The sequence below is a fragment of the Megalops cyprinoides genome, chromosome 16, assembly GCF_013368585.1.
Source record: "Megalops cyprinoides isolate fMegCyp1 chromosome 16, fMegCyp1.pri, whole genome shotgun sequence".
NCBI classification, from domain to species: Eukaryota; Metazoa; Chordata; class Actinopteri; order Elopiformes; family Megalopidae; genus Megalops; species Megalops cyprinoides.
Window position 1 is genome coordinate 8,130,268 of NC_050598.1, and position 121,773 is coordinate 8,252,040.

Below are 121,773 nucleotides of genomic sequence, written 5' to 3' on the forward strand. Positions count from 1 at the left end.
ATATCAGTTCCTGTTTTGCACAAAGTTAACCCTCTGCCGACCAATTGATCTGCACTGTGTACCTGTATTCCTGCTCTCATTCTGTTTGCCGTTTTGCCAGCTTCATGGCTAGGTTGTTATCAAAAATGAGGGCTGGCTATCAGTGAACTTACTGGGTTAAAACCATGTCAAAAAAAAAAAGGTAAATAGCATACGTTGGTCAGGACAGATTTACTGAACTGTGCTAGAGAGATTCCTTTCTTTGCTGGGCACCCCTGCATTTGCACTTTGTAATCTCCCAGGCTGACATGAAAGTGGAGATCCAAGTTGTATAGCGTATTTATTCGCTTCACAGCTGCAAGGCAAATTACAAAGCTTAAATACCACACATTGTTCATTTACACAGCTAGGTATTTATTGAGGAGAGAGAACTTAAAATATGTTCAATTTTATAACAGCTGCACCACACCCAGGATCTGAACATGTAATCTCCTAGGAATAAATCAAGTTTAACAAGCATCGCTTGGTCTTTTAAAAATCCCCCTTCATGGCATTTCTTCACATGAAGTCACAGTCATGGAGGCCGGCTTCAGCTCAAGCTTGTCCTCTTGTAGGCCAACAATACATGCTCAGGCATGTAAATCTGCTGTCTGATTTAAACAAGCACTTTCTTCTGAGAACAGGCTGCTGACAGCAGCTCTTCAAAATGCAGTACGCTGGCTATTTATACACTATGATGTCAGAAATTTTCCTGTTGGTGTTTGTTGATGTACCAGATTTTCATTGTTTTGTTTTTCTGTTTTTCTCAGGGCTTGTCACCTGGTGATGTAGACTTTGTGGCATAATGCTTGTGAACAAATGAGAGAGAAGAGGCTGGCGCCCATGCAGTGGCCTTGTCAGCGCAGTATGTTTCTTGTTCAGAGCTTGTGACCCACCAGCCTTTTTTCTCCTGGAATCAGTCTGCCCTTCTCCAGCTACGCCCTTTCACCGATAGCGTGTAAGAGCTTAAGGACTCAAGGCATTGGGAATCAGTCACGAAAGAGACTGAGGGTTTCCCCTTCATCCCCAGCAACATCGCTCTCTCTGACAGATGCAGCTGGCCTTGATGGATTTCAGGCTATTGACGACAGGTATAAAGAATCACCTCCCTTTAATGCCAGAATCAAAGTGTGCCACATTACACTTTGAAGTAGCTGCCGCCTTTAGAGAGAACGCGCTAAAACAAATGCGATTAAGCGTCTGCACCTCGCTGCTTTGATTTAGCGTGCATGTGATCGTCTGGCTTATTTCAGGACCAATCACCCTGGCCAAAATGAATCAGATTCCAATAAAAAAATGCCAATGATTTTGAGAATAACAGGAACAAGCTTAAACATCTGTTCACGTGTACTTTCAACTGAGAATTAGGCCTGGTTTTAAGCACAAGTCCAAGTTAAGTACAAATTTCACTGACTACGACCCTTATACAAAACCCCTGCAGAGAGTAAGTCTATTCTTTTGCACGTTTGAAGGCCAGTGGAGGAGTATGAACGTGGGCTGCATTCACCGACTTGGATCTTGGAAACTGAAAAGGAAAAAAGATGGCCAGTTGCTGGAGGCACAGAGCTGTGAGCTCTGAGACAGCGTGAGGGTGACACTGTCAGCTTTTCTTTCAGGCAGGGCATCTCCCCCTTAGATCTAATAGATGGTTAGACAGCAGTCTGTTGCAGCCCATACCCTGAAGAGGCAGATAGCTCTGCTGTTTAGCCTCCCTGTCTGGTGCACCAGGGGCAAAGCCTGATTGTTCATTCATTAACCCAAATTAACTTCCCCTGCCGCCCGCCACCCACATCTCCCCCCCCCCACTCCCTTTCACTTTGTATTCATAATGAGTTTCACTGGTATGATTAACATGATTACAGAGGCATACTCCAGGGAAAAGTATTTACAATATAACCATCCAGAAGGTTAAGTCACTGACTGGATTGTCTTCAGTCTGAGGTACTGGGATACTGGCGTCCATTCTTGTTTAGGTGGGTGAAGAGGGCTTCTGAATCTGGGTTAATCACAGGTCCATTACCTTGTTGTTGTTGCTCCCCAATGAGGGCTGTTGTATCTTATTGTATGAGAGTAATAAATGCATAGGAAATTATAAGAAAAGGACAAGTTCTTGCACGCACATGGAAATGCATACCTTTGCCAAGCAATGCTTTTAAGCTAAGCCATGTAACCCCGTATAGATACATTTGTGCTGTCAGGAGAAACTAATTGTGTCGAATGGCTCGGCCAAGTCCTCATTGTGTGAACTGTGTCATGATCTGTGGCTAATTACCATCCAATTAGGAAAGCCTCTTTTTGTGCAATACAAGAGATCCTCACGGTGTGTTGTAAATGAGGCTGAATTTACAGCTTTAATTAAAATAAATGGTAGCTGGAAAAAGCAGCTAGATTTTCATCTGAAAAGAGGATAGTAGAAAACGTTTTATGTCTCTCTAAAATCCCTTCCACATTTTAAGAAAGAGCCTCTTTTGAAGGAATCATTTTAGAGGATTGAATAGAGGATTGTTGGATTGCTTCTGGATTGTTTTGCATATTTTTTAGCGGTTTAATATTTGGGGTGTTTTCTTCTTTTCTTCTCCATTCTTAACTGGGATTAAGAACCTCATCTGTTCCACTGGATTCCATTCTATGGTTGTAAGAGGCAGAGGCCACACAGCTTAAGACCCTGAGTGGACATGACAAATCTTCAAATCACTAGTCTTCTGATAATGAAGGATTGTGCAGAGCCTGAATTATAGGAGATACTCATCTCTGCTACTTTGGGGACAGAGTAAACTGCGGGACCATTGTTCTCTTGGCACATAGTACACATGTCTTTAAAATGAAAATTTTCAAATGACAAAAAAAATGTTGTTTGGTGGTATTTTTTCAGCATTGTTGCGTAATACCTTTGCATTCTGGTTCAGTTCAGGTCTTGGTGACGTCTTGTTTACAGCGAGGAGTTGTCACAACGGTACAGCGGATTCGAAATGTGTCCTGAGATTAGTGCTGGCAGAGGACTGTCGGGGCGTAGGGCAAACTGGATGACATGCATTTTTTTTCACTGTGCTGGCAGCGTGAAGGTGTGGCTCAATTATGATGACGGAACTGAAGTTATCAGATAACCATTAGGGTGAAATGCCTGCCTGTATAGCAGCCTCTGCCACTGGTAGGTAGATGTGAGGCATATAACTGTAAAGTGCTTTGAGTACTCAAATGAGTAGAAAAGCGCTATATAAATGCAGTCCATTTACCATTTAAATGGTGAAATGACTGAAATCTCGCTCAAAAGCTTTGGGACCACAGTGTAACCAGGGTATGAGTGCAGAATGCTGGTAAACAGCAAGGAGAGCTGGACTGCTGTAAATACTGAGATACATTGCTGCAGGGATGCCTCCACTCCTTGCTCAATCTATCTGTCTGTCTGTCTATCTGTCTATCTATCTATCTGTATAGATATACATGCTGTATATGTGTCTGTGTGTGTATATAAACATGTATATACGTACACAGATGGCACAATGGCTACATCTCCTTTCTCTATCATTTAATGTGATAAACACTGTGTTCCTTCTGCACTGTGTCTGAGCTGCAGATTTTAGAAGCAAATCCCTGTGCCCTCCTTCCTCAAATGGGAAACGGAAAGGGGAGGAGCCTTCAGCAGGAGCCTGGCAGACAGAGAGCGGGAATCTGGGCAGAGCGTTTAAAACCGGGACGGTGCAATGCCTTGGGGACGGGGGGGGGGGGGGGGGGGGGTTTGGGGGGGGGGGTTCCTCAGAGCCAGGTACTTCTCTCACAGCCTGGCACAGACTGCTCCAGAATTATTCATCTGAATCGTCAACCCCCCCAGCGCCGCCGATGCCACTATTCCAGTTTCCCCCGTCTGTCTGCTTCCCCTCTTTCATCTGCCATGTCTACGTCTTTGCTGTGTGCTGTCAGACACGGGGGGGGGGCGGGGGGGAGCATGTTTCATGACACACATTACCAACCACTTCTATGCATTTGGGATTTTTAATTTGTTGTGTAATGCAGGGGGAGAGCAGCTGAAACACCAGTCTTTAAACATATTGTGCATCAGTCTGTGCAGTCAATTAGACACATTATCAGCTTCAACTTGAAATGGTTGACATTTATATCACTATAATAACTGGCAGGCGGGTCCACTGTCTGTGATAAAAATAGTGTTTTACACAGATATTAAACAGCTGAAGGGCAACCGAGCCAGCTAAAAAAGCATAGTCCTTTGTTCCACATGATTTCTCTGTTGCTGCTGCTGAGTTAAACCTGGGCAGAGATCAGTGCGTATTAAGCAGTCTTTGTAAAGTCACAGGTGGGAAAGCCCAGCAGTGGTGACCATAGTATGTAGTAGAGAGATGGTGCATATCCTAACCACATCCATCCCCCTGTATTTCTCGGCCACTCCCTCTTTGTCTGCGGGCCTTCCCTGCCCAAGTATCTGTTACTACTGCTGGATGAATGGCCATTGTGGGGAATACACCTACCAAGTAAAGAATAGCCCTCATTTCTATGGCAGGGACATCTGTTTAGGGAAAACCTCTGCACTTTAGCAATTGAGCCCACTAGCCCTGGGAGGGAAGTGACCAAACTCTCCAAGGGTTGGGGGACTCATTCTGTGGATGTCCTCAGCTCAACTCCTTTTCAACGGCCGGAAAGCAGGGGAAACTGCATCAAAAGCACAGCAGTGTCACAACTTCATTCTAAAGGCAGGAAACCATCAGGCTCAGACCACATGTCAAGACGGTGATTACAATGCCTGTTCGTTTTGTCTCGACTTACCGGCAGAGGCATGGCAGTCACACCAGCAGGTGACTGTCGAAGGAGCGTTGTGCCGGGGCCACGCGGGAGGGTGAGGGTGGGGCGCGGGGGGGGGGGCGGGGCGGCGGGGGGATCGTCGGTGTCGGCGGCGTGTGGCGGGAGCGAGGCAGGGGGCCCGACCGGCAGCTGGAGAGGCCACTTGAAATGACAACGGCCCGTCGTTTCACATCACCGTCTCGCTGCGAGCAGAGAGGGGGCGGGGTGGTAAAAATAGCCAGGCCGTATTTATAGCCGCGTTGAAGTTTAGAGAACAAGACAAGACCTGGGTGAGAGGGAGAATCAGACGAGGCCAGCGATGCAGAAGGAATCTGGACTGTGGGGTGGGGCAGGCAGAGGTTGAGGTCTAAACAGGGTGTTGAAGGTAGGGCCGTACAGAGGACAGCATTTGGGCAGTGAAATTTCTTTGCCCAAGAATCATGATTTCCTCAATATCAGACCTTTCATGTTGCAGGCCCCACCTGTGGCTGAATGTTCATTTCATAGTAACCATTTGAAGGCCATGATGACTCAGGTCCACAAACCATTTCCCTAACCCCAACATCATAGGGTCTCACAAGTACATACAAGTAGATTGGAAAGAAGTAGATTGTTTCTATTTCTATGGAAACACTGTAAAGTGTATATCTGTTTTTTTCTAGAGCGGGGGTGGCCAAAAGGACTGTTTGAGATGGGTTCCTTTTTGATTGGGTAAGGAATACATTTGACTGTTATGAAGGCCATTTACAGTTTCTAAATTTATGGAATAATGCATGCATTTGCTATATATCATTTGCATTTTAATTTGTCTCTTAAAAGGCACCCAAGGTAATTTTCTGAAAAGCAATCAATACATGATGTTTAATGTACGTATGTCATTGAAAGTCAAAAGCAATTGTTAGCTCTCCAAAAAAGATAATGAGCTGTCAAAATATGTCCAGGGAAAGTATTTGTACCGTAGGTACAAAACACACTTCATGCAAATGTCCCTCACATGGGTATTCAGTAAATGCTTGCTAGGGTAAGCCAAACATTTTATGGATTTATGTTTTTCAGGTGACTACCACTGACACCTGTTAAAGTTAGCAGAGCAAGACTAAAGAGCAAAGACTAAAGAGATTATCATTAGCAGTGTGCCATGACTGAAATATGGTTAAATACCTTAAATACCTTTTAACCAGAAACACTACTTCTGCCCTGACCTTACCCCTGTGCGTGCATTTATTTCATCAAGGAAGGAGTGAGTGACAACCGCAACATATCTGTGGGTGATCACATGACCTTGCCCTCACGCAGACACACTTCCCAGATACACTAATTAGCAAACATGAGCATGACAACCTTCATAAATAGACGGCCCCCTGCTTAAGACACTGTCTGCTCGGGGCAATAATTATCATTATTTATTTCAGTGGTAGACACCCTCATCCATGGCAGCATACATAGCACACACGTTATGCATTAACCATTTGTACAGCAGCCATTAACAGATGCAGTGCAGGACAAGGGCCTTACTTAATCTTAGGCTGGCCTGGAAAATGAACCCGGCACCTCATGGTTATAAATCACTACACCACAGTGCCATTCTGTGATATATTAAGTAATTATGTATGTTTTACTGTTATTTCTGTTGATGTATATGTACAGGCTATATGCTCAATGATTAAGCCACTGGGAAAGGACATCCGCTACAAGGCAAATGATCATTATGGTACGCCCATATTTGCATCCAATATGGTAAAAGGTGGTATGACTGCACCATAGTTGTGTTGTGTAGACGTCCTTAGATCTGGAGGAGCATGACTAAACTGCAATGAGCCTCTTTAAGTCCTGTGACCATGCTGTGTCTTTGTTAGCAGTTCTGTTCTAAAATACAAAAGGATATGGTGCCTTCCCCCTCTTTCGGTGAGGCAGGGGAGATGAGCTTCTGTGAGCTTCGTTGGACGACCAGCGACTTGATTATACTGCTGGTAAGTGGATGATGCTTAGTAGTTTGCGCTCTACAGCGCCCTCGGAGGGTCGCACTAATTTGTGCAAATTAGACCACTGCGAATCAATCTAGACTAGAGCAATAAAAACGTTTCTGTCACGAAGGAAAACCTGCGATTACAATCAATCAAAACGGACTAATACCGCATCACTTTTCCTCCTCAAATATAGTGAATAATTAAAAATGACGATTTTAAATACATAAACATTACTGCAAAGTGAGGAGTAATCCACAAATAAGATGATGTATTATGCGTTTTTGGAAATTCTGTTTCATCGGTTTGGCAAAGCGTAAACGGAGCCAGGCCACAAAGCAGTTCTTTGGAATTTCACTAGATGGCAGCCAAGAGCTATTTTATCCAAACATTAACGCTGAAGCTATCCGTGTTTGACAGTGGTCATCCTCCTGTGGTTATGTCTCTTTTCATTTAAAAAAGGGGATTTACTGGTAAATTTTTGGACTTTTTGGGGGGTATTTGAAATGGAAGTGTTATGAAATTTTGAACCCACGCATAATTTGTTGCACATTTCCACTCTCTCCAGTTTGTTTCTTGTTAGCACACATTTAAATGTCAAGCCACTTCTTCTCCCTGTCAGTTTGCAGTGTTCACACAGTGTGGCTCCACAGCGAACGCAACAGATTGCTCCAGGGCACACAGAACCTTTTGCCCCCCACTTCACGCTAACCAGCTCCCTCCGCAGAAGCCGTGGCCTCCGAGTGCGTCCCTGATCCCTGGTCCTCAGCGCGAGTGGAGGACCCCATGGAGACGGGAGGGTAGCGAGCATCTGAGCATCCGTGCGTTCACAGCCCGATGAGCTGGCCCTCTGCCACCCTGCAAACTCCCCACGGACAAAGGTGTCAAGTGGAACCCAAGACTGTGAGAGGATTAAGAGGAAGAGCACCGGAAAGGTGAGTGAGGCTGTAACATGCCACCCCCCCCCCCCCCCCCCCTTGTCTAAGGCACCCCCCCCTAATCTCGCCCTCAGGCAAAACTCTTACATGCAGAGTTCACAACAACACTTTACATGAAAAATGTGATTGGTGTATTCCTGGGGTATTTGCTCCAGTTATACAGATTTTTAAGTATTTTGCCAACAATTTACCTGTTTCAGGTGTGTGAGGAACCCCTAATAGTAGTCAAACAGATATTCCAAAAGAACTGTAAAAATGACATTGTTGGTCGACTGTATGAGTACTTTTATTCTCCTAGAATGCACTGACATTTAGGGTACAAGTACATGTTTTGATTCCACAGAGGATAGGTAGCTGATAAAATGGAGGTAGCAACCCGTTAAATGTCCTGCCATCTGTGTCACACCCTTAGTCATACCCACCCGGTGACATCACTCTGAGTGGTGACGTGGTTTCCTCTCTGCTATTGCCACTAATTGGTGCGGGAACCCGGTGTGAAAACAGATGTACAGACCAAGACTGATGTACCTTTCCCACGAGGTCTAATTTCCCTCAGTTAGTCATTGACAACTGAACAATATCCTGAAGTAGTTTAAGTCATTCTAGGCCTTTAACCTGGACACCTGAGTGTCTACGTAAAGTAAATGAGCGAGAGTTTGAATGGTGTTCAAAGGTCAATGTGTTACCTATCTGCAGTACCTATTTATAAAAACAGAGCATATGAACTCTGCTTCAGACAAATTCTGTGAAGTTCAGCTGAACGTTACAAACAGGGCGTTTCACAAAGAAATGATATTTTCAAAAATTTAGCTCAGATAATTCATAGTTCTTAATCTTCATTAGACCCGTAACTAGTGCGTTACTGTTCGCACGAGGTTTGTGTAACACAAACTCTAACTTAACATACTAGCCGAAACTATTCGCTAATAGGTTCGAACGTTTATAAACAAACGCATGATTTTCGCTGGAAATAAAGATCCTTACTAACAGCGGACTACAAAATGTTAGTCTGTATATATCGATTTAGAAACGGGTTAATTTCCCGCGCTTGATATAGTAGGGGGTCTGTTGCGCTTCACTATTGATCATAAACCTGAAAGAATGTGTATGTGCAACACAGTATAGAAAATAACAGACCGTTTACCGTTTATACGATATGTCGACATAGGCTGAGCGATCAAGGCAGTGGGAGTAGTGGATATTTTCTATGGGGGCAGCCGCATACTTTTGTGTCCGCACTGTAGCAATGACTATACCATAGATTGTTGTTTGTCGTCTGTTTAAACAGAAGAACATGCCCAGACACGAGAAAGAAGACCGGTATGTACTTCAAAATAGTATCTGCCGCAGTGTACGTAATTCAATGCGGCTGATGCATGCTTCAAGTGATCTGCAATTGGACATGGTAGGAGGTTCGTTCTAAACAATCTATAGCTAGCTAACGAACAAGAAATTTGGACTCGCTGACATCTTTTCGGTTACAGCGAAGGCTTTCTTAATGAACGGTCCATCAGTCTGAAATATTGACGCACTAAAATACCGAATTGGTGGACAGGAAACTGCGCGAAACGCCAGTGACTGTGCCCTTATTTGTGGTTTATTTATCCATTTTGTGTTTTGATCCTCCAGGAAATGTTAGTCTGCGCTGCGTCCGGATGATGTAACCACCTGTCGCAAACGCTTCGGTTGAACAGGTGAGGACCATTTGTAACATATTAGTGTAATATTGTAATGTATCTGCCGTGCCCTCATTTCTTTTGTTTGAGTATTTCTATGTAAAGTAAAAGAAAACTTCGAAGACGTTTTGACTCGGTTTATGCACCGAAGGACGATCAAGGTGGCTCTGCATGCATTCTCATAGTCAACCTACTGCCACAAGCTTGCATAGCCATACTGAACCAGAGCTATGCATAAGTGTGTTAGAGTCGACTGGAGACATGAGTGTTCATGTATGAAGCGAGGACCCGAAAGCTACAATGAAAGTGACAGGTCACTACAGCATAAGCGGGGACGCGCTTACAGTAGTCAACAGTACAGCATTCTGCCTATGCGTTGATACGTCAGTTACAAATGCTTTAAAATAAGCGAGAACGATGGGGTTTTCCAAAACAAAAGAAAAAACATTAACGGCGTAATTTATTATGATTACCACGCGGCTGGAAACGGCGAATGAATGAAAGTGAGTTGCACATATCCCCTGCGCAGCGCCGCGCCGGGGTTCGCATTGCCTGCGCTCAGTGAGACACGCGGCTGCATGTTGTGCCGGGGGCACGACCGAGCGAGTACAGTAGTCTTTATCATTAAACGAAGGGAACCACAATTATACAGCTGATTCAGATCTCATTTTTATTCAATTTAAATAACAAATGTAGGCTATTTTTGGATTCTGCATCCAGAGGAGGAAATCGAATCGGTTCAAATGAATACGCGACTGCATAAGTCGGGGATTTGGTCGCTTCATTGATGGAAATCGGCAGCCGACACTGAGGGAACGCTAAGCGGCTTGTAACAATAACAGGTAGCCAACAGGAAAAGTCTCAAAAATGCATTATAATCAAAGGAGGCGTATATGCAATAAGAAGCTATCTAATATATAAAATCACGGACAAAGCAACTAATGTCAGAAATGCGCGTAGCAGTAGTAATAAGGATAGGTCATTGGTGTTATAACGACTGTCGTTTAAAGCAAATTTAAAGAATTTTTAATGTATTTAGTTGAGAAATAATGTTGCTAAATTGCAACTGTTCGTTTCATCAGGATTGGTACATCTAGGAAATGATGTAACTGCCTACTTGTAACGAACAATCGTTCATTTCAAGATATAGGCTTTTCATTAAAATGCTAACGCTCATTACGTTCGCGAGATCACATCATATCCTGAAAATGAATACATCAACAATTCAGGGGGGGGGGGGTCAAATAAGAACTCTCCACGCTCTCTGAAGTAACTGTGACAGTGACATCTGTAAAGAATTATCCAAGTGACAGCTCTGCATTGCCATCATTTCAGAGCGTTTCACATCTTGTTTGTGCGCAGATTCTTGGTGGCATTTCGCTACCATAGCCTTCAGCAGCGTGGCATAAGTCTGTTTTTACGTATATTCGCCCTCTACTCATTCTACCTGGCAATTCGAGCGATATCGGCATGGCCGTCCTTATGCATAGCTGGCCCTTTGAGATTCATTCGACACCTCGGGTGTGTTGTGTAGATGCGCTGATAACGCCAGGACAAGACAATTTGCATTGAAAGAATACCTTCAACGGAGTTAGCAAGCGGTCGCTATGGCGCGTCTCTTTAACAGTGAGCTCAACAAACAAGTGACACGACACCGCAGAATGCTCGAGTCAGAAAAGAGGAACCGATACTAACACTGTTCTTATATTCTCTTAAACCCGCCGAGACGAGGACCGGAGTCGGAGGGTGGAGAACGTGTCATAGATTTTAAGATACAGGCTAAACAATCCGAACTATAAACTCTTCCATATTTCACGATTTCAGAAAACGCCACCGGAGGGGTGAGACAGCTCTACCCCCGTGTCCATTCGACCGACCGACCGACCGACCATGGCAGCTAAACTGAACCCGAACGTCCTGTACGTCCGGGAGCCCCGTGAGCAGGACTCTGACCGCCTGGCGCAGGCCGAAGCGGGCGAGGAGTCCTCCGACAGCGACGGCGAGCAGGAGGAAGCCTCGCACAAGCTCATCAGGAAAGTGTCCACCTCGGGTCAGATACGCGCCAAGGTAAGGAAACGCGTTTCCCCAGATGTGCCGTCTGGGGCTTCTCTTCGCCGCTTCGTCGATGTATTACGTTGCTCGGGTTTGTTTGTCGTCCGTTTAACACATCGACCTTCGCAAAGAGCTCATTTGTTCGCACTGAAAGTGGCTGTTCGCCGCTGATTTTTTTTTCCAATGCACATGTATTTATTTAGTTAATTTGCACATTGCATGTTGCGGTATTTTCATTGTTTGTGCTAATGTGCTTTTCGGCCACACACGTGTTATCTGCGCTGGTCAGGACTTGCCTTGTAGTATCCCCGGTACTTCCCTCAAAGCAGGAACAAGAGACCTTAGTTGTGATTTGTAATTAATTTAGTCAAGGTTAACTGTAGTACCGAAAACTGAGATTCCAAACGCAAATTAAAAGCGTTTTAATTAATTAGCCGTGGAACAGAGACTAATAATTTGTTGCATTTTTTTTCTATCTGTGTTTATTTTAAAGACAGTTATGTGCGATTTGATTATGTGCACTTCGTTGTGACCGATTACTACGGCAGTTTTCTTTTTTGATCTGAGGGGAATGAGGGGGCAGGGAGGGGGTGGGGTGTTGGAAAAGCTTCATTAATGTTAATTAAGGGCTGCAGAGGATGGGTGTAATTTAAGGTCTTAATTACTTAGCAGTGGCAGGGGCCAGTGACTCAAGCTTAGGAGGGTCATGTTTAAAACGTTTTTCATCAGTACCAGGGCTGGTGGAAGTCTACTTCTGTGGTATTCATCAGTAGCTACAGGTTCATCCGTGTGCCTCCGCAAGTCAAGGATGAGGCTGCCTTGCTGCTCTTAATTCCCTCAGTGTCCTTTACACTCCTACACAGGTGCCTTACAATAGTGCTGACACATTAGCAGGGCACAGTGCTCCTTACCATATCACCACACATTTTGTATTTATGGACCAGATGGTCAAGTCAGTGTGTTTCACACTGAAAATTCATTGCTGAGGTTACAAGTGTTGTGATCTCCTGACTTGCCATAATCATTCTTGAAGGGGCGTGGTCTAGGACAGAACCTCCATAGCCAGCACAGCAACACAGACAGAACCGTAGCCCTCCATTACCAACCGGAACCTGCAGGACAGGGGACAGAAGGAACACAGGAGCTGAATATCCTCTCACAGTAGTATGTCTGTGTATCAGCTAATTCAGTGTCACTGCTCTGGAAGGGAAACTGGATGTTAAACAGAAGATTGTTACTCTTTCTTTCTCACATTACGAGACCGGAACTTCAGCCGTGTCAACCCCGGCTGACTGCTGACAGTCGTCTCGCTTGCTGGAGTTCCACAAAGTTATGGGGTGGGCCACTCTGGGTGCGGCAAAGCATGAGGGTGATCTTGCACAGGGACACAGCTGCTCACGCTTACTGCTTCACACGTCGCCCAAAGAGCTGGGGGGGGGAGCAAAGTGACCGCTTAGTTTGCAAATGAGCACATGCGTGGAAACTGCTGCAGTTTGCGTGTTCGTGTTCCTCAACAGGTAAAGTGTGTACCCCCGATCCTGACAGCTGTGGAGGGCACTGGGAAACCTTAAACTTGTTAACGATAGAGGAGGATGTCCCAGCTTCTTTGAACAGTCCTGTAATGTTTTTAGCAGTGCCTGAGTGAAGTTAAAGTAACTAGGGGCCACATCTGATGTGCGTTTACTTCGTGCTTTAATCCGGTGCATTGCACTTTAGAGGCAGATCATGCCGGAAAATACCGCAGTAACATACAATAAAAATTACTTGTGTGTACAAATGAGAGCGATTCCTTGACAGGCTCCACAACATTAGAGGTGTATGTGTCGACCAAAGGAAATGCGAGAGGGTTGTGTCAGAGTGGGTTGGATCAGACGCAGAATGGCCCAGCAGTTGCGATACAGAGCCCATCTGAGCATTTGCTCAGTGTCCGTGGTGACCTCTGACCTCTGCATGCCTCTCCCTGAGGCTGGGGGGGGCCTTTGCCCTAGCCCTACTACCATCCGAAAATCTGAAAAGCTCATCTGACGCATACGTGCTAAATGGAGTGGGAGTCTGCCGCGAGGAGGTGACACGACGCAAGGTGTTAGGAAGAGGGAGGGGTGGGTTTTTCGCACCATTTCGCTCAGCAGAAACGCCAGGTCGACTCCAGGCCTCGCGGCCAGTTTGCCGGCTGGAGGGAGTTTGGCCGGGCGGCGCTCTCCCTCGGGTAGGTCAGACCTCAGCCCAAGCAGCTGGGCACGCGCGGGCTCGGAGCTCAGCTGCGTGATTAGGTCGTACCCACCTGTCCTCACGGCGGAGATTAACCTGGTCACCGATCTCCAGGGATTTAGCCTCTCCGACAACAATAGCCTGATTACTGCACCTCTGCGGATCAGCGGCAGTGCCTTTATTCAGCTCGGGGAACAAGAGGAAGTGCAGGTTTTTTTTTTTTTTTTATGAAAGATGATCACACAGATTTTACACACTTTGAATCACAGTGTCCACCCTTCCTCCATCTCAGATGATTCGCAGTCAGTTGATATCCATAATTGTACCGAAACCCATTTAGATATTCAAACCAATTAGTAAATCGGTAAATACAATGTAGCTTTTGCTACACGCAGCAGTGTAGCATAGTTGTAAGAAGCAGGGCTTATAACTGAAAGGTTGCTGGTTCAATTGTTGCTGTATCCTTGGGCAATGTATTTAACCCAGAATTGCCTCAGTAAATATCCAGCTTGCATAAATGGATAAAGTTGTAACCTATGTAAATCGCTCTGGATTAGAGTGTCTGGTAAATGACAATAATGTACTGTGAATGTACTTATTATTCAAGATGCAAGTATATTTCTACTTATCCACACATGTGTAAGCTTTATCAGGCGTGAGATTCAATTAGCTGGTGATGTTATATCAGTCACAGATGGCCCACTGGATCAGGCCATAGCGTGGCTGTGGCAGTGGGTGTGACAGCCGGGGCATGTCGAGATGGGTAGGTTTAGTGGAATATTTTTTGGGGAAGCAGTCACCGGCATCCGGTAACAGGTTGTTGCCACAGGAATGAAACGTAAGCCTTCCTTTCTTCATTAAATGGCCTTTTTTTTGCCTCCAGGGAGAGTTACGTAAAGCAGCAGATCCTTTCTCCTCAGGTTTTGTTTGTGCACCACGTACGGACAAAAGAAAGTACAGTGTAGAGGAAAAGAAAGAGAGAGAGAGGACAGCAGCTGCATTTATTTAGATGAACCCCCCCCCCCCCCCCGCCCCCAAGCTCTGAGCAGAACCGCCACGCTCACCACAGAGGAGCTAAAGGAAAGGACTTCCCGCAGCAGCAAACTAATTAGCCCTCTCTCAGCAGGGCGATGGGTGTGCGGAGACGCCGCGTTTCAGAGAAGTAATGCTGTTCAGCGTGTCAGCATTAATCTGCCCCTGACAGTCAGTGTGGAAGCAGCGCCCTGAGAATGTATAGAATTCAAACTTGTTTTTTTCATGGTTTGTGAAATAGCCAGTGCGCCATGTTGCAAATCTTGGCCCTCACTCCCCCCCCAACCCCCCACCCCCCCCCCCCATCCCCGCCGAAGCACGTAATGATATTGATGTTGGTCCAGGTCTGCATCCTCCTTGGCATTTTGTCACATTGTGCAGGGCTTGGCTCTGCTCGTCGCAGTCAATATGCCCAGTGGTGTCTGCCTCAGGTCTGTAAAGGCAAGGCCTGCTTTGGAGAGGAATCAATTCTGATTCTGACCACGCACCGGTGTGTCACTCGGACACCCCGGGGTTTCAGGTTGACTCACCGTTTCCCAAAATGTCGGTTTTCATCTCAGGGGCATGATAAGTTGAGGACGGATGACTAAAAATGGTAAAAATACACCGACTTCAAAACAAAAACTGTGGTTTGAAGAGCCGGGTTGTTTCCGACTCTGGGCCAAGACAAGCAGTAGATTGTTCATCCTCTGCTTGGTGCGCTTGTATAAGCTATATTGACTACAAGTATTGACTTGGCATGACTGGCAAGGATAGCAGTGGAACTTCATTAAAGAAAGACAGGTCCGGTGACTGAAGGTTGTGCTGCCTTTAGCCAGCATGGCTCTCACGTTCAGCCAGGAATTTCACGGCGTTATCAGGGAGACCCACTTTCAAATTCAGTAATCTTCTCTCCCTCGCCACACACACAGGTGTATGTCCGTCCTTTCAGTCCGCCTGTCTCCATGGTGCCCACAGCTGTCTTTATCATGCAGTTGGTGCAGGGTTTGTGTAAGCTCCAGGGAGAGTTGGTATGCACTCGCTTATCTGGGAGCGCAGTGCCTGAGTTATGGTGGCAGCTTTTAGCAGGCCTCTGGGAGGAATCCGCTGCTCAATACTGGAATGGCTGGAGCGGGAGATGATCTATCCGGAGTGCCAGCAGGGAGATGGATGCTCTGCCTCTCTGTCTGGGAATGATCCAGATTAGGCGATCCAGCTAGGAGATTGGAGTTTGCATGGGACAGGTGCAGCCATATGTATGTGTGACACAGCAGATGTGATTTAGAATGTGCGTGCTTCCTGGTGGCTGCCGTATTTATTGTTTTTTTTTTCTGCCGTGGCAGAAGCATTTTGTTGCCATCTAGGCAATGCAGTTTTGTTCCATAACTGCAAAATGGTTAGAGCTGCATTTTAGTGCTTTGGACACATTTTTAGTCTTACTTAATCTCTTCAGGCAAATCCTGATTTTTTGTTGTCATAATATCCACACACAACCAGATTCCATTGTAGTTGACAGTTGGCAGGTCAGTTGTAGTGTTCTTAGAATCTGTTACCTTGTATTAATAGTAGCTCTTCATTTGTTCACAGGAGAAGGGAACCCTGAGAGTTCCCCCCTGAGATATCACCTGTTTTTTTTTTTTTTTTTTAATAGAGCCCACTATCCTGCATCTCTTTTGACTCCCAGTGTCATTCTCATACTCAGTGGTATCAAGTTTCCAATGATGGAACTCAAACCCAGGGGTTGCTGGGAAATTGCCTTGCCACATTGCTCTGAGGATGGGAGCGGCTTACAGGTGAGGGGAGAGTTTACAGATCTCGTTCATCTCCCTGTGACTCGGCTGGACTTGTGCAGCCGATAGACAGGCATAATTCGTCAGGGAGAATCGGCTGTCACTCACACATGTGAATGGGTGGAGTTTCCAGGAGTGGCCAAGGGGCGGGGTTAGCGACCAAAAGGCCATGTGCCATTTGGAGGTGAAAATGGTCTCACAGAAGCTTCCTTAGAGCAGGAAGTTAAACGTGTCGGTCACTCACGTCTTTCAAAGCTGGCGTGACAGGGGGACAGTGCCGCATGGCCGCCCGTCCCTGTCCAAGAGAGTCAGCTGCTGCGGTGGAGAGGCCTTTGGTTTTCAAGGACGTGCCTCATCTGCAGGAGACCGCTCCTGCGTCTGGTCTCTCCCTCTCCCTCCCTCCCTCCCTCTCTCTCTTTCTCCCTCCCTCCCTCGCTTCCTCTCTCTGTCCCTCTCAGATCGAGCCCGTATCTCAGTCTCATCCCGCATTCAGATAACAATTTCAGTTGAATCAAATCGAACGATCATTGGCATGACAGCGGCATTTTATTATTTCTCCATGGGCTGTATCTCGGGGTGGTATAAATAATATGAAACGAGGCGCAGACATGTGCAGTTTCTCCTCTGCTGTAGCCCCCCTCCCCTTCTTTCCCTCTCCATCTCTGTCCTTTTCTCCATCTTGCTATCTGTCTCGCTCTGCCGACTTCATGATTAATCCTCAGACGCCCCTGACAATCTGTTACCCACAGAGGAAAAGTTGTAATGATGAAAATCTCCAGGATGCAGGGAGACAGGCGTGTTTCGGCGGTGTCGGTGTGCAGTGGGTGGGGGTGGGTCACATGACACCCAGAGGGACCACAAATCCGATGTCTTACATAACAGACACTTAAGCAACGTCTTCCCAGGGACTGTCAGAGTTCTGGCTCGGTGGGAAATCAGACAGAAATAACTGATAAAGGAAAGACAGGGGGAGAAAAGCGTTTTCGCTTGGGAGGTGTGTTTTTTCTCTCCTTCTCTTATAGGAGGGGTCGAGCACCGTGACCGTGACCATGATGAATGGCTTCTGTTTGCAGTTCTCCCTCAAAGGGTTGGTTTTGGGGCGAGCGTGGCGGCGCGGGGCCGCGCTCAGCCGCACGGGGGCAGGTGGGAAAGAGACGGAATGGGGAGCGCCGTGCTCACTAATGGAGATGGATGGCCTTGAGCACCACCCCCGTCACCGTGCCGAGAAACTCGCCGGCGGTCACGAGGGAGCGATGTGTTGGAGTCCCTCCCCTGTGGCTAGCAGCAGGCCTCTGTCACCAAGTGGGGAAAAAGCATTAGCTCAGAGGCAATTCAATATGTTTTATTATCTTACTCTTAGTGTAAAACGTATGCTAATACATATGCACTGACCATGTCCAGCAATGGCGGCTAACTCTCCAACAGTGTAGCAAAGAGGCTCCTTGTGTTATTTCACTCTTCCCATTTCAAGTTGTTTTACTCTTACCTTTTAGCAGATACATTGATGGATAGACACACAGATAAATGGACAGATCCGAGTGGGGCCAAAACTATAATTTTAGTGCTCTAGAGGAAGCCAGTAAGTGTGTGAAAATGAAACCCAGTCTGTGTCCCCTTTACAAGACTGATTTTTCTTTGCCTGGTAGGTCCAATCAAACACTTCTCCTGGATTAGTTCCTTTCAATTACAGGCCTAGGTGACCTTGAAGCAGCGTTTCATGTTTTTTTTTTTTTTGTTGTTTGTTTGGGTTTTTTTTTGTGAGTTTCGAGTCTCTTGGCTTTTAAAAGAAGAAACCAAAAACAGGAAAGAACCCTATTTTTACATTTCCTCTTTTTTTATCTCGAGACACTTGTTGTCACTGAAAATAATGTCTCGCTGGTTCTCGACAGTGCGTTTCAAAACCCTCTGAAAAAAAACGGAAGCAGCTGAAAGCAGGGTGCGTATTACGGCAGGGGACATGTTCTCGCCCCTCCCAGTGATGGGTGCCGGACTGCACCGACTCCACAGAGAAGGAGAGGCTTTTGGTTTATGAAAAGCGGGCTTTTATAGTCTTTGGGAAAGTTTGACCTTGACAAAGGAGCTGAAAAGTGGACTGGCATGGGCAGAAAGGCCGTGAGTCTCAATGCTTTCATAAAAAATGGTTAGAAGACTCTTCTTCTACACTTAGAAATGCATATACCACTGCCTGCCCCGGCTGTCAGTCATGCCCCAGTTAATTGTACCTAATTGTCGTGTTGAATCTGCAGGCCTGACTGTATGGAGAAGGACTCTGCTGTACACTGACATACAGTGTGGTGTGAATGGAGAAAAGAGTGCATACTGAGAAGTCACATCTGCCAGTGACACCTTTCGGGGGCGTGCTGCGAGCCGATCTCCCGGCACCCGTCCCTCTCGGAGCTGAAGTGGCGCCAGCGAGGGTGCGGAGGGGGGCTGCGACTGACAAGCTCTCGCGCCGGTGAGGGAGGGGGAAAAAAATCAGATGACTAGTCTCCCAAAGGGGCGCAATCAGCGGCTATTGTTCTGTGGAGGGCCTGGCCGATTCCAGGGGTGGGGGCAATCATGGCCCCATGTGCGGTGGTGGCCCCTGTCAGTGAGGCGGCTGTGTGTGGGGGGGGCAAACCCATGGCCAAGGGCCCGTTTCCCTGGTAGCGCTCCGTGGCCTCTCCACCACATTCAGCCCAAGGAGTCAGAGCTCAAACACTCCGTCTTGCTGGAGAACATTTTACATGCCTAGAAATGAGCCTTCGTTATCAGCTGGAAGAAACAGGGTTGCCCATATGCAAGTGTGACAGTGCATATGTGCACCCTGGGGTTTGAACTGGAGAGAACACAAGTCCCTGATTTGTCCCTCTGTGTCCCTGTTTATCCTTTTGACAGGCTTCTCCATTAGTTTCCAGAACATTCTTTCCAGTCGCTGTGGAGACAATTGAAATTTGAAGAATGAGAAATGTGAGGTGTGGTTCACACCCGTGTGTTGAGGTTAGAGAGAAGCATGTAGCACAGCTCTGTTTTTGGGGGCAGTCTGGTCCGGGGAGGGGGGTCGGTGTTGACTCTGCCTGCAAAGCTCCGCAGAAAGAGCAGTGAGGCTGTAACTAGGTTGAGAACAATATGAGGCAGAAGCCATGAAGGAAGTGGTTTTCAAACCGAGCTTAGTTTTTTTTTATATTTAACAGTTTAGTGCAGTGTTTGTCAATTTATAGGCTTACTGGGGTATTTTTGGCTGCAGCAGGAAGACGTCTAGTTTCAGGAAGACTGCGGGTTTAACTGCGCTCATTAATTCCCGCCATTACCACTGTGCAAAAAAAGAAATGCTGAGTTTGTCAGCAGTGAATTTAGCAATTACAACGTAAGTCAGGTCAGCCTGCTTCAGAGGGAGTGTGTTGAGCACGTCCCCCGTGGTATTTTTGGTTTTGACTTTAATAGAGCGCATTTCTATTGATGAGGGGAAAAATAGCTCAAGGTTGTGTTGCTGTCCTGCACAAAGCGCGGCGCATAAAAAAGCTCTTTGGTGCACACTCCCTCAATCTCAGGAAGCGGAAGAAATGTGCAAATTGGGAAAAGGGAAAGGGCATTTTTCTCTCCGGCGAAGGACACGGGGGTGAGGCTTTGTCAGGGCGTCCTTTGTGCCACCTCCTTCTGAGCCGGCCGACCAGGGCGGCCATTAACAGGGGCGTGACGGACATGGACAAACGACCCGAGGCCACCGGGCAGCAGCGACTGGCGACGTGCAAGGAGCGTCGTAAAAGCCGCAGTCAGAGAGGTGTGCGCTGAAGTGGGTTTGCTTTTTCTGTTTGACGTGCGCCACGCCCTTTCATACATGAACGAGTGCTCGTGTGTGAGAGGGTGTGGCCGTCTGATACAGCAGAACTGAAACGGCTGCTGCCACAGATATGCAAACAAGCTGCTATAGACGCACTGTAGCGTTCAGACTCAGAATGATTCTGATACAGTCTTATCCAGTGTGGCTGCCCTAGCTCTTTCATACTTTTATACAGTTGTCTGTTGCTGTCAAAATAATAGGTCAGTCCAGCCTATGGTTAGAGTAAGTGGTGTTGTGCTTTTTATTGGAGGTGGTAAAATGCTTGGATGAAATAGAGCCGGGAGAGGCGCGCCTCTTGCCAGAGTGGGGTAGGCTGCCAAAGTGCAACTCATTGATAGAGGACCTCATTAGATTACAGAGAAAGGCAAACGGGACAGGTACCGTCTTTGGAGTTTTCCCGATGAAGACGGCCAAAAACAAAAAAGCTTTGCAATCTTATTAGCGGAGGCCGCTCCTCTTTCTCCATCATCCTTAATTAAAAAAAACAGCTTTTGTAATGCAGTAAATCAGTTTTCAGGTTTGATCTGCCGGCCAGCTCTTTAGTTCCGGAGAGCCACCTTCCCTTTCTCCCGTTCTGATTGGTTGGCTGCTTACATAAACCCCGACCCAGATGAAAAGTGGAGCCTGTGAAGGTGGCCCCAACCTTGAGCTAAGTGAAAACCCATCTCCCATGGTTATGGCTTGTGCTGAGACTGCCCTCATCTCCCTAGAATCGTCTTAGTAATGGCACCGGTGCCTGCCACTGAAAAAAATGTCCAGATATGTTCTGTCACCGTGACACGATCCGAATGCAGACTCAGGTGGCTGGGACATTGGTTGATGGGATACGGCGCCTCCCACAGTGCGGGACTCTGGTGGGTCTTTGGCCTCTTATTTCCCTGAGTATGCCCCGGTTTTTTAGGAAACCGCATTTGGTTGTTTGCCGTCTGGAACCAGGCCAGCGGCAAAAGGAGCCTGCTCATTCGGCTGAGTGGCCGGCTTTGGCACGGGGCACAAGGGAGCCCAACAGCCCTGACACTTTTAGCGGCACAGCGAGGCGCCCCCCGGGAGGCTCTTCGTTATGACACGCCTCCACAAGGAGACCTTTAATCAAGGAACCGGGACAGGGGTGGGAGGCGGCGAGGGAGAGAACAGGTCACCCAGCACGCGGTGAAGAGGCGGATGAGAGGTCGCGTCCCTCCAATCAGAATGAAGGAGAAACAATGGCGAGGTATCAGATCCCCCCATAAACAAAGAGCCCGAGACAGGAAGAGATTGCCGCTGCATTGCGTGGACGGGCCCTTTGTTGTAGGCTGCAAGGCGTGATACTGCCTTTTGTTTTCGATCTGCGCTGGAAAATGCCACAGCGCACGAAAACCACCTGAAGGCGTGCGCCCAGCAAAATTACATAAGCATGTTTCAGCACAGATTTACCCTCTTTCTTTTTAAGGACAGAAATGGAGAGCTGAGTGAGGTATTCCTTCTTCTGTGCATCCTCAGTTAAGCGGTCTTTGACACAGGAGCCTCCCGGATCTTTGCTATGACAGGCCCCTTGCGTTTGTAAAGAGTGCTCTGTCATGCTGAGTTCACAGCTGTGAGAGAAGCCACACACACACACACACACACCCACCCACCCACACACCAGCTCCTGCTACAACAGGGTCAGGCCAACAGCTCCATTTGATAAATATCCCCAAGGATGAACATGAGAGGTCAGTGAGTTCAGATCTGGGGTGAGACCAGACTCCTGTACCCATGAGCTAAAGCTGTTTTTAAAACACAGCTCCCTCTATCTAATTGGTTCACAAAATATGTGAATGGTGTGCAGTTATAATCACCACTAGTCATTAGGAAAAGAGCAAAGCAACAGCATGATATCAATGAATGATGTTTGGATATCTTCCCTCATAATTATGGCTGAGACCCCTCTCAGAGTACACTATTCCTGGCGTTTATGAAAACGTACAGCGTGCGCGTGTGTTTTTTCTTCTATTCCTCGTCAATCTAGCGCGTGACTTCTTCATTCCAGCTCTGTGTGTGCAGATTGGCGGCCTTTTGTTGGTGTTTCAGAGAGTGCTTTAAGAGGATAGAACGAACCCTGTAGAGTGTGTTGCATTTGAAGTTGTGTGTTTTTGGTGACATTCGGGGAGTAGGTGTGAAGGGGTTTGTGGGACGTGGGGTTTGCAGTGAGGAATCCCAGGCTGTTGTCAGGGTACACAGCAGCACCACAGGCTGAGGCAGATGGCATGGAGTTTGTGTCGGCCTGTGGAGTTTGGCGACTGGGGGGGGGGGGGGGGGGGGTTCACCCTACCTCCCCATTTGTTGCATTGGGGCTGATAGGCAGAGGAAGAAAGTGGGCCCCAGGGGTAGGGTGGGCTGTGTGGGTACTGGGGCCGGGAGGGCTGTTCCGCCTTTGCTGCATCCAAAAGCAAACCCTCGACTGTGCCAGAGCAGCCAGGGAGGTGGATTCGTGCCACCCACGCCACGCACCCTCACACGTTCCCACTCTGCAGCTTTTTAAGGGCCCTTGTTCAACTTTTTTGAGTCTTAAAAACGCCTGTGATTCAGCAGTGCCCGCAGAACCATAGACCCCTTTTTTAGTCGGGAACCGGAATCATCTGTCATTCCACACTCAACAGCTTGTTGAAAGGCATCTCTGCAGTCAACAGGACAGTGGACATCACTGGAATTATCACAGACGAGAATGTACAGATTTCAGGTTCGAACGCCTGTGCTCATATAGCGCATCGTACCAAAACTTTAAGCACCACAGTGACGGACGGACTCATCGTCTGAAGAAGCAGGAAAGCATCTTCACCCAGTCATAGACAAGCGTCAACAGTGTAATCTGACCACTGACTGCCACACAAGGCCAGCATATCGCCTGGTCTGTTCGGAAAAGTACATTAGGAGCACACAAGGCTTGTCCCACCACAGCAACCCAAATTCTTCCCTTTCTTAATTGGTTTTTATGTTGTTATATCAGTGCGTAGCTAGCTCTTTGCATTTTCAAAAGCAGAAATCAATATACAAAAGCATTTATTAGAAGTTGTGAAAATCAACACATAAAAATGTTTAGAATAAACCTGTGAAGTCAAATCGGGGTTTGTGCTTTGTTCCTTTATCGCGAGCCTCTGACCTCCTGCTACCGTTGCGCTAAATTGCGACACGGCTCGGCCCCTTCAGCGCGATGAAGATCGGTACAGACGTCCCCTGCCCTCGCGGCCGTGCCCTTCTTCCTCCTGATAAGAGGGTTAGCGTCACTAGTGTCACGGGCTTTGTGTATAAACAGAGCCGGCAAGCTGATGTGGCCTGCAATTACCTTTCAGTTTTAACCTGCGTGTCACCTACACCAAACCATGCACAGGGGAGCTGATGTCACGGAGTATGCTGTGCCTCTCTAGGGACCAAACCCCACAAGATGCTTTCATTGTACGCTGAGGGGATATATCTTTGATGTCTGCACAGCACACATGTTGTGATTTCAGCCCAAGTTTAGCTCTTTTAAATTGCCCTTGTGAGTTTGCTGCAAGATTGCCACGTTTACAGGTGAATTTGGGCATGTGCGTGCTGAAAACGAGTCTTGGAAGTGCTCTGACTGTACTGTGTGCCAGGTCCAGGTGACCAATGAATAACGCTCTTGCGAGCACCTTAAGAGCTGTGCGTGGACACCGAGCTTTTATCAGATTCCTCTTCACTGCGTGGTTTCGTAAGCAGTGAGTGGCTGCCAAGGGCCAGCAAAAAGTAATCACTCAACAACGTGCCAGAAAAGAACGGCTCTATCCTCTAAACTGTTGGTGTTTGAACATCTCGGCACAGAGCACCGAGAGACCTGTGGAACGAGAAAGATGCAGTGTACACGGCAAACAAACAGCAAGCTGGAAACTCAAGCCGGACTGAAACTGGAGATGAAGAATTTATGTAGCTTGTATTTGTGATGAGGCAGAGGGTGGAGGGGGGGTTGTTTAATCTGTCTGAAAGCAGCTACCAGCACAAACAACACGACCGCAGAGCGAGAGGAAAGGCATAGCCAGGCGGTGGGGTGGAAACAGCTGGTGTCTTTGTGTGTCCCTCAGTTATATTAGATGATTTAAAACATTATCCGGCAGCGTAAGTGACCAGTGGGATGCACTGCACGGCTCTTTAATTCTGCTCAGGTCCTGATGGGCTGAAACATATCTCAGTACCCACCTCCCAATTCAAAAACCTCAAGAAGTGTCAAGCCCTGACTCTCTCTACCTGATGCACAATGGCCTGTATATGTGTGACCTTTGAAGTGATTTGCGCTGAAAATGACATATTCCTTACTGGTTGTGAAAATTAAACTGTACAATATTTGTGAGCAAAAAAAATAGTTTCACGGGTTTAGCTTGGTCCTAGGCCCAGATCAGTTGCCAGTATTCAAAGTATGACCAGTTCAGTTGCGTAGTGAAAGTGATACTTCAGATACTTAAAATCACAAGGTCAGAGCAGAGCACAGTGGGCCAAAAACATCTTTTTTAGGCAAATTTATACTAAGTACTTACATTTGAAGTTCTTATTAATCACATTAAGCAGCCCTATCACAGGTGACGGACAGAAGAAAGTGCGTGCAAAACTTGAAGTGCTGTTTATCGTGAAATTGCTTTCACTTTGAAGGGAAAAACCAAGGGTGTGTCGAGCCTAATTTGTCCCCCTCATCAAACAGCCCTGTCAGATTGTGTGAAGTCAGCGTCCGTAAGATACGTCTGTCAAACGTGTTTGTGTCCGCTCATCACCAGGTGGCTTTTATCCGTCACAGGCCTCCAATCAACAGAACCTGCGCAATTAGTCACGGTGTGTTTTCTACAGTGGTGCGCGTTCAGAGCTGTTAGAGTGGAGGTTTGCGAACCATCTGAGTGCTGCAGCTCTCTTTCAGGTAGACTGGCGTTCCGCCCAGCAGGAGGATAAAGTTAGCTCTGTAAACGAGGCTGTTTTTCTGTAAATGAGGGCAGAGTACCTCAGAGTACCCTCATCGTCAGAGACTTCTCACCCTTCCTTTTACGTTGACCTTGGAGCTTGTGGCGGAGTACAGGTATAGGTATGGGTACGGGGGTGGGGGGGGGGGGGGGGGGCTGAGGGGCCAGGGAAGGAAGGAGGGCTGTAACTTTGCAGACAGAGACGGCGATCGCTCCGCCACTCGCCCGGGCGGCAAGAGCGCGTGACTCCGCCCCTCTATCCCGAGGTTGCCACCACCTCCACGACGGCAGCCCCCACCCCCTGCTGATTGGGCGATCCCAGGTGTTCCGCGGCCGCAGTGCGGAGGCATTATGCAAGAGCGGCGTGTGCGGGGGCGGCGGGCGCGAGCGGTGCAGCCGGTATCGAAACTGACCCCGGCAGGCTGCTGAGGAGCGCTCCCTCTCCCTCTCCTTCCCTCTCCCTCTGCCTCTCCTCACGGCCCTCGCACGTGGCTCAGGGCTGTGGTTATTTATACACCCCCCCATATAAACGCACTGCGTATTTAGAACACGTTAGGCCTTTTGTTTGCACTGCTGCAGTCATTAAGGCTGGATTTTGTGTTAAGTTGGGAAAAGATATCTCGCAGTCGAATGTGTGAATCCTTGGAATGTCTTTGCAGCATTTCATCACAAGAGAAAATGAGATTTTGGTCAGTAAACCAAAGGTCAGATTTTACAGTAAGTACTGTATTATATTGCATTATTGAGATTTACCAGATGCTCTTATCCAGAGTGACTTACATTGGTTACAATTTTTACATGTTATCCATTTATACAGCTGGATATTTACTGAGGCATTTCTGGGTAAGTACCTTGTTTAGAGTACCTTGCCCAAGGGTATAGTAGCAGTGACCGTATGGGGAATTGAACCAGCAACCTTTTGGATACAAGCCCTGCCCTTTACCACTATGCTACATTGCCTCCCCTGTATATGAGGAACACGGCATGGGCATTGTGCTATATTAATTGTGTTCAGCTTGCATTAGGGTACACATCTACATTGTACATCTCAGCTTTTAATGATGAGATATTAATAAATGTAACCATATTTAATATATTTGGTATTAACCAAAGGTAACAGATGTCTATAACTGAGCAGTGTCATTAAAGAAGGCTCAAAATGGAATAAACTCAATGTCAGTAGGGGTGGTAAGGGTTAATGTGGCATTGTGACAGTAAGCACTGATGTTTTTTTTTTCCCTGAGTGTAGTTTACTAAGTCACATGACTTCTATGCTGTGGACTCTACAGGAAGGGGGGGGTCTGCGGCATTTTATCACCCAGCAACGTGTCAGCAGTGAGTGCTTTGTCACCCAGACACAGCTCCTACCAGGGAATGCCTTAATCACAGGCATTCTGCCAGCAGCAGGCGCTGTGAAAAGACACTCAACACATTCACCTGTAATGACTTCAGCTTAATTAGGACTCACTAGTCAAAAGTGTGACATAACGAACGAGTGTGACTTAATGAACTTGGCTTGTAATCTAAGAGGTTGCAGGTTCAGCTCCCTCAGTAAATATCCAGCTGCAGAGATATGTTAGTCGCTATGTCACCCTGGACAAATAAATAAATGATAAAAAAAAAATGTTGTGCAAAAGGTGAGGATGGGGGTCATGCTGTTGGCCAGTCCGTCCCAGAGAAAATGCCACTCCACTTTCCGCTCACATAGTGTACCTCCCCAGACCTCTACAGGAAATCCCTGCACCGATGGCCTTAGGGCAGTGCCTTTCCCTGTCCATGTCACATGCTCTGCCACCGTGCTCTGTGTCAGAGCGGCCCTCTCCATTTCCGGTCACATGAAGGGATGCCGGTGCACATCTCCAGAGAGAGATCAGTACCAAACTCAGGCAAGCAACCCTCAGTGGTTCCCCTTTCCACATTTGACTTGCAAACTGGCACGGAAGTCAACGGACAAAAAAAAAGGTGGTCGAGCCACTGGTGTTTTTTTTTTTGGCCTCTGATTGTCCTCTGTTCAGATTGTGTTTTGTGCACAATTCAGGAAGGGGGCGTGAACATACTGGCCTGATACTGACACCACAGTTCACCCCTGGGGAGGGAACCTCCAGTTGCCCTCATGCGGCAGGTTAAATGGAGTAGACTGGCCCATTTTTTTTTCTGTGGCCATCTGCACTGACATCTTAATAAATACGGTTCAATTAGCCAGCCAGTTAATTAATTTGGTGGTCACCGCTTTGGCGGGACACACGTGCCCTGGCCTCATCACAGTGTCCATGTCTAATTGAGGCATGGATTCATTTATTCACATCTGCTGGGGTATATACAGAGAGCTGAATGTGCTCTTTATGAGAACACGTTTCCAGCTCTGCTGATGTACAGTATGTGCTACTAATGCAGCCACTGGCACCCTGAGGGGGGGGGGGGGGGGACTGAGAGAGGGGTAGAGAGAGAGACTGAGAGATGGGTAGAGAGAGGGAGAGAAAAAGAGGGGGTAGAGAGAGATACAGACAGAGAAATAGGAGGTAGAGGGAGAGATAGAGAGAGGGAGAGACAGAGCGAGAGAGAGAGAGAGTGACAGATAGAGCGAGATGGAGAGGGAAGGAGGGATAGAAGATGGATAATCTGCTGGATGATGTGAATCTGAATTCCGGGCACGTGGCAGCGCTTTGTATAAGGGGACATTCTACAGCAGTAAATGTAGCTGTGTATCACACACCAATGTGGGTGACTGTTTTTTTCATTCTGACCCCGTCATTCTTTCCATTCTCTGTTTTTCTGCGAGGGAACGTTCAGGGAAGATGAGTGGGGGGAACTTTCGGTGGCGACCCAAGAGCGCTTTTCGGAAAGCGGGCCCTGTCGCCCAGCACTTTAGCTGCAGGGAGACCGGCCGGTGTGACCGAGCCAAAATCCCCCCCGCCCCCCTCCCCCCGCAATCCCTTCCAACCCCCCTCCGCCCACCGCCTCGCACCTCCCCAGGCGCCGATGCAAATGAGGACCACTCGAGAGGGAGTGGGAGCGAGGGATGCTGGGGGGGCCGGAAAAAGAGGAGCTCTGAGAGCAGGGGAAACGGAGGCGTGGCTGATTTGCATGGCTGATGGGAGAGTCGAGCACCCTCTCACCCGGCTTGCAGCGGGGGTGGGGGGGGGAGCCGTGACCACCCGCCGCGCGGAGTCATCCACAGAGGAGCGCATTTGGTCACGAAGGCGAGGGTAGCCTGAGACCCAAAGTGACCGCCACCGCAATGATCCCGTTAATCACATTATTGATTGGAGAATTCACCAGCGGGATTATGAGGAATATGTATGCTTGAAGTAACAACATTGATTTCCAACTGTGTGACATAGAGCTTGATTTACTGAGGCAGCTGTGGGGAAAACCATGATGGTCAAGACATTCGACAATCGACAAACATTTGGACCTTGGACGTTGGACATACTTGTTACTTTTTCCAATACCATGTTAAGTGAATTCAGCAATCACCATACACTAATGAAAACAAAAGTGTTTGTATTGCAAAACTTGCATTTACTTTTTATTTACATTTATTTTACTCAAACATAATGCAAACCCTGTGCTGCTTGCTTGAATTCAATGAAATTTTTTTCAGTGTTTTTTTTTTTTTCACTTTAGCTTCTTAAAAAAGTAACGCGGTGTTCTGTCTGACTCATTTTATGTTATCGTAGCTGATTAGCCCGCTCTAATGTGTGTGAGTTACACCCACCTGTGTGCAGTTCTGAAGTATCACAGCGTGTGCGCCAGGCTGTGTGAAAAGCTGCCGGGACAGGAGGACACCGGCTCCCTCGTCGGCACCCCTCTGGCCCAGGGGCCTCTGTGATTGGACCTCTTCCTCTGAATCACTTCCTGCCACCCTGTCGTCGCACGCTCATTTGATTTAATTTACCAGGAATGAGCTAGCGTTAATGTAGCTTCCTATTGCTGCTGATGTTATTGATGTTGTCATCCTCATTACCGTTATTTATGACATTTTGGTTTCATAAGTGCAGCAGTGAAATTACACGCATATTTACAAATACACAAATGTGCAATGGTATATAGAGAGATACATACCATATGCATGTACAGTATGTATCTAAATTACAGACATCTACACAAATACACAAACACGCATTGGTGTGTATACATATATATATATTTATATATACACTCATATATATATATATATATATATATATATATATATATATATATATAGAGAGAGAGAGAGAGCGAGAGCGAGATTATATTTAGCTCTCTATATATCTTTCTTTCTCTTTCTCTCTCATAATCTATACATACACACACACAAAGTATGTATGGAAACTAACCTAACACCTAACAGATCACATTCGTCACGACATCCCCAAGTCTGAACATGGTTCCACAGCTTTTGCAGACACAGTGAAAGCTTTGCCAGACTTAGTGATGTGGGAAGGGAGGATATTCACCGCCTTTTCTGGGCTGCAGAGAGAAGTGTTAATGGAGGCCTGGGGTTGTGTATATCAGGCCACAGTGTATTATGAGCCTGGGGTTGTGTATATCAGGCCACAGTGTATTATGAGCCTGGGGTTGTGTATATCAGGCCACAGTGTGTTATGAGCCTGGTGGTGTGTATATCAGGCCACAGTGTGTTATGAGCCTGGTGGTGTGTATATCAGGCCACAGTGTGTTATGAGCCTGGTGGTGTGTATATCTGGCCACAGTGTGTTATGAGCCTGGTGGTGTGTATATCTGGCCACAGTGTATTACGGGAGCCTGGTGGAGTGCATTTAGCTTCAGTGTGTTGTGCAAGCCTCTTTGTGTGTATTTCACAACAGTGTGTTACAGGTACCTGGTGCATTTGGCTGAATTTGGAGTGTGGAGTTATCAGAATCCCCACTCTGGCCACTTTGAATGCAGGTCCTTTAAGGAGGCAGTCGTTCGGGGAGAAGTCCAGTTTTCAGCCGTGGTTTTACTCTCCTGTGCGTGACGCAGGGCCCACGGCACAGGGACACCATTTTGTCCCACTGACGCCTCGCGCCCGCGGTTTTCTCACAGCCGCCACGGTCCCTGTTGAGGCTGCAGCCAGACGGCCAGGGAGACGAGGCGGAGGCTCGCCCCCCACCTCGTACAGCCGATCGCTCTCAAACAAGCGGCACAAGTCTGAGCAATTAACCCCCCACCCCCCCCCCCCCCCCCCCGCCGCCGGCTGGGGCTTAATTAGCTGTCTGATCAATGCCTGCGCTGATCCTCCAGAGGCTCGGCGAGACAGCCACAGCGTGGCTGCCGGGGGGGGTGGGGGGGTACCAGGGTTGAGAGGGGCAGCTCCGTTCATTAGCAACTGCAGGTATTAACGAGATGTTTCCGTGAACCCTGAATGAGAGCTAATGCTCCTAATTGCAGCAGTGTTTTGTTTTTTTTTTTTTGTTTTTTTCAGTCCGGTTCCAGATTTGGGTTTTGTGACGTTTGAGCAAGTCTTTCCATGCCCCCTCCCTTCACCCTCTTTGGTTTTCAGTTAGCGTGGCGGTTTCGGCCTTTGTCCACTCATTTCAGCCTCTACTGAGATGAGCTTTATACACGGGCAGCCTTCTTTGGTCATAAACAGTCATTCTGTCATTACAATGTGTGATTTCCCCCCTTAAGCTTAGTCAGAATGCATACGACCCATGAAAGGTGCACATACAACATTTTTTATCTGTGTGGTTTGGCCTCATAATGACAGTGAGAAATACCCTGGGCTCCACACCCTGCAAAAACAGCGTGCTATGAAGAGGACAGCTTTGGCCTGCTGTCTCAGAGTGACGGGCTTCCGTACCTCATCGGCCTCATGGGTCCTTACTGGCTGTGCGGCCTGGCTTCAGCATGGTTGTAACTTGCAGCAGCATGGTGTAGTGGAGATTGGAGAAGAAACTGAACTTGAGAGAGACTTGAGTGAGAGGAGCCAACATTTCTCTCCCTCTCTCTGAGTCTGCCCTTCTCTCGTTATTTCTCCCCCTCTCTCTTTCTCTAGTCACCTCTCTCTGTCTCCCCTCTCTTCTTTCGTGCTCTTTCTCTCTCTGTGCTGCTCACTGCCCCTCTCCCCCTCTGTTTTTCTGTCTCTTTATCTGCCCTCTCTCTCTCATCCTCTCTCTCTCTCTCTCTCTCTCTCTCTCTCTCTCTCTCTCTCTCTCTCTCTCTCTCTCTCTCTCTCTCCTTCTCTCTCTCTCACACACACATACCCAGCAGGCAGAGGAGAGGTCAAGTGTAGGTGCTGCTTGCCGCAGGAGGCTGTGAATTCATAATCGTGAGTATTGATCTGACTAACGGTGCCGCCGGGCTCTCTCACGCCAAAGGGCCTTCTTTGTCTACTATAGCAGATTCTCACAGTTAAGCCACGGCAGCCGGAGAGGGGGGAGAGGGGGGAGAGGGGGGAGAGCAGCCTCTAAGGGTGTGCATTTCCTCCCAGCCTCTACGGGGCTGCTGGCATCGGCACTGTACACCCGGAGCCCGGCTGTGCTGCGAAGGCTGCGAAACCGGGGGCCGAATTGATCGCAACGTTTGCACTGAGTTTCTGTTTCTGTTCTATTTTTACGTAGTTTAGTTTTATGGATTCTTATCAGTTTCAGCGTCGGTAGGAAAATTCACAGTCACAAAATTCATTTCCAAAAATAGATTGAGCGAAAAGCACTTGCAGGCTGCCAGTCACCGTTTTCCTGTTTCATGTGGGCTTTTTTAATTACATTGCGGTATTACAACAGCTACCCTAAAGGTAAATGTCTCCTCACAGGAATAAACATGCAGCTGGTCAGACGGTGTATTGGTAATCAGGGTTTCTTCATTTCAGGACCTGTCTGATGAAAAAATACTTTTGGTTTTAGCCATATTGATCAGCAACTTATACTATTAAATATGCCAGAATCAACCTCTGTGTTCTCTGTCTGTTTTAATGAATGTGTTAAGTAGGTGAGTTGTGTGCTTGCCTGAGAGTGTGAGTAGAGTGTCATCAAACCCCCTCCCCTTTACTCTAATTAATTTTCTTTGTTCTCGCATGGTGTCAGCAGGGGTTTGGTACATGCTGGGTCTGCTGTTCATTCGAATGAAGCTGAGGTGATTGTAGGCATTTAAGATAACACATTTCCTGTCAGCTCCAAAGAGATACTCACAAAGAGCCAACAGTAACAGGACCTGATAAGGCTCGGGTTAAAACGGCACCGTCGGGTTTGGGGGATGCCTGTTTATATTTAGCAAGAGCAAAGCTGGAACGTTCGGTGAGCAGCATCAAGGTCTGTCTGGAAAAGCAGGAATCCAGGAGGCCGGGCTGCTGATGAGAAAAGCACAGCTCTGTGGAAAGCAGCTGCTTCACTTATTTCCCTTCTTGCTGCCGGTTTTCAATTCTCAGTCCTCTTTAGCCTCAATACCTGTCTCGGCTTTACGGGCCTTAATTGCCCCGTGGTGTGCACTAATCTAATATAAAAAAACAAGTATGAAGGCTCTTCTCCTGGACTTCCATCTGTCAATAACTGCATTCATCTTTACTCAAGTCTTCTTACAGTTTCAAACTTCTACGTTGCTGAACGGCAAGTATGCTATGTAATTTAAGTTCAAGTATGTTTTAAAAATAGCACGGCATAAGCCATATTAGACTGTCACCTTTTTTCAGGCGGAAGTGGTGGTGGTTTTTCACCAGTGAAACAGTCGCTGTATAGCGATTGGTGTAACCTAAGTCATTTAAATACCACCTACCACAGGTGAAGTTTTGGCAGAACTATTCTGAGGATAGACATGGTGAACAATGACCTTAGACTATCGGTCGGTTCTGTTCAGACCAGTGCATCATTTTTTCTACTACACATCCCTCTCTGATCTTTATGCTCAGTGAAAGGATTTTTTTAAAACAGACAACTAGATAACTAAATATGTGTTCCATCTGAGCAATTAAATACAACGTAACTGGTGGTTTTCTCCACAGTAAAAAATGTTTTACCATAGCTTTCAGATTCCCGTGAATGAATTTAACACCTTGTTCTGCTCAGAGGAGACAACTGTAGTCTATGCACGGACTTCATTGCATCTCGTTTTGGTGTTAATGCTACTGTCCTTAACATCAAACTTGACTTGTAATGTGCTCTTAATAGAAGAAGCACAATGCTCTGTCGAGCGAATTTATTGGATTGTCTGTTGTAATGTTTGACTGTATAGAGCACAGATCTGGCACTTGATTCACACACACACACACACACACACACACACACACGCACACACACGCAGATGCACAATGCACACATACATGTACACATACAATACACACATGCAGGTACATACACACACGCATACACATGCACACATACAAATGCATACATAGATATGTGCTCACACAGACACACACACACACACACACACAAAACAGAGAGCTACACGGGCCTTTCCCTGCTCGACATTCTAGTAATCTTCCTCGTATACTACGCTTCAGTAGTGGTGGTTCCGGCATATACACTCAGTGTTTGATTAGCGCATTCGAACCGTGAACAAAACTTTCAGAATCATTTGCACTGACACTCCTTAACATCTCTGAAGTAGGCTCTACGTCCTCTCTAATCGCTAACAGAATCTCCCTGTTGTTGCTTTGTGAGTTTTTTGTTTCTTGTCATGATAAGGATCTATGTCCTGAATTACTGATAAGAAATCACCTTATTCTTTAGGTTGCCCAGCAACATTACAGTTGTGGTATTATTGGTGTCAGCTGCATGGAGGGAGGGGGTTCGGGGACCTGATCTCTGCCTGTGATGTCACAGAGGAAGTGGCCTTGGCCCAGAGGCAGCTTGATTGGCAGCTCCCTGCTAGCTCGAGCAGGAAGTTGCGGCTTTTCTTGGTCATAGTTATGGCCACGGTTACTGCCTGTAGCAGCGCGCACCTTTCTCTACGCGCACTGTCTGCGCGACGCGTCTGCAGCAGCTTTCTCACAAGGCCGGACACGCGGTTGCTCTGGGAGACTGCACAGAGGTGCTCCAATTGCCCAGCAGGTGGGCCACATCGCTAACAAAGTCGACAATGCACTGAGCTATCGGCGTTGCTCCCTTTAGACTGCTCTCAGGTCAGGCTCTCCACAGCACGGTGGGGCTCTGAGTTCAATATTGATTTCATGGACCGGTGTTGCCTCTGTTGTGTGTGTGGGTATTATCAATGATCTGGCACTGTGCTTCTGTGCCCCCCACCTTGCCGTACCGACTGCCCCCTCCGTGCTTTTGTATTCTCGTAAGAATGGTAAATGCACATCCTGGGATGCTGAATGAAGGGGATTTTGGGATGTCACACCAAACAGGAAGGGTACAAGCTTGTAAACTCAATCAAAGCAACTGAAGGCAAGGGAAAGATACTTCAGCAGACTGGAATACCCTGCACCATTCTGAGCACTTGGGGCAAACCAGCAGAGATATGGGTTGGGACGCAGCCTGTCTTCTCTTATGAAATGGCGCTTGCAAGGGAAGTGATCATGGTGCCCTGATTTACAGTGTTGCAGTGTGTTTTTTACGGTCAGATTCTTTAGGAGCGCTCTTGTTCCCCACTGCCACGCCCTCCCTCTATGCTTATGAACAACTGTTCATAAACCTTAATTTTATCCTCTTCTTTTTGACCAGCGGCTTCTTGCAGACCACAGAAAATCCCTCCGTACCGAGATCTGTTAGTCTGGTGTGAGGCTGCGATGTGTTCGTCATGGCGTTAGAATGTTCCCCCAGGCGTCGTGGGTGTGAAACAGCTGGACGTCACTGCCGAAGCTGCTGGGGTTTGAATCTGACCACACGCAGCCCGGTTTGTGGGGCTTCAGTGTATTACCCCCGCGCTCCGCGGTGAGGGACATGCTTCTCGGGCGTTATCGGCGGGAATGGCGGCCATCTGCACTTGAAAGACGCTGGCAGGGCGCGCTCCGCCGGGGACGGAAAGGGCAGGCGGATCACCGGGTGGGCCGGCTTCTGTCAGCTTCAAAGGCCCGCACTCCGGCAGAGCCCGGGGGGCCGGGCGCGGGGGTAGTCCCGCTGGGCCGGGAGGGGGCGGGGGGCCGGGGGGGCAGGACAGAACGGGAACCCAACACACCAAGAGACTGAAACAGGAGCCTGACACTGACCACCACCGTGCACCCAAACATTGCAGCCCTCAGGCAACATGACAGCCTGAGGAGCCAGCAGAGTTGGCTTTTTGAGGGATATCTTTTTGCTTTCATGTGTTTCTTTCTTTACCTGTCACCTCCTCTACCTGTCTCATCTCTTTACTTGTCACCCCCTTTACCTGTCTATCTCTTTGTGTCACCCTCGCTTTCTGTCTCTGTTTTTCTTGCTCTCTGTCTCTCTTGCTTTGTCTCCACCTCTCTCTACCTCTCTCTTTCTGTTGATCCTCCCTCTCTGTCTCCCTCTCTGTCTGTCTGTCTCTGTCTATCTCTCTCTCTCTCTCTCTCCTTATGGTAGAGCTTGTTTGTTTTTGGAGAGGATTATGGTCTCAGAAACAGATTTGCACCGTATGGTAGAAGCAATCGGGGGGTAGCGCCGAGTGATTAGGTTTCCATGCTGCAGAGGGCTTAAAAAAAGGGACACGTCTGGCTCGCGCCACAGAATCTATACGATTGCGTGTATATTTTCAGAGGGGCGCTCCGGGGACCGCATGTGTCATGGCCCCGGCCATCTCGCTCTGACTGAGCAGATTAGAGCGCGCGCGGCCGCCGGGTTCTTCATGAATGACTGGCTGCCAGGGCTTATCTGGTTATTAATCTGCCATCACAGCCAATCTGCGCCGCTTTCTGCGTCTACCATCCCTCTCTCTTCTTCTATTAATAAAGAGCTGGTCTATTTTTCAGAGAGGATGTGGTTTATTTAGGTGCGAAGTCCGCCCACAACCCAAAACATGGTCGACTCACGGAGAAGGGAGAGAGAGAGATAAAAAAAATGCACGTTTCATGTATTTCAGAGGTGTGTCTACTCAAGCGCAAGATGGTATGGGCTCTGGGGGTGGGGGTGGGGGGAGATGGAGGTGGAGAGACCGTGTCGAGCAGATGAGGGAGCGAGACCTGAAGGACTTCCGGCAGGAAGACGGCTCACTCTGGAAGTACTTATCTGGTACACAAACGCCAGTCTAATACCCAGTAATGACTGACACATACAGGAACTGGCAACCCATGGGGAGACAGAGAGAGAGAGATATGTCTGTAATGTATTGATTGTGACAAGTGCAGTGGCAGGTTCACCAATAAATGCTGTATGTTGTCCATCTAAATGAATGGACTGGGTCCAGAATGGGAGGATCTGGCCCCTGCAATGAGCCGCGGTTCCCTGATAATCAGTGCAGTCGTACAGGAACTGCTGTGTATTTGCACTGGCAGTGAAGACAAGATTGCATTGGGAAAGCTCCAGCAGCGGTGTACAGTGTGTGTGGGCATGAATGGGCTACTTTGTATGCATGTACAAATGTGTATATACAGATTTGTGTATGTGAGTGTGTGTGTGAGTGTGTGTGTGTAAGGCTGTGTGTGTGGTTCTCTCTCTTCCCTCCTTCGCTTTTCAGCCCCAGTGCCCAGCCAGGGGGCCAGTGTGGAAATTCGCCTGTTCCCATGGCAACCCCTCATGTCACCGTCTTGTGGCGAGCCTTGGCGCTGTGTTAGTGGCTCTCCTGGAACCTTTAGCACTCTCTGTGCTTTGCACGTGTGTGTGTGTGTGTGTATGTGTGTGTATGTATGTGTGTATGTGTGGGTGGGTGGGTGGGTGGGTATGTATTAGTGTAAGTGTATGTGTACAGTGAGTGTGCGGTGTGTGTATGTGTGAACATCAGTGTATGTCTTTGGGTGCGTGTGTGTGTATCTGCATATTTGTCAGTGTGTGGGTGGTTATGTGTTAGTGTGTATGCGAGTGTCTTTGTGTGTGTCAGTATATGTCTGTAGGGGAATGTGTGTATATGTGAACGTCACTGTGTATCTGTGTGTGAGTGACAGTGTGAGGGTGGGCGCATGTTAGTGTGTGTGTGTGCATGTGTGTGTGTTAGATTGCAGATGTGTGTGTGTGTGTGTGTGTGCCTCCAGAAAAGTATAGCAGAGGACTGTGCCCTACAGCACTCTCCCTGCCATAAACAGAGCAAAGAGACCAAACGAGTCTGAGTCCCAGCCCTGTCACAGACCTTCTCCAACATCTCAGCTGCAACTTCATTATATCCATTATGTTCTCTGTATCTTTCTTCATAAGTCTCTCTGGGTAAGAGAGCGAAATGACACAATCTATTTGTAAAATGTACTGCTGATTATTATTACTATGATTTATTTAGCAGACCGTCTTACGCAGAGGGATGTGAAAGGACGTCAGAGCAGGATGTGAATAGTGTAATTCTGCTCTGCTGTCTTCCTCTGATCTGGCCTAACTAACTGCCTGCCTTAGATCAGTTCCTGGTAGATACTGCCAGAGGACCCTGCGGGTTGTGGGAAGAGTGGAGAGGAGAGTGGAGGATGTGGATTGATCGGAGTGGATGGTGTAGGAGGCAGACGTGGGTCTGTGTTGCTGTTGAGTAGAACAGTATGGGGGCACGGATGCTTTAGGCGGTGTGTGTGTGTGTGTGTTTGTGTGTGTGTGTGTGTGTGTGTGTTTGTGTGTTTGTGTGTTGTGGAGCTCAATGTGACTTTGAGCAGAAGATAGAGGGAGAGGAGGGTCAGTTTAACAGAAAAAGACAGATACAAATGACTGCACCAATCACTCGCTCTAATGGCTTGTTGTTTGTACTTCCATCTAGTGGCATTGTAAGGAACTGCAATGATGAAATATAAAGGCAGATGAATTCAGTTCATCGACTTCACAGTTCTAGCTCTGTAGATTAGTTTAGCTCTCGATTGGTGTGTCGTTTAAATTTCTCTGAAGAACCATGCCCTCAGAATAAATGAAAATTGACACAGTCTAAATCATCAGAGCAGAAAATCACAGATGCCAACACTCTGCCCTTCATGTTTTTTTTCAACATTGTTGGCCTCAGCTGTGCTTGAAACATGTTCATTTCAACATTTTGTACCAAGTTGAATTACATTACATAACAAACAATAAGTAAACAGAACAGAGAATTGGAGTGTAGCAGTGCAGGCAGCTATAAGCTCTGGCTCTAGATTGAAATAGGACCCCTTAGTAGGACCCCAGTTTCTTTTGGTCATATTCTTCCCTACTGCATTGCAGATGTTTTTGAACATAAGATTGTGAAGAACTGTCACCAATGCATGGAGTGACAGAAGCCCTGAGTTAGAGAAGAACTGGATGCTGCCTCTTGTCTTGTGCAGACAACAGGGGAGAGACAGCTGGAAGTGAGAAGACAGAATCCAGCATGCTTCCATCACAGCCAATGATTTTCTTTATGTTGATCAGATAGTTGGCTCGTGTGGCTCACACTGAAAATTCTGTCTCTGCCACTGTTTGAAATGTGAATGTTCTGATTTAACGACTTGTGAACATTCTTGTAGGGGTACGGTTTGAACTCACGTCCGTACCTAAGACAGCGACGCTGTCTTGCTACCAACCCGGACCTCCTGGGGGGAGGGAACGTAGGAGCTGAATATCTGCTAATATAGAATATCTGTGGCACTGTGTCTTTGCATAGCTCACCTGCTCAGAGACCATGCGAATCAGTGGGGATCTTGGTGATCTTGATCTTGGTGGAGGCGGTTTAAAAATTCAGGTCTCGATTAATGGGGGCATCACTTGGCTGACCCTGCATCCTGCTCACTCTGTGGGCGGCTCCCCTGAGGAGCTTGTGAGTGTCTCACAGACTGTGTGTGTCAGTCATCAAGAGTTCAGGGTTTGCTGTGAGGTTCAGGGATTGCTGTTAGACTTGAATGTGCAGTGGGAAACACAGTTTTTTTTGTACTTTTTTGTACTCATTTAGTACAAATAAACCTCCCAGCGTTCTTATTTTCTAACTGGTTCACTCAGCTTTGGGAGTCTTTTTTCAGCTGGGGATGATTTGGAAGGGAGGGTTTGTTGTCCATTTTGTAGAAAACGGGTATCACCTTTATGAAAGCAGGACATATGAGGTAATGCCACAGTGCATTAGGCAGCATATCATTTTTTTCTCCTTGCTGAGCAATTCCATGTAATTTTCTTATATTTGCATGCAAATGACTAGGACCAGTCACCAGAGGTGCGCCTCCTTCAGAAACGGCAAAAGATTGCAACAGCTCAGATTGGCTTCATGCTGGAATCACATATTGTACATTGACAGTGATACAGTGTGGTTCAGGCAAAGAAGCTACATATTCCCCAGTGTAGCCTGTGGTTTCCATGATACTTTCTGGATTCTTTACTGGATTCATGCAAGTTTTAAAAAAAAATATTGAATATTTTATAAATAAGTCATGGGGTTTCTTTTTATGACACACGTTGACAAGAGACTCCTTGTTCACAAACAGTGCAGTATTGCTGGGTACACAGGTGCGTGGGCAGGGCAGTGTCTGTATCCAGCCAATATGCGGTAAGTAAATTGAAGTCAATGTTATATGACCCCTTTTCCAAAGCAGGAGTGTGATGATATTGACTTAGATGTCCCCTGTAATGAGAGGCAGTGATAAGGGGGTAAATATAACTCCGCTGTCTGTCCAGGTGGAGCTGAATCCTTCTTGGAGCCACTCCCACTTCCTCGTGGCTTGGCCTGCCTTTGTTCCGCCAGCCAGGTATCTGGCCCGACCGGTTATCCAACTCTATTTATATCTGCGGCCCCTCCCTCGCAGATGTCTGCCTGCACTCACCTGAGCACACCTGTGGATAGGGAGAGTGAACAGCATGCGCTGGAGGGTGGAGAGCAGGGGAGGGCGGGCGTGCGCGATTCTCACCCGCCGATTGGCCGATGGGTGCTGACGGGCGCGCCTGACCCGTCCCCCGGTGGGTGGGTCCCGGAGGCTGGTGCGGGTGAAGCAGGAAGTGTGTCCGCAGATCGGTCGGTCTGTCCTGCTATGCCGAGACTCTGCTCCTCCAGTGCCTGCTGCCTGGCCCCGTTCCTGTGCCTGGGGGGTGCCGGGGGCCTCAAACCGGGGGATTCGGGCGAACTCGTCCCGGGCGACCTCGTGATCCCCGGCTCGGGGGAAAAGGCGGAGCGTAGCCCAGGAGGGAGGGCGGCGGATCCATGCGAAGACACACAGGTTGGGATTCCTCTATCGCTTCGTATGTGATATCTCTGGGTGTCCCCCAACGCACACTCACGCAAGTCCGTCAGCTGTCTCCGCCACTTCCTCCGTTTACCCACTGGGCTTTTCCTACTGCTTTCCTGCCGCTGTGTAACTGACAGCATGGCTCATATCCGAGCAGCGTTTGCCGTGTTTCGACACGCACCCCGTCCGCTCCCCCCTCAACGCCATGTGTGACAGGTGATGTGGGACCTCCCCTTCCCGCCTAGCGGGGACGAGCCGTGACAGCGGGGCCCGATAATGTGATTTAATTGGCTCAGATCTAATTATTTCTGCACTAATGAACGTCTTGACTGAGAGAGACCCTGTAAGGGGAGTCTCACACCTCCGTCCTGAGAGAGAAGGTGGGCAGAGGGAGGGGGGGGGGGGAGGTGGGAAGGGGGGGGGGCTTTAAGGCTCTGTTGAGCACTCAGCCCTTAATTGCTCTATTGATCCTGCCATTTGCCCCATTGATCTTCCTGTTGGATCAGCCTGTGTCTGTCATTCAGGCTGAGTGTGATTTCCTTTTAGTGGAATAACAGGAAAACGGGAGGGAGAGACCTCACTGGGAGGCTTGAGAACAACACTTTGGTTTTTCCCAGTTAGGTGTTTGCTTAAGCAATCGATTAAACACAAGTTCCCAGTTGGAGGCTGTAAGCTGAAAGTGTCACGCGCTCAGCTGTCACAGAAAGTATTCTGTAGGATGGGGAAAACCTACATGTGGGCCCATATGAAGTGACCTGCCCTGAAAGACGTTGTCGTAAAGTAGGGGTAGGAAGTTTCTGGAAGGTCTATGCAGTTTTCTTAATTAGTGGCTTCAGGCTGTGACCACAACACAAGGTCAAAGAGGTCAAGTCAGGAGGCTGAAAAAAAAATCAGCCCAAAACTCTCCAGGAAACATTCGCTTTCAGCCTGCGAACACGTGGCCTTGCCTGTCGGCAGTCCCCCCGGGAGAGCTCGATCGGTATAATGAGTAACCGGGAACTCTCGCCCGGCTGCGACCGCTTCTTCGTTATCCGGTTCTCCGCGACTCGGCGAGTCTTTAATCTGTCCCTCTGCTGCGGGCCCTTGTCTGTCTGGGCGACCGCGGGGGCCCTCCCCCTGTCTGGTCCAGCCGGGCCGGTAATAGCCCAATTAAAGGAGCTAGCCGGCTGATTAGGATGAGGAGGCAGTAGCAGACCTCAGAGCAGCAGTAGCTCTGGCTGGCTGACTAACTGCAGTACAGAAACCTGCCCTGCAGCCAGCTCTGCACATCATTTGGCCCAGAGGGGTGTCACATTCCTTCTAGGATTCCTCTGTGCATTCCACAGGTGCTGCATGCTGCAATGATCGACCGGTCGGCCGATCAATTCTCTCCGTAATGTGCAGCGACACAGCGCTGGCACTTTTTGTTGCCTCTTTTGATTAGGCAGGCTAAGTACTAAGTACAATAACATAGCCCCAGACTGTCTGATTGTTGCATGCTGGTTGCTGACTCATGATCTGACCGATTCATATACACATAAAACAGCTTTTCCCAGCAAAATGGAGGACAGAATTTTCATGTTATGATGCAGAACTGACAGCGTGCCTGTTTCTGTTTTTGGGGTATTTTCCTCTGGTTTACATGTGTTAATCCATGGAAGTGCTTTTGGTGTGGTCTCTGTAGGGGACTCTCTGTAAGACTCTTGAACGCGCATGAGCTCATTTAGCAAGCTGCTTAATGCTGAACTGTGTATCTAATGCCAATGTCTACGTAAAAGAAGGATGTCATTGGCAGAGTGTGTGTGCGTGTACCTCCAGCAGGTAAATTATTTATGACAGTTATTATGATGTAATACTAGTTTCTCTGAATATGTTCATTCTCTCATTCTCTGTCCTTACCTGCTATTCATAGGGGCCTATTTCGAAAGGGATTAGACCGGAAACGCTGACAGATGTACCTTGATATGAAGTTCTTTTCAGACGCCCTCTTATCTCCTAAAATTCCTCCAGTGGTTTCGATGGCACGACCTTTACCTTTACCGGGAATGTAATCACGTGACTCCAGCCCTCCACAGGCCCGACAGCAGTGAGTAGCACAGGATAGCGGAGCAAATCAGGTGAAGAAAGAAATGCCCTCTGTAACACAGGCAGCGGATGTGTACCGATCGCGCTGATTAGCGTGAACACTCAAGCAAGATACAAACCCGGTGGTGAACTGGTAAACTCAGCGACGCCCTGGTCCCAACCCCTCACGGCTGCTAAGCGCTCGCCGCCCTTGTTTCGTCAGCTAGCCGCGCGGGCCTCTCCCAGCAAACAAACAAATTCAGATAACAAAAAAAAATACGGCGTGATTGTTTCATCGTCGATGCACCGTTCAGCCTTTCAATCTGCAAGTTAATGGTCCCGTGGCACCGCGCGAGTTTTACAGTCGCGTCTCAACGGGCCAGCCCGTTTTTCGGGAATGTCCCGTCTCCACGATGGCATGTGGACATAGGGCTCTCCCGTGTCCCCGTGCGCTTGTGAGCGGGCGCAGGTGCTGGAACCGCATCGCTCAAAAAATCTGAGGCAGAAGAATCGGACCGCGCCCGACGAAATGGGCAGAGGGAATTGGATTTATCGTAGGCTGCAGGCAGTCTCTTGCTTTATTAGTCGATATTTTTTTCTGCCACAGTGTTATGGCTGTGAGCGGTGCTGTCCATATACTGCCTGGGAAGATGTTAACAAGCTAGGCTGTCTCGGGCGCTGTACCAGCAGGGATGGGGGCCAAAGCAACAGCCACCTCAAGCTGATTCAGGTTCCTCCGAAAACAGAACTTGTGTGTGGGTGTGGCACAGTAGTACCCTGTCGAAAAGTCCCGTGTATTGAGATAGACTATTGAAAACCCAGTGGAAATTCCTCCATCTCTCGTCTGGATGGGTATTTTAAACACGTCCTGCATTCTCATAATATCGCGTGACATTCGTAGTGCCAGAGGCCCAGAAAATATACTTCATATCAGTGCGGTGTCAGAGCAGATGTGTCCCCTCAGTGTCTTCAGTGAGGGGCAGACAAACGCGGGGATTTTAAAGGGACTGTGTTATAGGTGGGGTTCCTTTAGTCCAGACACCCTTGGCAAGTTGGCATGATAAAAAGCAGATTTATCTGTGCTTATGAAATGCACGCAGTTCAGACCCAGTTCACCATGTACTCTTATTAATGAGGCTTCAGCATATTAATTCTGTTTGAAGTGTGTTTTGAGGAGCAGGAGTATGTCTGTGTGGGTGTGGGTGTGGGTGGGGGTGTGTGTATGTGTGTGTGGAATAGGAGCATGTGTGGCAGGAGTGTGTATGTTTAATGAGAGTGTGTGTAATTGTGAGCGCACATGCGTATGTGTGTGTGTGTGTGTGTGTGTGTGTTAGGAGTAGGAGTGTTTGAGAAATGGGCGTGTGTGTGTAATAAGTGTGTTTGAGAGTGTTCCCTCAGAGCTCTGTATGTAGGGAGCAGTCCCTGAGGCTTCTGAGTCAGATGTTGAGGAGGGAGCGTTTCTCCCTCCCTGTCAGATGCGTCGGCTGCAAACGGAGGTCCGTGCCACTCCTACCTCGTCAATGTCTGTCTGACTCTGACTCTCTGACTGTGTGTGTCCATGCGTCATTCCATGTTTTCATATGTGTATGAGTGTACATGCTTGCATGTGTACTGTATGTGTAAGTGAGCACGTGGGTGTGTGTGCACATTTGTGTATGCGTGAGTGCACGTTTGCAATAGGATTTCATGTGATGGGGAACTGGCAGTCTGTGTGCTTCTCTTTTTGGAGCCCTTCCCCCTCGTTTGGTGGTTGTTCTGTGGAAATGCAATTAGTCTTGAGTGTGTTTTCTTCAAGGGAACATTTTGGGAGTGTGCTCTTTGTTTGGTAAATACTCACTCAGTCCTAATGCCAGACTATGAACCTGATGCCTTTGACTACGTTTAAGAGGAGTCACATTTGCAGGGTGTGCGTGTTTGTGTGTGTGTGTCTGTGTGCCTTTATTTTGTCTGAGGCTGTTGATACATGCCCAGTCACGTGATGACACAGTAGTGAAGACTGGGAAACTCTTTGTTCAGAGTTCCTCTGAAGGTCTGAGCTCAAAGCTCCATAAACCTGTGCAGGTCCCTGCAGAGACGCTGTCTCTCACTCTTCTGCTGATTTTAGGGCTTAAGGTAGATAATGAAGCTTTAATCTGCAGAACCTGCAAGAAACCATGCACCCCACGATAACTATCTCTGCATTGTCTACTAAAAAGTGCCATTTCTGGTCAGTGTTGAACATTGTGTTACAGACAGATGCCCACAGATGCCAGATGTGTGTATGTCATCACTGAATGGAACTCTCAGAATCCAGTGTAGGAGGTAGATGGTATTTGACATTGTAGGAAGCACTATTTGCCAGAGATCAGGCCATCCAGTTCAACACCTCTCGGTTCCCACAGGGCCGTGTATCTGGTGTAGGTTTGGTGATTCTGAACAGACTAGCGCTTTGCTGTTTAGTGTTCATGCTTTTGTCTGCTGAGCCTGCCTTATACCCCTCTATCCTTCTCTCCTGCTCTCTTTCCCACTCCCCATTTGTAGTATGTTACATTGTCGTGTGAAATCATTGTGAGTTAAGAAACATCCTGATTTCCTTGTGGTATTTTCTAGTTAGACGCCACTTGCATTCTCACGAGTGAAAGGTATTGATGAGTTCACGAAAAGTATTCACGAGTTGAAGTATTTTCAGGTTTTTCTCTGGACATTGACCTGCTCTATTCACACGTTATACAGACTATGTACTAGGGAGCTGGCACGGTAAAGTCCGTTTAATGTCCAGTCCGACTGATTCTGACATTTTCTTTCTCACATACAGCTCCTCTGGGTAATGTCTAGGTAAGTTCAGGGTTGCAGTGCATGTCTGAAAGGAGCTTTGGTCTGTCTTTCCCTCTTTTTTCTCTCATTCACCCTCCTCTCTTCCTGTCTGCAAGTTTTCAGTTTTTCAATTCCTGTGCTTTATTAAGGGGGCGAACAGATATTCCTGCTGCCACAGCAGCATGTCAAACAGGGGAAACAATAAACGTCTCTAGCACATGTCTTTATAACCTCTTTAAGTACCTCTCCCTCTCTCTGTGACTCACGTCCTGATTGGCGCGTGCACTGCTGTGCAGCTCCTTGTCTCAGTCCCACTCCCACCTGGGTGATCTGAGGAGCTGTAATCCGGGGGAACAGGAAGCAAAGGGAGGTCAGAGTTGAGGCAGCAGCGGGTAGAAGTGGGAGGGGGTGAGCGGTGGTGTAGTTACTTGAATGGAGAGGTACACCAGGTATTGGATGGAAGACCGGAGTTCTTAAGCCGTTTCTCTCTCTCTCTCTCTCTCTCTCTCTCTCTCTCTCTCTCTTACACACACACACGCACACACACACACACACACACACACACACACCTCCCCAGGCGTTGCAGCTGCTCCCCTCAGAGCCTGCAGTGGCCAGGCTTCAAATAAGACTGCCGTTAGAGTGGCTGCTGATAAAGGCTGCATTAGACACTTCAGCGGACTCAGCTGCCGGCCTGCTCTCCGTGGCTCTTTCTCTCTCTCTCCCTCTCTCTCTCTCTCTCTCTCTCTCTGTTCGCTGCTCCCCTCTCCTGCCGGGCAGGCACCTGCTCGCCTCCGTGCCTCCGAGTCTCCCACAGCACCCCACCTCCCCTTCACACCATCACCCACATACAGGTTTACAGATTTAGCAGCTACTTTGCAGGTGGCTCTGTAAAGACAGGAAACATAGACCTTTCCTTTCCACCTCGGGTCCGTTGAGGTGTCCTCGCTGCACGGCAGTTTAGAGAAGCAGCTAGGGGCGAGGGACCTGACCCCAGGACCCGAGGATCATAGCTTTAAATCCCAGATGGGATCCCGCTGCAGCACTCTTGAGCACAATACGCTCCTTCAGCATCTCTCTGACAGTTTTCATTGACGTTCCAAACAATGATTCGGGAGTTAAATATTCCTGCAGTTAACCAAACCTAGATGAACTGGTTCCATCCACGACCATAAAATCCTACCACCTTCCTTCTGCATCAGCTGTTCACGCCATCCCTCCTCCACCCTGTCTCCCTTCCTTTCTTTTCCCTCTTTACGATGCTCAATTGAGGGATCAACAACCTTGGCCCGTGGCCAGGTGCAGTCCCTTTGTTTGACTACAAGCCAAATGAAAGTATCGTCAATCCCACTTTCTTCGCAACCTTCACTCTTCGGTTAAGTGAAATTGAAACTGATATAAACTGCATAGATTAGCGTAATGCTAAGATGTACGTGGGCAGAATGTTCCGGAGCAGGTGTCAGTCAGGTGGGCTGAGCGGCAGTGACCTGTGTGCGGGGAGTGGGCCCGTGGACTGCCATGAAAGGGAGGGTCGGGGCTGCTGCAAGCCGCTCTGAAAATCTGCGCTTTATGTATGTAACTTTATCAAATGTCGGGCTCTTGGAATCAGCCTTGAAGAGGCGCTCACGACGCGCGGTGAGTCAGAGTGTCTGAATGCGCTGCTGATGTCACTGCGCCTGACTCGCTCGCCCCAGCCGGTGCACAGACCGGAGACTCGCGAGGCAGAGGAGCACGGAGCTTCTGCTTTGTCTCGCTGCACCCCTCTGGGGGGGGGGGGGGGCTTACAAGATTCTAACAGTGGCGGTAGAGACATTTTATCCCACCCCATAATGAGAGCCTGCCCCTCTCTCTCATTCCCCAGGAAAGATGGTGCGGGGCTCTTATTGGCTGCCTGTGGGGGAGGAAGGAAAAAAAGTGGTCGTGTGATTGGACAGTTTCTGGAACGTGGGCAGCGGTAGTTGCCGCGTTTGAGGGTGCCTCCTAAGCAGATGAAAGCCCATGTGCCTTCCGTGTGTGTGTGTGTGTGTGTGTGTGTGTGAAGCGCTAACCTACAGAACACAATAGCGACTCTACGCAGTTGAATGGGGCAGGCTACACATTATACTCCTAGTACCTCTGCTGCCATACTGCCTGCAGGCATGGAAATGGAAGCACCTTCACTCTGCACTGTGTGGAGCTATTTTAACCACAAGAAGGTTAAACACAAGGCCACTACCCCTGGTATTTCAAAGGAATACCTCTGTCTGTCTGGTTTCAGTTCAGCTGTCTGTCTGGCACTGACGGACCTCATTGTCCTGTAAATGTGGTCTTCAGAGTGTGTGTGCTTGTCAGAAACTGTGCATTTTTTCTCACTCCTGTTGTGCTCTCACACTTGCATGCACAGACACACGCACACACTAAACAGTCCACACATACACAGGCTGACACAGTCTATATTCAGAGAAACACACAATATCACACTGTCCTCACACTCACTCACATATACAGTATACACATACACATATACACACACACAGTTTGGATGTGCACACACTCATATGCACACCGCACTGTGATAATGCAAGCACACACACACACACAGCCTGCACTCACATACACACACACACACACACACACACACCACATGGTCTGCACACACAGACACACACACACCACACAGTCAGTACAGAGAGACACACATACACCACATGGTCAGCACAGAAGCACAGAAACACACAGCACTCTCCACACACACACACACACACCCAGCACTCATGCATGCTGTTCATGTAGGAAGTGCACACACTGACAGCCACATCTGTTAGCGCCTGTCAATCTGCTTAATTAAATGATGCTCCATGGTGGCATTCCTTTTCTCAGGAGATGCCCGTAAGAAGATCATTTGCAATGTTTGCTTTTTTCCCATCATACACACGGAAATGGTTCAAGCAATGAGCTGGTTGGGTGAATTTCAGGAACGTAATCACTTAAAGAAATATGTGGGTGTGTAATATGCAGGTTGCTCACGGAGGAATGTTGCCCGGTGAATCCAATGAACTATTTTACAGGGCCAAACGTGCAGGTGCTCGTTTTCAGTGACTTGTGAATGCTGCTCAAGGCGATTAAAGATGGTAGTCGTGCACCTTCAGAACATATACCACTGTTCTTCCTACCTTTGATCCTCTCACTGTCTGAATCAGCTTCCCCAGGGGCTAATAGACATTTGCGCAAGAGTCATACATAAATATATAGATGAGACTATTTCACTGTGTTTAATCCTTTCCTCATGGGCTGGGGCTACCCAAAGTGCTGTAGTCATTAATAAAAGATGAGGACCTGGCTCAGTAAGTATGGTAGAACTCTTGAGATATGAAATTACTACTTAGCCGAAAACCTAATCGAGACCAGGAAGTGCTTAATTATGCAGCCGAAGGCAAACAGTTTGCACTAAATGTGATTTCTGAATGGCTTAGCAGAAAGCTCTGTGAATGAATCTGTCAACACTAGATCGTCCGGCATTTGAGAGTCATGAGCCCTGTGGTGTGTCTGAGGAGCTGGAAGCTTGTGGGGTGACCGTGGGTGACCCCTGTCTCTAGCATGTTGATAACCATGGCGCTCTGTCATAGCACTGTCACACAAGAGTGCATGCAGTGATTTCTTCTTCCAGTGGAAAGATGGGGGGTCTGTCTGTGGTCACACTAGAGAGAACACACGCACACACACACACACACGCATTCTCACATCCTTATTCATACGCGCAGCATGCAGTCCTCCTGACGGCTCTCCCGTGTTTTTCTCTGGCAGAAAAGTGTGAAGGAGGGGATCCTGCTGAAGCAGACCAGCTCCTTCCAGAGGTGGAAGAGGAGGTACTTCAAGCTGCGTGGACGAACCTTGTACTACGCCAAAGACTCCAAGGTAAAGGACGGCAGCTCGCTCGGTCTCCTCTCAGGTAGGGACAGGCCCTGTCCAACTGTGAATTTACTCTCCAGCGGGTGACACATCCATCCCCTGCCTCAGCTCAGTACTCAGGAGTACCGTCAGGCGTGTTTAACTTTCTGGGTTGAAGTCGGCCCAGAGCTGAATGTGTCTCTGTGTGGGTTGCAGTCTCTGATATTTGACGAGGTGGACCTGTCAGATGCCAGCGTGGCAGAGACCAGCACCAAGAACATCAACAACAGCTTCACGGTAAGAATGATCGCACACTCTCTGATACGGGCAGCCACTAAACAGCTTTCCTGCATAACAGCCGACCAAATATCTCAACCTATATCTCAACCTGTGCCTCTCTCTCTCTCTCTCTCTCTCTCTCTCTCTCTCTCTCTCTCTTTCTCTTTCTCAGGTCATCACTCCATTCAGAAAGCTGATGCTGTGTGCGGAGAACAGGAAGGAGATGGAGGACTGGATCAGCGCGCTGAAGTCAGTGCAGAAGTGGGAGACGTACGAGGTGAAGGGTCTCCCCCCTGACGGTTCTCCTCCCTGCCTCTCCCACCCCCCTGCCTGTGATTGACAGTCCCCGTGTTGCCATGTCTCTAACCCTGCCCCTCCCTCTGCGCACACAGGCCAGTCAGTTCAACATGGAGCACTTCTCGGGGATGCACAACTGGTACGCCTGCTCCCACGCCCGCCCCACCTTCTGCAACGTGTGCCGCGAGGCGCTGTCCGGGGTCACGTCCCACGGCCTGTCCTGCGAAGGTACCGCCTCCCTCCCTCTCTTGAACACATCTGTCCATCAGGGCCAGAACTACTGCTACAGAGGTTCTTCAAGAGCGCCTCTGGTTATCCACCAGTGTGTATGGTTTACAGCTGTGTACATCCATGTAAGAGTTTGTGGAAGTCATATATAAATTCATACATTTTGATTCATATTGCTTTAAAATTGCTTAGCAGACACTCTTATAGATGACAGCTTAATTACATGGCTTACAATTTTTACATGTTATTTATTTGTACAGACTGGATAATTACTGGTAATTTAGGTCACAAGCCTTATTGCTCCTTACTGCTAAGCCACACAGCTCCCATATGAAGAGTAACCTTATTGACACTCTACCTGCTATTATCCCTAGCAGTGAGCTTGAAGTTTCTGTGTGCCTGTGTTCCTATTCTGATCTCTGTCTTCTCTTTGCTTGTGACCCCCTGTCTCCCCCCCTGTTGATCTATCTGTCTGTCTGCCTGTCTGTCACCAGTGTGCAAGTTCAAGGCCCATAAGCGCTGCGCTGTGAGATCCACCAACAACTGCAAGTGGACCACGCTGGCATCCATCGGAAATGACATCATCGAGGACGAGGATGGGGTAAGCAGAGGCCGGGGGGGGGGGGGCGGGGATATCGGTTCTGTAATGTAGGACAGCCAGTCACAACCAATGAGGAAAGTGGTGGCCGCTGAAGGCAGGTGCGTGCGTTGCCTCTTTGGGAGTAATGGTGTTAAAACCTGCATATCTGATGACTAAAATCTGACTCCATTTTATATTAACCTATGTTTTAGTTCCCCAATTCCCAAATCTAATTAGCAACCTAGGAATTCTCAGTTCACTTTGGCTTGTAGATGATCAGACTGCGTAGTCCACGACATAGGATAACATACCAACATTTAATATAACTCGCTGCCATTTTATATTTTAAATCATAGAATATATATTAGGTGGACCATCTAGGGACTGCAGACTCATCAGAATAGTGCAATACTTAAGACTGACTGAGCGTAAGTATCAATGGTTTTCGAGTGGTAAGCAAGAACTACGGAAAAACTTCAAATCCTGCTACGCGCATCATTAAAAATGGTCAAATAAGAAATCACAAACAGAGGTTAGAAGACTAATACTTTTATTAATCAAAATTACCCCCAATCAGCTGAAATTCCAAGATTACAACAGGCAGTATGTTATAGTTCAAATGATGGTAAATACAGCAACAAAGAGGGGCTGGTCAGCCACAGTTAGTGTAAGACACAGACCAGAAGTGAGGGAGGAGGGCACCGCTGCTCCTCAGCCGAAATGAGCAGGCTCTGATGAGGCCCTAGGGGCCAGCACAGCTCCCGCGGGCCCTATCTGAGCCCCGGGCTCCGGGGACGCAGTCTGCACTCTAATGATCACACTGGACCAGACTGCCGCCGGGGTGGCAGAGTAGCCATGCTGCCTTTGGCTGCGATTGACAGCGCTGCTCTGACTCCACCGTGCGTCTGCCCAGCTCATCACTCTCTCATTGCATTACATTATCCGACTGTAGTGCAGGCCTCTTACCCAGAGCGGCAGACTGTATACTGCTCACATGTTTATTACCCCTTTGAACCGCTGAAGCAGCGCAGGTTAAGTACCTCGCTCCGGGGATAACAGCAGGGCCCCACAGGCTGCCTGACTCCGTGACGTTACTCCTGTGCTCCTCTCTCCCAGACGACCTTCATTAGATGCGGTGCTTGTCAGGCTCACAAGGCCTCCTGAGAAGCCCTCTTTGTTTCTCCTTCAGTCTCTCGATTGCCACCAGCCTAATTGTGTGTCCTGTACCGCTTACATTAACTGAGATGGGCTATTTCACTCCCCAAGGCCTGCAGGGCTCTCTGGCTCTCTGGAGACGGCCGTCCTTGCTGTCAAGGGCACCAGAGAGTATTGTCTGGAAATACATGAAACCCTGGAACAGTGTTTGATGGGACCTGCCAACCATCCATCATTCAGACTGGGTTTCTATCTGGTATAACCAAACACTGTCTCTGGGGATGATTTTTTACATATTTATTCATTTATTTCATTTCTTCATTTACATAAGGTGACAGACTGACAGTATTTGAGAAAACAGGCCACTGTAGTGCTCTTTCAGCAGACATGGGTGGTCTGCCTGCTGTAGGTTTGCAGGCCCCCTTGTTTCAGGAATGGCACACTTCTACCCTGAAGGCCCTGGGCGTAAACTGCAGTTGTAAAAGTCATCTATAATGTCAGATTAATGTCTCCTCCTAGCCTCGGGCGGTTCCGTCTGCTCAGCTGCACAGGTGCTTGTGCAGGTGTTACGTGTGTTGTTAACGCTGTGTGTGTGTGTGTGTGTGTTTGCAGGTGTCCATGCCTCACCAGTGGCTGGAGGGGAACCTGCCGGTGAGCGCCAAGTGCGTGGTGTGCGATCGCAACTGCGGCAGCGTGAGGCGACTACAGGACTGGCGGTGTCTGTGGTGCAAGGCCATTGTGAGTCTCCCTCTCCCTCTCTTTCTCTCACGCTCCCTCTGTTTCTTTCTCTCCCTCTCTCCCTCTCACTTTGTCTCCCTCTTTCTCCTTCTCTCCCTCGCTCTGTCTCTCTTTCTCTCTGCTTTTGTCACTCTGTTTCTCTCCCTCTCTGTCTCTGTCTCTCAGTCTGTCTCGCTCTGTCTCTCTCTTTCTCCTTCTCTCCCTCGCTCTGTCTCTCTTTCTCTCCTTCTGTCACTCTGTCTCTCTCCCTTCCTCTGAACACTGTGGCCATGTTCCCCTGTGAGCAGCTGGTTCAGTAAGACTGGGCAGCTTTGTGGAGAGGGGGTGCACACGCCCGTTTGACACCGCCTCAGAAGCAAGGACAGATGGGAGTGAACATGGGGGTCAGCTGACTCACATGGCAGCACCTTGAACCGGTGACTCTGCCGGGGGGGGTTGGAATGGGGGTCAGTAAGCTTCAGGCTGCTCAGCCCTGTCATTCACATGGAACATGTCCAGGAAAAAGAGACAAAATGAACAGCGGAGAGGGGATGCTGGGATTTTCCAATCTGGGAATGCCAGGATTTTAAAAAAACTTGTTTTATTGTTTCAAGGATATAAAGACACAGAAAATGATGCTTCCGTACGTGTGTGTGTGTGTGTGTGTGTGTGTGTGTCTGTAGGTCCATAGCAGCTGTAAGGAGCACATGGGGAAGATCTGTCCATTGGGCCCATGTAAGGTGTCCATCATCCCACCTACTGCGCTCAACAGCATCGAATCCGATGGTGAGCATCACCACGGCAACACCGTACCTGTTCCTCTTCTACCATCAGCACTGCAGTTGCCAAGTAAACAAGCCTGGAGAAAAAAGTGTAGCTTTACCATACCTCTTAAATCAGAAACAACAATGTCAAACTATTATTGTGGTAGGTCACACAAAGTTACAGTCATTGACATGATTGTCCTTATCAACATTTTGTTAAACCTCAAAATTTGAGTATATTAGTACTGAATAGTACAGTACAGTATATTAGTTATAGTACTTCTGTCATGTTCATACTTCCTTATTAGTATCGCAGTGCAGAATAAACATGCTTTGCTTAACCCATGCTGGGCCTTTTCCTCAGGGTTCTGGAAGGCCACCAGCCCTTCCTGCTCTAGCCCGCTGCTGGTTCTGGTCAACTCCAAGAGCGGGGACAACCAGGGCGTGAAGTTCCTGCGCCGGTTCAAGCAGCTGCTGAACCCGGCCCAGGTGTTCGACCTGATGAACGGAGGCCCGCAGCTGGGGTGAGTCCAGAGAGGGCGGGGCCAGAGGGCACTGTTTCCCGCCCTCACCGTTTTAACCTGGAGACTTCGCTCCCCGCCTCCGCCCCAGTGCCGTTTCCCCGAAGAGCGGCCTTTTCACGCTCCGTTTCAACAGAGGAATGCTGGCACTGCACAGCCACCAATAGAAGCGCATTCCGTTACTGTCTCTGCCAATAGGAGGGGTCTCTTTTGAGATGGCAGAATTGATTTCCTGCTTGTCATTTAGGGAAGTCAGGGGTAGAGAGGAGAGGGAGGGGGGGATGCAAGGTTTCAGTCTGTCCGTGTTTCACACCTCTCTGAGAGCCGTTTGGTATGTCTCCACAGACGATCCACTGCTGTTTTGTCTGTGCCTTAATTAGTTTGACTGCTGATGTTGTTTAAATATGAATGCAATGAGCTGGAGCCTCACTGGGTCTCTCCTCCATTCCCCCACCCCCCCCACTCCTCTTGGCAGTCTGCGGCTCTTCCAGAAGTTCGAGACCTTCCGCATCCTGGTTTGCGGCGGAGACGGCAGCGTGGGCTGGGTGCTGTCCGAGCTGGACAAACTGGGCCTGCACAAGCAGGTGAGGCAGCGAGGAGCTCCACTGACAGGATCAGTATCATTCATCCCTGGGGGAGAGGGGTTTCGAGTACAAACAGCTTAACATCATACACTCCCCATAATCTGTTTAGACAGCCCAAACAATTAAAGTCACCACAGAGTTAGCATGCTTTCACAAAAGTCAAGCAGCATTGTCAAACCCACCACTCTGAGGCAGATGTATAGGCAGATTATATACCCTGCTGTATATAATAGATGTTATGTGCTGTGGACGCTGTTAATCGGCTTGCCTGTCTGTCTGTCTGTCATCAGTGCCAGCTCGGGGTTCTGCCCCTTGGCACAGGGAACGATCTGGCACGGGTGTTGGGCTGGGGCGGTCTCTGCGACGATGATGCCCAGCTCCTTCAGATCCTTGAGAAGTTGGAGAGGGCCACCACCAAGATGCTGGACAGGTGACAGGGAGTGGGAGGGGCCTAACACCACAGGGTTGGCTAAATTGATTGGCAGGTGGGGAGGGTCTGAATGCACCTATCAGGAGTCAGCATTGGGAGGTGTGAGTGCAGCTTATGCTGTATTGTGACACATGAGACACTGTCTAGTGAGACATATTCACATTCATAGCAGTCCTATTTGATTTTCCACTGTCTGGGAGAGGAGTGTTCCTTGAGCAGTCATTTCGCTCATGATCTTTTTGTCATCTGGCACTTGTGGTATTTGCTCACCGCCTGTCTTCCTCTCATAGCACCCGTAGGTTATTTTAGGTCAGGCGGTTCATTCCTCATTCCTGTTGGTGCTTCTCATTTTATCTGCTCTGACAGATAGATCTGCCATTTTCTGCTGTAACAAATGCCCTTTTCAAACCTGTCAGAACTGCTGTGTCCGCTTTTGAGTTGTTCAGCTCTGTAGCAACTGATCACTGACAGAGCAGTGCACAGATTCGGGAGGTGTAAGAAGCATTTGCAGGTCCTGCACGTTCTGGACTGCTTTGCTTCTCTGTGTCTGAGTTTTTTGTCTTGTCTTGTGGCTGGCTGTTGTTGAATGCCTCTTCCCCTGTTTGTGTGTGTGTGTGTGTGCATGGGTGTGGTGCGTCTCAGATGGAGTGTGATGACATATGAAGTCCCCACCAAGCAGTCCCCGCCTGCTGTGAAGGAAGACGAGACTCTTGACTCCTCCTTGCAGGTAGAGTCCTGGCATCGGAGTTCCTCTTAACAGAACAGCAACTCCTGAAACTGCAGACTATTCATGCTGCGAGCCCTGAACCGTGGATCACTCTCACCAAGTGCCCACAGCAATACAGCTGTAGATCAGGTGTATGTATTAGTCCGCTGCTGTGAAACGAATAGAAGGAGGTGAACAGACACACACAGCCTTATGTCTCTGATTGGCTGATATCATGTGGGTTTGCTCCACCCAGGTCCAGATGAGTGTGTATGCTGACTCCGTGGCATCCCACCTGACCAAGATCCTGGACTCAGACAAGCACAGTGACGTCATCTCTTCCACTAAGTGAGTGTGCATACGCACTGCACATGCAGATTTGGCATCATGGGTTCAAAACCCGGCGACCCGCAGAGCACACATCTCATTGGCTGTTAACAAAATAGAACATCAAAAGGTTCAGAGCATTATTTCACCATGGTAACTCTTGATGTAATGCAGCATGGTGGCATTATTGATGGCGTTTTTTTTTATTCTGTTGAAATTGGACTTTTGAAAATGGACTTTTACTGACACTTTTTTACCAGACATCCTGGCAGTCTTACTAATAAGGGATTAAAGGCCTTTTGTACTTAGAGAGGGTCCCTGTTGGCCTCTGAAAATGATCAGTGCTCTACCTCACTGCCGTCACTCAAAATATACATGTAACTAAAACCTGTCATTTGCTCTCAGGTCTCTCGGCAAAGGTAGGCACAAATCTCAGACTGAAATTGTTAGACTGAAAGTACTCTACCGAGCCATTAAACGAATTATAGACAGGTTCCTTGTGGCTCCTGTTAACAGCTTGGACAAACCCCGCACTGAACTTCTCTGAGCAAACGAGCTCAGCTTGTCCTTGAACATCCTGAGATGATGGGCCTTGAACCAGGCTGGTAAATGGCTGCAAATGGGCAGGAGAAGACTGGTTAGAAGAGATGTCCTGTACAAAATATATATATATTGATAATATATTTATGATAATAAATATATTATCAATATATATATTCCGTCCCCCTCCTCTCTCAGGTTCCTGTGCGGGACGGTGAACGACTTCGTGTCAGAGGTGGGGAAAGCGTATGAGAGGGCGGCGGAGAACAGGGAGGAGGCGGACGCCATGGCCAAGAAGGTGAGCCGGCGTAACGCACGCCGCCGTACGCGCACCTCCGGCCTGCGAGAGAACACACCGGTTGTGTAACGAGTTGTGTAACGAATTGTGTAACGAACTGACTGGGTGCAGGTGGGCAGGAGTGCTGTGGGCAGAGAGCACTGCGATCACTCAAATCGATGGGGTTTGAACTGTTCCCATTTTCTAACACATGAAGTGTGCCATTCTGACTATGAGTTAGTGTATTCATTTATAAACGTGTATTTAAAGGGTATTTATAGTCATTGTGTTACAACGTGTGATATCGTATTCATACTGTGCGTAATGGACTGTCTGCAATATGTATATATTTATGTGGGTATGGGGGTTTGTGATTTTATGTAGTAATTGAATGTTCAGTTTTTCCACAGTTGCAGACACACTCAGCTTTATGAGTCAATTAGGCACACTTATGTGTGTCTAATAGCGAGTTCGTTTACATGCACCTCCATATTCCAATGTCAGACAGAACACTCAAGTGTTCCAACCATCACATCAGTCACACAAACACTTTATGATGCAAATGCAGGCATCATCTAAGCCATTCTCCCAAATAAGATAATTAGTGGGGGAAAAAATCATGCCTGTTCTTTACGGGGCTTATTGAGGAAACTGTAATTACCATTTATGAAAGAATATTAGCGGTGGTCATATTTTATGGTGCCTGAAAACAGCTTAAAGGAAATATATGCATTTACATTTATTAATTTAACAGAAGCTCTTACCAGAGTGACGTACAAAAGTTCATGTAAAAAGGTTAGACTATGAGCTGAGGCGATACTGAATCGTAAGTGTGGCAGTCCAATAGTAGGAGTCATTGCATAACATATCGTATTCTGTTAAGTGCCATACCAGGTGGAAGTTTGAGGATATAGCAATTTTATTTGAGAACATAGTATGAATGTTCAGACTTTGGTGTTAGATGAACTGAGATGCAGTTTGAAGTTTTCAGATGAGTTTTTTTTTTAGTCAGTGGTTGAAGATGGTTAGTAATGCAGCGGTTCTTACTGTTGTGGAGAGCTTGTTCCACCACGTGGGGTGGGGGGGGGATATGAGCATACCCAGGGTAAGGACCGTTTCCCAGGATACCGTGCGCATGGTAACGTAGTCGTCGATGCTTTGCACCTGCAGTGTGCCATGCTGAACGACAAACTGGACTCCCTGGTCAAGGCTCTGAGCGAGGAGAGCGACGCTCAGCTGGTGCCCGTGGGGCCCCTGCCGTCCCCCGGCGACTCGGACGCGCCCGAAATCCCCCGGGCCTTCAGGTCCAAGGAGCAGCTGATGCTGAGGGCCAACAGCCTGAAGAAGGCCCTGCGGCAGATCATCGAGCAGGCTGAGAAAGGTACTACGATGCGTCCCTGCGGCCGCCGGACCGGGAGAGCCACACACCGCTATGTTTCACCCCCCCTCCCCAATTCTCTCTCCCTTTGGCATTGTTTGGTCAGTTTTTTTCCCCTGCCCTTTTCCGCATGCCCCTCTGCCCTCTCCCCATCTCTTCAGCCACCACTCTTTCCAACCCCACAGTCCTGTCACCAGCTGTTAACCCCCCCCGCTCTCTCTGTCTCGGCACCTCTCAGTGATAGACGAGCAGAACAGGCACGCCCAGGTGCAGCGGATGCCCTCCTCCTCCTCCATAAAGAGGGAGAACAGCGAGGAGCTGAAGGAGGTAGACCCACGTGAGTGACGGCGGCTGTGACACTTGCATTTGCCTCAGCCTTTCTGATCAAAAGACACACATGAGGGTTATAGTAGTTAAAAGTCTTTTTCTCGTTTTCCATCTTTTTTTGCAGCTGGGGAAAAACATGATCCCCTGATTGGAAAGATTCTAATTACGTTTTACCCATAATTCCCTCTTCCTTCTCCAACGCGCAGGCCGCGGGACCATGAGCCCGACCTCCTCCTCCATCGTTCTGGAGAAATCGGAGAGCTTCAGCTCCATGCTTTTCAGCGAGGACTCCATGTAAGTGAAGTTCAACATGTAATGAAACACAGAACACACACGCTGTTTTCTCCACAGCCACGGCCGTGTGGTGTGCTTATGTTACGCAGGTGATACTCACACACCACAGACGGACCTGCAGAGCAAAAGTCTCACACAAAATGTCAACCCGCATGATAAAGTACATCTGTAGCGCTCTCCATTTGAGGAAGAATGACGGGGAAAATAATCGTTCACAATTTTTATGAATTATGCGTTTATGGTTATGCAGCTTTTAATGCCAGTTTATTAGATACACTGTGTATGTTGCACTGGATAAGACTGTCTGCCTAATGACAATAACGTAATGTAATAATGTTTAGAACTCTTTTTTTGCAACAAACAATTACATATGAGAATCAACAACTTATAAGAACTGAGCCATGCCGAACAGTGTTGTAGTAATGGGAATAGGCCAATTGAAGCCTTCACAAAATGGGTGGAGCTGTGGTGCACTCACTGCAGTCACAGTGGTTTACTGCAGAGACCGAAGCATTTTGATTGGCTCAGCTGAGTCTGTGAATGACAGCTCTGGGTAGCTCAAGTTTCTCCCCCTTTTGACATCCCATTATCATTATCAAACTTCACGTTTTCTCTGTCTTCAGACAATGCACCGAGAAATGTGTCATGAACAACTACTTTGGGATCGGTCTGGATGCCAAGATCTCCCTGGAGTTCAACAACAAGAGGGACGAACACCCTAAGAAATGCAGGTACTTCCTGTCTGCAGCCAGGACTTCTTGTGGCCTGGGTATACACAGCAGGGCCGGAAGAGACACTGTGTGTGCATCGTCTTTACCGCCATGTAGCAGGAGGTGTCCTCTGGAAAGCAAAGCTCCCAGTTTTTGCTGTTAGGGTAGAGGGAAACTGTTACGTTGTTAGGTTATGTACAGAATCATTGCCAGTATTGGGTCTGCCAATAATGTGTCACAAAGCTTGCATCTTAGGTCAATATGTGAGGTTGGATCACTGCTGAGGTGTCCTATTTTAGAGTTTCTTGTACTTTATTTGGTAAAGTAAGTGGTAAAACTCTAATAAGTGTCAGTTAGGCTGCTGTCCTTAATCTTCCCTGTTTAAAACCTTGGATCTGCGTCTAAAACCTCCATATATCAGTCTCACTGACACCCTGCTTTCTTAGCTGTCTGTGATGAATGCAAAGTGCAGGAGTGTTTCAAGCCTGTGAGATGGATGACCTCCCAGCGCCTAGCTATGGATACGTTAGCTGAAATAATGCTCTTGCTAACCAGCAGCAACAGCGAAATAATGTCCTCCTGCAAAGGACCCCTATGGCTAAATACAATCAATGCGATCAATACTCTGCTGGAATTATGTTTCTTCAATTTATTGTGCTGTACATACAGTCTTACGGATAAATGGCAGGACTGAGGATAAAGCTGGTGATTCAGTGAGGGTGGCTTTATAATAAGGGCATGTTAACAGCCCAATTGTATTTTAATGGTAGTCGTTTTTTAAAAAGAGAATAGCGACAAGTGAGGGAGGGAGATAAAGGGAAGCAGCAAAGGGAAGAAACTCAACCTTGTCTTGTCAGCTCCATTCACAACGCAGCCCCTTTTGAGAGGTAAAAATCGTGCATTATTATCAATAATTATTAATATTGAAGTCTATTGTTCGTAATAGTGCGGCCTTGTTGCCCATTACTGGTTGTGGGAAGGCGCTCCTCTTTGCCAGCCATTCTCCGTCGGTGATGTCACAGTCGCGTCGCCCCTGGAGACGCCGATCTCGGCTCATTGTCAGCGCTGACTGCTCGCTCGCGCTTGTTCTGCAGCAGCCGCACGAAGAACATGATGTGGTATGGAGTGCTGGGGACCAAGGAGCTGGTGCAGAAGACCTACAAGAACCTGGAGCAGCGGGTGCAGCTGGAGGTGAGGGCCCAACGCGTGCGCTCGCTGCAGTGTGTTCACCGCGCGTCGCGTCCGATCTGTTCAACAGGAACGCCCCCTACCGTGGCCCCCGCTCGACGCTGTCCTGTTTCTGAGACCTATGGCCCCAGAGCACTGAGGTTTTTTTCACGTTCGGTGAAACGTGAAGCCGCGTGAGTTCTAATCAGGCCTTATAAGAGGGAAGTGGTTTGTCTGAGGTGAAAAAAAGCCCAGTGGGATGAAAATTGCAGCTCCCTCTGTCCTGTTAGCTGTTAGCATGTTTTAACCTTGTACGTATGGGCAGCGCCCCCTAAGTTTAGACAGTCGCCCCTATAGAATGGCCATTGTCATTGTGCCACCTGAGTGACATGCCCCTGGTGTCCCCCCGTTGCCCACTTTGTGCCCGCAGTGCGACGGCGTGCCCATGTCTCTGCCCAGCCTCCAGGGCCTGGCGGTGCTCAACATCCCCAGCTACGCCGGCGGGATCAACTTCTGGGGAGGGACCAAGGAGGATAACGTGAGTACCCATGATCCCCTTACAACAGTCTGAGTATGCATCTCTGAAATAATTTGGATCTAACAAATCAGCATTTTCCATTCAATTCGAAGAGTGTTTTGAAGCGGGGTAGACCTTTTAATGAAATGTTTTTGTCATCTGGACTATTAAGCATATGCACTATAAACAAAATGTGATATTGTTAACATGTGGAGTAACGTTCAGGCTAGTTTTACACACAGCCAGCACAGTCAATGGTGCGTGGCAAAAATGAAGTCAATATGTTATTTCTTTGCTTAGCAGGGGCTCTTATCCTGAGCGACTTACATAGCTGACATATGATCCATCTGGCCATGCTGGTCTCCCTCAGACTGACGAATCAATAATCCAGCACATTTAGGGAAAACATCAAGAGTGCGGATATCATTTCCCTGTATTCATGAGCTTAGAGTTATGTCATCATGGCTTCAGGGGTTGGAGTATTGAGCCAGCTTAGAGAAACCCACACCTACTAGTGCCAGAGGAGAAATGAGAGTGTTGGACACTCCTACACACCGCCCATGCACACCCATAAACCTATTCTTAGAAAGAAAGGACATAATGCAAGCTGTTCAAGCTTCCACCTCCATTCCGTGCTTGTAGAATGTGAGGTCACACAGGTCTTTTAAGTGTGGCACTCTCGGTGAGTTCGGTGTGAGCGTTTGAGGGATTGCTGGGGGGGGTAATGTGTTAGTGTGTGTTGTGTTCCTGCAGAATTTTGGAGCCCCGTCCTTCGATGATAAGAAGCTGGAGGTGGTTGCGGTGTTTGGAAGCATGCAGATGGCCGTGTCTCGAGTCATCAACCTGCAGCACCACCGCATTGCTCAGGTCAGCAGCGCATGCGCACACAGACACACACACACACACACATACAGACACACACACACACACACATACACACACACACACACACACACACACAGACACACACACACACACACACACACACACATACAGACACATACAGACACTTGCATGTGCACATACACACAACACACACACCCAGACAAACTCTCAAACACACATATTCATACACACACACTCTCCAACCTTGCTGGGCTATGCCATCATCCTCTAACCCTGTCTAATGTGTGCACTCCCGCAGTGTCGGCAGGTGAAGATCACCATTCTGGGCGAGGAGGGTGTACCCGTTCAGGTGGACGGAGAGGCCTGGATCCAGCCTCCCGGAATCGTCAAGATCGTCCACAAGAACCGGGCACAGATGCTCACCAGAGATCGGGTGAGTGCGGCACGGATCGCGAGGGCGGGGTCAGGGGTGGAGTTTGGGCCGAACAAGAGGACGGGGTGAGGCTGAGAGCAGGGGGACAGGAAAGGGGACACATGTGAAAGAAGGTGTAGAATTCCCAATTTCTGACTGAAAAATTGATTGAGCCTGTCAGCACCAGAGTTAGTGTCAACTCAATTTAAGTTCAGTTAATTAGAGAATGAAATTCATTTCATGCACTGAAAATCATCTATCATTTTCTGTGAAGATTTGTCAGCTCATGAATTGAATTTCAATAGAATTCATACGCACAGCTGACTGAACTGAAATGGAATTGACCCCGACTCAATCAGCACTTAAGATTCTGACAATGCTGTATGAACGCTGCTACAACATTGCGGGGATTAGTTTGTGTATGCACCGCACATTGTCCTGGCGTACCCATTAAAACTGTGTTTAGCACACTGTAATGGTCTTACATCCCCTCTCGCCACATCCGTCTTTCGCCTCCTCCCCGCCCTCCCAGCCCGGTGTCACATGACCGACCATCACGCGCTCCCTCTGTTGCTTCCGCAGGCCTTCGAGAGCACGCTGAAGTCCTGGGAGGACAAGCGCAAGTGTGACAGCTACCGCACGGCGCGCCCGCGCCTCAACTCCCAGCAGTCCATGGAGTACCTGACGGAGGAGGAGTGTGCCCAGGTGCAGCAGTTGGGCCTGGTGGCCGACGCCCTCATCAACAGGTGCGTCAGCCCACAGGCCCGGACCAGAGGGGCGTGTTTATGCTTATAGCACCGCTCGGGTGTAGCTTCACTTAGACAGACGACGAGCTCCAAAAGTCCTGCGATAAAGCTCTCCTCTGCAGAACTGTGTTTGATAATGTATGATGATGTAGGGGTATGGGAATGTGTCTAGAGGTATTGATTCTCGCTTAGGGTACGACATGTCCAGGGTTCAAATGCTGGACGAGCCCTTGCTTCATGACATTGAGTTGGCAGATCTTTGTGCTGGAAGTCACTCTGGATAAGAACGTCTGCCAAATGAATGTATTGTAATCTAATGGTCATTCCTGGCCTGTTTTTAATGTTGTCTGTACGCCATGCGTGTACGGTGGCACTTTGCTGTGTGTATGGTGGCACCTTCCTGAATGGCGGTTTCCTCTTGTCATGTGCAGAATCAGGGAAGCCGCGAAGACACACAAGGTGGTGGAGCAGGAGCTGGCCCACGCCGTCAACGCCAGCGCGCTGGTCCTCAGCGAGGCCTTCCCCAACAAGCCCTCCAGCCCTGAGGTGAGCGCTGCCGTTAAGACTACATTACCCAGAACCACCCTAAACTACACTGAACATGCCCAGCTATTGCCACTCTGACCTTTCTATGACCTGCTCAGTGTGCGTATATGAGGGGAGCAATTCATCACTGTTATCTAAGAAGTGAAAAAGCAGACACATGGCACAAGTAATCTCCCAAGTTCCTGAATAGCAGTGGATTTTACCATGCAAAACCGCAGACCATCTTTGGCTGTGCCCCGTGTTTGCCAAGTTACCGTGCGTGCGTGACCATGCCTCCACGCCCCGCTTCACCACGCCTCTGCCTGAAGACGCACAGCGCTCACATGTGAGGTGCATGCACCGTGCACCTGCCTGCCTCCCTCTCCCAGCCCCTCCTCCTCACCGCTGCCGGCGCCCTCCCACGCTGCCCTGCTCGAGCTGCGGCCTCGCGCTCGGAGTGGCGGGACCGGCGGACGGCACCTCGCCGCGAGGGCCGCACACCACTGCGGCACTCCACGTGGTGGAGAGGTGTGTGGATGGCGCACTCCACAGCGAGCGGCGCAGAGAGACGGGCGGGGGGGCTGTGTGGGAGGTGGGCGGGCGCATGAGAGACCGCTGCTCCGGGAGCCCCTTACACAACACCGCTCAAACAACATGCGGCTAACACAGCAGCCCACGCTCCTGCAGAGAGGAGGAGTCTTAGCTCTCTGACTCTGAAACTGATGCACGTGTGTGTGTGTCTGTGTGTGTGTGTGTGTCTGTGTGTGTGTGTGTGTGTGTGTGTGTGTGTGGATGTGTATATGTTTGCATATCTTGTGTATGTGCATATCTGTGTGTGTGTGTGTGAGTGTGTGCATGTGTGTATGTGCATGTGTTGGTGTTTGAATGTCTGCACAGGTGTGTGTGTGCGTATGCATGTGGATGTGTATATGTGTGTGCATATCTGTGTGTGTAAGCATGTCTTTGTGTGCTTGTGTGCACAGATGTGTGTGTGTTTGTGTGTGTGTGCATGCGTGCGTGTATGTGTGTGCGTGTGTGTGTGCACATATGTGTGTGTGTGTGTAGTATGTGGGTGTGCACGTATGCGTCCTTGTGTGTGTGTGTAATACATTTTAAATAGATGCTGTCATGATGGGGCCCATGCTTCATTGCTTGGACAAAGTTGGATTATATGTTTGCTTTGTATGCAAGTAATTGCTTTCTGACTCATGCGTGATTTTTTTAGTAATACATAGCACAATAAGCGCAGATAATTTGCTGCTGTATGCTGAAGCAGTCACTCACCTTGGCAGATGAGGTCTTAATTCATGGGAAAGACTGTAAACAGGAGGAGAATTGAAAGTGCTTGTTGCTTGGAGGTATTGTATTTGAACAGCCTCCAAGCTTAACAATGTCATTGTGTTGCCTTATCTGTATTCTCATTATGTTAGTATTGTCTTGTACCTTACACCTTGTCTTTTGGGTGAATCTGCATTGTTTCCAGTGTGTAAGCCCTTCGGTGTGGTTGACTGTCTCATAGTGGTTGATATGATGTGCTCCCTCTAATTTAGATTGATATTATATGGTGCATGTTTTTGGTACACTCTGTTTATAAGAACTACTGATATAAGAATCAACTGCGTATAGTGAAAAAAAGACAGGGGCAGAAACATTGCTATAGTTACACTGATTAAAACTTAAAAACTTTCCACTTAGAAAAATCATTTTTGGGTAAGTAATGAATTAAGTTACTCTATTGAGTGCAGTGGGGTATAAAGGGCAAAAGAAGACATTAAGAATTTTAATTTTGAAGATTAATTTTCATTAATTTTGTATCTGGAATTAAATACCTTGACACTTAGTATGCATTTTTCTAAGCTGTGTTATTCAGCTAAGACTGTTAAGTGCTTTGATGTCAGTCAGCATGGCAACAAAAAATGTCATCAAACGAAAAGCACCATCTTCTTGAGAGAGAGGATGAAGAATAAGAATGAAATCTCATAGGCACCCTCAACAATAAATAACGTGAGTCAAGCTATTTTTGAAAGAATTTAGTTAAGGGAATGAACTGTGGTACTATAGCTTACATTACACAGTGACAGTTAATTCAAGCTGTGCTGTATTGTTTTAATAAAGACTTATTAAAGTAGTGTACATGTAAACAGAATTACTGTTCTGTTTACATGTTTTATGAATTTAGAGAAGGATGTTTCTTAGGTAAACACTAGATAATACACAGACCTCAATTTTATCCTTTCTTTTGTCCTTCCAATTTAAAGAATTTTTGCTTTTAAGAATTGAATTGGCCCAGAGAGGTGTGATTCTCATAAACAGAGTGCACTGGGTTTTTTCCAGAAGCTGAATGTACCGTACATGACCGCAACATGGCACACTAAAAGGTCACCCTTCTGCGTGTTCATGTGTCTTCCACAGTTTCTCAGTCGCACCACAGCCGTGGAGATCGTCAACAGCTCCAAAGTCCTGCAGCAGGAGACCAGGATGCTCCTGGATGGGAAACTGCTGGTATGTCTCTCATGTCTCTCCCTCCCTCTCTCTCTCTCTCTCTCCCTCTCTCTCTCTCATCTCCCCTCTTTTTAACTCTCTCTCTTTCTGCGTCTTTCCGTCTGCCCACTGTTTCCCTTGTTTGAAGGGGACAGACGTGTCACATGGTGGTGATACTTCTGCTGAGATGAGCGCTACTTCTCACTGATAGAGCACTTGTGCCAGCTTTGTCATCCCCAGCTAAGTGCCAGAGAACTGGAGTGCTACTCGTATATTTATACTATTTTACATTGTGATGAAGAGCCTGGTTCTGTGGCACAAATATGAAATCCGCACTTGGTTGGGGGGTCCTGCTGGCCGTGAATTTGTTTAATGTACGTGCGTGCATGTGTGATAGTCTAGTGTGTGAGTCTTTGTGTGTGTCTTGAGTATGGAGTTCAGTATGTGTATGTGTGTGTGTGTGTTTATGAGTGCATGAGTGTGTGTGCGCGTGTGTGTGTGAGTATAGTGTGTTGAAATGTGCGTTTCCTTCCTGCAGCAGCTGGACCCTCCCCAGGAGGAGGAACTTCTCTCTACTCTTAACACCCTGGGCGCTGAGCTGCAGAAACTGGATGACATCCACTGGATCTGTCCCATCATGCACTGCACCGAGGAGGTCAGTTTGTGTCTGTGTGTGTATGTATTCATATGTATGCGTTTCACCTTTGTGTCTCTGTGTGCATGTCTGTGTGTATGCATGCATGTATGCATTTAATATTTGCAGATGTGTGTGTGTTCATGCATTACTGTGTGTGTGTGCTTGCATGAGTGTGCACTTTGTTCAGAATGGTTTATTTATGTTGCCCTGAGCAGTATAGATATGAAAGGTGGCGGAGGGTGTCCACAGTGTTGTAGGTTAACAAATGTGGATCAGGGGCATTCTGCTGTGTTGTGGCCTCTGCTCACATGTCTCTCTCTCTCCCCCATCCCTCCTTCTCTCCTTCCTTCTCTTCCTGTCACCTTCCATGTCTCCCTCTCTCTCTCTCCAGGACATACCCAGGAGCAGCAGTAAGAGCAGCATCAAGCTGAAGATCATTCCCAAAGTGAAAAAGGAGAGAGAGAAGCTGCACAAGCAGAAGTCTAACAGCTCCCTGTCAGGTAAGGGCACCCGCAAGCAGGGGGCGCTGTCTCTCAGGGTCATAGTCAGATATGTACAGTGTTTGTGTAACTGTGACGGAGTGCCGTCACTACGGTTGAGTATGCGCTCTGACTGCCATGCTAACGAGCCTGGCTCTTTGGCGTCGCAGTCAAAGTGGCATGGTTGGTACCCTGTAGACCCGGGTTCAAGGCCAGGTGGGGTGACTGCTCTCGGCCTTTGCTACAGTCCCTTTTCCTTTTCAAAAAGGGGACAATTTCAAGTTTTCAAAATGGCCAGTACCATGTGCTAACATTCATGTGCATTTGCCAGGGGCGCCCTGGATCAGTGATCTTTGAACACACAGCAGAAGTCCTCAGTCTGGGATTCAAACCAGCATCAATCTTGTTAAGCCTGTGTGTTATGGAGAACAAAAGATGACATAAGTATAAATAAATAAATGAATAAATGTAGAAATACATAAATAAATAAATAAATAAATGTAGAAATACATAAATAAATAAATAAATAATGTAGAAATGCATAAATACATAAATAAATGTAAAAATACAGAAATAGCCTTTTTCATTACCAAAATGTATTTATTTTTCATTTATTTATGTATTTATTTATTTATTTCTGCATTTATTTATTTATTTATTTATTTATTCTTATGTCATTTTTTTGTCCTCCATAATGTGTGTCGCATTCTCTATTATTATTAACGTTGTGCACTGTTATTCTTTTGCTGTCCTGCTAAACCAGCCAACCATCTGTACTATGGGGGTTTTGCACTTCCAGGAATTTAAATATTAGTAGTTTAAATACAATATTCAACAAGAAAGTGTGATAATCAATATAAATGAAACCATCAGTTTTTGAAAAAGAAGAGAAGTGTGAGTGCTACTGTTTGTCTGCCTCAGGTTCGTGGGATTATAAAGGAGGATCATGTGATGCGGATTCCGTGGGGAATTAAGTGAGAAGTGAGCGGAGCCCCCAGGCCAGGGGGTTAGGCGTGGTCTCCCCCTGGTTGGAGTGGATCTGCTGGGGCAGGCTGGAGTGACGCGGCCTCCCTCCCACTCCCACTGGCTGGCAGAAAGGCGGCACTGCGGAGGGCGTTGCATCAACATTGCGAATCTTACGTTTGTTTAGTCTGTGGTCCTGCGAAGGTGTGTTACGCGATCAAAACTGCCCGCTTGCAAGAGGGGAGGAGTCCTTGGCTGGGCTTCCGAGCGCTGTCTCTGAGCGACTCAACTTTGGCCTGGAACTCTCCCGGGCTAGAACACGTCAACGTCCATTTATTACTTTCCTCGTTTCACTTTTTTCCAACTCTTGCTCTGCTGTAACCTCAAGAACTATTTCAAGTGATGTTTTTTTTCTGGTAAACTGTCATCGAACAACAAAATCCTATTTGAACAACTAAAACCTCTCTCTGTGTACTTAGGGGTCCTACATGGAGGGAGTAGTAGGTGTCTTTAGGAATGCATCTGTGGCTAAAGTAGACTTGTGTCCATGTGAAAACGGCCAGTTATGTATTGACGCCACTATGCCAGTGTGTGCTGCATGCTTTCCTTACCCGCTGAGCGTGAGATTTTTCCTTTCAGTAATCAAGTTGTGCTGTTGTACAATTAGTGCGATTAGCCGAGCGATTTTTCGGAGCTTTTTTTAAAAAATAACATATGTCTGTGCCAAGTTTGCACTGAACGCAAGTAGTTTCAGTCGTCAGAAGAACGCGTGTCATACATTTCAAAGGAGATTATATTGCCTTGCACTTTAAACCTAAGAAGTGGACTCAAAAGTGTGGGTTGTGAAACTTTCGGAGTCGTTTACAATGTCACAGCAACCTCACGTGTTCCTGTAAAACCAATAAATTAAGTAGGATGTATAGTCTAAGTGAATGAATGTTGAAATACAACACAGATGTTTACCTGTTCAGGTTTCGATTATTTTTTTTAGTTCAGCGGTGGTTTGAAGAATCATCTATAGCTGCCAAGGACTTGAATTTCACAGGCAGCATCGATAACATGATATTTATGTAATGTGCCAGTATTTATTTTTTGAATAAAGCGTTTTGGGTTAGCAACCCAAAGGGCCTATGTACTCGGAGGTACGGTGAACAACAAACAGTACGTTGGGGTTGGGGAATGTCAAAAATAGAATTATATGTAACAGGTCATGAGCCAAAGCGACATAGCATAACCCAACACTGTTGTAAAAAGGTACTGATGATTGTGTGTGTGCGAATATGTTCCAAGTGAAGACATTCCATTAAATTCAGCAATACAGCTGAAGTTTATGTTCTCAGAGCTGGGCTTGACGTGGCACGTGTTTGTTCTAAAGTGTTAAATGATAATATTCCTCATTTTAAGCTGTGTTTGTGGAGTAACTTAAGGGTCTATGCGTTCGAAAATTGACGTTTTGTGAAAGTCCAGACTTGTCATAGACGGCAACTGCTAGGTACTGGAGTGTTTCTATTCTCTTCGCACACAATGCGCACCTGGGTCCGATTGGTGGAGACGCCCCATATGACACCTCCAGACCAATCAGTGACGAGTGGAGTTTGTGTCCATATTGAACAGAAACACAAACATATGGAGAACTATGCTAGTTGGACCGTCTAAGTAACCCAACGGGCCAATACATTGTACCATACTAGGGGCATCCCGGAGTCAGAAAGCTTCTCTTAAAATGTGTTTAAAGGGTACAGATGACTGTTCATTTTATCTTTTGTGATTATTCGCCTTTGGGGTTTGATAGTGTAGTCATTGTAAACCTATTTTATTTATACTTTGTACCATCTGAATTCCCTGGCTCATTTCAGAGAAGGTCCTCATTCCTCTTCTTGGCTGCTAACATGTCTACTGAAAGCATATTCCATGGAGTGTTAACATTAACATGAAGCAAAAATAAAGTGTTGCCATTGCTGTTTCAATTGTGTGTGAGTATGTGTTTGTGTAGCAATTGCTGTCAATCTTGCATTTCACAGGAGATCACAGGATGACTAACAATGCTAGGAAAATGCCAGTAAGAATTGAAAATAGACTCAATCCAGCAAAAGGCAAATGACAGTGTAATGACTGTAGTAAAGTATATAGGTAAGAGGATCAGGTTTATGGGCTATATTTTCAAGTGTGTAAAATTGTGACCATAAGTTTTTGTGTGTGTGCTTTGAAATCCAACGGGGTCTTTAATCCAGCAAGCAATTCATATGTTCCATGGGTAGCTGTCAAGAGCTGTCAGTGAGCAGAACTTGTTGCTCAGTAAGGTCAGATAACTGCCAACAATGCTGTTTAAATGGCTGCATACCATGGTCTCCCCCATTGGAAAATGGCAACAGATATGAGAGAGAGTCACCATCTTCTTGGTTTAGTGTACCAGTTTGATAAGCATATGTCGATTTCTCCAGTTTAGCTTCACGAAGTGGACAAACAACTACATGTTTTGAGAGACTGCTGTTTCATTGATACAAGCATTAAGGTACATATACATGTACATATTCAATCAAAGATCCCTGGCTGTGTTATCCACACCTATCCATTTTAACCACAGTAGATACCTGAAATATGACTCAAACTCCACCAGCGCCATCTTGTGATACTATTTCCACATGACATACCTGTGAGAGCTGAATGTGTTCTGTCAGTTGCATTTAGTACAGACGCACAGGATTTCATACCTTCATACCTCAAACCAAGTGAATCTAGAAATATGAACTACGTTTCAGGGAAATGAGCTCTACCTCCCCTCACACATGTGCTAGCAGCTGTGCGCTAAAGTCTCTTGTATGCAGCAAATATGTATGAGTCACCCTGCAACCCCACCCCTTCAAAGGCAAATTCAGGAAACTATGGAAACATACCGGTGTACTGCTGCCCCCTTAAGGATATCCAGAAAATAGAAATGCACCAAATTTTACAGTTACACGTGGAATATGTATTTATGGTAAGAGATAGACTCCCAGCAATTTAAAAAATCTGGGGAAACAAAGTCCAAACACATGCACTCATATTTATTTTCAGTGTGCAGCAATCCACTCTTTTGTTAACAACATACTGGAGGAAATAAATGTTGACCTATCCAGTGTAAGACTTCATAAAGAAAGGTTTTGTTCAAATTCGCAGGAACCGGTTCTTACAGGACATACAGGCAAGAATGAATAGCTTATCTCCCACAGGATTATAGAAATTTACAGCTCTGCTGTGTGTACTTGTGACATATCGGTTTCTGCATCAAGCCATACTTGTTGGCAATCTCAGTAATTAATTGCACTGGGATGGGGCAGTTTGTGCATCTGTCCTGCATCATCATAAGATTCTGTCTCGCTGTAACTAATTCATAGTCAGTCTAATAGTATGCAAGCTAATGAACAGGGTCCTTCTCCTCTTCATATAGCTATGTATAGATGTGCCTCACTGTAACAAAGTCATATAAATTAAAACATTCATAAAAATGCTAGCATTCCCTATGGCAGGGACGACACCACCCAGCGGCGACGGTTGGCTCTTCAATTGAGTGGGGGCAACTCCTCGGACGGGGCTGTCTCCTCGGGTGGGGGCAACAAGTCCTCGTCGTCGGACTCGCTGATGTCGTCGTCGTCGATGTCCCAGTCGGGCTGCGTGTCCTGCGTGTCCTGCGTCTCGAAGACGCTGTCCTCCAGGGTCTCGGGCTGTGGCTCTGGCTTGAAGCGGGGGTCCTCCAGCTTCCCCCAGGCCACCGCATCAGCCTTCCGCAGGGTCACCTCCACCTTGGACGGCACCATGCTGACGAAGCTGTGGGGCACGTCCACTACCTGCGGGGGGGGTGGGGGTCAGATGAAAGGTCGTTTGGACACTTTCCAGCAGCTAATGTTTCTTCCTAATTGCTCTGACCAGACTGCAAATCACCAAGCTGGAGGCGCATCATGCATTGTGTTCTGATCTGTATGCCAAGCTGGTTTATGTTAAGCGCTCCGTGACAAATGTGTTTTGTAGGTGTGCTGTGCTAAATAAAACCTGATTGGTTGGTTGGTTGATTAATTGGTTTTACAGATCAAATGACACATGATTCATGCCTTATTCTAGCACAGGGCGAGGCCCTCCGTACTGTCAGGGAAGGGTATAAAAGGAAAGTCATTCAACTCCATGGCAACACACGCTACTGAGTCAGGCTGGCTATGATCGCTGAAGAGAATATTCTTCGTAACTGAAAAGAATGTGGATTCCCTTATATGAAGGGAGAGTGAAGATTGAGGCTGAAAACTCACCCCCCAGAGGTGGAAGTCCCTGTGGAAAACCTTATCGTTCTCAAACTGCAAACGAATCGACAACTGCAGGAACACAGAAGAGAGAGGGTTACTTTCAGCAGGGTTACACCAGCCAAGGCTGACCTCTGATCAGTGCTCGGGAAGGGAGCTGCTCAGGTGTGTCCTGTACGCTGATCAGAGGTCAGTGGAGACAGCGTGTGTGCATGAATCGGACGGCGCCTGGGTCAGGGATGATCTCACTCACCACAGTGCGATTGGCCTCGATGGTGGACTGCTCGGGGCTGGCGTTCTTGGCGTACAGGGTGACCACCACCTGGTTACCGGTCTGGTGCCAGTCATGCCGGCATGCCACCTTCTTCTTGTCCTGTAGACAGAAACAGCACCTCTTTTCAGCGCTGTGCCAGAGCTTTTGTATGTCAGTGGTTCACATTTAAGTTACAACGGCTCCGTGACACATAAGTAATAAGACTCTGACAGCTGAGCTCAGAGACCGGTTTTTAAGAACTTCTAGATGGTCAAATAATAACTGTGGTTTACAAAATAAACTGCATCTAACTCACAGATTCACAGAGTGCAGTTTTAGAATGCATGGTTTCCTTTTCCAGGCGCCAGTGGTGCCTGTATATGACATTGATACTTGTTGCCTTAGGCCAAGGCATCTCATGGCCCAGATCCTCTCTGCACCCTTTGGGCCCAACATCTGCGCAGGTATGCGCAGGTATACACAGGTGTGTGCAGCTTGTACCTGTTTGGGGACCCAGAGGTGCTTGCCCGTGGTGCAGCCCTTCTGGTCCAGGAAGGCGTTGAAGTCAATGGTCTGTATGCAGCAGCAGCTCCAGTACTTATACCTGGAAGGTGGCCAGCAAAACGTCACTTAACACATAACAAAACATAACAAATGCAATTACACTCCACTTACGCCCACTGTACCCTTAGGTAAGACAGTTTGTCTCCCTTATAATTCTCAGGGGAGGCCTTTTGACAAAAAGCTCAACAACATCTGTAATGGCAGCAGCTTAGCATAGTGGTTAAGGAGCAGGACTTAGAACCGAAAGGTTGTCAATTCGATTCCCCACTGGGACGCTGCTGCTGTACCCTCCCAAGGTACTTAACCTACAGTTGCCTCAGTAAATATCCAGCTGTACAAATGGATAAAATTGTAAAGAACTGTAACCTATGTAAGTCGCTCTGGATAAGAGCGTCTGCTAAATAGTGTAATGTAATGGCCATATTCATTCTATTGATCTCAATACAGATGTAACAGGGAGCAAGAGAGGGAGATGGAGGGGTGGGGTGTGGGGGCAGAGAGGGAGATGGAGGGGTGGGGGGTGGGGGCAGAGAGGGAGATGGAGGGGTGGGGGGTGGGGGCAGAGAGGGAGAGCTCACCCTTCATGAAACACAGGGACTCCCGGGTGATGAATGCAGGTCTCTGCGTTTGTCTCTGGGCCCTGGTACAGCTGAGAAGCAAATACACATACATATTCAGCCGTGTATCACACCAATTGGTGCAGGCAGACAGAGCCATTTCTTTCTCCCGCTCCAAAACCAGCTGCCCCGTAGAAGCAGCATGGTCTGGTAACCAGGCGACTGTGAGCGGTCATCACTGTCATTAGTGCATGCTGTCCCTTTACTGGATTATCAACGTTAAACTGAAAACAAAAAGGAAAACTTTGTCCATGTCATTATTCATAATGGCCACCAGAGGGCAACAAATCTAACTTTATGCACAGAGCTTTAAAGTCTTGATTGTATGATTTTAATAAATTATGCACATACATTTTACAGGAATATATTTATCTTCAGGATTACTCTAAACAAAAGCAGTTGCAATCAGTTTTTTTTTTCTGAGTCTGATAAGAGGTTACATGACTCAGAAATATGTTTTGAATTCTTCACACATTTCCTACAGAAACACAGCCAGCCACTCCCTCAAATACACGGACGCTGTCACACACAGACACGCACAGACACACACACACACCCACACACAGAGACACCCACTGTTTTGCAGCCTGCGTTCTTGCACTTCGTCCCAAGCATAACAGCCTGACTCTCTGCAGGAGAGAAAGAGGAAGGAACACGGGGGCAGGGGGTGAGGAAGCAGAGCACCGTTGTGAAAATTTATTCTACAAAGTGACTTGGAGACGTGAAGAAAAACAAGTTGCACAAAAAGTGGAAGTAGCGAAACTGATTCAGCGCTTACAGACCATGCAGAGTGCCAGTAGATAAATGACTTCTAGCTGGACTGTAGTTGAGGTTTTGGAACGATTACCAAACATTGAGGGACACCATTTCATGGGTCTTGTTGTGTGCAGGCTGCACCTGAGGCAGATGTTGTGCAACTAGGGGGCAAACTGAATAGGACAGTAGTCATGCAAGTTACCGCAGGATCACGGTGTGGTCAGCCCCCTAACCCTAACCCTAACCGCAGGATCACGGTGTGGTCAACCCTAACCCCAACCCTAACCCTAACCCTAACCCTAACAACCCTTACCCTATCCCTTAACCTAAACCTAAACCTAAACCTAACCCCTAACCCCTAACCTCGAACCCTAAACCCTAAACCTCTAAACCCCTAAACCCTAACCCTTCTGATGAGACAATCAGGGGCACAAAACTAAGTGGAACACTGTAAAGTTACAGTAAGGTAAGAACAGAAGAAGCCAAGAACTAACAGCCCTCTCAGTTCAGAGGATGTACTGAGTGAGAATCTCATTCAGTGAGGAGGTGCTCTGCTACTCCATTGTCAATGGCCATGCTGAGGAGTGAATTTGTTGGGAACAGGGTGGAGATGTACTGCTGTGTGTATGGCAGTTTAGAGGGGACAGGATGGAGATTTAGTGTGGTGTGTGGGAGTGAAACGTCTGAATTTGATCGTCCTCACCTTTCTTTTTTGCTTCCTCTTTGTTGCTGATGTCGAGTTTCTCTAGCACCTGCGCCAGGGAGGGGGATACCTTCATTTGCAGTTTGGACTTGGGCTCATCTGAGCTGCAAACATACCCAGGGCATCAGAGGGACCAGTACACTCTCTCTCACACATACACACAGCACTATCAGAGGGACCAGTACACGCTCACACGATCTCTCTCTCACACACAGACTGTACTGTTGAAAGTACCTGCAAACTCTTACTTTCTTCTCTCTCTCTCTCTCTCTCTCTCACACACACACACACACACACACAAACACACACACACACACACACACACACACACACACACACACACACACACACACACACACACACACACACACTTTCACAGAACGCACCCTCTGTCTCCACACCTACATACCTATTTTCTTTCACACAATTCTAAAAGATATAGTAATAAAGCACCTCTCAAACACAGCCACACATTAGTGGCAGAGATGCATGCTGCATGCATCTTTAACACACACACGCACAGTACCTGGGCCTCTCCTTCTCCAGGGCCTCTGCAGACTTGGGACCCTGGTAGATGACCTCCTCTCCTGTGCTGTGCTGTAGGTTCCCCTTGTCTGAAGTCACCTCCGGCCGCAGGGGCTCTTCGGGTTTCTGGTTGCTATGCAGTCCATGGGTGCACCCCTGCAAGGGAAAAGAGAGCAGCAGAGGAGGTCAGCCCGCACAGTACTCTGGGAAACCTTGTCGCACTGGGGCACAGTGCATTAAAGAAATGATATGATGATCGAGTACTCCAAAGTATAATAAAAGTTATTTTGTGCATTGTGACTGAGATGGTAGACCTGTCTGTTTTACACTGCTACTGCATTGTTGGGCAGAGAAAGATCTCAAAGATCTCTGGAGCTGAGTTCCAGACTTTTAAATGGCAGCAGGAACTCTCAAACCAAGTCAGGAAGAATGGCAGTGTGTGTGGTCTCTCTTGTGAAAAAATAGTCTCTGGTATAATAGTGGTGTGGAATAATGGAGCATGGGAGATCTTTCAGGTGCTGGTGTTTGTTTGGGAATTAACATCACATAGTACATACATAATGCTCCGTCAATGAGACCTTCAGTTACCTTGATTGACAGGAACTCGGAAAAGTCAGTGGTCCTCTTCTTGCAGCATGACCAACCCTGAAAGAATGAGAAAAAGCAGTTACTCAGCTGTTCACGCTCTTTCAACGCTCGTAAACCGGTGTGAGTGTGGGGTCATTCGGGTGAAGTGAGGTGAGAGCCAGGACAGGTCTTTTCTGCCAATGCTGTCTGGGCACATGAGAGCACGTGCAGCGTGGGCGTTTGGCTGCCCCCCCTTGTGGGGACACTGTGTGTGTGTGTGTGTGTGTGTGTGTGTGTATACGCCTCTCTGCAGGGATCCTCACTCACCTTTAGCGCATCATGGAAGATAGGCACCCCTGGGTGATAGAGACAGGCATCTGTGGGAGGGAGAGAGAAGATGAGAAAAAAAGAGGAGAAAGGAGAAGGTGTGTGTGGGGGGGGGGGGGGGTATAGGAGGAGGGTGGGTAGAGGGATAGGGTGGTGAGAATAGTGCACGTGAGCCCTTTAATGAGTCTGTAGGACCTCAACCCCCATCTCTCCTCTACGCTCCCACCTGTCACTCATCTTGAATGACTCACTGTCTTTGTCTCTCAGCAGGAGTACCCAGGACGGGGGAGGGGGGGATAAGGGAGGCGGAAGGGGACATATCCCCTACAACAAAAGGTGACAGTTGCAGGGAAGAGGCCGTGTTTACCCGGCCCTCCTGTTCCACATCACATCACATGACACTGATACTTTTCATCTGTTCAGTTTCTTTGGCATGTGGCCTGCACCTTTTCCCACAACAAGGATTTCCTGGTTTCACTTCTCTGAATAAAATGCCATGATTCTTATCCCCTTGGTTTGCTCTCCGCTAACTTCAGATTCAGGTCAGTTCTGCCTAGAGAGGAATCCTTTCAGTTAGGTTCCAAAACAGCTGCCACCTCATCTATGCCAGTTCCAGCATTTTCGATCCCAATTCATTTGGCTCCAATGAATGCAGTCTACTCTGATTCCACTAACACCCCAAGATTTCAGTTTTTTCACCGTTTTCTCATGATATGAAATTCTATGGCAACCCCTTTTTCACTCAGAGATGTAGATCATAAAATCAAGTTCCGAACAGAAATAGAACCTCTTGTGTTAGTACACAATGGGCGCGCTGTTCAGTTCTTTGAATAAGACAACATAAACACTGTTATTTCGGCTGTATAGCTCCAGCAATGTATATATTCTCACAAATTGCCTATTCTAACCCATTTCACCCTGGTATTTTATGACATTTTTCTACATACCATGAAAGGAAGGCTAAAAAAGATCTGGCAGGCAAAGCCTTCCATTGCTACTGCAATTCAGGGGTTGTGATGGCAACCAAAAAGTTGAAGCTTAAGTTTAAATCTGTGTAGTAGGTGACACCGCTCATGATTAAATTCAATGAATAATTATGAATGAGCAATGAAAGGAACCGGAGCGGACCCCACAATTTTATGTCCAAATCAACACTGCAGCCGTCACCGGCCAGCAAACACCTGCTGCCCTGGACATCTGCCAGGCAGAGTCTGCACCAGGCCCTACAGCTGACAGTGACATGTCAGGCAATTTGGAGAAAACCTTCGGACAATTTATTATCGATTACCTAAAACGCTTCAGCCGAACGGGCCCAGATTTAATCTAGGGGCCTGAGCGGCCCTGCCACCTCTCTGCTGGGTGATTCCAATGCTTCCCTTTCATTCCTGCATTTTAAATAAGGACAAAAGCCAAACGCCACGGAAGCAGGGCATGGTTAAACATATCGCTAAGGCTGGGCAGATTTTAACGGTTACTCGGGTCAAACTTGCTGGCATCTGGCATTTTTAGTCAGGTGTAGTTTATTGTATATTCCATTCAAGTAGAGAAGTCTTACCGTCTGCGTTCTGGGCCTCATCATACCGGTTTCCGCAGCCTCTGTTGTAACATAGAAGAGCCATGCTGGTCTTGTGGAAGCAAAAGTATCACAGTTGTCACACTCTCTCAAAGACCTTCTCTTTCTCTGCCTCTTCCTGGGAGAATATAGACCCTTATCTGTACACAAGCACCGCCTTTTTCACTTTTCCAGAACTTTCTGCCACTTCAGGAAAGAGGAAGAGTGAGGAGGAAAAATCCAGAAGGAGTGATCCGGTTCAAGGGAGCAGAGGAGAGAGGGTCCCACGTTGCCTGACTCAATGAAGGTTATAAATAGCCCGCCCCTCTCCCTCTCTCACTCCCTCTCTCCCCCTCTCTCTGTACAGCTGTCGGAGTTTATCTTGAGGGCCTGACATTCCTTTAACACCAACCTGGTTAAGGACGGCGCTCCAGAAATCCGTCCCCAGCGACTGACACAGGATCAGCCCAGACCTCATTCCAAGTCCTGGAAATGATTATGTTTCTAAGCGAAACTGATCTGGGATCAGCGCTGCGCAGGACATGATGAAAGTAGAACGTGTTGGGGATCAGGGCACCTATTCACACACTGATGTAAACGCTGGGGTTACTGTCTGTGCAGCATGTATATGTTTGCAATACTTTTTTTGTAGACCTGTCAATTCACAGTACATACCCTATTCCGTCAAGAAGTATGAAGGCACTTTTACCAGGTTAGCTTAGTTTAGGAAACTGGTTGCGTCATGATCAAACACAGCAAACTGGCACAAACCAGTAGCGGAGTAACACACATGCTCGAAGATTCCATCTGAGTTTCATGTTGCCATGGTGACATTATTTCAGCCAGTCATATGGAGGAGGTTGAGGTAGAAGGGTTTAAAACGCCAAGGGCAGTCACAACCCTGCACACTGATCAGAGATCAGATCGCTGAAGGGGTGGCAACACAGGGCAGCTTACAAAGCAGCCAGAACCCCATATACCCATCCAGCCTGGTAATGGAATAAAAGTAACAGCTGGCAGCAGCTCTTCTCACTGTCCTGTGGGTGACAGCAGAAGATCAGCGGGTTACCTTAATAAATCCCTCCAATGCGGAAGGATTATCACAAGAATACTGCATAAAATACTTTCCCATGCAAACATGAACCTATTACGTACATGTGATATAATTACAGGATACAGGATACTTTCAAATACCCGCTAAACAAAATTATGATTGGGCTTCCGGGCTTCCATAGCTACGTGAAGTGTGTTCAACATTTGCGGAAATTGTACTTACATATGTGCATACAATTTATTTTTCCAGGGGAACTTAAGCCTGTTCCTAACACAGATGCTGGTTTCACAGTAAGAGGTGTTTCTGTTCAGGAGAAGGGAAATCTACTGGCACAGCCAGTTAACAGATACCATATACCGTCTCGGGTCTTATTATTAATATTAGCTTGGCAGACCAGTTTCCTAGGTGACTGTCATAGCTTCCACTTCAACATATCGTCCATTTATACAGCTGGAAACTCACTGAAGCAATACATGCTAAGAACCTCAACAAGGGCATAAAAACAAGACCTCTCCTGGATATTGAATTTGCCACCCCAAAGTTTAACATTCAGCAGGTTAATCTCTATGAATAGAAAGATTTCCAATTTTGTTCCTGTGCTGTTTAAATGTCACCTTAACCTCATGGTAAGAATTTGAAGCCATTACTTGCTAAAGCAGACAAACCAATGCCTCAAACAGAATGACTTACAAAAGACGAAAAGTTCTAAAAGGCAACCGTTCCATAACAAGCGCTGCATTTAATTAATATTTGGAAACATTACATTGCGTTTCAGAGGTTTTGTGCCCGAGAAAGTCAGCTATCAACCAAACCCTGCAGGAAATATTCTGAGAGAAAATCCATAGAACAGGACAGAAGTGAAGATCTTTTGAGGACCCTGAAGGTGTGAGGGTCAGGAATAAAGGTATAGACAGAATCCTAAGTAAAAGGATGTTGGATCAGATGACCACTCTTGCTTGAAAACATGAGCAAATAGCCATTACCCTCCCTACCCTTTTCAACAGTGGCCAACTGAGAACGTCACTCCTGGGTTAATGCCAGGGATCCTCCCCCAGGACTGGAACTGATAAGAATCCGTCCTGCACTTCACCCATGCAATAGATGCAACAGCAAACGAGCCGTGGCGTCTCATCACGGGACATTCAGAAAGAACCGTGCTGCGCGTCTCCAAAGGGTGTTAGAGAAGCATGCTTCATCTCCTAGAGCCATAGGCCTGCCTGTAGTCTGTCCAGTAAGGAGGAAGAGGGGATATGTAGTGCAATTTCAAATAAACCGGGATTATTGATAAAGGCCCTGCTCTGCTGCTCATTGCACTACATCTCCCATGAACCTTTGCTGCGATAGGGCACCTTGCGTGCGAACAGTGTCCTTGTTTTGTTGTCGAAGGTTACAGAGGCATCATGTAGAGAAGAAGGCAAGACACACAATTTAGGAACGGCAAATGACCTTTTTATTTATTTTTTTCCAAAAAACAAAACTGTATGTGACCCCGTATGAAATCTATATGCATAAAAATAAAAGCCCATGATTTTCTGTAATGCTTTCTTATGCTAATTTAAATCCTGATATTCTGCATTTATAAATAAAAATGTACAAAAAGGGAAAAAAATAAACCTTTGGAAGGTGTGGGCTCCAACTTTCTCTCACTGCGGACAGAGGAATCATTTGGCATTAAAGATGGACTGAACCAAAGGGCAGCCTTCCTTACACTGATGTCAAACACAAATAATAGTGTTTCTGTAGTCCTCATATATAGAATGCAAATATATCATGTCCAGAAAAATCACAGATAAACAATGTATTGCAGAGTATGGATATATACAGAATATGCAAGGCAGCAGATGGAAATTTGTTGAGGGAAAAAAAAAAAAAAATGAGAGAACACGTGTTCAAGATTTGACAAACACTCTGTGACAATACAAATTAAGTGCCCAAAGAAAGAGAAGCACTCCCGTTCTTGCAGTCCCTGATGACAGAGAGAGGTGGGGAGATTCTCTCACACACACCATTCACATCCCCATGCATTCATCCACACCAGTTCCAAATGTCGTTTATCGACTGAGTGAAGCTAAGCAGGTGACCACCTGATCCTGGGAGGCCGTGCACAGGTCTTGCGGTGGGATCAGGGTGGAGTTACAACATCGGTAACAGGCTAGGACAGAACACCCAGCCAATGTCAGACGACTCGGTTACCAACAGAGGGCGCCAGAGAGAACAATATGAAAAAATGAGCTTTTTAGAAAGACATCTTTGGAAACAGGTTAGTGATGGTGCTACTTCACCTCAGATATGTAAGGTATTTAGATATATGTATGTAGAGATTGGTTGATGTGTGTGGACCAAGTGAAAGATGCTGTATACCAACAGCTCCATCACACATTTCTTAAAATGGCAGCTACTTGAGAATGGATGAAGACTACTAGCCTCGCCTTGCCGTTCTTTTTAGCCTCACCCATGGCCTGACCTTTGTCTTTTAGGCATGTTGTCATCCGGAAAAAAAAGAAAAAAACAAACCAAAACCAGGATGACCCCAGCATTTAAAACAACTTAACGTGACTACACACAAGATCATGCTTTTAAGGGCATACAACACCACGACACAGACCATGCACTCAAAAAGACAGGAGTTTCTACGTCATCGTTATCGTTCTGTCCGAGTTGCTCGCTCCCTCGGCCCCCCCTCTCGCCACGTCTGGACCCTGCTCGAAGCTGGGACTTAGAATCCATGCAAAAGGATCGATGGGTTACCAAAAAAAAAAAACGGTGGACAACCTCTGCGTTTACCCCTCCTAAAGGTGGCGTTCTTCTGAAGGGGTTTGTGGAAACTGAGACTGTACATCCAGCCTGGGCTGCCCTCTCCAGCAAACCATGGCACCCCCTCCCCGTTACCCCCGGTGGGGCGACAGTTCAGGGTCACCACAAACACTTTCCCCCCCACCCTCTGTCAGCTAAACCAAAAACAAAACAGAGAAGGTAAATCTTTGCTGTGTGAAATTTTACCAGCCACCATGGGCATACACTGACACATTAAGTGGAGCACAAGAGTGGACACGACAGAACTGGTTTCTTATTTCCTGTTTAGCACGAGTTCCATATAGCAGAGACACATTCAGATGGAGACACTTTTTTTTTTTTCCCGGGAGAGAGCGCACAAAAAAAATGATCCGAACACTCCCGGTTTTACAAAGCCACAGAACAGGATGGTCCTGAGTAGCCAATCGGAGGCTTGGGGCGGAGCTATCTAGCAGACGGAAGACGGGTCAGACACGTTACAGCACAGGACTACTCACTGCACACTACGACTGGCCATGAGTGCGTGAGGTGACCACTGTGAAAACTGGCCTGGTTGGGTTCCAGGGTGCGCAAATCGTAGCGGGGCAGGTTACCCTGTTTTGGTTGACTTCACACTTGCGTATTCCAACTATTGGTGCTGTTAGTTTCCTTTCAACTGTCATTCTATACCTCAGAACAGAAAAAAGCACAGAAAATGTGCATTGATAACAAAACTTTTTTCACAGGGGAAAATATAGCCTGTAAGAAAAAAAAAGAAAACATTTTCCCCCCCGCTACATTCCAGCAACTGGCATTTAGATTTGTGCAGTTCAGTTACATCATTTATTGACTTCTAACTTGACTCAGTTTTTGTGCTAAATGCTGTACAACAGTGATGCTGGCACACACAATTTACCTAGGATGGACAGTGTCTCTGACGGACAACAATGACTACGACATGAACACCCCCCCCCCATCCCTGCCTCCCACCCCCTAACCCTAACCCCCCCTTCCACTCCCTCAAACTCTTCCCCACCCCCCACCAGTTACACATACAGCCCTCCACCCGAGGCCTTCTTTGCCAGTCAATTTGTGGGGATCTCTGGGGACACCACTGAAACCCCGCCCCCTCCAGCTTGTGTGTGGCCCCTCCCCCTGCTGGTTTTCCTTTTTACAGTGGTGGGGTGTCACTGACATTTCAGAATAATCACCTCAGAGAGGGAGCATGGCAACACCCCCCCTTCCCTATCAGGCCTCCTTGTGAGAGGGAAGGCTAAAAATGTCACTTGTGTGGGGGGGGGGAGATCGCTAATTAGGGAATTACCAGAGTCATACCCAGATGAAAATAAACAGCAGTTAGATCCGTTAAGGCTGCTATGGAAACTATGTGGAATTAGCGCGGCGTAAGCGTCTGATTAGTGTTCGCTTGCTCAACAAAAGCGCTCTACAGACATCCACCATCGGGCTAGGCTCGCTCGTCGCTAACTGGAGCCCAAAACCTGAGAGGGCTGTGAAAGAAACAAACCAAAAAAAACAATAATCATAGTAACAGACGAACGGCCCTTACATTTGAACCACTCCGGGTTTCAGATAAGCTTCAGAGACAGAAACGTGCAGTATGCTGTAGTAACGAATAGTTTGGCTGAAAAACATTGACACCTCCACCTCCTTCCCAACCCCATTTACCCACAACCCCTTTACCCACAAATAATATGACAACTCCTGTAGGACCGATACAAAAAGACTCATAGAAAATGTTAACTTAATAAGAAAGTCCACTCAATGAGGCTGAGGTTGTACCTCGCCCTCATACACAGACAGGGAGGGGAGAGGGTAGGAGGGGCGGGGGTTTAGGGTGGGAGCAGGTGCGAGAGGGGTTCCCTCTTCCAGACATGTAGGAGTAACATTATTTACAAGCTACAACAGAGGAGAAAAAGAGTGACATTAATTCAGGGTTCTCGGGTTAACAGACACACACGGCAAGCACAGAGAGGAGGAGAACAGCTCTTTTATGCAATTCCTCAAGGGACACTGCGGCCCGGTCCGCTCGGTTCTGACTGCAAGTGCTGGCCCTGGTCTGAAACAGCCACATATATCCACTCAGAGGCGAACCTGCTTCACCCCCCTCTCCCTGACTAAACGGCACTTTCAATTCCGGTAGGGGGGAGGGAGGTGAAGAATCGAAACCTCCACAGCCACCTGAAACCGTGAGCACATCACGAATAAGTAACAGCAGGAAATACTGTAACCCCTCAAAAATAGTACTATTAAAAAAAAAAAAACAAAACACTAACACATACAATCCCGGACTGCTGCCCTTTTTGTGCTGTGACCTGCTGACGACTGCAGTACAGTTCCTGAGCATATAAAAGATCGCAGGTACAAAAGCCCCCTCTCCGATATGCCAGCTCTTCCCTCACCTTTGACCTAAAACAAACACTAACTTCATTAACATATGCTTTACTTCCAGGGTAAACTCGAAAATGTTCTGACACAGACGCAAAACACTGTGAGAAATACATGAGGGATGAGGAGAATAGCACAACCGGTATAAACCGGATCATCACAGATTGACCGCTGAAGCAACTGGCTGATCTCTGTGGTGACCTCTAAACCTCTTTACCTCATCCAAACACCTACCAGTAACAGATTCAACCATAGTTACAAGACAGAAATCACCTAATGACCTGAAGCCAAACTTTAAAAGAAAAAAGCCTAGAAAAGGTAAGAAGAATACAACTCAACCATTGACCAATGACTATCAGTGCAATTTAACCCACCCCACTCTTCAGATCAGATTGTGATGTCACTCATCTCCCTGTCCCTCCCCTCTGACTAAAAAAGGAGATAAATTTTAGGTGCTGACGGTGTAGCAGTGTATAATGGAGGTGGAGGGGGACCTGAGCCAGAGTGGGGGGGGTGAAAGGGGCTGTTTCAGACACAGGGACGAGCAGTCATGACACAAACGCTTCTCCGCTCTCCTCCGTGCTCTGTCCTTTTTCATTCCTCTTTCTCTCCCTGTATTTGGTGTCGGTTCGCCGTTTTTCTTTGTTCGCTCCTGTTGCGCTCTCTCTTTTCGTGGCGCTGGCGCGCTTGGCATTCGGCTCCTTCAGCGGAACTACATGAACTGCATCTGTGAGAGAGAGGAAAAGGTCTCAGGGACGGAGCTGCGTCGCCATCGCTCCCCTGTGTCAGCCATTCCAGGCCTCACTACAAACACTGAAACGCACCGCCGGGCGGATTCCACTCGAAACGCTTCGATGCAGGAAATCGCATTAGCGGGAGGACCATGTACAGCAGCTCACCAGCCAACGGAGGAAGTCCCAAACACTTACAAAATCAAACTAGTGTGCACACGTTCCCTAAGGTTCATTAGCAAATACTCCCGCTGCTTTACATTATCTTAGCACATGTGCTTATCCGGAGCGACTTACATAGCTCACATTCTTGCATGTTATCCATTTGTACAGCTGGATATTTACCGAGGTAATTTCAGGCTAAGTACCCTGCCACAGGGTACAACAGCAGGGGCCCACCTGGGAATCAATCTGGCAACCTTTGGATTACAAGCCCTGCCCCCCCTCACCACTGCGCCAATTACGCGCACTGCGTGACCACAGGTGAAAAGAGAATGAAAGGTAAACAGGGCAGCCACAGGAGCCCTTTAAAGCGTGGCTTCGGTGATGCTGCAGCGCGTTCCGGTGAGAATGCGTAGAGTGAGCGCTGGGCTGTGAAAGTGATGACTCATCCCTGCTTCTGTAGCACGCCCTGTGTCCTTCCCTGTCCACGCAGTCCGAGGGCGGCGCTAACACCCAGCGAAATCAAACAGCCCCGCTCAGCTGACCGAGATCAAGCTGAGGGGGAAAGTAATGGCGTTTCACAGCTGCCGCTATTCTAATGCCCCACTGCTCTGATTGGCTCTAATAAATATATCGAGATCTTTTGGAGCGGACTTTCTCCACGTTACATCAGCAGCTGAGCTATAGAGTTCAATTTCGGATAAAACACTTGATTTACAACTTTTTTTCAGATATATGAATGTTACAACACTTTCCTGTCAATACTGCATGTGAACTTGATCATACACAACATCACCCAAAGCATGTGTCAGCAGTTACTATGGGCTTAAAACTCGTTTTCATCCCCAGCCTTTCCTGTGGATTTTCTCTTGTTCCTATTCTAAAACTCTTAAACTCTCGAGCAATCTATCAGCTATGGGTAGACCCCCATACAATAAATAACATAATTACTTGAAGAGGTGCCCTGTGTGGTGGCTGTAGCCCAAGGTTTGGGCTAATTTTGGGAGGAGGGGCGGGTACCTGTGCTCCGGGGATGGGGGCAAAGGGGTTGGTGGGTCTAAGGACAGGCTGGTTGTACATCACAGGCTGAGGAGCCATCACAGGGACCCCGCCCATCTGCCCCATCTGGGGGGGTACCTGCGGAAAGGGGACAGTGGTCAGGGTCAGGGGGACAGAGGGGGGGCACAGCAGAGGGCCCCACGCAGCACCGCTCGGTCAACGAGTCTGCTTCCACGGCCTGCAAAGTTCTGCACTGTTAACTGTACCTGCACAATGCCAGCTTTCCAGGGTGGAAGAAAGTGCAGGGGATGAAAAGGTGCTAAACTCGTGTTCAAAACAATCACTTGGAGGATGGAACTTGATTTTATTGTATTACATGGCTCATTTTGTACGCGACTAAATCCATCAAAAGATCATTACATTTAAACGATTCATTTAATACATAATTAAATGTAACAGAGTCAAAGCTGACTGACAATGTTCATTGAAAGAGGACCAAAAAACCTGAACTACAAAGACCAGATGTCTCAGAACTGTGACTAAAATTGAGCTCCTGACAGGTGCAGTGTTATGAGTCTGATATTAATGAGTCTGATATTAACGCTGTCTCTCTGATAGGTGCAGTGTTGACAGAGAAGGTCAGAGCCTGCTTACCATTCCATACACAGGCACTTGAGGCGTCGTCATGGGGAAAGCCATTGGAGCTGGAGCCTGAGGGGGAAGCAGAGGATGATGAGCAGGTGGAAGCTCTCCAAGGACTACATTACCCACAGATCACAGCACAGACTGGGCTAGCATGCCCACTACACCCCCCCCCCCCCGCCATACACACAGACCTGCACTTTCTGCCTGATACCAGGAGGCTAGCCAGGCACAACGGGACACAATCAATATTCATCAGATTGCTCTGAATGTGCATTTCATTTTAGGTCTATATAACTCAGCTCAGCGCTAGGGCCGCTCTATTCCCACACACTGAGAGCTGAGCAGCATTTACAGATGAGTGTGTGGAGGGCTGAAGGGTGCTGTTCTATAAGCAGCAGGTATGGAGAGCAGTCAGGCGCACTGAAAGTGAAAACACTGGTTGAGACCACTGATACTGCCGTTGAAAAGAGTCCCGTTCAATCGTGCGCAGGTGACATCAAATGACTCAATCTGGTCACGGACTGTGTGGCGTGTTTAAAGTCCATGCCAGTAAGCTGCACGTGGCAGCGTGTGATCAAATATAAGGGTCACATGGAAACGCCACACACGACAAACAGGAAAGTTGACACTGGATCAGATTACACTGACAATTCTCCGGACTATAACAGAATTCTTTAACAAAGTACTTACATAACCAGTATAGAACATTCCATTCTGCAAGGTTAGGCAAAAAGAGAGAGAGAGAGAAAGACAGCAAGAAGAGGGGTGAAGAAATCAGAAAAAAAAAAGACATAAAGGATGAGTAAGTAACAACCACACAGGAAGTTGAGCAAAGGGCAACACAGCAAGAGAGGAAGCCGGAGGTTAGTGACAAAATTACACAGAGCAAGCAAGATATCGCTCGATTTAAACGTGGCCGTGCACCAACAGGGTCAACGTTCAAGGCCCAGCTGCTGTTTCAACAAAAGCGTCCGGCAAATCGAGGGCGAGGATAAGGAAATACGAGCAGCACATTGGCCTGTGGTCCAAATCATTGCTAGAGCTGACTTTCCAAAGCCTGTTCTAATCGCTTCCTCTGCAGATACTGCCATCAGCTCTGGATAATAGACTAAACGACACAGCTGATTAACAGAAAGTTACTGGACATTGTCATTGAACGTCAAATGAGGAGAACTAAAGCAAGCAATTGTCAAGGCAAACGGTCAACAGCATCGTGCTGGCAGTCCTTAATTGCAGAGGTCACAGCTGACAGAGGGCGATCAGGGGTGTGATGTCAGACTCACCGCCCTAATCATCGTGAACGGGAACTGGGTGTGCGCGGTCGTGTGTGCCTTGTGCCTGTGCACACTGTGTGTGTGTGTGTGTGTGTGTGTGTGTGTGTGTGTGTACACGTGTGCGTGAAAGCATGTGTGTGTGAACATACGTGTATGAGGGTATGAATGTATGTGTATGTGTATATGCATATATGTACATGTGTGTCATAAATTGTGTATGTGTGCGACTCTCACCATGTGTGGCATAGGCATGGGCGCGGGGGCCATGGGTCCGGGGTTCCAGGCCGTGGTGCTCATCGTCTTGGACTGCCAGTTTGTGCCTCCTGTCAGCTTCTTCTCGCCCGGCTGGGTCCACTGCATGTCGGGCCTGAACGTGGGCGCGCAGAAAAACGACACGCAGAGCGCAAACACAGGGACACAAATTAACTGATGAACCACAAGGACCAGGGTGAAGGAGTGCAGGCCATCAAAAAAAACAAAAAAAAGCCTGGGAAGAAAGGCTTCCTGGTGCACTGGCACTCATACACGGATGGACTCAGACTTCTATGAGAAGGACACTTACTTTTTGGCTGGTGTTCCTCCAAACCCCAGATCTAAAGGAGAGAGCAGAAGAGAGAGAAGAGCTCAGGCCTCAGTGCCCTACCGAACAGTGACATCCACCATTCCCTTTCACACAGCAGTGCATTAGCGTTACTACATTAGCATAGCCTGACTGAACAGTAGCTCCCTCCGGGGCCATTTGCTTTAATGGTCCCCTTTCGGCAGGAACTGTTCCAGACCGTGCCTGCCTAACGCCCGCTGCCCCTCCCCACCCGCCCCACCCCCCCGGTGGCAGGAACCACGGCAGCGGGACGGGGGCGGAGGTGCGAACTCACTGCCCACGAGGTTGGCCAGGGAGGAGTCCAGGTCGTTGGCCAGCAGCTTGCCGGCCGGGTGGAGCGGCACGACCGGGGCCTGGCTCTGGGTGGAGACCGAGGGCTTCAGCAGATCCCCTAAGGAGTCAAGCGCTGGGCCGGAGAGAGAGAGAGAGAGCAGGGTCATATACACATCAGCAGAAAGAGCATACAGCAGCTCTGAGGCTCACAAAAAGACCAAATCAACAATGACACAGTAGAGTCAGGGCACCTGGATCACTCTCTGAAGCAAAAGAGGCTCCAGGAATGTGACTGGCAGCATATTCCTGTTCAGGCCGTGTGTGCATTTTCACTTGGGTTACTGACCTTGGGGGGATGTCCAACTATTGTCAATATGGCTAAATATTGTGCTACACTGATTCCTCATTAGCACCATTCTGAATGGTAATTAGGAGGTTAAATACAGGGATATCTACAGTAAAACAACTCCAGGTGCCCTTTAAAAAGGTGCGGCTTTGCACAAGAAGCTACTGGTCCCCATGGGCACGGAGCCAGAGTCTCTGAATGGCTCCCGGCAGCCGTTTCTCCGGGTGTGGGGCGGGGGCAGGCACACTTGGGGGGGGGGGGGGCACTATAAAGCAGTGGCAAAAGTAATCTACTCAGGCAGACCGCTTGCAGCCGGGAGACTGATTTCCCCCGCTCCGCGCGCCAGCGGTCAATCGCGCCGAGTAATTCCCTCTGTAAACAACCCTCTGTCAGCGCTCATTCTCCTAATGGCGGGCATTACTTCTGTGGGATTATGCTACGGGGAGCCACAGGTCTGTGTCAAAGGGGGTGGGGGGTGGGGGGGGCAGCACAGGAGCTGGGACGACCGCAGAGCCGACAGGCTGCACATAATTCCAGCCGCCTCCCCCTCCTCCACGCCGACCCACCGACCCACCGACCCACTTGAATGAAGGGGGGGAAATAATGTTTTCTTAGGAAACAGCAGCTGGCTCCTGGACAGTCTGCTGACACAGGCCACATTCAGAGACTCCGGCTTCCTGCTTAGCCAGCAAGAAAGGCAAGGAATTGCAACAAAAAAAAAAAAAACAAGCACACTCACCCGTTGAAGGTGGTACGTTGCGGAAGGGGGAGCAACCAGGAAGCAGAGAGAGGATGGAGGCAAGAGAGGAGGGAAAAAAGGAAGGGGAATTAGTTAGGGAAAAATAGAAATGGCACTTTGATTCGTTTGGGCTTTTCGGCCGGAGAGGCAGGCGTCAGCGCGACAGATGGGGAAGACAGAGACCCTCAGGGGCCGTGAAAAAATGCGGCTCCGCTCAGAGGCGACATCCTTGATAGGAGATGTCGGACACCGCGGCTCCAGAGATACACCCATCTGTATCCCGGCGCATCGGGAGAGCGAAGAGCAAACTGCTGAGCTGTGAACCGACGGGGAGCAGAAATCGTTCATACATTTTTGACAGCGTTTCTGAATAAATGAGTACAGACCCAAAGGACCCTGCAGCAGAAGCGGGAACAGCGATAGTCGCGGCAGCCAGAGATTTAGCCAGTAATAAGTGTTTTAGCAACAGCAGGATGCCTAATAAGGTCAAAATGAGACCCAAATAGGCATTGAGGGCAACCTGATTTGTTTTGGGGCAAAGCACTCTGTCAGCAAAACAGGCTTATTAGGCGTAGTTGTCTTTGGGCGATGTTTTGTGGTTTTTACCAGGTGGTGGCTTCGCATCGTAAATGGTAGTTTTAGTCCCGAAAACAGCATCGAAATCTACCGTCATGGCTGACGGGGGAGCAGCCTGCGGGACGGGGTGGGTTTCCAGACCTGGGGGACAAAGCAGGCACAGACCATTTCACACCAACGACCCTCACCCGCACCCTCGCCTCACACCGTTACCCATCATCCACCTCACGGGTGCGTTTGCGGTTCCGCTCGCTCTCTGGCTCCGACTGTCCCTCGCCTGGGCGATTCGCTCTCTCTGGCCGTGTGTCGGCCCTGCTCCTCTCCCTCCCTGCCCTCGGTTCGTTCCTCTCACCTCCCTCACTGAAGAGCAGCCGGCCACAGACCGCCGCTCGGGCTGGGTCCGAAATGCTTCTGCAGCTCGGAGTAGGTGCCGCTCTAAGGTAAACCGTGCTGTGTGACGCACGTCGTGACCGAAAGTCTGAGTTTGATATTAAATTGCACCAACAGATTGAAGCCATGTGAAGTCAATGCTTTTAAGATAACGTCTGAAAATCACATTCGACAGTCATCTGGAATTCAGTTATTATTTCTGCTATACAAAAAAAAAAAAAACTAAAAATCCATTGACTGAACATACCCTGCCCTACTGCCGTCACCTGTCAGGACTCCTTTATCTGGAGAGCGTCATACTGATAACATCTGGCCCTCTGCACTTTGGGCTTATACTTTACATAAGGTGCCCGATTTGGGCCAGGACAGGCGAATGCAGAAAAGTGTCTGTTCTCTTGTGTTTTCACATTTACAGACGCTCTTATCCAGAGCGACTTACATAGGTGACAATATCTACGTTATCCGTTTAAACAGCCTGATATTTACTGAGGCAACTGTGGGCTAAACACCTCGTCCAAGAGTACAACAGCAGTGCCCCAGCGGGGAATAGAACCAGTAACCTTTGGGTTGGGAACCCTGTTCTGCACCACTACGTCACACTGCCGCCCTTTTTTCCCCCCTCACGAGTGTGTGAAGTAGGGCGCCGAAAGGTCACACTCTTACGGGTAAGCAGCACCTCGAGGATAAACTATGAATATCTCATTCATGACATAAGGAGGCCAAACAAAAAGAGGACGACCATTTCCACACTGTGAAGTGAGAACCCTACATTATGTGCCTGCCTGTCGGGCAGGGTACGAAAGCTGACTCATGGCTGCAGAGGGGGTTGCAGTTGCCTGCGTCTGCCTGCGTGGGGCGCTCTTTGGGGCCCTGTGCGGATCCCTACCTCCCCAGGCGCTGTTGGCGGCGGTGGAGATGGAGGGGGTGCTCTGGACGGTGGGGACGAAGGCAGGCTGGAGGTCGAACAGGTCGCTGTTGAGGTTCGGCATGCTGCAAGGCAAAGGCGGAGACAGCGGCATTAGCGGACAGGTCTACTGCTTCCACAGAAGCGGTTGCAGCATCGCCATTACATAAAAAGGTCCGCAATTTCACAAGACTGTCACAACAGCCCGGTGAATGGCAAAATAGGTGAAGAGGAGTTCAGGACAGAATGTAAACTAATTCAAGTGTGCGGGAGGATGAATGCAGATCTCACCTACCTATTGGAATTCGTCACCCAAAATGTACACTATCCTACCAAAGGTCATGGCACATGGGTAGTTATGAATAAAACATGTCTTTATTCCATGAAATTCAGAGTTTTTTGGCCTGCCTTTGGCCTTAATGACTGCTTGAATGTATCATGGGACACTGTGTACTAATTTCTGGCAGAAAGTTGGTGATAGTAGACTACACCCCTCCTTTAAAGTTTTTGTAAGCTCTACTGCTAAAGTGGGCCTTCCTGGCTTTGGTGAAATGTATTAAAATTCATCCTAAAGATGTTATATTGAGTTGAGGTCAGGGCCCTGTGCTGACCACTGCAATGTTCTGATGCGATTCTCCACAAACCATGCACAGTCACATACATTTTCCTGCAATCAGATGGGGGTCCCATGACTTTTGGTATGATAGCGTATTTCAGCTTAGTCAGCTGCCTCATTTCAGCACACGCTTGTTTTTCAGGGAAGCATGAACAGTAGCAGTAGCAACTTCTAAGGCATAGAAGGCCTGGCATTAGAGCCGGTAACATTCGTGTGTGGTTCATGTTAGAGCCGGTGACAGTCATGCATCCCCCTGGTACTAGCAGGAGTAGCAACCATAAAGGTTACAACCTGGACGTGCGGTCTGACCTGAACTCCTCCACAACAAACCCGACATGCACAGACTCTGCAGTTCCCTTTAGACACATGCTCTGGCACACCTGTTGGTGGAGGGGGTGGGGGCAGGGTTGGGGTTGGAGAAGAGGTCCATGCCGGCGCTGTGGCTGTTGGAGCTGCTGATGGACTGCGTGCTGGGGGACGCCGCGGGGGTCTGCATACTGATCTCCTTCAGGCGCTGGTCCTGCGGGACAGAGCGCACACACTGCTCAGCACAGAGGGACACACACAACCGCACACACTGCTCAGCACACAGAGACACACACAACCGCACACACTGCTCAGCACAGAGAGACACACACAACCGCACACACTGCTCAGCACAGAGAGACACACACAACCGCACACACTGCTCAGCACACAGAGACACACACAACCGCACACACTGCTCAGCACAGAGAGACACACACAAGGAGCAAGCCGTGGGGCCCGGCGGGGCTCCGGCACAGGAGCGAGCCGCGGGGCTCCAGCACCGGGGCGCCAGGTTAGGGCCCTCAGGTACGTAACGGCACCAGAGTCGCCGAGGCAACAGCCTCTCCCAGAGGAGCGCGATGCAGTCACTGTCAGAGCAGAGGATTCGGAGAGCAGAGCGCGGCACCACCGCAGGACCCCGCTTCCCCTGCTGACCGCAAGGAAGCACCTTTCCGAAGGACGGACACACACACACACACACACACACACACACACAACCTCATTTCCCACCCTTTATGAGTCATGTGTACGCCAGATACAACACTTGTGACTGCAGACACGCTTGCTGTATCGTTTAACCTTTCCAAGCTGCTTATCAGCATGCATCTCACTCCAGGTGCGTTTACCCGGCTCAGCCGTTCACGAACCTGTGCATCCGAGCCACGCGAGCACCGGTCTGGCTGCTCCGTGCGAGACGTACGCACCGGAGAACTGACGGGGGAGTTTTGGGTAGCTGAGGGTAATGATTGACGGAGACGGGGAACGAGGGCACACCGGGTAAACGTCACATCAGGGCAGCGCCAGGACGTGCTGTTCTTGGGACGAGGGCATGCTCTGGCCAAGTTTTACGTTCAACTTTTTTTTTTTTTTTTTTTTACCTCTAGAGAACTGAATCTCCTTTTCCATAATGGTATACACGCAGAGGGGTGGGGGGGGTATCGCTTCAGAAAGACAGCCGGGCGAACGGGGGCGGCTTCCTCCACGCCTCGTTTGACGTGTCACTTCAAAGGCTCGATGTATGTTTAAAAAGCTTTGATATTTTACTGGAGTTACCCGTTTCCATCAGCCTAATGCTCCATCTCAGACGCATTCATGCCCATTTTCTTTAATGTTGACACAAGCCTGAGTTTCTTATTAGAATAAATACTGTCACTTTTTTTAAATGTTGACTTGGGAAGAGTATAAATAGAGACTGCTGCTAGGCATTCCGCCAGCAATACATACTTCAAAAAAAGTATCTGAAACAGTTTTGTCATAACTTACACCAGTTTTTGATTTGTTTCTATAAAATGAGCTACTTGTAGATTTTTTTTATGCCCCCTGAAAGCTCTTGGTGGAAGTCCAGCCAGTGAAAGTGTAAGAGAGAGTGTGAGTGTGTGTCTGTGAAACCCTTCCCTACCTTGAGGCTCTGCAGCCGGGCCTGCTCCTCCTCCAGAGCCTGCTGCTTCTCCCTCTCGTCCATGCGGCTGAAGGACATCCCCGTGTTGGACAGAGAGGACACGGCGTTGGACAGGGTGCTGGCCCTACAGGGGAGGACAGCGCAGGGGCTGACAGCGGAACCACAGGAACACAGACCCCCTCCAACAACGCAGACACTGTGGCCTACTACCAGTGCGTGAACCGTGCAGCTGACATTAAAGGGTAGGGTACACTGTGCTTAAACGTAGCACAATGAATAAGAACGAGCAAGCACTGCGTATGGAGGAAAGCCTTCACCCATCCCCCAAAAACTGGATGTTTGCTAACTATTAATGCATATTAATTGGTAAAATGTTAACTATTTAAAAAAGGACCTCTCTCTCTTTCATCAAGTTTAAATCTTCCAATAGCTGACCTACCTCAATCAAACGCCATTTAACTGCCACAATTGCCATTATCTGTGTGGAAGTGCTGAACTGTCAATGTGAACCAGCTGATCAGGCTCATAAAAGCAGGTGTGTGTGTGGAGAGGTGGCTCACCTGAGCAGCGTGCTCATGCTTGGCTCAAATCTGCTTTAATTTTTACTTTAAAATAATTTTTTCAAGTTTCAACACTGCAACATGCAGCGCTCTGTAATTACCTGCAACGTACACAGGTATTGTAGATGGCTGTACCATACTAGCAGAAGAGTATAGAGGTGTACTCATGTACTATGAAGTGCTTTGCTATTGAATGCTGTACTGCTACAATGCACTGCACCAAGCCGCAATGCCCAGCACTCAGCCTCTTCATCATACTGTACCTGCTGGCTGCTGAGAACTCCTTGGTTTTCTTGCCCTCCAGAGAAGCCAGGTGCTGCTCCAGGGCTTCCAGGAGGCTGCTGGGGGCCTGTGGGTGAGGATGGGCGGGGCGGGGCAGGGCAGGGGGGTGTAGGGGAAAAGGGGAAGGGGTGAGACACCACACAGCTCAGAGCACAGGTCACACACACACGCACACACACACACGCACACACACGCACACACACGCACACACACGCACACACACGCACACGCGTGCGCCTCACACCCATTACTGTTCAATCCCTGCAGGCATCCCACGATGCATTACCTTCCCCGAAATAATCATGGTTACATGCCTCGAGTAGAGCGGTATTAGCTTAACAAGCTTCTGGGAAAATGACCAAGAAAAAATTTCTTTAAAAAACAGTACAAAGAGTACCAAGGCAGGGGAGGGTTGAGCCTAACGCATGCACTCGGCAGGCCCAGGTCTCATGCGAGCATATACACAGGCCTGGGACGTCTCACTGGCTCTGGCTGTATTGTTATATTTAGGTGGAGGGAGATTCCCAGCTAAGCATTCACTCACATAACTGAAAGGATTTTGGCTCTGACCCACAGGAGTGTGTATATGCATTACACATACATACATAATACGTACAGTCGGCATTTCGCTTCCATTTTCTTTCCTATCGGTGTCTGCCTTTTAGCTTTTAGTTTTTGTAAGAAAACAATTGATGAATAGGCAGAAAGTCAAAACAGCTTGAGTTTAACTGAAACCATGATGGTACACTGAGGAATTTCTGTTGGCTAATACAGTTTTAATGTCTGCCCATTCGTTTGCATCTTTGCCATCCTTCAGTGTTGCCAGGGCATTAAGTCAATGGGCCTAGCGGTTGTATGCGCATAAGGAGCACAGGGACCATAGGATCACTTTGGTTCATTTCTTTCGCAGTACTTTCTGATATGATACACTGAAGGTCCCTGCTTTAACGTGACTCCAGCACAGACCTAGTGAAGACTGTCTGCCTGTGTGCCACAAATGGCAGGATATCTACCGACACAATCACTTAATTAGAAAAAATGCCCAGGCAGCTAATCTCTAAACCTTAGCAAAGAACCTGGAAGCCAAAGCAGGTAAACTATAGTACAGACAGATTTCTCAGATTGTTAAATTCAAAAAGAGAGGAAAAAAACACTCAATGTTTTTTGTTTTTCCCATTTTCATCTTTTTTTTTAACTGAGAAATGCAAAAAAAGAGAGACTGATTATAATTATTAAAAATTAAGAAGCAGAAAGAACAAAAAAGGGGGGGAACAGAAAAAGGAAAAACAGGGAAAAGGAATCCTTCAAGAAATAATCATTCGCTGCTCTCCCCACAGCTATTTCAACAAGATGGCTTTAGATAAAATGCTAAGATGTTCCATCTCCAAGTGCCACAGCTAACACCCTATTCTGACGTATGTTCTTTGAAGTGGAGGGGAAATTAGGAAATGAGGAGCTCGGGTCTGTCAGCTGCGTGACACTGAGGATGTGGTTCATGTCCAGCACAATACGCAAATAAATCACGATAAAACCTGAACGTTTCCCACGTGAGGATCGAGTCCGGGCCAAAGAATGCGGACTGCATGCACACACGGAGTTGAAAACGCTTGCGCAAGCAGCACATGTCCGTGTTAGTGTGGACAAGGGTAGCTAGCTGTGTTTTTTCTCCCTGAATCTGGGCACAAGCAGTGCTGGTTCTGCCAAACACAAAACATATGTAACATATGCATCACCTACAACGTATGACCCTTTAGGCGTCTGCAAAGGAACAGCAGAGGTCCTGATAAGTAACCACCATCACATTTCACTTCAGTTGTTAACAATCAGACTTAAGTCTGTCTTCTTACAAAGCTTATATTCCATCCTTAAATATCTAACTCCTTTCAATACAGATCAGTGCTACAGCAGAAGATGACAATTACTGTAACATTAACCATATGGGACCTTGGTCCACAGTAAATTTAAAGTGAGGGATGTTCTCAACTTCTAATGGACTCGATACTGGGTTTGCAAGACTAAATTTATTTTAAATGAGAAGGCAAAGAGAGCAACAACCAAATTAGGATCGCTAGTTCTACCAGCTGTATGTGAGAATCCAAAGCCAGCAGCTCGGAGAGGGTGATATTGGGGAGAGAGAGAGAGAAGGGGGAGGGAGAGAGATAAGGGGCGAGGGGTGGAAGGCTGTAGGGTGAGTAGGGAATGACAGCGTTTAGAATGGAGCCACATGGCGAAATCGAGATGAAATGTACACTGACCTGCGTTAGATCTGGGATGTCACCCTGATCAATTCCAACTTGCTGTGTCACAAAAAGGAGGGGGGGCGAACGGAACCAAAGCCAAAACAACAACAACAGAACACAAAAAACGAAAAGGGGGTGGGGGGGGGAGGAGGGGGGGAGGGGGGAGGGATAAGGAAAGAAAAAAATATAACAAAAAGGATCATTACTTCATGCAGTGACAGTGAAAACAAAAACAACAGAAAAAAAGGGGTTCTTGCATGCTCTCTCACACACACAAACACACATACACACACACACACACACACACACACACACACTCACACACTCACACATGTACACACACAGAAGACTGGATTGAAATGGGTTTGCACACTGAAATGTCTTGGACTAGCATAGAACTGCAGTTGAACTGGTGATATGCGGTACTCATGTAACCACGGAAGGTGGGAAACAATTAAAAAAAAAAAAAAAAAAGGAATGAAATTAAAAAAAGAACGCTCAACTAATGCTGACATTCAAAGAAAGAAAAATACTACACAAGAGACACACGGGGCAAACACATTCGTTGACAAAATACTGTGCCACCGAAATCAATTTTAGTCAGGTCTGAAATCGACCCCCTCCACCCCAGCCCCACAGAACAACCCTAGTAATAAAAACCCGACCGCATCAATCAAAGAGAAGGAAAATGTCATAGCCTTTAAAAACATGTCAGAGGAAAATCTACAAACACCGTGGCATAGAGGGAAAGCTGGGATCTAAGCACAGGATGGCTGGAAAAGGAAGGAAAGAAGGCTTGCGCTCAGGTGCGCTTACGTTAATCACTGTCACAGAGAAGGGTTTGGGGGGGGGGACTGGGGGCCGGGGGCCTTGGCGAGCATCATGGGAGCTTGTAGATACAGTGCCCTCCATTTACTCCGTCCATCCTTATTTTGGGGAGAGGGAAGGTGGTCATAAGCCGTTTGATGCTGTCAGACCAGTCTAGTGGAGACAGGACATATAAAGGTAGCCTGGGATGCCCCACAACCTAATGGAAACCCTGTCCCTGAGGCCACGGCTGCCAGTCCCTGTTACGAGGGATCAGGCCAGCGGAAGAGCTCTCCGGCTGAGAGCTGCCCCTCCATTCTGCGGAAGCGAGCCAGCCATCCTTTCAGAAAAAGCACCTCAGAGGAAATCTGGGAGGGATTTTTAAGGAAAAAAAGGCCATGCAGATGATAGAGATAGGACCAAGAAGAACAGCTTGCACTCGATGAGGGTTAAAAATACAGAGATAAGAAGGAACGCTGCCCCCTCCCCCCTCCCCCTCCCCCTCCCCCTCCCCCTCCCTCCCTCCCTCCCCAGTGGGTTTTTGTGCAGGAAAGGAGGCCACGTCTCTCACAAGTCCATGCAAACACAGAGCATCAGGCACCAGGCAGGCCGCGGAAGGAGAGGCTGCAGAGGGGGCCCGCGTCACCCACAGACTGGATCCCCGTCACACAGCAACACAGGGACACCCCACACGCCACCCAGCCTGTGCTGCCGTCTCCCCTCAGGAAAGAGGGGGTCAAGGTCACTCCTTTCAGGAGGCACGTCCTCGGCACCTTACCCATGGACTGTACCAGGGGTGTGCAATGTTTATCAAAGGAACACCTATACAATAAAACTACATCTACAACTACAACTTTTGGTGTACTTTCTCAGGTGAAGTTCCTATGAGTGGCACGTTACAGATGCTGCTACAGCTTCATGGTGGTGCTGCGTTACTGAGGCGTTGGCGTGCTGTTCTGAGAGTGCTGGGTTCACAAGCGCTAAGCAGGTCTCAGAACAACCCGGTTAACAAGGCAAACCTGCAGGGGGCGTTTAACCGAGTGAACACACGCTACTCCTGGCTCAGTTTGGCTCACAGGTCTGAAACCGGACAGGGCCGGGTTGATTTCGTGAGGCGAGCGTCAGCCTGGGGCTGTGTGACGTGGGGCAGGATCCAGCCGTGACTGTTGTCGATGGGCGGGGCAGCCGGTTTAAGGACACCCGGTCTGAGAAGGTTAAGTTTTGGCTGAGAGAGGAGGATAAGGACCTCTTTGGTCACATTGTCTCCGCAGATCCTCTTCCTCTCTCTCCCAATGTCTCGCTACAATCACCGACCCCCCTCACCACCACCAAATACAGGAGAAACTCTACCTCGGCCACTTTGAGAAACTCTGACAGCTTGGTCATCCTGTAGAGAAACTTCTTGTAAATGTCCAGAGCGTCTTTGCACTGGTTCTTCTTCATATCAAAATATTTCTCTGGAGGGGTGGGAAAAAAAATAAAGAATTTCAGCCGTTAGGATTATAACTGAAGCTTGTGAGTTTCCAAGCTTCTTTACATTGAGCGGGTAACCGAAAGTTCTTTTCTGCTGGGAGGTCATTCAGCTGTATCGGAAAACTACTAGCAGCTGAGTGCTGGTCCATTATGTGTAAGCATGTCCAAATGCACTTCCTCAGACGCTGATGGAACTCAAGTCATTCATTATTCAGCTGCCCTTTAGACATGCATCTCAAGGATGGCCATCATGTCAAATCCTTGTATGCACATATGCACACAGTACTTACAAGCCTACAGTTACAGCTGAGGACATTATGTCTGGCAAAGAATAAGTAATTGCCTACTAAATGGCACTCCTAGGACCACAGCCTAAAAGGTCACCCTATACCTGAAGCACAATGAAAGTGAATTAAGTGAACGCAAACCTCGTATATTCAATGAAAAAAAGATCTGCAAACACACTTCATGTAAATCCTTTTTGCTCTTCCTTAAGAAAACCCTGGGAGGTAAATGGGAAGGGACGTTCAGTCTTTACCCAGCAGATTAATGACACCCTCGTTATAGGCCGCAAAGAGGCGGATGGAGTCTTTGAAGAGCAGCATGAAGGCAGCGTTGATGACTCCATTGGTCAGCTCATTGGGATTGGCCTGTGTGAGGAATTAGAGGGGTATTGTAAAGAATGCCCGCACAAGCAAACTCACCTTTCACCTGCCTCTCACACACACAGATACCTGAAATCTCTCTGAAACGCACACACCTACATACAGTCCAAACACACACCTCTCAGGCATACATAAGCCTTATTTGTTTTATTTAACCTTTATTTAACCTGGTTGGTGAACTGAGAACTTAGTGTGCTTTTTAGTGACAACCTAAGGAAGCAAGGGTGTTAGGGAATGCAAGGGACTGCGTAGCTATCACCTGTAGGGGGGGGTGATTAAAGGGCCGGATACAGACAGCCACGATTTGGGAATTCTTACACACTCGTGGTTCACACTTGGCCCACAGGTGCTAGCATATATGTATGAACACACTTGAATCGTTCATAATTGCCGCATTTCGTTCTCAAGGGACAGTCGCTGTGTTAAACAGGTGTATGAGACGGTGTGGAGGTGCCTGTGAGGGGCTGGACTGGTCGTGAAGAACACCGCGGCCGCACCTGGAAGTCCAGCAGTGCATCCAGCTGGTTCTGGATGATGGGGAGGGTCTTGATCAGCTTCTCCGTGTTCATGGTCCGCATGACACCATCGATGCTGTCAGAGAGGAGGGGAGAGAAACACGGCCAGGGCGTCAAGTTTCTTCACCTCGGGAGCTTTCCCCGGTTCCTTCATTCACTATAATGTCCTCTGTGAAACCTCAGCTACATCACTTTCCAAGGGGACACCGTTCACAAATAACACATCATTTTGACTAAATGTAACAATACAGCGTCACCAACAGGGAAGTCAGAATAGACATTTATTCAGTATGTGTGTGACGCGTTTCGTTGCAGAGGCAATACGACCCCTCTCTCACCCCCTCTTCATCTTGGTGAAGTCCACAGCCACCAGTCTGTAGGAGAGAGCCTTTTCATTCAGATATCTGCTGTAGCGTCTGATGAAAGTTGACATGTCATAGCCTGGAAGAGAAAGCAAACCTTCACGCCCAGTTCCAGCAAAAGAAGGCTTTTATGAAGAGCTGCCCTGGGATTCACGGATAGTTCTTTTACGTACAGAACAAGGCTTTGAAAGAACAAGTAGTCACCTTATCTTGTGCAGGCACTGTGGGTATGAGTGTCTGCGTTGGGGGAGGGCGAGTGTCTGTAGCTTAAAAAGGGAGATTATAAAAACATATTATACTAGCCTACCTTGCAAAGCACCTTTATCCAAGAAGTTGTTCAGGTTGAAAAGCGTGTTTCGAGAGGCCAGGTACTGGATAAACCGCTGTCGAGGGAACACAGAGAAAGCATCAAAAGAGGAAGAAGGAAAGATTAATCAGATTCTTTCTCACCAGAGGTTAGGTCACAAAAACAGTATGGTGCCCTCTCGTCTGTGTGTGTGCATGTGTGTGTGTATGTCAGTTTGCAAGCACATCAACACACGAGAACCTCTTTGGAGTTTTCGGAGGGAAACAGCCACTCAATGCCCGTATTCTTATGCCCCTGCAGAATTCACAAAACGACACCATTCTCTGACTTATTAGAGTAACAAGAGCCTGCTATCCCAGCCCCCCTCTCTCTCCGCCAGGCATGTTCAGCCACAGTGGGAAACGGCGGTGGGAATCCCCCCATGAAGAGAAGGCTGCTCTGCACAGACACAACCACTCTGTCCGTGCCCCCCCCCCCCCGCACTCCGTCTGCGCAGATAAGGAGCTGTCCGACGGTCGAGGAATGCAGGGGTTTCACGCCTGACGCACGCTACCTGGCTGAGAGACCGCTATCGCTATCTCTCGCAGACACGCCCAGAGGACCGCGAGAGGAAATTAGAGAGCTCACACAGGCGCGGGAGTCAACCTCTCTCTCCCTTAAGTCAACAAACACTTTCTCAAGTACAGAAACTCAAGTCGGCTGCCTCAAAGGCAAGAAACAGGGAAGAGGACGATTTTAATACGAAGGACAGGTTTCACAGCTGAGGGAGAAGGCACTCGGTGGATTCGGGAGAAGGGGTCAGGTTCTTGCCCGCGGTGAAAGATATTCAGCCACTGTAACTTCCTCCTGGTTTTTTAAAGTTTGTTGTTTTCGGCACCTTGCGACCTCAAATAACTTTGCCTTTGGTCAAACTGAACCCGTTCCAATTGGGTTTTTTCGAGAAACAACAGTAGTCCTCGAAAAGCCAGGCCAGGTCAACATTCTTGGCCTCTCAGAGAACCTACTAAAGCAAACTTCTTTATGTGGGACGCCTTTCCATAGCTACTGCTGAAAATCTGAGCAATGCACTGAGCGTTGCTCGAGGGGAGGGGGAGGTGGGGGAGGCACAATGGATATGACAGATCAGCAGATTCCAAGATCTGCTACTGCGAGAGCTCTATTCGTTTTTTTTTTTTTTAAATTATATTCTAAGCAGATCAGTTATGTGGAGCAGTGGTAAGTTCCCTGGTTTTTGGTTGGTTTGTGTTATGAATGATGAGCTGGACAGTGTTTATCAGTGTTTCTCAACACTGAGGGTGAGATACTTGACTTGAACTGTGACGCTTACAAGAGCAGTACAAACGAGAACAGAATCTGTAAATGTGAGCACTCTGGACAGGAGCATGTGCTGAGCAAATATAAAAACATCACGATAGCCTGTTATGTAGTACGCAACTACATTCTCAGACTGAAGACCATGCATAATTGATGCCACCGCTTAACTGGGGCGGCTCTGTTCACTCCGCGGCCGCACTTTGACCAGATCCTGTACGCGGCCTTATCATTACTGCTGTCTGAAATGTTTGTCCCAAACACTCGGCACCCTGTGTATTTTTGGACTGGGACGCCTGCCCACCGCGGGGCCGTTGCTCTCAAGTCGCCTCTGAACGGCAGGAAGCGTGTCGCTGGGGACGGTTTTCAAAGCCTTTGGTACACACAACTTGGCTGGAAACCGCCTCCGAGATCTTTGACAGTCAGGGACACAAACTAACACTCCCATGAACCAGGCTGGGGTCATTCGCAAGAAATCGTGGAGGCCTCTTCCTGGGAGAGGCCACGAGTGGTTGAACACGAGCTGACCCGGTCACTCACTCGCTGAACGTCTCGAATGCGGTCGATTCAAGCAGAGGGGGCACGTTTGTTTTGCCAGACAACATTGGGCAGGATCGGCCACTGGCACGACAGCCCGTCGGAGGACTGGACTTCGACCTGGACAACAGTGAACCCCACGCAGGACACTGTTGCTGTCCCTATGAGCGAAGCACTTCACCTGAATTGCTTCAGTAAATATCCAGCCAGATAAACAGGCAATGTGTAATTCAGCAACACACGCAATTTCAACTGAACACATAATTCTAGTTACGTTATCATACATACTGCGACAATAACTAACTGGTGTGTATCAGACAACAACGCCGGTGCTCCAATAACAAAATGGAAAAAAAAATAGTTTTATATTAATACTGTTCAACACTCGATTCGTTTTTAGTCAAATCGTTTCTATGGATACAGGCTCTGCAGTTAATATGGTCAAAAATAAGCTGAAGTCAGCCGCTTACCACAGAGGCCACAGAACTTTTAGCTCATGCTATTGTCTTCAGCCCACAGCATCTTTCTGAGGCAGCCATTACTGCAAACCAAAACTTGCACCGAGTCTGTGCTCTATTTAAATGCAATGTTAGACTCTGAGTATTTGTAAAAAGTAGCATTGACAATCATGAATGTAATGAAATTCAATCATTGCCTGTGAAATTAATGAAATATGAATTGAATAAAATCTATTTACATAAGGGCAACAACCAATCAAATTATATAACGCAAAATAAAAGTTAAACCCTTTTCACTTGTCATTAATGTACTTATCACTAAGGGCAAGACAAAGGCAAAGCAATAGGTGAGTAAGTCCTCAGACGTTTGATATTCCCCGCACATAACGAATCATGCCGTTAATCAGGTGTAGGCGAACGCTACGTGGGTGTCAATTTTGTTGCGCCTGTCTGTCACAGGTGGGAGGTTTTATGCAAATGAAGAGGTGACTACACTGCTGTTGTCACGGTTGCTACATCTGGTGGCAAAAAAAGAGTGGCATATTTTTTTCACTTTTCATTCATTTTCAATGAAAGGATTACTAGGCAATGCGGGTACTTGCTGCGAGGAGGAATGGCCTTGTGTTTGCCACGAGCGGAATAGGATGAGGAGACGGTGTACTATGAATTCCCGTTTCTCAGAAATGAGAAACTAACACAGACTAGCTCGTTATTCAACCACCAAGGCTGCGACGGAAACGATCCCTGTTAACGAAATTCAGTTCCGCTGCCAGCATTCGACGCTGCGTCATATTGGAAGTGCTGGGCCTTTTGAAGAGCTACGTACGGTTTGTATTGGCTGCCGTTCACTTTTCATGACAGTACAGGCAATTGAGCATGGCAGCGCAGGCAGTTTCTTTTCGACACCAACACGCCTTTGTCGTTCGTCAGGTCTATCGGGTGGTTGGCTCGCAAGCTTGCGTGTAGCTGTCGCGGAGAACGGTTTGGAACCTCGTCTCCCCATTTATGTCTCCCTGCCTTAGCGTGTTCTGTAAACAAGCCTATCACAGCCACAGAAAACTGATAATTACGCGCTACAGCATGATGACACGATTGAAGATATTTTTTTTTTTGTCTTTTTGGTGTCATGTCTGGCAGCTGGTGAGAAAGCCTATCTCAGAAGAGCCTTTTTTTTGTTTTGTTTTGTTATCTGGGTGTTAGCAGCCTGACCCAGCCCTGAAGGCAGTCCTCGCAGGCGTGTAGATACGCACACACGCACACGGGCTCTGCTATCTCTGCATGGCCGGTGCCCCTCAGCCGAGTGCGGTATCTCTCTCCCCGGCTCCGCACGCCCAACACCCCCCCGCCGCCCCGCCAGCCAGCCGTCTCGGCTCAGAGTTCGCAGCGCGGCTTCACAACGTCGTCGTCTCGGCCTGAGCATCCTAACGCTTCCATACCTTCACATTTCCCCGTGGGCCTTAACACGCAATCTATTTATAGAGCAGCAGTTCACGTGTGGCACCAGGTTGAAGGGTTTGAGAGCAGCGCCCTGAGGGTAGCTCAAACCTGACCCCCCCTTCTCCCCTTGACACCCCTCCAGAGCTGTTTCTCATGGCCGCAGTGCCCGTGTGCTTAATGACTGCAGTGCAATGCTGTCCCTCAGTGCCAACTCTGTGGGCATCCAGGCCTGCCCTCTTTGAGCCATTCAGGGGTCAGCGCCCGCCAGCACCGGTTTAACAGACCATCAGCTCAGTAAACCTTAATGAGCACGCTGGCACTGTGGCTGGCACTGTGAGACCTCTCACCACGCCCTTAGCAAAACTCCACGCAGAGATACGAGCTCCTCCTGCTTTCTCCGACTCTGCTCCCCCTCAGAGTTATGCAAAGTCCTCCTGTCATTCATTCTCTTGTCAGCAGTTTCATTTTTCTCTTTCTTACTTCCTTTTTTTTTTGGTCTCGCTGGAATGCAGTTCTAGTGACGTCACTCTTACAATGTACCATTCAGTATCTAGGACATCAGCAGGGTGACTCAGAACCCACACACACACACACACACACACACACACACACACACACACACACACACACACACACACACACACACACACACACACACAAGCTCGCTATGACAGCAGGAATACATTACGTAATGTAGGAACAATCAGCAGTTTACCCCTCCCACCTGCGCGCATGCACACTCTAAAATAGCACTAATCTCCCTGGTGCCCTCAGAGTATCGCCACCTCCGCTCAAGGTAAGGCGCAGTGCCGGCTGCCGCCGCACGTCCTTCGCCGCGACACCCTTCGTGACGACAGCGTCTGGTCAGCCTTGAACGAGAACTGACCGGCTTGATAATCGTGTCTATATTTTAATAACCGCTTTCGGAACGCTGCGCCACTATAATTTGAATAACACAAAACGGCACCTTCGCATAAAACGGTGGGTACCGTTTGCCCCCCCCCCCTCGCAGTACGGCCTCTCTCAGGTGCGGGCGGGTGGAAGACACCCAGAGGCCCCTGTAGCTCAAGCCGCCCGGCAGCCTGGGGCAGATTCACCTGTGAAGGATACCTGTGTGGGAGGCCGCTCTCCGCGCCCCCAGCATGCTGCCTGGACCTCCCTGAATACTCTCTGCTCACACACAGAGGCCTGCTCCCACTTGCACCCGCACGCCCACAATAAAGCAAGAGTTTCCCTGCACGCTTCCAAAAAGAACAGCAGGGCTTCCCCTCGATCGTTATTATTGTCATGTTGTTGCCGCTACATGGGAATGAAAGTTGTTTGGCGAGTGTGGGGAGGGGGGGTGGCGGGAAGGGGGGGCAGCCGCAAAGTTGTTTGGTTCGCTATCTGCCTCCGCGGATGACAGCTGCAACAGAACCAGTTTTCCCTCTCCCTCCTTAGCCAAAAGCGAGACAGCCATTTATCAAAGGCGTGATTTATCAAACGGTCCGCCGGGTGGACCGACCTGCGCCCGACAATATCTGCTTTTCCCCCTCTGCCTCTCAATCTTGGTCGAAATAAATCTGAGCACTGAAATAAATGGAATTAATTCAGCCTTTGAGCTCCACAAAGGAGACACGTATCGCTGATCGGTTATGGACTGGGCGATTCAGCAAGAGACAGGGGCGGGCAGCACACCGCTGCCAAGCACAGAGCTTTGCACAGACCGGTGCAGATAACTGATGCAAGAACAGTACTAAATTAAAGTAAGAAAAGAATGCAGACAACCCACTGCACACACAGGCTTTGGGTGAAAGCCAAAAAAAAAAAACTCATGTGAGAGCAGAAAGCGGACGTCTGTATGTAGAAAAAGGTACATGCGTGGGAAAGAGCCTTGCAGAACTAGCTGGGGCATCCAATGATGCGCATTACTAACTCTACACTATAAAGTGAGGGCAAAGGCTGAGCCTATATTCCGTCATTGACCTCAAAACCCAATGACCTAAGACGAGCATAAGGTTTGTCACTTGTGTTTGGATGAATAGGCACTACTTGTTTAGAGGGCTGTTTGGTTTTGTATGTTTAGAGGTGGGGCAATCTGTGTTTGGAGGATGGGTGGGTAACGTGTTAGTGAGAAGGGGTCTATACTGCTATTGATATATTGGTACAGTTTACAGCTGCTTAAGTGTATATAGTGTGATATAGCTGACATAGTGTGCTAGGAGGGCAAGCTGGTACTGTGTAAAAAAGTTGGTTGGTGTTGCATGACTGGAGGGTGGGTTGGTGCTCGGGCGCTGTGTGATTGGAGGAGGGGTTAGTGCTCTGGTGCCGTGTGATTGGAGGATGGACTGGTGCTCCGGTGCTCCAGAGACGTGTGATTGGAGTCCGGGCCAGCGGGGGACGCAGGATGCTCACCTCGTTGCCGTACATCATGAGGTGGTGGGTGGTGATGAGGGCCTTGAAGACCACCACCCAGCTGCTGTTGGCGGTCCTCTCGAAGAGCGTGTCGGCCAGCTGGGGAATGCTCACATTCAGCTCACTGGTGCAGTGGATCAGATCTGTAACCACCCACAGGGCACACAGGTCACGCACAGGGAACAGCCAGACTGACACTGACAAGCACACCTCAACTACAAACCTGCCAGACATTGCAATCACTGTGAATGTCCATTGTAAAGGTACAGCAACAAAAAAAAAAAAAAACACACATACATACCCACATAACTCTTGTTAGGTGAAAGCACTAGAGAAAGAGAATTTTTAATCCATTTTCCATCTACACTAGGACAGATCTTTATGTGCCAGACTCTTCTAGAGCAACTCTAAGGTTCATCCATCTTTATAATGAAGACAGTTGCAAATTTGTTTCAGTTACTTGATTGTGACAAGGGGTCTACATCACTGTCAGGAGCAGACGTGTGTTTTAATGATCACACATGGCAGGAATATTAGTCTTTATGATGATGTGGCCTGCCTGTGTTTTTAGGGCTTGGCTGATTTACGTTTCACAAGTAAACACGGTGGATCAACAGTCCACAGGATCCACTCTGCCTGATTATAATGTTCTATGTTATCTACTTGATTCACCTGTCATTTTCTTACAAATTTCCTCACAGCGGTGTAGGCTGAACCTTTAAAATTAGATGCACAGTGGTCTTTGTGTTTGTATTTACCACATATTTACAAGCATTTGTTACTGAATTTGTTGGTGATCTATTTTATGAGATCTCCACTCAATTTCCAAATATTGTACTTAGACCCTCTTTTCTGCTCCGCTTCATCATTTTCCCACAAAATTACTATGGCAGTTAAAAGAACATGTTGGCTGGTTTACCCACTGGCTTTGCCTCACAAAAATCGTTATCAGACACAAAACACCCACGCCGGTCAAGCCCTTGAAATTTTATCTAATTACATTGAATGTCCTCACTCCTACAGTTAAACACATTCATGGTTTTTTTTCCCCTCTTAGCCCAAATTACGGCTTGAAGCCAACTGCGTCCTCGGGGGCAGAAGAAAGTGTGCTTTAATGCGGGGATGTGTTGAATTCATAACAGATGGAATTCGAAATTTGGACGACTCTGATCACACACCAGTGACAGCCAGATACCCGCAACAGAACAGACCAAATCCTTTACCACACTTTCAGCTGTTCTGACCAACAGAAGGCGAAGCATTTTATCTGAAACAATCTAAAAGGACACTTCCTTTCCCAGAATAAACAAGGCTGCCTGTGGGCACCTACACAAACCTACCCATGATAGATTTCCCTTTTTTTCACCATTTGATTCCTAGTGAAAAGGTTTACAAAGAGAGCGTGTTTTTCCACAAAGAAATACAAATACAAAGTCCTGGCTTTCTGCCTGCACCTGTGAAGGTCAGAGACCTCGGACACAAGTCAAAGAGTGAGGATGAATAGCCAAGCGCACACCATAATAAATGCAGTAACGTAAGCGTTCCAGCAGATGGGGCGAGGGTAACTCGTGAGCTCATCCGTTGTCCCTTGTTCTCAGCCTGCGCGCGGGTAACTGCGAAGAGCCCATTGTTCCGCTGCCGTTTGGACCTGCCGGTACCGGCCGGCGCCCGACACCGAGGGCTCACCCCGGGCCGCTCCCAGCTGCGGCCCGAGCCCATGAGGTCACTCCTCTTCGTCGACTCAGTCACCTCCCCCGTCACGTGACCGGTCACGGGGCGGAGGGGGCGGGGCCGAAAGCGAACTGCAGCATCACAGAGCGCTTAAGAGATAAAAGCTCCCGTGATGCCCGATGAAGGCGCTGACGAAAGCAAAGCGGCAGGAAAAACCTGGAGTGCCTCGCGCTGCAGCGGAACAGAACTCTATCAGTCACCCCCAGTAACGGCAGTGGAGTGACGACACCTACAGCAGGCCCTCTTAAATGGGAAATATCCCACCACCAAGCCAATACATTACATCAGTGATTTGCTCCTGTTATATATTTATCCTAGTCTGGAATTCCAAATATTTGAAGCTGCAAAGTCACCCTTGTTTAAACAGTAACAACAATTATAACAATGCAAAACTAACAGACGTCTGCTGATAACATGGGTAACACCTGCTTGGGAAACTTTTCACTCTGCCCTACATCACTGCATGTAGTGCCACCAGGCAATGAAAACCATGTATAAAGCAGCTAATGATTTAACTCCTGTCCCAATTTCTCCTGGACTCAGACAGACTCAAACAGAATTCACTTAGCTACGCAAACTGAGCCACTTCTTCACCAAGATACAGCAGCCTGCTCTTTAATAAAAATTACCCTACCTCTGCACACAATCATTGGCTGAATTTAGCACTTAACTCAGTACCTTACTGACCTCTTGTAATACTTTGCGATAACAACTCTTAGCGTAGCGTAGCGTAGCTTATTTGGAAGTCACTCAGTAAGAGCGTCTGCTAAAAGATATAATGTAACGTAATGAATTTATAACACATGAGAAACAAGTCAAGACCATAGCAATCTGACAGGATATTACGTTCACCAAACAGCATTACTCTACATACAAAGTTCAGGGATGTACAGGGATGTGGCTACTTGGCAACCAATTTGCACCTCTTATTCATAAATTTAAAGTTCTATTCTGCACAATTCACTCACTGGAAGAACCTTTAGGGGTCCAAGCCAAGCAAAAGTCACCATTGCTACATAAACTGTCAAATACCAGAGCCGACAAAGTTAAAAGTGAAATTTTGAAAAGGCTTCCATGTGTTGGCCTTGCTTAAGAAGTAATTAAGCAATTATGCAGAGGTTCAAGCTTAAAAAAGCAACTGGATGCAACAATTATTCTTTAATGTAACTGTGCTACATGAATACTATGAAATGCATTCTCACAAGCAGACAAAAATTTAACAATCATTTAATATTCGAGATGTCAGCTGAACTGCACTGCTCGACCTACATTACAAATGACACAGGATGCAAGTACAATGAAATGCACATTACATTACTGTCATTTAGCAGAAGCTCTTGTCCAGAGAGACGTACATAGGTTACAGTTTTACATTTTATCCATTTATACAGCTGGATACTTACTGAAGCAATGTGGGTCAAGTACCTTGCCCAAGGGTACAACAGCTCCTTACCACTATGCTACATTGCTGCCCCATGTATGTGAATAACAGCATGCAGTCTTAGCTCTTGAACCTAAAATAGCTGGGTGATGATACATTCAGGCCTCTCTATGCACGGCTAAACAGAGCCACCTCAGGGTCCGGATTCACTCATAAACTGACCTACCCCTAGGGCTGTGGTGTGAGTGTGGCGCACGGGGTCGAGACCCCACTGCCCAGGAGCCAGGAGGAAAGAGCATCTCCATCTGGCCCAGCCGCTGCTCGCAGGCATCGGCCATCAGCGGCTGCCACTTCCCCACGTGCTAAACCCGGGAAGGCCAATTAATTTCAGACAATACAAATTATCAACTACCGAGTCAATTAGGATTCGGCGTGCCCACCTGCTCTGGCCCGGCGCTGCCACCTTAGCAGCAGAGCGCAGCACCATCTGCCTGAGTGACATTGAGACCGTTGTATAACGGTGTAATGCAACGTAATCTGATCTCAGGCATTGTATCACGCTATGACGGTGCTGCCGTTCAGATAACGCTGGAGCCCCAGAGGGAGAAACAGACTTATGTGGACTGCTGCCATCAAAACACGAAAGCAGATTTGAGTAATAAATCGAACAGCTGCATCTGGACCTGCCTGCTGGCTCGCACCTGTGCTCCTGCAAGTTTCATTGCTCGTTTCTGGACACAGCGCTGACCACAGTGCTGTTAAAACTGACCTGACATACGGCAGGAAGTAGTGACATACGGCAGGAAGTAGTGACATATGACAGGAAGGAGCGACATATGACAGGAAGTTGCACCTGGACAGGCCACGCGGGATTTCACGGGAAGTGTTACGACCCGTTCCTCTGGCGGTCATCTGGCGGAACTTCAGCCCGCCCTGTGCTCAGCGTATCTAGGGCGTTGTGTTGCCCCGACGACGAGAACGGGGAGAAGAGGCGGCCACGCGGTTTCCCGCGCCCGCCCGCGGCGGCCATCCCTTTCCTACCCCGGTCGATGCGACGTCTCGGACATGACAGGGGCGATTACGCAAACGTCAGTGAGATGTTCCTCGGCCGCCCTGCCCCGGAGACACAGAGCCTGAATGGAAACGGCGCAAACAGTTCCAAAGACACTTCTCCTCTTCCCCCATAGCTATGGCAGCGATCAATAACAGGACACTGTGGCAGTAATTAAACTCTTGATATATCTGATCTCTCGGATTTAAAAAAGAAGAAAAAAAAAAAAAAAACACAGAGCCAGGAAATAACCTGAGGTTTCAGTCTCCTTTCTGTTCTCAGCCAAGCGACTGTCTTTGAGGCTGCACGCTGCGCACAGCTTCATCAGACAAGGCTCGACCACAGGTTTCCGCCACGTACGGCGAATCGGAGCAGGCAAGCGGCCCAGGCAGCGGCAGACGCAGCGCGAGGGGGCACTCAGAGTCAGACAACAAGCAGGCGACATCAGCCAAAAACACCCACCGTGGCTATAAATACACCCCGGCGAGCACATGGAGGAAAAGAGCTTCAAACGTCCTCGGGGCCAATGCTCTCAAGAGCAAATTAGCTGGAGACCTGCATAAGCCACACAAAAAATTAACACTGCAGCCAGATTTGAAGGCAGAGGGTAAATTCCAGTCAGTAAGGGCGCGAGAGCCACATAAATGGGATTTCTAGAATGGTTCGACCCATAACAAACCATGGTTGAGCGCATGCAACAACTTAAGTGCTATGCAGGACTGACCGCTTGAGAATCTTTCTTCAAATTCAAATGTAGGCCGGTTCTTAATATACTACAGAAGCTGCTCTGATTCTAGGACATAAGGACACTGCGCCCTGTCTGCATTTTCCTTCAGGAGGCTTTATTTATGCAAATCAAACAGGACATCCTGGCAAATCTATGTCTAAGGCTAAAGCTGCGGACACTAAAAAACAGCTGAAATTCCAACAATTCCAGAGCAGGCTGAAATTTGTGGCGTTCTTTTCTACAGCAATTAAGCTGACAAAAATGCACAGAAGCACAAGCGCTGTTCTGATGAGGTTTAGAAATGTGGGCTATAGGAGCAGCGCTTACAGCAGTGCTGTCAAGCTGCTGTTGCTCTGGTTTCTGGGCGTTTAAAAGCTGCAACCTTAGAAACCACAAGCCAAACGAAGCTGCCGTTTCTCACAGGGTGTTTACTAAAGAACCCACAACCCGGGAGGCTAAATGAATTGAAGCTGCACAGAAGCACGAAGCCCGAGTCAGCTAACATCCTTCTTTCACACACATCTCACATGGTTTAGGTCTGCCTGGACACCTGGCTTCACTGCGCTGGTTCCTCAATTACAGGATACTTGCAAGGGACCAATATTGTGTTGCTAAAGCTTTGATACTAGCATTTATGACTTACAATGGTCAAAGAGTCAACATAAAAATCAGTTACAGCTACTGACATTCACTCCCACCCAAATTAATATTTGCACGTCTCAAAATGGCCTAACGGTAATACGTAGTTCAACAGCATGTTTTTCTTGATAATGTCTTTTGCTCGTTACCAATTTCTTGGATTAACTGGGAACAACAGGCACCTTGTGAGCATGGTAGATAACAGTGTTGAACACCTAGATGAGACTAGTTATTTTGTTCTTAGTGGAAGCCATGACAACACTGAAAAGGCATTAGAGAGCTCTGTGCTTAAATGCTGTTTTCACACAGAGGTGGCAAATGAGCAAAAGCAATAATTGACACCTGCCCAAACGACAAGCCCATGAAAAGATGCAGGTTCAAATGAACTCTTTCAAACCATTCACAGTAAAGGAGACCACTGGTGTACTGCAATGTCAATTTATTGGCTATTTTCAAAAGACAGCGAACCAAGTCAGCCATAATTAGTGCTGAAAATGGAAACGTTTTAAGTGGGCATTCTGATCTTTCACATCAGGTTCCATTCTTTCCGTATCGAATCAATTTGTTTCTTATAACGGTAACACACACAGCCCGTTTCTCAGATAACGTGACACTGCCGACAGTTACCGGCTTGTGATTTTTATTTTGTTGTTCTGGCTGTTCTACTGACAGACCCATAGTTGTGCGGCCCAACTTTGCTGCGAATGCGTATGACTATATGCAGCCGTGCGGGTAACCAGTGGTGACAACGACTCACAAACAGAAAACAAAACTAGTTTCACCACATTGCATTGTGCAACTGCTGTGTGTTGTATGATGCACACAATTCTGTCACATAAATGGCTTTAAGGGTGGTTAGGAAACCTCACTACACTATGGATAACGCCCTAACCTTGGGTGGTCCCGTCTTATAACCAGGTTCGTCTGTTTTGGACTAAGAGCTTGGCTTGTATGTAACACAGGGGCAGGATACAGTCGACAGGTAAACCATAACACACAGGTAGTTACACTTGGCCTCGGACGCGGGGTTAAAATATAGATCGTGAACCTGAGCTCAACATGCTTGCACGACAGCTAACATGATTAGTGTTACCGCAGGGAAGTTCCCAGTCGCAGAGTGCCAACGATGGATCTCTCCAGCCGCCCTTTACTGACAGACTAATAGCCAGCAATACGTTTCATCCCCCTTGCCAGATGCATGCATAGCAACGCACCTATGCTTGCTACTTCAAGTGCAGCACAGCTGCTTCGAAGCATATCTACCTACATGCTAGGAAATTACTGCAACAAAATATAACCCAATGATAATACACTGACGATTAGGTCAACAATAGTGCAAGTACATGGTGTGCCGGCTAACCATATAGCTAGATTTCATGGTTACCGTTTGCCAACTAGCTAGCAAGATAATCTAGCCAACTATCTACTGTAGTTGTAGCAGACGCTAGCAAAATGCTAGTTGATGTGGCAATTTTTATTAATTCACCTAATCATTTAATAACTAAAAGGATGTGTATCCTGATAAAATTTTAAACGAGTGAGATGGATTGAGCTAGGTCAACCGGTTGGCTAGCTCTATAGAGGTCGCAAGCCAGCTGATGGACGACTGGAGAAGGGTTGGTCTTCCTGGTCTCCTGACTCCAGATTTACACAGAATTTATCATTTATTCATTAGTAATGTCCAGACAGTGATAAGGATGCGCCATTCATATACATTATGTGTGAGAATGCTAATTAAAACCAAGGAGTTTTTTTTACAGATTACTAGAAGTGAAGTTGGAAATAGCACAAAACGGTGCATTTTCTTTCTGCATACATTTTAGAGTGGTAGCCATCAATGTAACGTTACTCACAATCAAGGTGCTTCTTTTTGGGTCCGCTGACTTCATGTGTCGTGGCCTTGCATACCGCTTTGCTTATAGCCGACCCAGTCATGCTGTGCTGAGCCGCTGCGATCCGATCCGTGATAGACTGCCCAGACATTTTTTAGCCCAGCTGTGTTTTAACTTAGCTAGTTACAACACCTTTAACGAAATAAACACTTGTTCCAACAATATTCCCTAACTGGATTCCGGGGGGCTTTTCTACGTGAAATACCTGACAAAAAATCGTACGCTGAACTGCAAACGATGCACGAAAACATGCGGTGAATATAGAAGGTAGTTAGCTAGCTATCTAGCCAACTAGTTAGGACCGGCTAAGGTTGGGGCTGTTGACTGCACGTATTGTAGTTACAGTGATAACCGGTCACTGCTCAACATTAAATTATTTATCGTTAAGCTATGGTTCGTTGAAAAGAAATCGCAAATAAAAATCGTTGCTTGCTAAGTAGCTAGCTAATGTTAAAGCAGGAACAGGTCTCAGGCTCCAATTTACAAACCGAACTGACAGGACCCCGATTGCAAATTATCATCGTTAACTCGCTACCTTATCTTGACAAGGGAAACGCAGTCAAGTGCCACTAACCTCGCTAGCTGTCTTGCCAGATGACTACCCAGTGTGCTGCCTAAATTATCCCACACAACAAAAATGTATAACAACCAGCTATCCTGCCACCTACCTCACACCTCATAATCTAAGGGACGAAACACCAAGATATCTACCTAATATCACATTAGCTCCCTAGATGAGACTTTCATCTAACTAGGCAGCTAGCCAGCTGAGCTCCCTGTAACAAGCGAGCAGACTGCGATTACAACGTCTGGATCTGATTTTTAAACACTGTTCTGATCCTTAAAATGACATTTTGCAAGACAGCTTTCGTTAACGTTACAGTGAAAAAATGTACAACTAGCTAACTTTGCTAACTAGCTAGCTAACTAACTAGGCACTGTCAGTTCCTGATAGCTGGCTGGATAAATCCTTCTCGGCCTCCTGTTTCGTGTCAGAACCGGGCGCATGAAGTTCAGATATCCTGCCCAGTGGCTCTACCCGTCAGGATCGCAGCTATGCTGTTCCGTCAATTATATTTGACGGTAAATTGCTCAACGCCTTCGCCTCCTTGTCGGCTTTCAGCGATTCCGGTTAATTTCAGAATGTATTACTCCAAACAAAATGGCTGCACGGTAGTCAGGTGATCAGAGGAGGGGTTGATTGGGTGGGAGTGGGAAAACGGAGGGGGCAGGTTAAGGTGGAAATGCGATCAATGACAGCGGGAGCTGCACCCAGCGTTTCCAGCCACATGAATATCGACGTCCAGCTGAATCAAACACAGCGATACCGATTTAATTTTATACGAAGGAGTATCTTGCATTATTTTCTCATGAGTCACAGGTATCCCAATGTAACCATGATGTATGCGCTACGCAGTCTTACTCGCTTACACACGTTTTAAGGTCGTCCTGTAATGTAGATCAAAAGGGTTGTCCTTGATTGACCATTCGTAGGCCTACTACATTTGAGAACATTGCGTGCCTAAAATTGCTGAAGCCCCAACACGCATGTGCGTGAACATACATCATCGGTTCTTTAAAAGATAACATGTAACCGGAGAGAACATTCCACTGATTTTGTAATCGTAGAACATATGATAACATTTCTCCTGCGTTGTTCTTTAACTCTTTATACAATCGACAAATAAATGACCAGTGTTTGGACGCATTCCAGTGTATAGCCAAACTGGGTCATTCCTCACCCTCAGACATTAACCCAAAAAACATGCGCACAGAGTCACCCTGAAAACACTCACATGCATTCATTTAAATGATGCCAAGTAAGGTGAGACCAGTGTCTGAAAATCAAATTGTAATAAATGCTGAAACAGAAGTCTTATCTCATGTGGCTCATGGCCTCATCCCTATTTGTAAGGCTTGACAGTTTAATGTTCAAGCGCACCCCTCAGACCAGAAGCCAGTCGATCTCAGGACCAGTATCCTTATCTGTGTCTTCTCCTACACAGACTGCTGCACATACACATACTCTTGTATGCTGTGCTGAACCCGAGCATCAACCCCCTTGTATGACGCAGCTGAGGTGCTGCCATTGCCCACATTTCCTGTGTGTTCCCAAAATTCCCCAACACCTGCATGGTGGGAGCAGGGCGCAGGCGGGAAAACAGTGCCCACACCCACCGTCTGACAGCAACGATGAGATTTCGTAACTCGTGGGTTTCCGTGACTCAGTTCTGCTGTTCCCTTGACTCAGCTCTGATCTTTGGATTAATGCAATTTCCCTTGTACAGTCAGGTTCCCACTGAAGAGTAAACAGATCGCTTCAAACAGCAAGCCTGTGGCTGCCACCACGTTATCTGCACACGTGCGCAAGAAAGTGTGAGAGCATGTCTGAAAATATTCTTCAGCTTGTGTTTATCCGCCTCTACAAAACGCAGACTCCCACTTAGTTTTTTTATCCTCAATGTGAGGACAGAGGATTAGGGTTAATGCCTTGTGATCTTTGGCATGCAGGTTCACAGAGGTCACAACTTAAGCACCATACACAGCATTCCCTGTTCTAACACCTGTGCTGTACATCTGTGCGCCACCACGGGACAGGCTCCCTCAGCCGCGCCCCAGTCTTAATGCAAGCAGACTGAGCCTAGAGTCTGTAATGGTTACTTGTAGAAACGCTGTCATTCAATTACGAGCCTAACATTAGCCTAACACAGAGCTAGTGTTTTTACAACACGGAACAGGTTGCCGTGCTTTTCACTTTGCTGTAGGGTGTATGGGCCGCTCCTGTGCCTGCTGGGAAAAAAAAGCTGGGCTGCGGTTTGCTTTGCACGAACCTCTGACCAGAGCTACACTGTGCAGTATTCCAAGCTCTGAGTGTGCCTGCGTATTATTCATAAGAAAACATTTCCTGAAGCAAGATAGCACACGCTCACCAACATGCCAGACGGGTCATGTGCAGGAACGGTTTTGGCTCTGGACCATGAACCAGCCTCATGGATGAAAGTGTTTGGTACCCGTCTGTATTATACATTACGTAACACGCACAGCACACTCTGCAATTACAGTGACAGCTCGCAGAGACACAGAAACTGGGTCGAAAGTAACGATAAAGGTCATTTAGCCCCCTCACCCCCTTCCCCCCACTGAGATTCAGCACTGTAGGAAGTGATGAATTTTCAAACACTATGTGACCCCAGAGATAAGTCAACCCAGCAGCCAGCCTATCTTCCGTATTTGTGCTGTTTCTTTTGTGTCTCCTGCCAAATATGGCACTGAAGAAAAAAATATATAACTTACTCCCTTAAATATCTAAAAATCTATCTAGAAACCTAAAACATTACAATACAATACAGTACATAACAAAAGAAATGTAAAGGATACTTTTATCATGTTCATGTTCAGATGGAACTTAATCTCATCTTTAAAGACTCTTGTCCACGCATTGCTTTGAAAATTTCCTTCATAACTGTAAACTCAAAATTTTTTATCTGTTCACAGAGGCTGTTTCAATGTCAACTTGTAATGAGAAAAAATATTTATTCATTAATTTATTTGTCATAATGGACACAAACACTGACTGACATATTTTATGTCATACCTGTTTTGCAAAATTTTATTAACCATGGGAATTGCCAAAATCTTATGCAAGAAGTATATTTCTGCTTACAGCACCTGCTTCTATGTTGTTGAGCTCATTTTAAAAGAAATTATGGAAAAACTACACAAAAATTCACAAAGAAGAGTCAGACGGTATCATTTGGAAATGACAGAAACAGGTGGAAATGGGCACGGGGCAGCAGGTACTCACTGTAAAACCCAGCTCGTAAGTGCTCGCGATTACAACGAGAAGACAGCTCCATCTAGTGGAACAATACAAACACGATCTCCATGGTAACTACAAGCCCATGGCAACTGAGGGTGAGCGCTTCTTACCAGCTAGAAACCACATCATTTCTAAAAGACACGACAGATTCCATATTGTTATAGAATTGACATTTACATTTTTGTCATTCGGCACACGCTGTTACGCAGAGGGCTTTACAGTGTGAGTACAAAAGTGCATCTAATAAAGTCGCATGAAAAGTTATACAAACAGGACTCCGCCAACTATATTCAAACATGCGTCAGTGGCAACACACAGTGCTGAGATCACAAGTGCGTACTTGATTCAACGCGTAAGTGCAACGCAGTATCTCCATTACGTTGTATGCTATAATTACACCATTCCAAGCAGAAAGCTACTACGACTACGTACCCTGTAGTAAAACTACCACTTGTAAAATTACACATAAAACTCAAGAGATAACCCTTAGGTGGGAGGACTGGGGTACAATCTTGAGAGGTGGATCTTCAGCACATAGATCTTGTGTTCCATACGCCAATCACAAATCCATAAAACTGCAATTACTATTCATTGGTCCATAAATGATCTTGTTAAATTGGATTTATATTGAGTACATACAAACATTATATTATGGCAATAAAAAACGAATAGTCAACCTACTAAATTATGTTTTTTCATTGACCCAAAAATACTATATTAAATCATTAGAAGTCATCAGCTTCTGGAATTACTTCTCATTGATATTATTTGCCCCCACTTGAAAATTACACTCTAAACTACTTCATCATTTTAGTTCATTACGTAATTATTTTCTTTTAAAATGATCATATATTTTGTATTCATCTACTACTTATTTGACAGAAAAAATATTTCAAGTTACTTACAGAGCTTCAGAAAAGCGATATGCACAATGTAGTTTTATGTACAATGAAAACAAAAATGGCAAAGTCAAGAACAGCGAATATCATTATGAATCACAGTTTCTAAAACAAATGTCTGAAATACCGTCAAAAACCCCCCACAAAAACACAAGCCAAGCCAAGTGAGTTATAAGTCATTCATTGCTTTCATTCATAGGTTGAGGATAGATCGTTTTTAATTCAAGTCAGAGGTTTTTCTCAAATGTTTAGTTTCATGAAACACAGCTGAGTGGTCCAAGACAGTCTGATGAGGTGATCCAAGATACAGCTTGACGAGATGCATCACCAGAGGGAGATTAAAGTTGTTGGGGAACCCAATTAACGAGGGGGAAAACGGAGGACTTCTGCATTTCTGAGTAACATTGCCAAAATTATGCTAGTTCACACGCTGAAGATGTCAAGTAGCTTCAGAAAGCTGATAGTATGGGGAAAATAATGGGAAAGGTATGCGTTTCTTGACTGATCTACATAACCCCTCACTGTAAAGTGACAGTGCAAATTAAGATTAAAAAAAAAGTACAAACATATGGAAATTAGCTAGTAGCTAAATCTGGTACACAGCATCTTTCCTCTTTTTGAGGTTAATGTATTTTGTACATGGTCCCTGATATAAATAGATTTAATAAATAAAATAACAGATTCCAGCCTTGTTTGATATACCCACGTTGCAATGAATGTATGATTGTACACTTGTAGTTGCGGCCATGCTCCTTCGCAAGCTGGCCCAGGAAATCAGCAGTTTTTTTCTTTATTTAGGCGTACGGAGCGCTGCTCGTCGGTGGCAAACTATTGCGTGCACGCCGGCTCCGTTACACCTCTCCCTCGAAGCTTTCGGTCTGCGGCCCCACGGGAACGGGCTTGCAGCAGCCGGAGCAGATGTAGCGCAGTACGCAGAGGTACACGCTTCCCGAAAGGCCCACCGTCAGCGCCAGCAACGCGAGGCTCAGGTACGACTGGCCGACAGCGTCGGGCAGCGAAGGGAAGTCGTTTCCATCTATGACCGGAGGCTCTCCCACAATTTGTGCTAGGTCACAGAGAAACAGACAAAACCATCACCATCAGCAAAGGTTTTTTGTGTGTGTGAATAGAGACGTATCAAACGTATGCACAATTTGCAAGACGATAAGCTATGTGCATTGATATGCACTAATTTTTTTTTACACCTGTCTATACAATGGCAACCTACATATAGGTTTTGGGTTTTTGTTCTTGCTTAGGGCTTTACTACTATATTGAAGACAATATACTGATATAATATAAATGTATATAATGTAGAAATAAATCTTTAAGGACTGTGGATTTCCAGAACAAGGACTCAACAACACTTCCGCACACCAGTGGAAAGAATTGTGGTTTGAGCGGCTGCGCGTTAAATTCAGCAGATTCCGGGCATTACCTGTGCTAAGTGGCAGGCATAAAAGCAGACATAACGTGGGGGCTGCTGGCAAAAGCATCTTGGGAAATAGCTTTCACCCTGAGGGAGGCACAGACATGAAAACATTAGCATCTGGATAAATGTCACCAACGAACCTCAAACTGTCCATCACAATCGCCCCTTAGTGGTAGCATAATGAATAGCAGTGTATATCGGTTCAGCACCTGCTCTCACTCAAAATGTATATTTTTTTTCTACCCGGGTAATTGTATTTCCATATATACACAACAGGGGACGAGGACGATGCAAAATACTAAGTTTATAAGCATTAAACAAAAGAATATTCGCACAGGAAGATATGTATCACTTACTTACACTTACTTCAGAGGCGCGGTGTTTTCCCTAAACACAGATTTCCGTCAGTGCACAATTTGAATCTTCCTTTCTTGA

General features: G+C 47.6%; 3 protein-coding genes across 7 annotated transcripts; 1 reads left to right on the forward strand and 2 right to left on the reverse strand.

Annotated features, from left to right (window-relative positions):
• The first annotated feature begins 8,898 nt into the window (after positions 1–8,898).
• si:dkey-172j4.3 (diacylglycerol kinase delta) lies at positions 8,899–69,818 on the forward strand. 5 transcript variants are annotated; one of them, XM_036548118.1, is made up of 30 exons: positions 8,899–9,031; positions 9,341–9,405; positions 11,212–11,454; positions 48,901–49,011; positions 49,201–49,281; positions 49,436–49,540; positions 49,656–49,788; positions 50,283–50,389; positions 52,136–52,261; positions 52,924–53,026; positions 53,369–53,528; positions 54,001–54,109; positions 54,400–54,539; positions 55,182–55,266; positions 55,502–55,593; positions 56,311–56,410; positions 57,560–57,770; positions 58,006–58,104; positions 58,301–58,388; positions 59,012–59,119; positions 60,193–60,289; positions 60,696–60,803; positions 61,536–61,649; positions 61,927–62,061; positions 62,623–62,786; positions 63,218–63,332; positions 65,724–65,813; positions 66,331–66,447; positions 66,821–66,929; positions 67,830–69,818. In XM_036548118.1, exons 3-30 carry the CDS (start codon positions 11,278–11,280, stop codon positions 67,880–67,882), a joined length of 3,237 nt encoding a protein of 1,078 aa, XP_036404011.1. In that variant the 5' UTR covers positions 8,899–9,031; positions 9,341–9,405; positions 11,212–11,277; the 3' UTR covers positions 67,883–69,818. The 5 variants fall into 5 exon arrangements, with proteins under 5 accessions (XP_036404011.1, XP_036404013.1, XP_036404012.1 ...); XM_036548120.1 differs by lacking the exon at positions 8,899–9,031 and adding an exon at positions 9,051–9,116; XM_036548119.1 differs by lacking the exon at positions 8,899–9,031 and adding an exon at positions 9,066–9,123.
• A 1,232-nt stretch (positions 69,819–71,050) lies between these two features.
• On the reverse strand, positions 71,051–78,256 carry zgc:92429 (uncharacterized protein LOC445063 homolog). Its single transcript, XM_036548795.1, has 11 exons — positions 78,007–78,256; positions 76,452–76,501; positions 76,146–76,202; positions 75,559–75,713; positions 75,033–75,136; positions 74,150–74,202; positions 73,535–73,605; positions 72,894–72,996; positions 72,393–72,512; positions 72,149–72,211; positions 71,051–71,695 (listed from the first exon to the last, which is right to left on the reverse strand). The coding sequence occupies exons 1-11, from the start codon at positions 78,068–78,070 to the stop codon at positions 71,411–71,413; spliced, it is 1,125 nt and encodes a 374-aa protein (XP_036404688.1). The 5' UTR covers positions 78,071–78,256; the 3' UTR covers positions 71,051–71,410.
• A 4,618-nt stretch (positions 78,257–82,874) lies between these two features.
• On the reverse strand, positions 82,875–116,323 carry LOC118791596 (phosphatidylinositol-binding clathrin assembly protein-like). The gene is made up of 20 exons (XM_036549014.1): positions 115,149–116,323; positions 107,767–107,909; positions 101,630–101,705; positions 101,299–101,401; positions 100,943–101,036; positions 100,319–100,430; positions 99,658–99,764; positions 97,516–97,557; positions 95,242–95,327; positions 94,419–94,542; positions 92,872–93,011; positions 91,858–91,961; positions 90,612–90,722; positions 88,922–89,053; positions 88,609–88,639; positions 88,281–88,413; positions 87,463–87,486; positions 86,782–86,838; positions 86,149–86,265; positions 82,875–84,962 (listed from the first exon to the last, which is right to left on the reverse strand). Exons 1-20 carry the CDS (start codon positions 115,276–115,278, stop codon positions 84,948–84,950), a joined length of 1,881 nt encoding a protein of 626 aa, XP_036404907.1. The 5' UTR covers positions 115,279–116,323; the 3' UTR covers positions 82,875–84,947.
• Between the last annotated feature and the right edge of the window lie 5,450 nt (positions 116,324–121,773).

Bases quoted from the DNA above. Each gene is read 5' to 3' on its own strand.
- LOC118791596 (XM_036549014.1), bottom strand. From the start codon at position 115,278: ATGTCTGGGCAGTCTATCACGGATCGGATCGCAGCGGCTCAGCACAGC. The intron at 100,431-100,942 runs GTGCGGCCGCGG...TTCCTCACACAG, and splicing joins ATGCACTGCTGGACTTCCAG to GCCAATCCCAATGAGCTGAC. The intron at 87,487-88,280 runs GTGAGAGTCGCA...CTAACCTTGCAG, and splicing joins CCATGCCTATGCCACACATG to AATGGAATGTTCTATACTGG.
- zgc:92429 (XM_036548795.1), bottom strand. From the start codon at position 78,070: ATGGCTCTTCTATGTTACAACAGAGGCTGCGGAAACCGGTATGATGAG. The intron at 72,212-72,392 runs GTGAGTGAGATC...GTGTTCCTGCAG, and splicing joins TCGAGGCCAATCGCACTGTG to TTGTCGATTCGTTTGCAGTT. The intron at 71,696-72,148 runs GTGAGTTTTCAG...CCCCCCCCGCAG, and splicing joins GGGACTTCCACCTCTGGGGG to GTAGTGGACGTGCCCCACAG.
- si:dkey-172j4.3 (XM_036548117.1), top strand. From the start codon at position 40,090: ATGCCGAGACTCTGCTCCTCCAGTGCCTGCTGCCTGGCCCCGTTCCTG. The intron at 57,771-58,005 runs GTACTACGATGC...GGCACCTCTCAG, and splicing joins CATCGAGCAGGCTGAGAAAG to TGATAGACGAGCAGAACAGG. The intron at 66,448-66,820 runs GTCAGTTTGTGT...CTCTCTCTCCAG, and splicing joins TCATGCACTGCACCGAGGAG to GACATACCCAGGAGCAGCAG.